The sequence below is a fragment of the Microtus pennsylvanicus genome, chromosome 8 (assembly GCF_037038515.1).
Source record: "Microtus pennsylvanicus isolate mMicPen1 chromosome 8, mMicPen1.hap1, whole genome shotgun sequence".
NCBI lineage: Eukaryota > Metazoa > Chordata > Mammalia > Rodentia > Cricetidae > Microtus > Microtus pennsylvanicus.
The window spans coordinates 67046852-67191030 of NC_134586.1; the positions used below are offsets into that span (position 1 = coordinate 67046852).

General features: G+C 37.3%; 1 pseudogene; it reads right to left on the reverse strand.

The window, feature by feature from the left end:
• Positions 1–7189: 7189 nt before the first annotated feature.
• Positions 7190–106871, reverse strand: LOC142855343 (elongin-B pseudogene; annotated as a pseudogene).
• Positions 106872–144179: the final 37308 nt, after the last annotated feature.

Here is a 144179-nt window from a genome sequence, read left to right on the forward strand (position 1 = left end):
ATGTCACTTGGGCTTTTACTGTTGCAGGATAATATCTCAGACAATCTCCTGCCTAGGCACTCTCCATCAAGTTAATTCAGAGCATAATGCTGGCTAGGTACTTGGTTCTAATTTCATTTTCTTTATCTGCAAATATCATTGCTTCAGGAAGTTCTTTCTTACCTATTAAGTGCTTCTCTGTCTCTTCTATTACCTTCTTTGTATCTTTTCTCAGCAGCATGCAAGCCTTCCTTCACTCACTCCTTATTCCTCTACAATTAAAAGAAAAACCCACATTTAGTGGTTTTCTTTTTTCTTTTCTTTTTTTTTTTTTTGGTTTTTCGAGACAGGGTTTCTCTGTGGTTTTGGAGCCTGTCCTGGAACTAGCTCTTGTAGACCAGGCTGGTCTCGAACTCACAGAGATCTGCCTGCCTCTGCCTCCCGAGTGCTGGGATTAAAGGCGTGCAGTGGTTTTCTAAAAATACATTGCATTCTATTTCCCAAGGTCAGAGGTACAAAACCAAGTTGTCTGGGTACACTCAGCATAATGGAAAACCCATTTTCCTGCTGCAGGATGCTGTGGAGACTGCATGTGTTTTTCCTACGACAACTTTCTCTGTCACCAAACCCAGCAGTATAACTTCTCTGATTCAGTTTGTTTCTGCTACAATACATCTACCTGGATTCCTCCCTAGAATAGGGAACTTGAGATTATATTGATCCTGCCATTGTGTTCCAGCATGATACCACAAAACTTTAATTGCAACTGAAAAATCTCCTTTACCATGCAAAGCAGCAGTCATGAGTTTCAGGGTTTAAATATTTTGAATTTTTGCCAATTTTTTCATGTGTATGTGTCTTAGCCTAATTGTCTCTATGTATATTATGAATATGTCTGGTGCCTGTAGAAACCAGAAGAAATTATGAGATCCCCTAAAACTAAGGCTACAGGCAGTTAAGAGCTTTTGTTATGAGGGTGGGAACTAAACCAAGTCCCCAGCAAGAATAGCAAGTGCTCTTAACCACTAAACAATCAATCCCTCCAGCACAGATATGGGGGAAGGCAATTATCAAGTCTAGAAAATTAATGTATCCTGGAATCTAACTCTTGATAGCAATAACCATGAAGCAAAATATCTAAACAAGAAAAGGGAAAAAAGTTCATTTTTTCTTTCTTTTAACAGGGTGTCTCATTTGTAGCTCAGATTGGAACTTACTATGTGGCGCTTGTTAACCTTGAACTCTTAGCAACCATCATTTCTGATTCTCCCCAATGATTAGATTGCAGGCACGATCCACTGAACTTGGCTGAGAAAACTGTATTCTACCAGAAAACTATTAATGATATCTAGTTACTTTTCTAAAGAGAACATGACAAAGGAGACACAATGAGAAACAGGCCAGAAGTTGGTATCAAACTGTGATGTTCTGATGTGGCTTACCTGGAATTCAGTGTGCCATTGTGTCTTGCTATTATGGTCACTGATACCATGTATTTTAGCAGAAAGATAAAACCAGATCCTCAGACTTGCCTCATGTTGAAGGTAATACAACCTCTCAAACTTCATTAGCAAATACAATTTAGAAACTTTAAAGACTACTTCTCAGGGTGCTGCAGAGATGGTTCAGTAGTTAAAAGCAAGTACAAATCTTGAGAGGACCTGAGTTCAATTCCTCACACCCATATTTGGTAACTCACAACTGCTTATAACTCAACTACAGTTTAATGCTCTCTTATGGACTCAGGAAAAAAAAAACCATTCACATGACTGTATCTGTACACGGGCACATACATTGCTGGAAACAAAATCAATAATGAAAAAAAGATCTATTGATTAGGTTTTTTTTTTAATATCCTTCATGTGGTATCAATTTGGAAAAAAGGACATTCTGTCTAATCTCTTATATGAGTTTCAATTATTTAGGTATTTAAGAATTCACCCCTAGTGCTTTCTTTTTATTTTTTTAATTTTTATAAGATTTATTAATTTATTATATGTACACTGGATCTCATGATAGATGCTTGTGAGCCACCATGTGGTTGCTAGGAATTAAACTCAGGAAGAGCAATCAGTGCTCTTAATCTCTGAGTCATCTCTCCAGTTCTCCTAATGCTTTCTTAAGTTTCAAATTATTTGAAATAGGACATTAAGCATAATATTAGGAATTAACCCACCCCTTAATCTGTGTTCCAAATTATCTCAATTTCATGTGAATAATAAGTTGAACAACACATAATTAATATAATTAGTTTCATCAAATTCTATTATACGAAAAGTAGTCAAAATTCACTAACAAGAAATTAGTTTGAGAATATTGCAAGTTGAAAATTGTTTTATTGCACTGTGTTTTACTCAGTAAAGCAATGCACACTTTTAAATGTCATCAGAAAAAATCTCTAATTGTTTTATTTATTTATTTTTCTTCTTTCATAGGCTATACTAAGAGCTAAACATTGAAAAAATGAGCTCTCTACAAGCCTGAAATCATCCAGTGATCTGTATATTTCTTGTTAGCATTGGGATGTCTTAGTAGCCTGACCCAAATGATGCAAAATTCTACTGGCACAATTTGCATTCTCTTCCATATCAAAGAGGCTTTACATGAACTGAGTCAAAGACTTGTTTACTGTTTCTTTAAGAAAAGGAGCAGTTGTAAGCAATAGTAGTGCTGATAGGGATGCCCTTTATAAAGAATCAAACAAAACAAACCCATGCACAAAAGATAAAAATGTCTTATTAAAAAACAGTAATATTCATATTCATTGCTTTTAGAACTGTAACAGATCTTTTCATTATTAATAATATTGTTTTTTTAAGATGTTTCCATTTTTAAAATTTTTATTTCAGTAGAATTTTGGGGAAGAATGAATGTCTGGTGCCAGTGTGCTAGTCTCCTTTGTCCTAACTAAATTAACACTTATTTTATCAACTAATATTGCCCCTATCACTAATTCAAATAGCTTTTAAGTTGGACTCTCAATGTGAATTGTCAATATGATGCTGATATCATTAACGAGGACACAATAAATACCACTCATTTGAGACATTTTCAGATGCCTGAGAACTTTTAATTTATGAAGCCTGGGAGGAATATCACTTGTCTCTAGAAGGTGGAGGACAGTCTGCTAAGAATTCCACAATCTAACAGGAAACTCCTTAAAGCAAACTATTATCCAGTCAATTCTACCAGTACTGCAAAACCTTCAATGCATCGCTTTAAAAGGAAACAAAGAACCTGTAAAATGGCTCAGCAGGAAAAGGCCTACCAAGCTTGATGAAACAAGTTGGATCCCTGAAACCTACATGGTAGAAGGAGGGAACCCACTCCCAGGTCATCCCTCACCTCCATATACCCATCACAGCAAATGCACACTAACAAACATACAAACATGATAAAAACTAAATAAATAGAATGAAAAAACTGAATGTATAATATACAGTGACGTATCACTTGTGTATTCTTTTTCTGACAAATATTGAGAAAAAAATGACATAGGTTATGAGCAAGGGATATTTTTGTTCTATTCAAATCCAAATAGCCAGTGTATGCTGTTTAAAATTCATATAAATACACATTAAGAATAACTTGCAAGTACAAATGAAATTGCTGACAGATAGAATTCAGTTTATGTGTTCAAGTTCATGTTTTCATTTATAAATTCTCCATAGATATTTAAAAAGGAATAAGGAGAAACCCCACTCAGTATAAGATCTATGGAAGATCTTCAATCACAAGACATTAACTCATCCAGGGCAGAATCAAAACAACAAATTCTCCTGTAAAATCTTACGTATCTCACAGCCACATATTAACTTCTAAAACATGGCAGCATTAAAAATAAAATTGCCCTTTAGCAGAAAATTCTATTTTCTTTTTCTTAGTTTTTATTTATTTCAATATGGTTTCTACAATGGGGTATGTTTTATCACTAACCCATCCTCTTTGGAACATGTTTCAAACAATATGCTCTCCAAATTCAAATATTTCATATCATATAATATTCATCTACTAGATAATTTTATAAAAAATAAATTATAACTGTTTTTGGACGATTTATTTCTTCATTTGCTTTTGCATTATTTTTGTGATTGATATATATATATATATATATATATATATATATATATATATATGTTCCCTGGTTTGTGGGTACACACATGTGTGTGCATGTGTGCACACGTGAGTGTGTGCATGTGTGCACACGTGAGTGTGTGCATATGAAGGGCAAACCCTAACTTCAGTTGTTCTTCATTAACTCAGTATGCAATATGTTGAAGCAGAGTCTCTTATGTGAAGCCAGAGTTAATGGATTTAGCAGTCTAGATAGCCTTGTGATCTGGACATTCCATGACTCCATATTCTCTATTCCTCTCTTACAGGGGGACAACAGGTTGGTTACTATGTCAACCCAGCATTTACATGAGCTCCGGGCTCCAAGTTTCAATATCCTGATCCCTGTACAGCAAAATGCTTCATCTTCTCTGATATAGAAATGATGGAAGTAAAGGATAGATTATAGTAACAACTTTTATTAAAAAAACTATTAATCTCTTCTCTAAATATTTTATAAATTAGATTAATAGATAGCCATAGATATAATGGGCCTACCAGCTAAATATGGATGCCCCAACATTAGAAAGGAACTTTGGGTGACTGTCTGGAAAGCAGGATGTCTCTGTCATTTCTAGAACTTTGGAAATTGCTTACAATGCATTTCCTGTTTACTTAGGCAATATTATATCCTTCTGGGATCTTTGATGGTGTTGAAGACAGATACTTATAGTTTTCCCTAGTTATGATAAAAGATAGATTAGATGTGAAACTTTAGACTCACAAAAACTGTAATTCTTGCTTGATACCTGCTTTATTATATGCAATTTTACATATAATAAAATGCTAAAGTTAAAACCTTCCTTTTTTATTTAGAAAAGGGGAGATGATGTGGGATTCCCCTCTGTATTCTGTGTATATGTTCTATTATCATTGGTTAAAAACAAGTTGCTTTGTCCTATGGTAGGACAGAATATAGCAAGGTGGGAAATCCAAGCAGAGATAGAGAAGGACAGAAGGTAGTGTCAGGCAGACATCATGTCACTGCCAAAGGAGAAATACACTAGAAGCTTGCCAGTAAGCCACAGCCTCATGGAGATACACAAATTAATAGAAATGTGTTAATTTAAGATGTAAGCGCTAACTAGAAAAACACCCAAGCCATTGGCCAAAGAGTTTTGTAATTATTACAGTTTCTATGTGATTATTTGAGTCTGGGTGGCTGGGAGAGGAAAGCACAGTCTCTGTTTCCACCTCTCAGCCTCCTCCCCAACTCTTGTTTCCATTTTCATGATGCTGCTATGTGGATTTAAACAAACAAAAATATTAACTCATTAAAAACTTAAAATTTCTTAACTCATTAAAATGATTATAATAATTTTTTTGATATGTCACCCTCTGCTTTCTCTAGCTGTGACTCAATGAAAACATCAATGAAATAATGATTGTGTCTCAAGTTTATAAGAAGCACATGCCCAGCCTGAACTTCATTAGAATTATATGGCTGAAAATTAACTAACATAGCAAATGCTAATGAGTACAGCATCAGTACATGATGCCTGATCCCTTCCTACCTACAGGAAACTTTTGCAATGTGTCACTTCAACAAAGTGTATCTATGCACATTTGGAAAGTTGATGCCCATTTGAAATTTTTCACCTCTTTTCTTGACTTGGTCTCTTTCTTGTAGGACCACATGTGGGTTAAAAGAATGTGTTGGATTCGCTTTTCTCTTTCTCACCTAGAAACCTTGTCTTGGCAGAAGATCAAACTTTGTTTTAAAGTTGATCCTATATCTTCCCAAGTTTCTGATGTCTCTATTTCAAAGCTTGGGCTTCTCTTTTTGTTCCCACACTAAATTCTGGACACTCTTTTTTCCAACCTAACTAGAGTTTTCCTTTTGCCACAACCTGGAAGCATATATTTAGTTCTTTGAAATAAAGCATTTCAAGATCATGTCTTCAGCTTCCCTCCAGGATATCTTTGTCATTAATTAAAAAATAATAAATCTCAATATAAATTCAATATCCATTATTCATCATATTTTAGATTGTTTTATCTGTTCATTTACTAATTCCATTCCCTTCTCAAATTCCCTAACTTGTACTTATATCTTAGATTATAAATATAAATTACCCTATGGATTACTTAGTGTCTCTCTGTGCTAAAAGAATTGTCTCTATTTTGTGTGTATGAATGTTCTGCCTGCATGTATGTCTATGAACTGTGCATGTGCCATAGTTAAAACTTGAGTTACAGATAGTTTCAAGTCATGGTGTGGGTATCTTGAGTCCATCCCAGGCTCTCTGAGAAAGCAGAAAGCACTTTAAAGGATACCCATCTCTTAGTCTCAGAAACTGTCATCTTAAAAAAAAATCATCAAAAATAGTCTGTCTAATAATATGTATAATCTGTCTAATAATATGTATAATTAATCAATTCAACTCTGTGTCGTTCTACACCGTGCGTCTTCTAACTGGGTGTACCATGTTCTTTAGGACTATCCAGTTTCCCTTTTTAATGGCAAGACAATGCAGCAACCCTGCTGCTGAGTCACTTAAGAACTCAGTGTCCTTCCCACTGGCCACTCGTTCTCACCACATTGTCTCATCATCACTCTGAAGTTTTACTCTTCATGTGCGAACTTGCCGGAACTTCATACCTGTTGTTGTTGTCGCACAATAATAGCCATGTCTGTGTGTACTAAGCATAAATGTTGGAAAGCTAATTATGCAAAATCAAGCCATGGAAATGCTAGCTTCATTTCTGGAAAAGGAGATGGTAGGATTCTATTCAGCACTGGTAATTCTAGTACAGCTATATGCAACCACACAAGCCCTTAGCTGTTTCAATTTTTTTCGGGGTGGGGGTGGTGTCTACAGACTTTATTTCTGGCTAGATTTTTTTTTTCAAAGATTTGAATCCCTTGCTCAACAGCCTGGCCTGGGACTGGGTGTTCAGTCTTAGTGTTCTGTTTGGCCTGTGGGACCTGAGCCACAGAGACTACAAAACAGGATAGCCTTGTAAGCGTGTGTGAGCAAGTAGAACCTATAATGTAAGAAGAGGAAACGAAGTCAGCAGCCAGGTGGATTAGCCAAATCTTTATTGGGAGAATGGGTCTCTGTCGGGTGTGGGGGGGGGAGGGCGGCTGGGGCCCTCACTGGGCAGCTTGTTCATTGCCACTGCCTCCGGAATCCTGTGGCTTCATCACATCTGAATCTCTGGAGAGCTGGAGAACGGCTCAATGCACAGTGCTTCAAAGGCATCATCTACTCAAAAGGTCAGGCCCACTGTGGTTGGGGCCTGTGGCCGTGCTCTCTGGCTAGTGAAGCCACACTCGCCCAGAGTTTTTCCGTCATCAAGGAGCTGGTCATCCTTGTACAGCCCCTGTTCAACCGACGGCTGCTTGAGGATGCCCTCAACGATGCACTTCAGTTCGAAAGCGGTACTCGACTCCTTGACATCCACGAAGATGATGGTCTTGTGGCACCAGATCATGAGAAACACTTCCTGAGGATGGCGGGCCTGCGTCAAAGCAGTCCTGCTGCCCCTGGCCTGACCCCTGCGCCCCTGAGGCCCCCAGCTCCGTGCCCTCCCCCCGCCAGATATTTTAATGTTTAATGCTGTTGATACTAAATAATGCAGCTATTTTTCCTTAAATCCCAAAAAGCCTTTTTTTAAAAAAATTCAAATGTACATAATTTACAAGTAATACAACACAGAACATGACTCTTTTATCCCAACTAGAACCCAACATTGGTGTCACAAAATCTAATCTAAGAGAATGGGCTAATGTTTTGTAATTATTAAGATTCTATGACAGTTGAGCTTCAAGACATGGAAGACACTCTAAAAAATTCAAATAAATCATCAGGTAAGGACACTTGCAATCAACAAGTTGTAACAATGAGACCAACATAATAGAATGACAGAGCCAATTCCCATGAGTATTCCTTTAATTTCCACATTAGAGCGCACACACTAAATAAATGAATAAAGCATTAAAAGAAAAAAGGCTGTTTTCTGTGTATATAAATATTTAGCCTTCACATCTATTCAGGTATCACTCACTTAAACCATTAAACTCACTACTAAATTTTCTACAGTTCCCTTTTTAATGCATGGATATGTGTGAGAGTATGTTTGTGTGTGTATATTTTTATGTGAATTTGTATATTTGAATACATATACATGTAGATATGAGAAAAAGAGCGAGGAAATGTCTGTGTGAGGGAGAAAGATACTGTTTGACTTCTTCCAGTGTGGTCAGTATATACAATGGTATTTAAGAACTTTTTCTGATTAGTTTACATTGTTAATTATGGAAATATAAATATCTTCTAATGAAACCTGTCTCAAATAATATGGTATTAGAAAACAATAATAGGAAAATAAGTTTAAGATGTTTATTTTCATATAATATGTTTGATTGAGACATATTCTGAAAATATATATGCCAGACACTGCTTTAACACTTATGTTCCACATATGAATATTTTGTAATATTTTATGTTATTTGTGTATGTCCCTTTAGGATTAATTAGACTACCAAAACAAAAGCCAGTGAGTCCCCATGATCTCTTGATGGGCTTATTCTTTTATTTTTACTTTTTAATAAATCAGTCACAAACCTCAGAAAATGGTTGAGATTTAGTGTTATGGAATATGTGTGCAGGAAACCTAAGATATGTCACATGACAAAACAAATCTGTGTAGAAGGTTCATGAGTTTTATCCATGTGTATAAACAGCTAAGACTGCCAACAATCTGTAGGCCACAAAGGAGAAGAGACACCACATTCACTGTGTGGGGTATTTGCCTTGTGTAAAACAAGCACCATGTGGCCACTGTAACCAAATCTGGGAAATTGGAATACAGGAAGGCCGCGCCATGGTGAGGGAAGATAATTCCTTCAAAAAATCAAAAATAAAGATGTGGGGTAATTCATGAACCAGTTAAACTTTTGCATTTAAAAAGTCCTAAGCTAAGAACCCAGTATGTTTGGAATGCACAAATGATTTTTTAAAAAATATTTAAAAACTGATGTGCTGTTTGATCCCAACATAAAGAAACAACATTTTCTGTAAGATATTTTTGTAAAGTGAGCATTTTCTGTGCTTCTGACTATAGATACAAAAGCAAAATAGGAACTTATTTTCTTTTTTAGTATACACAATTAATTATTTTTCTTTTACTTATCCTCATGAAGTCTTAAAATTAGAATTCCTATATATGAAATCATAAAATATTATACAACTTTCCAAGGTACATGTATTGTAACACATATATTTATTGTGTAACATTTAAATCATGCTATCTATAAAACATATCACTTACATGAGGTATAAATATTTAAAATGTTTTCTTCTGCCTTGTAGAAATACTGTATGCTTGCCATCAAGCTTCAAATTTGAAAGCATTTACTACGGTTATATTTTGACATACAAATTCTGATACAAAAATAAAATGAATGAGCACATACCTATCCATTGCTTTTTTTCTTGATAATGAATACCTAGCAAATATGTGATACAATCACATAGAAATGTTACTCATTTGAGGATCATGTATAAAGCTTTTCCATGCTGCATAGCAAAATAGACATTTCTAATAACAATGTATAAGTTTAACTTTCTCTCCTATTTTTGCTAGCATTTGCTACATTCTTACTATTTTTTTGTAATAACTGTTCTTACTGGAGTGTGATCTCTTGTGACCAGGATTTTGGTTAGAGTGCTCTGTGTGATAGCTGTAATTGTCAACCTAGATGTACCTGGTTAAAGAGTCTTAGTGGATTTTTTCTATGTTGGGCTGGCCTGGGATATGTCTGAGGAAATTCTCTTAGTGAAGTTAATTGATATGAGAAGAATAAGTCCACTATGGATAGCATTCTTCACTTGGCTGTGGATTCAAGCAAAAGAAAATAGGCAGGTAATCAACTTTGTATTCTGCTCTTGATGGTGTATATGATGTGAATATGTCTGAGTTCTTGTTTTGCGCTTCCTGATATGGAATTTTTATCTGAACAACACTCCTCTCCCCCTTATGTGCTGCTATTTGCCAGCATTACGTTATCATGTCAAGAGATAAAGAAGTAAAACACTTGGTAATTAGTTTGACATTTGTAAGTACATATGCTGCATGTTTTCCCTATAGCAATGTCTGTAATTGTAATGCTCATGGTCTTATTGGTATTTGTCTCTTATATTTTGCTAATGCTAAGCCCATATCAGGTGTGTGATCTGCAAAATTTTTCTCCTCTTTTCTATTGTCTCTTCATTGCCGTTGTTCTTATTTCTGAACTTTTCAGATGGATATAGCACTATTTTTTTCTTCTATTTTCTCAGCCTTGGGGGTCATGTTCAAAAGCATCCTTGGCAATGCCAATAGCCTTTACATTTTCCTGTGTTGACTTTTTATAATAACTTCATATTTTCCAGTCTTATTAGTAATTCCCTAGTATACTTTCTATTTCTTTGACTGAGAAAATGGTCCCATTTCATTCTCCTGTCTGTGAATATCCAATTTTCACAGCACACTTGCTGAAAAGACTTTACTTTCTCTGGCATGCATTTTACCACCTGTATCATTAAGCAGGCTGAGTTTAATGCTCCAATTATATTCATGGCCATATGAAATGTTGTCTATACTAGGGTTTTTTAATAATAAAATCTTTACTTGACAGTGTTCACTTTGCAAATAAAAAGAGTAAATGATGCAGTAACACTAGAATGTGCAATCTAGGAGGAAAAGTAATATCATAGATACATATTACTATCTATAACTTATCTTTCATGCTTTCAGCCCTAAGGAAAAGGAATCAAATATGCATAAACACCAGTAGCTTTTAAGAATACAGAATATGTGATTCTATGCTAATATTTTTGAAGAAATGAATATGATAACTCACAAAATCAATGTCCCTACAAGTGCAATTAATTTTCTTCTTAATCCAACTTTAGACTCAGATCATTTTGATTCTGAATCTGCAACACAAGTTTATTATAAGAGGTAGAACAATTCAAAAATATCAGATAAATTCCTGTCATAGTTCAAAATCTTCATATATAAGACAGTCAGTTTTTAGCATATAAGCTTACATGTATTCAAATGTGATAGGAAAAATTAATAAATATACAAATAGAAAGACAGTTAGCTGACATAATTGAAGTGGGACTCGTACAGGGTGTTTGGAGGCAAGAGTGCCCAGCAAATAAAAAACTATGAGCACTTTATCAAATCTGACATAGGGACTGGAACTTGTTAATGAATTATTTGAGCCACACAATTCTTAAATCCACAATGCTATTTGAGCAGAAAAGAAACGAAACACTCAAAGGGATGTTGTAAATTAAATAGACCAAGTCAAGTATCATGAAAACAGTTCCACCTATGAGAAGTTTGCTAACAAGTCTTCATTACATCACTTATAATTTATAGTTACTTGAGAATTTTCTTTTAATTAATTTCATTAAACATTCTTCAGAATAAAATACTGTTGGGAAGATATCGGCACTCCTAGAATCTTCTTTCATTGTTGTTTGAGGGAACATGACATTAATTTCAGTCATCTGGGTTAAATAAAACAGACATGAAATGTGACTTTTATAAACTTCCATTAAATATTTTAGCACAGCAGAAAAATGAGAAAAGCAATCTTCACACATGCAGTAGAATATTTCATGTCATTTGATAAATAATGATTTTATTGCATAACAAATATAAATATAAAATCATCATGTACGGAAACCATGTATCAATAAAGTTAAGTAAAAAAATGGTAGAAATTATGTTTTTAATTTGTTAGATTTTTAAAAAATGCCAATACAAGTTCTCACTCTTTCACCTTTTCCCATTTCCTCCATACACCCTCCCACCATACCCTTCTCCAATCCTCAGAGAAGTTAAGACATATTGCCTTGTGGAAGGTTTGAGGCCCTCCGCACTGTATCTAGGCTAAGTAAGGTATACATCCAAAAAGAATAGATTCCCCCAAATGCCAGTACATGCAGTAGAGATAAATCCTGGTGCCACTGCCAGTGGTTCCTCAGTCTGCCCCAGGCATGCAACTTTTAACCACATTCAGAGGGACTAGTTTGGTTCTATCCTTGTTCCTTCCCAGTTCAGCTGGAGTTGGTGAGCTCCTATTAGCTCAGGTAGATGGTTTTAGTGGGTGAACCCATCATGGTCTTGACCTCTTTGCTCATATTCTCATTCCTCCAGAAGCAACCATTAAAATGTCCCTACCAATAAAGCACAAGGCCAGACAGTTTTATCACAAAACCCTACCAGACTGTCTAGGAAGAACTAAAGCTAATACTTCTCAAATTATTCCAAAAACTAGAAACAGAAGTAACATTGCTCAGTTCATTTCATGATTGCCCTAATAACTAAGCCACATAAAGATCTTATTAAGAGAGCTATGGAAATTTGTATTATGAACTCTTTCCATACCTGTTCAATATATTACTTGAATTCTTACTAGAGCAATAAGACTACTGAAGGAGAACAAGTTCATACAGTTACGAAGGCAAGAAGTGCATGTGTCTCTTTTTTGCAAATGATATGATAATATACAAAATGACCCTAAAAATTCCACCAGGAAATTCCTACACTTGATAAACACTCCAATCAAAGTATTAGAATACAACATTAAATCACAAAATCCATATCTTTCCTACATATAAATTACTAATAGACTCAAATAGGAATCAGGAAAATAATATCCATCACAATATCCTCAAGAATTATAAAGAATATTGGTATATTGGGTTAACAATAACTTTAGAGAAGTAAAAATCTTGAATGATAAATGTTTAAGATACTGAAATAATTGAAAAAGACATTTGAAGATAGAAATATCTCCTATGGTAATAGATGATTAGAATTTATATATTGAAAATTTATATATTGAAAATGGCCATTCTTAAAAAAAAGCATTCTGCAGAATTATTTCAATCTCCAACAAAAATTCTCATAGATATTGAAAAAAAAACATTTTTAAGCTTGTATGAAAAAACAAAACACCAAGGATAGATAGAACAATCTTAAATAATAAAAGAACAGTTCATTATTCCCTACTACAAATTGTACTACAGAGTTTTAATTCTAAATGTAGAATGATACTGATACAAAAGAAGACACATTGGTCAAAAGAATCTAATTGATTACCATCATATAAATAAACTACCTATGGTCACAATGCTTCTATATGAATCCGCAAAACAACACAGGTTGTTGCCAAAACTATAAATAGCTTTCTATCAAATAGCTTGAGGCTATATTGCTGAAAACAATACTTATATAACTCATTTAACATGGAAAAGATAAACTATTGCCTACCTGGAACCTTCTTGGTACTAGATATATTCTGCAGACTATGAAAGAAGAAATGTATACTGTAACCCAGCAATGCAGCTATAAATTATTTGATCTACATGATCTGCAACATGTACTGCCTCCAAGATATACTAGTACAATAATGGCTCAGAGATTGTGGGAATAACCTGCCAATATCTGATTTGATTTAAGGCCCACTCCATATATGGATTCCATATGCAACATTGCTTAGGTGATCAATAATCTGAGGCTAGATATCCCAGGGACTTATGGTAAAACCAAATGTTACTATTCTACTAAAGGAACATAGCAATAAAATGACACCTAGATACAATCTGCTGTATTCATAGATCAGTGCCTTGCTTAGCTATTATCAGAGATGCTTCCTTGTTCAGTAGATGGGAACAAATCCACAGGCACACAGCCAGTCAATATGCACAGAGTTAGAGAAAACACACAGTCCTAAACAGAATGTCTCCATCAAGTATCTCCCTTTAGGTCTCAGGGAGCCCTACAGAAGAGGAGGCAGAAGGAGTGTAAGAGCCAAATGGGATGGAGTACACCAAGATAATAAAGGCCTTGTAGATTCTTCAGAATCAAAGGATATATGGGCTTACAGAAATTGGAGCAGTGTGCATGGGTTCTGCACTGGTCTGCACCAGATGGGGTCATAGATTTGAAGGAAGTAGACACATGCCTCAATCCCTGACTAGAAGCTATCTATCTCCACTTGATAGCCACTTGCAAAATAAAGTCTATTTTTTTCAAGGAGGTCTCAATGGTAAAATAACCCACTCTGGAGTGTAGGCCTCAAGTCCAGTAGTAGACAACTGACAGAAAATGAACTCAGTGTCATCTTTGGAGGTTCTTTGTCTCATAATGTTATGTCAGAGTTTTTTCTCTGTCTATCTATCTATCTATCTATCTATCTATCTCTCTCTCTCTCTCTCTCTCTCTATCTATCTATCTATCTATCTATCTATCTATCTATCTATCATCTACCTATCTATCTATCATCTATCTATCTATCTATCATCTATCTATCTATCTATCTATCTATCTATCTATCTATCTATCATCTATCTATCTATCATCTATCTGTCTGTCTATCTATCTATCATCTATCATTTATTTGTTTGTACTAGAGATTGTTTGTGTATATTTATTATGGCTTCTGGTTTTCTGTTCTTATAAGATTCCATAGTGCAAACAAGTATCTCTCTGAATCTATATCTGATTCTTGTGTCTTCTCTTGAGCTCCTTTCCTTTTACTTGTTTGTTTTGTTCTACTCTGATTGTTTTTTTTTATTTTCACCTTTTTGTATTTTTGTAATATCCCTTTGATAAATGTTTCTGTTTTGTTTTTGTGTCTTTTTTTGTTGTTGTTGTTTCTTATTTTTAATGAAATACAGAAAGGGGTGGTTTCATACAGGAGTGGTTTGGGAAAAAGGGAAACCTTTATCAGAATACATCCTATGAAAAAAGACTTTGTTTTCAATAAAAGAAAGAAATCATAACAAATATATTAAAATGTTGTAAATTAGAAGCTCACTGTAGGAGTAAAAGAGGTTTAGGATACCAACAGAACATGGCCCAGATAATTAACTAAGCAGTACTCAGCAAAGACTGAAATGGCAATCACAGAGCCAGTCTGGGTCTGTACTAGGTCCTCTGGATGCTATAGCTGTATACATTTGTGTTCTGATGGATTCCTTACCATGAGAATGTGAATGGTTTTTGAATTTTTTCCCTGCTCTTGGTTGTCTTTTCCTTCTACTTGGCTGTCTTAGCCAGCCTTGATATGAGGGTTTGTGCCTAGGCTTATTATAACTTGTTAAGCCATATTTGGTGGATATCCCTGGGACACTGACCTGCTCTTTTCTGAAGAGAAACTGAGGAGGATTGACTCTGGGGGAGAGAGATACTAAAATAATCAGCCAACATAATTATTTAGAGTTATTTAGATGTTTTAAAAGAAATGCTTGTAACTAGTCTAAATAGTCATTAAACCCTTTGCCTCTCCCATGAGGTAAATTGTGAGTAACTAGTGCATTTATTTTGTGTATTTCTTTATATAGTTCACTGCATTGTCTACCAGTGCTCCCCAAACTATCAGGAGAGTGTTTAGCAGATGCAGGTGCCATTGAATTAGAGTTAAGCTCCAGAAGCCACCAAACTCATTAGAAAACATTCATGCTGAAAATTCTACTTCTCAAAAACAAACAAAATAATACTGCCTTGTGATCAGATTGCCCTTACATTACCCCTCCTTCAGTTAAAGCTAAATTTATTGCAAAACCAATGTGATCTCCATTTTGCACACAATCTAACTCTCTCTCTCTCTCTCTCTCTGCTTTCTTGATGATGCTCTGATCTGAATATTTAATGGTCACCATTCTTCTAACTTAACATATCCCAGCCTGTGTCTTACTTATTCTTTCAGCTCTTCAGCACTTCTTTAAAAGTTTGTTTTCTATGTCCCCCAAGGTCCCATATGGATTCCTCTCTTGAGCATGCTTTCCTTTCTCTTGTCTTCATTTGGCTTCCACACACTTCTGTGTCTAGGTATCTACAAAGGACAATGAGAGTAGAAATAGTTCACGTACCAGTTCAGAAAGTAGATTCAAAGACGAGTAGCTTCAAGCTGCTTTTCCCACTGACCTCTCTATATATGAACTATAGATGTGCGTTGCTGATGTTCCTTCAGTTAATATTTCCTAGATATGCCCAGAGGCGTGCTTTTTATGTGTGCCTCCTGGTAAATTTTACAGCCAGTAATATTGAAATTCAAGGGCACCATCAACTCAATCATGTTGGCAAAAAGTACACTGAGCAGAAAATTCAATCAAGGAAATAAAGAATAATGCTGGACTATTTGTCAAATAGAATTAACAAACACTTATAAAGTATTCTACAAAATACAACAGCTACAGAATAATACTCTTCACTGAAATTCACAGAAAATTATCTAAAAATGTGGCATTTTATACTAAAATGAAAGAATCAGCACAAAGTAATTAAAAAAATAAATTTCTACTATCAAATTATAGGGAGAAAACCTAGAATTTTTAGATTTCAAGCCATGCTTGTTTTCATTCCAAAGACAGAAATCAGTAAATATAATATACACATAAAAGAACATATAGACAAAAATCATAAAATCGTTTCAAAAACCATCAGAAATCGTCTCTGACAAAATTTGACTTCTTTCATAATAATAGTCCTGATGGATCCAGGAAGGAAAAGATTCTATCTTAGTTTAATTGAGACTATATATGGTAAATGATGTGTCATTCATATCATACAAAACTGAAAAGCACTCAAATTAGCATCCTAATATTAATAATACTAAAAGCATGTTCATTATCTCTACTTTTATTCAATACAATGTTTGAAGTCTTAACTAGAGCAATGAGGTAAAGGAAATAACCAGATGCAAAATCAGAATACAAAAATAATTAGTTTTTCAATACACCAGTAACCAGTTTACTGGCAAGTGAACCATGAAATAAACTGTATTAACAGTTTATTCAGAACAAAAGTACTCATTAATAAATTTAAGCAAATGGGTGAATAATAAAACATTGAAGAAAGAAATATCAGAAGGTAGAAAGATTCTCCATGCTCATGGTTTAGCAGAGCTAAATTCTGGGAATGACCATATTATTAAAATTTATCTATGCTGAATGAAATGCTAATTAAAATTCCAGGAAAACACTTTAAGGGGTTTCTTTTTTTTTTTTTTTTGGAGGTGTATGTAGGAAGGCCAGTAGCTGGAAGTCATCTGTTGCAGCACAGGGTCAGGGGCATCCTTGAAGATATGTGTTCCTGTTGCTAAAATGTCTTCTAAATTTATCATTGACAGGTTTTTATTTTTATCAGTATGGACTTAAGTAAATAAAATTATTTCAGAGGGATTTTGAAGTTGGAAATTTGGAAATCCAATCATCAAACTGTAAACAGTACAATTGTCTTAAACTTAGAAAAATCTATGTAAAAAATGTGAATGATAATAAATGATCTTAGTATATATATTTTATGTGTTACAATTTAGAGCATGTGTTGGAGAATTTCATAAATAATAAAAGCCCACTGATTTTTCTGGACACAAATAAGAATTCTAGTGCAAAAAAAAAACCAGTAAAAATACCAATAGTTTCCCAGGCAAGGAAGCGCTCATCCTCTTAATTCACAGATGTCTGGATCCCATGAGATTTCCTAAATGTGGAAAATGTAACCACAAAACTTGTACTCTGTTCACACTAAAAAAGTCAAAATAGAATCAAAACACAAACCATGAACTATCAACAGTAAATTGTTGAAAATAAAATATTGCATGCAAAAGAAATGACATAATAATTTCTTCAAAACTAGATAACTGATCATCTATTTTCCTGTCTTTCTGAAATTTAACAGGTAAACAGCTATTTGAAATTAATAATCTGCCTCTTCCATCTAGATATATGTAAATTTAATTACTCAGATGTCATACACATTGAGAATGGCACCAAAATTACATGACAATAATAGCACCAGATATTCCAGTGTTCTTACTTAGTTGAGGGTTGACTGATTTTACAAATAAAGCAATATACTGGTACTCAAATCTATCCTATTCAAAAATTCATATTAAAAGGAAGAGGGCGAACTGTTGCTCACGTACAAAGGCATTTTAGTAAATGCTTTCTAGAAATGGATTTTAATTTTGCAACATCTTATTCCATCTCTTTAAAACAGCTACCTTCTCAGATTTTGAGATAAAAAAGCAAAAATTCACATTATTTCTTCTGCAGTATTGTTTGATCTATATTTTTAATGTTTGTAATTTTGAAATACCTAATGGGGTTATGCGATATTTTAATTTTAAGGAAGAATGAATGTCACTTGCCTCATAATTAAAGACAACGATTCTCAAGGAGGCCTTTTGCACTTAGAGACTTATGCACACAATCAATATAGTAAAAAGGAAGCCTGCAGAATGAGAGAGAAAATGTGATTTATACATCTGGTAGAGGATTAATATATAGAATATATAAATAAATCAAAAACAAAGAATCAAAATCACAAGTAACTTATTCAAAATAACCATAATAAATGATCTTAGGATATGAATAAATAGTTTTCAAAAGAAAAAAAAACAGCTAGGGAATATTTCAAAAGATAACGTTCATCTTCACTTGGTACTTTGAGAATGAAAGTTATCTTATAGCTCTCATAGTTCTGTTACTTATAGCTAAATTATTTTCTGTCGGTATTCATATTTCAAGGGTATTACATTGTTTGTGTTACCTGTGTTAAGAAATTTTTCTTCCATCTTCAGGAGTGTAAACTGTGAAAAATGGGATGTTACACTATTAAATTATGTCTTCTGGACTTGACATGACAAGAAGTTTGGATAACTACACAAGATCAAGCCTCTCCTAAACCTGGAATAGGTATGCTCAATAATTTCCAGGACCCACTTCTTACTAAGAAGTTATTGATCATAGATAGGGAGACTCATTCTTTATTTGAAATGTGGCCACTGGTAAATGTTCCATGCTCATATGAGCAACACTAACTTGACTTAGTAGTCTACTTTTTAAAATATTATAAGGTTGGGGACAATTTGGTGTGCTAGCTAGTTTTGTATTAACCTGACACAAACTAAGAGAAATTTGTAAAAAGGAAACCTCAGTTAAGAAAATTCTTCCACCAGATTCATCTGTGAGCAAACTGATGTACATACTTTAAAATTAGTAATTGATGTGGAGAGCTCTTCCCACTGTGGGCATTGCCACCCCTGGGCAGCTAGTCCTGGAGGATATAAAAAAGCAGAATATGCAAACTATGGAGAAATAGCCAATGATCAGAATTCCTCCATAGCCTCTTTCAGTTCCTGCCTACAGCTTTCCTTAACTTGGATTAGTACCCTGACATCCATAATGATGGACTATGGACTATAAGCTGTAATCTTCAATAAACCTTTTCCTTCCCAAATTGCTTTTGCTCATGGTGTTTACCACAGGAGTAAAAAAAAAAAAATAAGACAGGTAAATTGGTTATGGAGGCCAGCTATGAGGGCAGTTGAAGGGTGAAACAGGGAGATGAAATCATCATATTCTATTTTAGATTAATGTATAAAATTCTCAAAGATAACTTTTAATAAATTTAACTGTTAATTTTCTAATTATATTCTTGTTCCACTTATATATACTTATAATATTATATAATTCTATATATAAATGTGATACAACATCGTAAGTTTCCCATTTTAGACTACATTTATTCTTAACCAAAAATAGCACCAGAGTTGATGCATAGAACCTCGTTCTTCTGCAATCTACTGGCTGATGCTTGTGCATAATTATTAACAGTGCTGTGATTGGTGATTTACTCCAGCTTTCAAATTCTAAAAGAAATATATAAAATCTTTATGGCAGAAGCAATTCATACCTCCGAAAATACTACTGAATATCTTCTATTTCAAGTATTAAATTGTAAGTTTAAAAAAAAAACAGGAAAGAGGAGGCTAAATCACCTGGTAATCATTTTCCCCTTTACCAGGAAGTAGGGCAGCAGTCAAACTGCTGTGTGGTGGAAGTGATCATGGGTGAATAATGGAAATCTATGGGACAAAGGGAACCCTGTAAAATTCAAACCACCGGGTCATTAGCACAGTCAGAGAAACAAGACTCCCTGCCAAATGTGATGTAGACCCTGGAGAGATGGACTCATCTCTGCAGATGGAAGTGGGGAAGTATCCCAGAACAATTCTGTGTAAATAGTGGCAAATTTAGTTTTTGTGTGGTTTTACAGTCCCTGCCAGTTTTTTGCTTCATTTGGTAGGTAACCCAAAATCAGAGCAGTATTCCCATTTTGGGTTATCATCTATCAGCAAAGCTCAGTATGATACAGTGAGGAGGTACCTTGAGAAATGCCCTCTTACTTGAATTCACACTGTTTATGGAATGGAAATTTCCCCTCTAGTACTGTCCCTTTGATTTCACAGACATTCTAGTTCACTGGCTCAGCAATCTTGCCTCAGTGCAGTTAATGTTCATTAGTATTACCCCAAAATTTTCATGATGACATTGTGTTTCAGACTACATTCATAGTCATAGTAATCCTGGAATATATGTGGTCCACAAGCCCCATCACTATATAGACTATAGAAGATTGGAAGGGAGAAAGATAATGTTAGAAATATTTTCTAATGTGACCTCTCTACTGAACCAAAATAATCTCAATCAACCTTCCTCAAGAATCAACCTTCCTCAAGACCATCTTTGGTCTAAAGAATGCTTAATCGTGCCACAAGGACATGTGCTCAACTATGTTCATAGCAGCGTTGTTTGTCAAATCCAGAACCTGGAAACAAATTAAATTCTCCTCGACCAAAGAATGATAAGGATATGTGGTACATTTACAAAATGGAGCACTACACAGCAGAAAAAAACAACAACATCTTGAATTTTGCAGGCAAATGGATGGAGCTAGAAAACATCATTTTGAGTGAAGTAACCCAGACCCAGAAACACGATTATCACATTTACTCACTCATAAGTTTTTTTTAAACATAAAGCAAAGAAAACCAGCCCACAAATCACAATCCCAGAGAGCCTAGACAACAATGAGTACCTTAAGAGAGACATACATAGATCTAATCTACATGGGTATTAGAAAAAGTCAAGATCGCCTTAGTAAATTGGGAGCATGGGGACCTTGTGAGAGGGTTGAAGGGGAGGGGAGAGGCAGGGAAAGGAACAGAAAAAAAATGTAGAACCCAATAAAAATCAATAAAAAATAAAATAAAATAATTCCAATTAAGCCAAATCAAGCCAGATTAAAAGAAATCCAGATTTAATTAGACACCTGTGCTCCTGGGTGGCCCCGAGGGTAAAGAAATTCTCAAAGCAACCACGGGTGAGGAAAAGGGGAAACTATGTGTTTCTTTTTTGGAGAGCAGTTTAAATAGTGTGTGGGAGTGGTCTTGACCTTTCCTAGGGAGGGTTTAAGGTTTGAGGGGCACAGGGTAGGGGCCTCCAAAAATGGAGGCCAGAGACTGGGATTCCAGACTGTTTGTATAAAGGATGACAGGAAGCTATGGTGATATTTATGACCAACATTTTAGGCTCTCTTTGGAGAAAGGGGCATGGACTCAAGTCTGGTTACTTCCTGTGGGCATGGGTGATGTGGGGGAGGGGCGAACTGGGTGTTGGTGAATTTATGCTCAGCAAGAGCTTTGGCTGAAAAGGCATCCTGTTCATTGTCATCCTGGAGATGCAAGGCATCTATTTCTTGAGGGAGGTAAAAAGACAGGTGTCTAGGAGAAAACATATTGTATTTACTCATCTTGTTTGTATCACCAGAGATGAGTGTGCCAGGCTGAGGAGCAGGTAGGCCCTTTATTGTGGCATCCTGGAAAACTGGAGGGTGGAAGGTCCTAACTGCTGGACAAACCAAGTGTCCTGAATAGGTAGGTGTCTGCTTGACCCTGGAAAGATGGTACTAGCATAGGTATTCCAGGAACTTCGTAGGTGAGGGGGTGGTGAGAATTACCCTGTGAGGTCCTGTTCATTGAGTTTCAAGAGACCTAGGAGTTAGCTGTTTGAGGAGTAATCTGTCCCCTGGAGAAAGCAGGGCAGGTTCAGGGGCATTAGGGTCCACTGGTGTGGGGGCAGGTAGACAACTGTCGGCATGTGAATGAAGAAGGGACCTCAGAAGTCAGAGATAGGGGAGATACCCTGCCAGTGAATGAGTTTGGACTGGGAGGTGATGGTTAAAGAGAAAGGGCCTGCCAGAAAGCAGCTGAAAAGGGCTCTGGCCCATATTGGAACATGGGTTGCCCTGAGGTGAATAAGGGCAATTGGGAGAAGGGAGGGCCAAGATAACCTGAGATCAATAAAGAACTTGGTTATCTGTTTTTTGATGAGTCAATTGGCCCTCTCAACCTTTCCTATGGATTGTGGATGGTAGGAGATGTGGAATTTCCAGGAGACATTGAGAGATTCTGATACAAACTCCATGACTCTGGAGGTGAAGGCTGGCCCATTGTCAGTCTGGATGGTCCGTGGGACACCAAACCAAGCAATGATGTGGTCCAAGAATACCTGGGCCACCACATCTGCAGTTTCCCTGGAGACAGAAAACGCTTCTATCCATCCTGTAAAAGTGTCCACAAGTGTTAAGAGATAATGGAGTATTTTATGAGTATGGTGAAATCAACCTGCCAGTCTTCTCCTGGTTGATGTCCATGAAACTGGTGTAGAGACTGACATATGTGGAGAGCCCCATGTGGGTTAGCCTGGGCACATGTCTGGCAGGAGGAGTGAACCTTTGAAATACAGTCTCGGAGATGGGTGGGGTCAAAGAAGGGCTCCAAGAAGCAGAACAAAGCTTTGGGGCCTATGTGTAAGGTCTGGTGGATGTCTGAAAGATTAAGAATGCTTGGGTCTTGAGGAAAGATGAGATTGTTATTTAAATAGAACCATTCATCTTTTGTTTTTGTGCCCCCTCCTTTTTATAAGCTCATCCCTCTCTTTTGTTTGGTAACAGGGCTGAGAGAAGGGAGTTAAGAACAAAATATGTTCTGTGGAATCCGAAGAGCTGGAGCCCAGGCCCTGGAACACTGAGTCAGCCTTGGAATTACCTAAATTATGAGGTGGAGGTTTTTAACCAAGTGGTAAGTGCCAGGGGGCTTATGGATGGGAAGAGTGGGAGCATTACAAGGGGAGTCAATAGGAATCAGAAGTCCTTGAGATAGGAGACAGGTGATAGTAGGCTTAGGGGCTTGGCGGTGGGTTTAAGAAATAGGAAACTGGGGCCTGGAAGGGAAGGAGGAAAGGTCTTTAAGGTAAACTAGGACTGGCTGGTGGTGAGTAACAATCACAGGAGTAGAAGTGTGCCGTACTTGGGGATCTACTGGATCAGGGAGAGTAAGGACAGTACAGTCTGGGGTAGGAACCTGTGAGGCAATTAAAGTGAGAAGAAAATGTGACTCAGTAGAGTGTGTGGGGGCCAAAGTGAGTCTGGCCCCGAAGTGGCAGAGAATATCTTGACCCAGTAGAGGTGCAGGGCAAGCAGGTATAACTAGGAAAGAATGAGAGAAAAATTGCCCGGCAAAGTTTTAAGTGGGAAAGAATGGGTCCTGTCTACCCCCATAACTGAAATTGGTGAGGGGAACATAAGGTCCAGGTGAGATGTTAAAGCAGAATAGGTAGCTCCCGCATCCAAAAGAAAAGTAATGGACTTACCTGGAGCATTACCCGAGGCTCGGATATGATTACCAGGATCACCAAGTCTGGGCTGTGTCCATCCTCTGCAAGGCTAGAAAGTTTGAAGGCTGGCACAGTCTCACTGGCTGATATTGGTGAGGCTGGACCTCCATGGCATGACACAGAGGATGAGCCCACACGGGGGCATTGTGATTTACAGTGTCCAGGTTGCTGGCAGATAGGCCATGGCCTCTTAGAAGACCCATGGCATTATCGTACCATATGGTCATTTAGACAATACTTAAAGCAGCCTGCCTGTGAGGTTGACTTAGGCTGTGCTCTGCCAGGATGGAGCCTTATGGTTGACTTCCCTTGTTCCCTTGTCCCTCTTCCAGTGGCCTTAAGACATCTGCTAAGGCTTGGACCACTTTGGCCACCTTGGTAGTCCCAGTGTGGTTCTCTGGTTGGCACATAGTGTCTACCAAATGAGTATGGTCTGCATTTTGTCTAGCTGCTGACTGACTCCTACTTTGCTTCTCAAGAGTGAGAGTAGATGCTTGGAGGACATAGTAGTTATGCCAGGCTAGATCAAAGGCCTGGGACAAATAATGAATTCTTTAATATAAGCAGAAGAATTAGCAGAAAAGGAACCTAGCCACTTTTCTGTCTGAGAGACATCTGGAAGAGAAAAGGGAATCTAGACTTTAATTACTCCATCAACTCCTGTCACTTCCCAGAGAGGGTAGAGAAGGGCGGAGTGATGGTGGAATCTTCTTTGAGAGGAGACAGGGGAAGACTGGGAGGGGCTAGTCCAGGGTGCATAGAGGGTCCAAGGGGAGGAAGATGGGTAGGAGGAGAGTGGGAGGAAGGTGGGTAAGGGGAAATTTGACCTTGAAGTTCTGATTTGGCTAGTGGGATGGCAGGTGAGGGTGGGTAAGGAGAGGAATGTGGAGTATGTCACTCCACAGGAGGGAGTTGGGTAGTAAGGGTTTGAGTGAGTCAGGAGGGGCCAGTGCCTCTGGCTGCATGGTCAAGACTAACTATCAAGAGCCCAACTTCCAGATGGCCTGGAATCTGGAGGTGCCATGATCCTAGCAATTAAGACCAATGCTGCAAGGCACTGGCTACTGAGGGAGGAACAAGAGCACAGAGCCCAGAAACCATGGACATTCATTTGTCCCCAGGGCAACAAAAATTTTCTAGGTCTCAGAGGGCAGTAAACTCAAGGTTTCCTTCTGTTGGCCATCACATCCCATTCTCAAGATTGTATTGATGCTAAATCTTAGTGCATTGAGAAATGAGCTGCTCGGAACAGATAATATCAGACAGTCCCAATTTATAAAGATTTTGTAAGAAGCATCCCAGGGGTGATAGTAGATCTGGCTTTGAATTGCAAATGCCCATTTTAAAAGTCTATGCCCAGTTGTGTGGCTAAAGTTTATTACAGTGCTTTCGCCAAAATAGTTCTAGCTCTTGGGCTATAACAGGGCTGTGGAAGTTGAATGTTAGGCATCCCCCCCCCCCGCCCCGCCGCAAAAAAAAAAAAAAAAAAAACAAAGTCCACCTCAGCGAAATCTCAGCTTTTTGCCCCTTGGATCAGGCTTTTGTTGCAGACCACTTATTTCACAAAAGGCTTATAATCGAAAAAATTAAACATGAAAAGGTACCTCAAAAATGTAGCGGCGTAAACGAATGCAGACAGCTTGTAAAAATATATATAGTTTTAATGTAGAAATAGACTTACAGAACCACCGTTCCCGAGGAGACCAGGAAAGCAGAAGAGAGAGCTAGGAGCACGCTCGCCAAATTTATAGGCAGACATTAGCCCGAGGCGAACACGCCCCCTAAGGGGCGGGACTTATCCCTACACAAACACCTAGTAGTATGACAAGAAAAAGGGACTCACCAAGACGCAGCCACTCTAGCCCGGGAGCCAGTTTTAGCCTGGCATGGAGAGCTCGGGGGATAAGGGTGCTTCCAAGTCATGGCAGTGGGCCTGCGGGAAAGCTCCCCCCTCTCTCATGGGACCTCCAATATGTTAGGAATATTTTCTAATGTGAGCTTTCTGCCAACACAAAATAGTCCCAATCAAGCCAAATCAAGCCAGATTAAAAGATATCCAGGTTTAATTAGATACTTGTACTCCCGTGTCTCCATGAAGGAATGGAAAGTCACCAAGGTGATCACTGGAGAGGAGAAGGGAAAACAGAGAGTTTATTTTCTGGAGAGCAGTTTAAATAGTGTGTGGGAGTGATCTTAATCTTTTCTGGGGGGGGGGGGGGTCAAGGTGTGAGGGGCATAGGGGAGAGGCCTCTAAAGATGGAGGCCAGAGGCTGGAATTTACAGATAGGATTGGTTGATAGGAAATGGTAAAAATACCGGTTGGCTGAAACATACAAAATAAAAATTAATTTATCCAGTAGTTAAGTAGTAAAACACTACAGTGAAAATTAAAAAGAGCAGTGTACATTTTTCAGGAGTAATTTGAGCCTTTTGGATAGATTTCATATCAACCTGTGGGATAGACAGAAAATCAGATTGTGAAAAATTTGAGTAATACAATTTATAAACACAACCCCTGCGTACTTGATAAGAGTAAGTATAATGGAAGTGCAGATTTGTGTTTGGGGGCCAAACAGAAGCCTCACCAAGTTTCTCATCAGCCAGGGCCTCTCATAGCTCACAGCAATACTCTACATCACACAAGAAGGAGGTGTGAGAAAACATGTAGTATCTTTTTTTTTTTTTTTTGATTTGTGAAAAACATGTCACTAGTAACCAAAAGCTTTACAAATTCACAATAAAAACTTGAAAATCTTTCTCTAAATAATCATAGGCATTTAATATCAGATGCTGTTATCTGCTGGCTTGCCCTGTCACCTGGGTACCTGGTCTCTTTAAGAGACAAACCCCACCCACTCCCAATCTCACCCTTTCTCCATGTCCTCTCCCTCCCTCCCTCTCTCTCTCTCTCTCTCTCTCTCTCTCTCTCTCTCTCTCTCTGTTTGCCGTTCCCCTGAGGAGGCAGTCTCTGTCTCTGTCTCTCTCTCTCTTTTTCTTCTTTTTTTCTGTTGTTCTCTTTCCTCCTTTCTCCCCTCCCATAAACTCTTACACTTAATTTCTCCAAATACCCACTAAATAAACTCTATACACAAGCTCTCTCTGAATGGCATGTCTGTCTGTCTCTCAGCAGCCAGGGTACGCATGGGGCCTCAGTTCACCCACCACCACCCTCATGAAACCGACCTTGGGTCACTTGTGTCATGAATGATAACATCAGATGCAACATATTTATAGGATAATAAATATTGAATTTATTTCTCTCAATTCCTAATTAGGAGAAAAAACTGATAAGTAAAGTGTTAAACACCCATTCACTGGTGCTGAGACCATGTTTGAAAAAGTTCAAAGACACGTCAAGTGCTCTTAAAATTGTTACCAGGCTTCAGAAACTAAGTTGAACACAGATGTTGATCTATAGTAATAACTATATATGATATATATGATATGATATGATATAGTATGATATAGTACAGTTTATATATGTGTTAAAAAGAGCAGTTAAAATGTCCAAAAGAGCCTCAGAGCTAAATATAGTGAAATGAGAGTAAGGCATATAAAGAAAGAGAGAAATCACAAAACATTTAAAAATAGTTTATATGCTCTATTTCTGATTCAAAAACTATATTATAACAAAATATTATCTATAAGTGGTTTATAAAAATGATCTGATGACAAACTCTCTGTTTCTCTCTGTCTTTGTCTTTCTCTCTATCTCTCTGTCTTCTTATATGTATGCAGGTGTGATGTGGGAGTGTCATATATCAATCTGTTGATTTCATTGGTTAAGTAATAAAGAAACTGCTTAGCCCTCATAGGTTAAAACATAGGTGGGTGGAGTAAACAGAACAGAATGCTGGGAGGAAGAGGAAGTGAGCCCAGACTCGACAGCTCTGCTCTCTGGAGCAGAGAGGCCATGCTCCCCTCTCCAGGGATAGCTCTGCTCTCTGAGGCACACGCAATGAAGCTCCGACCCAGGATGGACGTACGCTAGAATCTTCCTGGTAAGCGCACCTAGAGGTGCTATGAAGATGAATTAGAAATGGGCTAAATTAATATGTGAGAATTAGCCTAGAAGAGGCTAGATAGAAATGGGCCAAGCAGTGTTTAAATGAATACAATTTGTGTGTTGTTATTTCGGGGCATAAGCTAGCCAGGCGGCTAGGGTGCTGGGGACGCAGTCCCATCGCTCTTACTACAACACAGGTGTATATGTAATTAAAACATAAAAATCAAACTGAAGCCATTTATGGTATTTTAGAAATTCATTCATATGAATTATAGACTTATTGTTGAATGACAAAACTATAGTTATGTCTGACATAAAAGTTGATAAATTTGAAAACAGTAAAATGGAAAAATTATAGTTCCCATGCATTCTATCCACAGGGAGAATGGATGAGCCATGCACAGAGCATACATTTACCACACATGATGTTAATGATGAATGTTTTTGAAAGATGGCATTTTATAGTCAAATGTGTGCAATCTAGTAAAACAAAAATTCCAAGAATTTTATCAGTCTCTTCACAAACTGCATGAATAAAAATGAGCAGCAAAATGTTTAAAAATCTGTACAAATTCCTGGAAATCTTAACAGACTGAAATTTGTTACATGGCTCTCTCTCTAAGTGGATTTTGCACCTGTGATTGACACACTCAGAGACAAAAGATGTTTGGAGAAATTAATTGCACCTCTGAGAAAGAGATAAAGTTTTTTTTCTTATCATTATTTTCTACATATCATGAGACAGCTTTCTCTTTCACTTTACGTTTGGTATTGCCTGCGTTTTTTAAGATCTCTTAAAGATGTGTGAATTTTATATCTGAATACAATGTTATATTGTACAAGGGGCTTAAGCATCTACAGATTATTGGAGCCAAGCATCCTCAGGTACATGGAGAGATGACTGCACTAGATATCACACAATGACAGTTTCATGTGTTACGTGCCACACAGGATGCTGGTGCTTACAAAAAAGATATACATTATTATATTATTTAGAGTAGCCATAGATAAATTCAAAAGCCTTTGGAGAGATAAATGGGTTAGCTATGGAACTCTATAAAAACATACCATAAATCATTGTTCAAACAAAAAAAAAGATAAAGACGTCTCAGATATTAAATAATAGTTCCTTCTACTGCATTCATTTGAAGAGTAAATGTGGGTGGGGCAATTTTTAAATGCATATCTATGTTATAAACCTAGGCAATAAAACAGAAGGAAAATGAAAGAATGAATATGAAAATTATAACACTGTTGTTCTCCTGAAAAGGGAAATTTTTATTTACTTATTTATTTATTTATTTATTTATTTATTTATTTATTTATTTATTTAAGATTTCTGCCTCCTCCCCATCAACACCTCCCATTTCCCTCTCCCTCCACCAATCAAGTCCCCTTCCCTCGACAGCCCAAAGAGCAATGAGGGTTCCCTGGTCTGTGAGAAGTCCAAGGACCACTCACCTCCATCCAGGTCTAGTAAGGTGAGCATCCAAACTGCCTAGGCTCCCACAAAGAAAGTACTTGCAGTAGGATCAAAAACCCATTGCCATTGTTCGTGAGTTCTCAGTAGTCCTCATTGTCTGCTATGTTCAGCGAGTCCGGTTTTATCCCATGCTTTTTCAGACCTAGGCCAGCTGTCCTTGGTGAGTTCCCAATAGATCAGCCCCATTGTCTCAGTGTGTGGGTGCACCCCTCGCGGTCCTGAGTTCCTTGCTCATGCTCTCTCTCCTTCTGCTCCTGATTTGGACCTTGAGATTTCTGTCCAGTGCTCCAATGTGGGTCTCTGTCTCTGTCTACTTTCATTGCCTGATATGTTTTTCTTTGGGTTCACCTTCTTATTTAGCTTCTTTAGGATCACTAATTATAGGCTCAATGTCCTTTATTTATGGCTAGAAAAAAAAATATGAGTGAGTACATCCCATGTTTCTCTTTTTGGGTCTGGGTTACCTCACTCGGGATAGTGTTTTCTATTTCCATCCATTTGTATGCAAAATTCAAGAAGTCCTTGTTTTTTACTGCTGAGTAGTACTCTAATATGTACATATCCCATACTTTCTTCATCCATTCTTCCATTGAAGGGCATCTAGGTTGTTTCCAGGTTCTGGCTATTACAAACAATGCTGCTATGAATATCGTAGAGCATATACTTTTGTTGTATGATAGGGCCTCTCTTGGGTATATTCCCAAGAGTGGTATCGCTAGATCCAAGGGTAGGTTGATCCTGAATTTCCTGAGAAACTGCCACCCTGCTTTCCAAAGTGGTTGCACAAGTTTGCATTCCCACCAGCAATGGATGAGTGTACCCCTTTCTCCACAACCTCTCCAGCAAAGGCTATCATTGGTGTTTTTGATTTTAGCCATTCTGACAGGTGTAAGATGGTATCTTAAAGTTGTCTTGATTTGCATTTCCTTGTTGCTAAGGAAGTTGAGCATGACCTTAAGTGTCTTTTGGCCATTTGAAGTTCTTCTGTTGAGAATTCTCTGTTCAGCTCAGTGCCCCATTTTATGATTGGGTTGATTAGCCTTTTGCTGGCTAGTTTCTTGAGTTCTTTGTATATTTTGGAGATCAGACCTTTGTCAGTTGCGGGGTTGGTGAAGATCTTCTTCCAGTCAGTGGGTTGCCTTTTTGTCTTAGTGATAGTGTCCTTTACTTTACAGAAGCTTCTCAGTCTCAGGACATCCCATTTATTCAATAATGCCCTTAATGTCTGTGCTGCTGGGGTTATACGTAGGAAGTGCTCTCCTGTGCCCATGTGTTGTAGAGTACTTCCCACTTTCTCTTCTATCAGGTTCAGTGTGTTCAGACTGATATTGAGGTCTTTAATCCATTTGGACTTGAGTTATGTGCATGGTGATAGATATGGATCTATTTTCATTCTTCTACAGATTGACATCCAGTTTTGCCAGCACAATTTGTTGAATATGCTCTCTTTTTTCCATTGTATACTTTATCTCCTTTATCGAAAACGAGGTGTTCATAGGTTTGTGGCTTAAAGTCATGGTCTTCTATTCGATTCCATTGGTCGATTTCTCTGTTTTTATGCCAATACCAAGCTGTTTTCAATACTGTAGCTCTGTAATAGAGTTTGAAGTCAGGAATGGTAATGCCTCCAGACAATCCTTTATTGTATAAGATTGTTTTGGCTATCTTGGGTTTTTTGTTTTTCCATATAAAGTTGATTATTGTCTTCTCCAGATCTGTGAAGAATTTTGATGGGATATTTTTTTTTTTTTTTTTGTGGATTCAGTAGTGACAGTTTCCTTTATGCTCTTTAAGAAAGTCCTGACACTCCAGGCCTAATCCTTGACATAGAGAAGGCTGCAAATTCAGCCATTTGTTTGATGAGCATTCTTTTAAAGGTAGGAAAGAAGAGAAATGGCCTTTTGTGGAGTCTGGTTTCCCCCCAGTTAGCAATGGCACCTTTTAAAAGACTAATCTGATTACGATTTAAGAACAAGAAATACATTAAGCCATTTCCCTCCCCCCCTCCCACACATCGCCCCCTCTCCCACTTCCTTCCCCACTCCCCTCCCCTCCCCCTTCCCCCCACTCCATTCCCCCTCCCTCTTGAGAATGTAGAGCAGTCCAGACTCCATGCCCTGCGGGAAGTCCGAGGTCCTCCCACTTCTATCCAGGACCAGGAAGGTGGGCATACAAACAGGCTAGGCTCCCACAAAGCCAGTTCATGTATTAGGATCGAAACCTAGTGCCATTGTCCTTGGCTTCTCATCAGCCTTCATTGTCTGCCACGTTCAGAAAGTCCGGTTTCATCCCATGCTTATTCAGTCCCAGTCCCACTGGTCTTGGTGAGCTCCCAATAGATCAGCTCCACTGTCACAGTGGGTGGGTGCACCTCTCGTAGTCCTGACTTCCTTGCACATGTTCTCCCTCCTTCTGCTCCTCATTTGGATCTTTTTTTTTTTATAAATTCATTTATTTATTAAAGATTTCTGTCTCTTCCCCGCCACCGCCTCCCTTTTCCCTCCCCCTCCCCCAATTAAGTCCCCCCCCCCAGCCCGAAAAGCAATCAGGGTTCCCTGTCCTGTGGGAGGTCCAAGGAAGCCCCACCTCCATCCAGGTCTAGTAAGTTGAGCATCCAAACTGCCTAGGCTCCCACAAAGCCAGTGCATGCAGTAGGATCAGAAACCCATTGCCATTGTTCTTGAGTTCTCATTAGTCCTCATTGTCCGCTATGTTCAGAGAGTCCGGTTTTATCCCAGGCTTTTCCAGACCCAGGCCAGCTGGCCTTGGTGAGTTCCCAGTAGAACATCCCCATTGTCTCAGTGTGTGGGTTTACCCCTTGCGGTCCTGAGTTCCTTGCTCATGCTCTCTCTCCTTCTGCTCCTGATTTGGACCTTGAGAAATTGTGCTGGCAAAACTGGATGTCAACCTGTAGAAGAATGAAAATAGATCCATATCTATCACCATGCACAAAACTCAAGTCCAAATGGATTAAAGACCTCAATATCAGTCTGAACACACTGAACCTGATAGAAGAGAAAGTGGGAAGTACTCTACAACACATAGGCACAGGAGACCACTTCTTACGTATAACCCCAGCTGCACAGACATTAAGGACCTCATTGAATAAATGGGACCTCCTGAGACTGAGAAGCTTCTGTAAAGCAAAGGACACTGTCCCTAAGACACAAAGGCAACCCACTAACTGGGAGAAGATCTTCACCAACCCCGCAACTGACAAAGGTCTGATTTCCAAAATATATAAAGATCTCAGGAAACTAGACCGCAAAAGGCTACCCAACCCAATTATAAAATGGGGCTTTGAGCTGAACAGAGAATTCTCAACAGAAGAACTTCAAATGGCCAAAAGACACTTAAGGTCATGCTCAACTTCCTTAGCGATCAGGGAAATGCAAATCAAGACAACTTTAAGATACCATCTTACACCTGTCAGAATGGCTAAAATCAAAAACACCAATGATAGCCTTTGCTGGAGAGGTTGTGGAGAAAGGGGTACACTCATCCATTGCTGGTGGGAATGCAAACTTGTGCAACCACTTTGGAAAGCAGTGTTTCGGTTTCTCAGGAAATTCGGGATCAACCTACCCCTGGATCCAGCAATACCACTCTTGGGAATATACCCAAGAGAGGCCCTATCATACAACAAAAGTATATGCTCTACGATATTCATAGCAGCATTGTTTGTAATAGCCAGAACCTGGAAACAACCTAGATGCCCTTCAATGGAAGAATGGATGAAGAAAGTATGGAATATATACATATTAGAGTACTACTCAGCAATAAAAAACAAGGACTTCTTGAATTTTGCATACAAATGGATGGAAATAGAAAACACTATCCTGAGTGAGGTAAGCCAGACCCAAAAAGAGCAACATGGGATGTACTCACTCATATTTGGTTTCTAGTCATAAACCAAGGACATTGAGCCTATAATTAGTGATACTAGAGAAGCTAAATAAGGAGAACCCAAAGAAAAACATATAGGCATCCTCCTGAAAATTTTGATGGGATTTTGATAGGGATTGCATTGAATCTATAGATTGCTTTTGGTAGAATTGCCATTTTTACTATCCTCCCAATCAAAGAGCAAGGGAGATCCTTCCATTTTCTGGTGTCATCTTCAGTTTCTTTCTTCAAAGACTTAAAGTTCTTTTCAAATAGATCTTTCACTTCCTTGGTCAGAGTTACCCCAAGATATTTTATGCTATTTGTGGCTATCGTGAAACTGAAAAAGGAATATTGACTGCAATCAAGATGACTTCTGAGGTCCTAGGGAAGTTGTGCAGGTTTCAGTTCCTGTATGGGAGGAGAATATCAGATTGTTTAAGATGTATTGCTCGTGGCTATTTGACTACTTAACTGGGTGTGCCACGGATAAATACCATGCTTTAAAACTACTTTCACACAAATAGGCATATTTCCAAGCAGTGTTGGAGTTGAAAGCTTTCTTTTTGAATTTTTTTTGAATTTATTTATTTATTAAAGATTTCTCTCTCTTCCCCGCCACTGCCTCCCACTTCCCTCCCCCTCCCCCAATCAAGTCCCCCTCCCTGGTACTGGCTTTGCGGTAGCCTAGGCAGTTTGGATGCTCACCTTACTAGACCTGGATAAAAGTTGTCTTTTTATAACTATGTATACTGAAGCTTCAATGCCCTGTAACAACTCTGTAAAAGAGTTTGCCATCTATACCACTGAGGAATCAAGACAGTGGAATACTTAACTACTATTTAAAATTAATTTTCTTTTATTTTTTGAGATTGTACAACAATTAAATCATTTCCCCCTTCTCTTTCCTCCCTCCAAATGAACCTTGTTTGTTTTAAAATGTATGGCCTCTATTTCATTAATTGTTCATTAATGTAAACATTCATTAAGTCATTAGTTTTTGGGGCTGCCCACTTGGTATTGGAGAACCAATTGGTGTGCTCATCCCTGGGGAAATTATTACTCACATTCTGTTTTTCTTAGTTGACTGCATTTCTTTGTGTAGGTAGGGTTGAGGACTCACTCTGCTTCCTAAGTCCACATTAGCATGTCCACTGTTGTACTTGTTCAACTCGCTAGTTTAAATTCCTGAAAGCTTACCCTATTTATCTGCAGAAAGGTTAATTTTTATCAACTTGGTGTACTTATACAATATCATTTTCCATAAAATACCTAGGATTAAAAATTCTTTTTCTTTCCTCCTTTTTGAAGCCAGATTATTTTTTCTCTTATATTTTTGAGGTCTTCTTACTCATTTCATTCATTCTTTACTGATAGTTTTTTAAATTGTCCTTCTAAATGTTATCAGTTGTATTTATACTTTAATTCTATCTTATTGTAATTATAACTCAATTAAATATGTCTAGGCACAGAATGATTCTTGCTGTCTTTTTATTTTATTTAATTTTGGGTGTTAAAATAGACAATGTTCCAAGTTCTTTGAGTTTCCATAACTTCGGTTCTGGTGACCACTCTGCTGCAAGATTTACTTAAGTTGACATTGTGGTTGTTGCTAATGTTGGTTGTCCCTGAGCTAGACATGGTATCTTTTAAAAGATAAGTTTCTGGGTACACCAGTAAGGAGTTTCTTGATCAAATTATCTGAAGTGAGAAGACCAACCACAAATATGCTGGGAATGCAGATAAAAGGACATGGGAGCAAAAATTATGCTTATGTCATGTTTCCAGACTCATTATGTCACTTTTCACTGGAAAGGTTATTCAACTGTTGTTGCTTCTCCTGCTACATAACACATTCTCTCTGGCTTCTGATTCAGACTGAAGACAAGTGGCTTTCCAGGAATTCTCCATATTTTTAGTGCCAGGCTTAGACTGCTTAAAAAATCCAGCCTTGTGGATGGAACAATTACTGGTTTCTCATCCACCCCAAGGTAAGACAGATATTGTTTGACTTTCTGAACCAAATTACATAAAGCAATCTAATCCCCCTTCAATATGTATCTATTCTATCAATTCTGCTCCTCTAGGGAACCCACACTGATAAAGAATATGGTGTTCTTTGGTACTGGAAAGGAAAGCTAGGTACCCAAAGAACTTATCTTTTGATTTGTAGGAAGTATTATTCACTAAGCAGGTGATTTCCTTTACATTAATTCCTTATTTGATTTGTGTCTTTGGTATTTTCATTGCTTATTCTAAGAAACATGAGTATTTTTACCAACATTATTCAAAGATTTTGCATTAGATGAGAGGATGAGCTATTATATCTGCAGAATATTTTGGTAATTTTGGACTCTGCTGAGAATTGCTTTCACATTGTATGTGCATCTTCTGTGTGGGTGGGGAAAAGATCATATAGTCAAAAGTTATCAAACTTTAAAGGACTACTTGAAAGGTGCGGCTGATAACATATATCTGAAAGGCCAACTCTGTGTTTGAGAATGGGTCAAACTTACATGTCAAAACAAAGGAAGTTACAGTGTTTGTTCTTAAGAACAAAGGAGTTATGACATTGAAGTCTACAAAAGAACCATGAAATGTGTTCAAGAGAGTAAGACATCAAAAATACCTTGCTCATTTGATAATAACTTTAGTACAGTTGCTACGCTTCCCTATTGAGTTCTATTGGCCTTTCCATCCATGAAAATAATTAGAACAAATTCTAAAGAGGACATAGTTATCTTCTCATATATGAACTAAATCCTATTAATACGTATGATGAATTTAGAATTCTCATTTGACCATCATCATTTTCCTCATGCATTCTTCCCAACACACAATCATTTCATCCAGCAAGGTCTTGAGGTTTGTATTTTTTCTATATACAAATATCATTCAGTCATGCTGTGCATGCCCCAGTCTTCCCATTTGGATCATAAAAGCAGAGGGTCTCAAATCAATATCCCAGTTTCACAAAAGTGCAGCACCTTCCCATGTCATCTAATGCGAAGATCACCAACAGTGCTAACACCTGCTGTATAAACGCCTTGCAATTGAATGAAGCATCTCATTTCTGTACATAGAATTGGTTCATCAACCATCCAAGTCTACAGATTCTACTTTAAAAACATATTTAATTTTATAGTCTCTCTCTCTCTCTCTCTCTCTCTCTCTCTCTCTCTCTCTCTCTCTCTCTCTCTCTCTCTCTCTCTGTGTGTGTGTGTGTGTGTGTGCCTATATGAACACACATGTGTCATGTGCATACAGCTGCCCAAGGAAGCCAAAAGAGAGTTACAGGCAGAAGCCCCTTCAATTCCGCCTTTTTCTTTGAGACTTTGTAAGGAGCCTCATATATATGCAATCAAAATATACACAATCAAAACAGTCTGTCTTTTACAAACAGTAATTGTAAATCAGTTCTTGCTTTCCCACTGCACTTGAAATACATCACAAGAAGGACTGTTTAATATTTCTGTCTTCAGCCACTCAGGGCATTTTCATTTTTCCACCATATTCTCTGCAGAATTTATGGAGAATTTTGTTAAGAAAAATAAATTTAGCCTCCTGATTTTGAGGAATAATATATATGTGTGCATATGTGTTATTGTATTAACTAATTTTATACATGAAATCATAATTTTTGATGAAATAGCTTCAAATATATATGTGTGTGTGCTAAATATAGAAATGAATATTTCCAAATTTACAGAATTTTGATATTTTCCAAAAGTTCTCCAATTAATAAAGATTTTTTATTTCATATTTTTCTGAGAAAGTATAGTAATGCACATATAGATGTAACATTGAAATTAAAGAACTAAAGCCTGGGGATTCAGATAAGGGGTAAAGTACTTTCCTAACATCCTTAAGGCCCTGAATTCAATCACAAATGCAGAAAAGTGAAATAATTAAAGTCATGTTGTCTGCAATTGTTATCCGTTAGAACTTGATTATAACTTTCACAGAGTTGGGGCTGAATATACAGTATACACAGAAATCTTATTTGGAAAAAAAGGTGCGAGGAATGGATGGGATAGGATAACAGGTAGAGTAGTATATGTACTTATGATCTATTAGTTATAGACAATTTACATTGATATAGATTCTTGTATATTGATAATTATGTAAAATTATCTTTGGATTCCTAAGATAATTTGTATATTAATACAAATTAAAATTATATTTATTATATTGAGTAGACTTCTATTTCTGATTACAATATTTTTGCAATTTTCAGGGTAATTTTGTAATATTGTTTGCATGCCTATTTCTACCTCTGCTTAAGATATTTTGTATATTGATGCAATATTATGATATATTTATCATATTGTGTTGAAATAAGGAGCGGCGGGCTGCGTCCCCAGCACCCAGCCGCCCGCACAGCTAGCTTTACGTGAAATAATTACATGGAAACTGTATTCTTTTAAACACTGCCTGGCCCATTTCTATCTAGCCTCTTCTAGGCTAACTCTCGCACCTGGACTAGCCCATTTCTATTAATCTGCTGTAGCCCACGAGCTGGCTTACCAGGAATGATCTTAACCTGCGTCTGCCTGGAGTAGGAGAATCATGGCGACTCCTGACTCAGCTTCTTTCTCCCAGCCTTCCGTTCTGTTTACTCCACCCACCTAAGGGTGGGCCTATCAAATGGACCTAGCAGTTTCTTTATTGCTTAACCAATGAAATCAACAGATTGATATATGACACTCCCACATCAATATTGCATTATACATTTCTACCTCTGATCAACATACACACATGTATACACACATGCACACACACACACATTTCACATCTCAAGGTCTTAGTCCAAATTTGTTGCACATCTGTTTAAAGATGGTTTATTTTTATAACGTGAAGCCTTAATCTTTAAACTATATAGTTATTAAGAATTGCAGGTTAATAGTCACCCATGTTTGCTATATTTATAGTTAGGCTAGTCAGGTTCTCCAGATGCACAGGTATTGTACCCTTCACAGATAGAAAACCTTCATATACTTCAAGGAATGGTACAGCATTTAAGTAACTCAGGATTCTGTTGATGTGAGACATGATTGCTTATGACAGCACCAAACTATTCCTGGGCAAAGAATTGTCCTTGCCTCAACTATTGACAGTAGCCTCTGTCCAAACTGGACAAGCAGGATACAAGCAAAACTGACTACCAAAACATGCAAAAATAGGTTAAAAAAGTCTTTTGAAGTGGTCCCCTGTGGGCATGCATTGAAGACTACTTCCCATTTTCTCTTCTATCAGATTCAGTGTGGTCAGATTGATATTGAGGTCTTTAATCCATTTGGACTTGAGTTTTGTGCATGGTGACAGATATGGATCTATTTTCATTCTTCTACATGTTGACATCCAGTTCTGCTAGCACCATTTGTTGAAGATGCTTTCTTTTTTTTTCATGGTATAATTTTAGCTTCTTTGTAAAAAATCAGGTTTTCATAGGTATGTGGATTAATATCTGGGTCCTTGATTACATTCCATTCATCAACCTCTCTGTTTTTATGCCAATACCAAGTTGTTTTCATTACAGTAGCTCTGTAATAGAGCTTGATGTCAGGGATGGTGATGCCTCCAGAAGTTCCCTTATTGTTTGGCTTCCTAAATAAAGCCCCAGAATCACAGACACTGAGAGCAAAAATAAATAAATGGGACGTCCAAAACTGAGAAGCTTCAGTAAAGCAAGGGACATAGATAATAAGACAAAAAGGCAGTCTATTGAACGGTAAAAGATATTAACCAACACCAGATCAGACAATGGACTGATCTCACAAATATATAAAGAACAAAAATAATTAGACATTAAAATTCTAAATAATCCAATTCAAAAATGGCATACAGAAGTAAACAGAGAATTCTCAACAGAAGAATCTCAAATGGTCAAAAGATACTTAAGAAAATGTTCAACATCCTTAGCTATCAGGGAAATGCAAATCAAAATAACTCAGATACCATCCATCTCACACCTGTCAGAATGGCTAAGATGAAAAACACTAATGATAACTTATGCTGGAGAAGATGTAGAGTAAGGGGAACACTTATCTATTGCTGGTGGGAATGCAAATATGTACAACAACTTTGGAAATCAGTATGGCAGTTTCTCAAAAAAATGGGAATCAACCTACCTCAGGATCCAGAAATACCACTCTTGGGCATATACCCAAAAGATGCTCAATTATACTACAAAAGCATTTGTTCAACTATGTTTATAGCAGCATTATTCTTAATAGCCCAAACCTGAAAACAACCTAGATGCCCCTCAACCAAAGAATGGATAAAGAAAAAAGAAAATTTGGCACGTTTACACATTAGAGTACTACTCACCAGAAAAAAAAATAATGACATCTTGAATTTTGCATACAAATGGATGGAATTAGAAAACACTATCCTGAGTGAGGTAACCCAGATCCAAAAAATGAATATGGTATGTACTCACTCAAAAGTGGATACTAGTTATAAACAAAGAACATTGAGCCTATAGTTCATGATCCTAGAGAACCTAAGTAATAAGGTAAACCCAAAGGAAAACATATAGATCCACCTGGAAGTTGGAAACAGAAAAGATCACCTGACAAAATTGTGAGCAGGGGTGTGGAAGGTAGAAGGGAGGCTATCAAGGAAAGAGGGGGAGAGAAGGGTAGGGTTGAGGAGAACTTAAGGAAATGGGATATTCAAGATGTAGGAAGGACAGAGATGAGAGCAAGGAAAGAGATATTTTGATTGAGAGAGCCATTACAGGCTTAACCAAAACCAGGATCTAGAGGAATGCCCAAGAACCCACAAGGAGGACCCCGCCTAAGACCCTAAGCAATAGAGGAGAGAAGGCCCGATCTTGCCCTGTAATCAGACTGATGCTTATCTTAAATATTATCATAGAAACTTCATCCTGCAACTGATGGAAACAGAGGCAGAGACCCACATTGCAGCACTAAATTGAGCTCCCAAAGTCCAGTTGAAGAATGAAAGGAATGAGAATATGAGCAAAGAAGTCAAGATCATGATGGGTTCACCCACTGAAACAGTCTACCTGAGCTAATGGAATCTCACTAACCTCAGTCAGACTGTGAGCAACAAGCATAGGACCAAACTATTCCCTTTGAATGTGGTTGACAGATGCATGGCTGGGCCAAACTGAGGGGCCACTGGCGGTGGTACCAGGATTTATCCCTACTGCATTCACTGGCTTTTAGGGATCCTAATGTGTATGGATGTATACCTTGCTCAGCCTAGATATAGTAGGGAGGGCCTTGGACCTTCCACAAAGTAATGTGCCTTACCCTCACTAAGAATTAGATGGGGGTGGGGTGGGAGGGTATGTGGAGGGAATGGGAGAAGGGGAGAGAGTGGGAATTTGGATTTTTTTTAAATCTATTAAATTCTCCCCATCCTCCCCTTTCTCACTTTTCTCCCCATCTCCCCTTACTCCCACCCCACCCTCACCCCCGAGAACATGAGCAGGGAAGTCAGGACTACGAGGTGTGCGCCCACCCACTAAGACAGTGGGGCTGATTTACTGGGAGCTCACCCAGGCCAACTGCACTGGGACTGATGGAACATGTGATCAAACTGGACTCTCTGAACGTGGCTCTCAATGAGGGCTGACTGAGAAGCCAAGGACAATGGCACTGGGTTTTGATCCTACAGCATCTACTGGCTTTGTGGGAGCCTAGTCTTTTTGGATGCTCACCTTCCTAGACTTGGATGGAGGTGGGAGGACCATGGACTTCCCACAGGACAGGGAACACTGACTGCTCTTTGGAATGGAGGGGGGGGAGGGGGATGGAGGACTGGAGGGAAATGAGAGGAGGTGGAAATTTTTAACAATTTTTTTAATAAATAAATAAATAAAATATAATAAATTTTAAAAAAGAAAAAGGATTTTAGAATCTTATTAAAATATTTCTGTTGAGGGAAAGACATTCTAAATACCAAAATGTGCTATTTCTATTTTTATGTTTGAATGATACTTGTTTTCAGCTCACCTTGTCTTGATTGCTTAACTTAAATAACACTAAGCAAGAAGTGCCTTTGAAAAAAAAAATCTTTCAAAATTTTTCGCCTCAGAAAATGATTTTCACATAGTTTAGGTCTTAGCCAAAGTTATTTGCTCTAAAGTTGCAAATGGAACTTAGGGTGATTTCCCAGGTAGCCAACTATCTGTCATTTCTTGCACCTTTTTGAAGTTGTTACCTTATACTTCTTGCTTACTTGGGTAATAGTATTTCCTTTCTCAAATCTTTGATAGGGTTGAAAACTAGACAGTCATAGCTACTTTACTCTCATAACCTAGCCAAATACTTTTAGTTTAAGGCTTAGATTTATCAGGAAGTAACAACTATTGAAATAATCTCTGTTATTTGCTAATTACCTTGGACTGGACATTTACCATGTGTTTCTTGCTTGATTTTGTTCATGTTGGTTGTAGTTCTATTTTTGTGTCTGTTTCTGCGTTTTGTTTATCCTGGAAAATACTTGATATTTGTTCTTATTGTATATAGTTTTGTATTAGATTTAGAAGCCTCTTATTTAGAAAAAAAACAAGGAGGTGTTTTAGGAATTTATTTACCCAATAACTTTTTGGGTATCAACCTATTAAGGCGTGGTCTGAGGTAATATGTGTGGTCTGTTAAGCACAGACAAAAAGCATGATCTCTCTGTTGGGAGGTGGTTGGGATTCTGGTTGCAGCTTCCAGCATCCACAGAGGACAACAGGTCTCTATCGTGAGTTTTTCCCCAAATAAATACCTTTATTCTGGGCTTTCCTGACTCCTGTTAATTACAACTATAGAGTCACAAATGTAATCATCATAGCTTGTCAGGGACATTTTTGATATCCCTATCAGTTTTTAGCCTTGAATTCAGTGACAACATCAAAACACTGGAAAACTCTAGAAAATCTCTCTCCAACTAGAATGTTCTTTCCAACCTCAACACAGAGCAAGTTTTTCTGACTTTTACATAATTCTACCAAAAGTAATCCCAAATACCAAACTCTGCAGTGTGATTCCCTGGAGATATATGAGGCATTGACTCGGAGGGGACACCGCAACAGTTCTAAGAACAGTGGGGAAACCATGCTTGGTATTTTTTCTGTTTTGCATTTCAGTCAGATATGAAACTTTTCCAGACTCCTGTCTCCTGGGTAATGGGAGCACAGCACAGGCTTACATATTTTATTTGTTTTATGCCTCTCCCTCACTTTAAATTGTTTCTCCGGGGACCCAAATTTTTTAGACAGCTGTTGACTCAGCTAAATGTACTATAGTCAGAATTATTTTCTCAACCACTAGGCATTAACATGCCCTTGTACAATCACTGCATTGTCTAATAAGAACATAGACTTCAAATGCAAGTTAGTCTATAAGAAACCCTCTCTCTGATCCACCCAGGAAGAACCTGTACTTAAGAGCCCCTTCAGACAGTTCATTGATGAGATCACTTTTTAGGTGTATCTTTGTCTCTTAAAGTTCTATTATATTGTATCTGAGGCAAGGTCAGGGCATTGTCTTGTACAATACAGTAAAAATGATACCCTTTTACTGTCTGTTTATGGAGAACATCAAAGTGATATCTATGTTCCTTTGATGGAGACAGTTCTTATAGTCTAGTAAATTTTCTTGGTAATATCCAGTCATTTTATTGAACTGGAGTGTAACAGTGCAGAAGAGTGCATTAGTTGCAGCCATATTTAAGGAACAGTGCCTGAAGCAATGGCTCAATCATTAAGAGCAGTGGCTGCTTTTGTAGAGGACCCAGCTTCAGCTTCCGTATCATTTCACAGTTGTTTGTTCAAAACTCCAGTTTGAGAGGATATGGTGCCTCTTCTCATCTCTGTGGGCACTGCATGCATGAATGTTGTGTAAAGACATACATGAAGATAAACACATAGGAATTAAAAATTAACAGATTGTAAAACAGAAATTCATTACTGCTTGTGTTCCAGAGTTCTTGTTAGGTTGATTGGTAATGAGATGAGTATGAATTCTAAACCAACATTAAATATTGTTTACCTTTCCCATTAACTTAGTCAACTTTTGGATTTATATATTCTATCCATTTTGACATGTGTAGACATAAACTAGGCCATCCTCATTTAAAAGTCACCCCTTTCCCATATGTTCACAGTAAGATTAAATGTCCTATTGTGTGTGCTTATGCAGGTGGAACTCTTTAGGTACTGGAAAACAATGGAAAGAAGTAAAGGACCAAGAAAGAAGAAAACTTCCTAGCTATTCGGTTCCTTCAGAAAGCTGCTCTGCTGTCCTTTTTGGAGACTATAGAAGTCTGCAGAACACGCCACATATTCACACACCTATAATACAAACCTACACACATGAGTAAACACACACAAATGTACATATGCACACACACAAACACACATGCACTCACTTATACATGCATGCATGCACACACACACACACACACACACACACACACACACACACACACACCACGATTCTTCTATAACAGTGACACTGCTGAAAGGAGACATGTTAAATACAAACAACTGATGGAAGAAAATGCTCTGACCCACAATCAAGCACTGAACTGAGCTCCTGGAGTTCAGTTGAAGAGAGGGAGAAGGGACCTATGAACAAGGGGAGTCAAGAGCATGATGGGGAAACCACAAAGACAGCTGACCTGAGATAGTGTGAGCTCCTGGACTACGGACTGACAGTTGGGGAACCGGCATGGGATCTAACTAGACACTTTCAATGAGGGTGACAGTTACATGGCTTGATCTGTTTGTGAGGAAAGGGGTGGCTGTCAGTGGCACCAAGACCTATCCCAGGTGCAGGAACTGGAGTTTTGGGGCCCACTCCCTATGGTGGGATACCTTGCTCAGGTTTGATACAGGGCGGGAGTGAAGGGGGTGTTGGTCCTGTCTCAAGGTGGTATGCCAGACCTTGTTGACCCTTCAAGGAAGGCTTTACTCCTCTGAGGAGTGGATGAGGGAATGGGGAATGGGAGGAGGTTGGGGGGCAGGAGAAGGGGAGTGATGGGGAACTGGGGTTGTTATGTAAAATGAAAAGCATTTTTAATAGAAAAAAAATGAATAAAAAAATGCTTTGATTCTTTAACATTTGTTTTCATACAGTTAGTCCTCCTATCTTTACCAGGGAATTTTCTAAATCACATTTCTCTAGAAGTAACCAGCCCTGCCATTCTTGGTCCTCAATTTTTAGTCATCACATACACTTCCCATTGGAGTTGTGGTGGAGTGGCACACACGGACTGGGTGACCCTGTCTAGAATCAAAACATCTAGCTCCATGGCCAAACATGGTAACTACATGTGATTCCAAAGTATAAAGAAACTTTTTGGGCTCTCCTGTTTTGTTAAGATACAGAATATTTGAAATTATTTTTGTTAAAGTGAAATCTTGGAATGATAGGTGCTAATTTTATTGTCACTTCCATTTTACAAAAACCCTTTGAGTATGAGGACCAGTGATGACCCTTTTAAATTCATATATTGATGCAATAATTTCTTGGGTAATTGGATTATGTCTTCTAACTGCTGAATAAAGAAGACCTTCCTGAAAGCACTAGAAAAGAAGGGAACATGGTGACCAAGACGGAGAGCAGCATGTCTGAGAGTTTCTCAAAACTGGGGAATTTAGCCAGTGTTGTCGACTTTGGTTTTATTGTGACAGAATGCCTGACAGAAGCAAATTAAATGACTCTTTTCCTCCTCTTGGGCTGCCTTGTCCAGCATCAGGCTGAGGCCTTTTGCCATGTCTTACTCTATCTTTGTCCTGTTTGACTTTCATCTTTTGAAGACCTGCTCTTTGCTCAAGAGGAAATGGGGGAGAAGAGTGGACCTGGGTGACAAGGGAGGTAGGGAACTGTGATAAATGGAGAAAGGAGAACTGGTAGGGATATATTCTGTGAGAGAAGAAAATATTTTCAATTCTAAAAGGACAAGATGCAAATTTCAACTTTTACTCAAAGTTTAAGAGGGTTCATTTGGTCATGGTATGTGGGGATTGATGGAGGAGCAGAGGGTACATCACGGTCATGCAGAAAGCATGGGACAGTGCCTGCTCCAATAGTTCATGGCATGTGACCATTCACACTCAAGGTAATTCCTCCATTATTTGATAACCTTACCTAGAAAAGTATGCAACAATAAATTGTTAGATGTTTTATAATCAAATCCAGTTGACAATATTAATTCACTATGGTTATTAGCATTAAAACCGTCATAAGAAAGACATCTGGAAGATCAAATTCTAAGTTTCTACTTACATTCTAGGATTTTCTTGTATGTAACTGAGCAGTAAATAAGGACTAAAAACTTGACAAAGATTCCTTTAGCAATGTAATATTCTATTTTCTCTTTACAAACACAAGGAAAAGTGGCAAATAATTTAATACACAGCTGGATACAAATTCTTGTAAAGAGACCATAGGAAATGAATGTTAAGAGACATTTTTTCCCAAAATTAAATGAACAAATTTTAAGAAAGCTATGTATATTGAGGGTTTTTTTAGTATAGGATCATTTCTAATATAGCATCGAAGAATAATTTTTTTCGGTCAGAGTTACCTCCCCAAAAAATGTATTCTTCAATGCTCTATTAGAAATGATCCTATACTAAAAAAACCTCAATATACATACTTTCTTAAAATTTGTTCATTTAATTGCTCTTTGGGCTGAGGAGGGAGGGGACTTGATTGGGGGAGGGGGAGGGAAATGGGAGGCGGTGGCGGGGAAGAGACAGAAATCTTTAATAAATAAAAAAATAAATAAAACACATCAAAAAAAGAATAAATTTTTTCCTTATTGTAAATTACTTTTTAAGAGAGTTGTATTCTTAACAAATGCCAGGTTTATCCAAACTTAGCAAATGGTATATGGCTCACTCAGTAAAGTATTTGCCATGCAAGCATGAAGTCATTAGTCTGAATTCCTCCAAAACCCAGACAAAAAGCTAAAATTTGCCACATGCAACTCTCATCTGCTGACTGAACAGTAGAAAACAGAGTGCTGGGGCTCATTGTCCAAGCACTTTGACTTAATTCATGAGTTTCACCTTCATAAAGAGAAAGAGTTTATCTCAAAACCAAGATTGGGATCATTAGATGAAGAGAACTAATGTGAATGGCTGGGCCCAAAATACATATGGACACACACACACATGCAAAGTCACATCTATACATTCATGTTCCTATATGAACATATATACACACCTCCAAATACACGCCATGTGGAAACTGTAGATGATTCTACTTAGGTTCACATATGTCTAATAGAATTTCTTAGGTAATTTGATTCAGTCTTGAAATTGTTATCTTTACCCTGTTGAATAACCAGCAGCTTCCTGAAAATACTAGTGAAGACTGGGATAAGCTTTGGTATGTCGACAGCTAATGTGCTTAGCTTAAATAAGCCTGACCTATAACCACTGATTATAGCTCTGGTCCTGGGTTCCATATCCTGGCCTACTGATTTAGAAAATGTCTTCTGTTGTACCAGAGGCCAGGTAGGATCTAGTAAGCCCAGGTAAGACACCACCCACCTTCAGCTAACACTGCTTTAAACCTACCCAATAAAGCCAGACTGTGTAAATCACTTGGACTCTTTACTAAGACCCACAGCCCTAAAAACCTTACAGGAGATCAGGCTGGACCTAGAAACACCAGATAAAATACCTTCCACAACCCACAAAATCCCTATATACCTGCCCAACAACCCCAGACTGCACCCCACCCGCTCCACTAGGCAGCATATCCTGTTCTATAACTTTGAAAGAAGTGTTTTCCTTTACAGATCTAGGGATACGAGACCTACAACTTCTGAAGCAGACTTCAACTTTATTTACACAGCCTGGATCTAGGAACCCCAGCACAAGCTTCTGTACTAAAGGTCAGGGTGATCCTAGGGATCAAAGAGTCCAGACAAGATCTAGGTACACCAGATTGTACACCTTCCCCTGGGGTCAATATCCTGGTCTACAGCTCAAAAGAATATTTCAGCTTTACCAGAGACTTTGCCTGAACTAGGGATCCCCTAGCCCAAACTAACCCAGAGCATCCCCCAATAGGACCTGAAGACATGCTAGTCACTAGAACCTTTGGCCATGTAGGCCAGAAGACCAGCAAAGAACAAAACACCATCCTATGAAGACAAATTCAGGAATCAGCACCTAGACTTATAATCATCCCAAATCCAGATGACTAAACCCCAGTATAAGAACAAATTCAATAAAAGAATGGTAATATGGTAAGAGACCACAGATGCCAGTCCAGACTATTATATACAGCAAAACTGTCAATCATCATAGGTGGAGAAATCAAAATGTTTCATGACAAAGTCAAATTTAAACAATACAATATCCATGTTCATGTTCTCCCTCCTTCTGCTCTTCATATGGACCTTGGGAGCTCAGTCCAGTGCTCCAGTGTGGATCTCTGTCTCTATCTTCATCTATTGCCAGATGAAGGTTCTATGGTGATACGCAAGATATTCATCAGTGTGGCTATAGGAAAAGGCCAGTTCAGGCACCCTCTCTTCTGCTGCCCAAGCAAGAAAGTCAAAACCACGAGGGGTGCGTCCACCCACTGAGACGGTGGGACTGATCTAATGGAAGATCACCAAGGCCAGTTGGACTGGAACTGATGGAGCATGTGATCAAACCAGACTCTCTGAATGTGGCTGATGGTGGAGGCTGATGGAGAAACCTAGGACAATGGTGCTGGGTTTTGATTCTACTGCATGGACGGACTTTGTGGGAGCCGAGCCTAGTCTGTTTGGATGCTCACCTTCCTGGACCTGGGGGAAACAGGGAGGACCTTGAACTTCCTATAGGGTAGGGAACCCTGACTGCTCTTTGGACTGGAGAGGGAGTGGGAGGGGGAGGAGGGAGAGGGGAGGGAAGTGGGAGGAGGAAAGGAGGTGCAAATTTTCAATAAAAAATAAATTATTTAAAAAAAGTCCATCTTCAAATCCAGCCATAGATGGTAATAAAAAATATTCCAACCACAGAATGTTAATTACACCCACAAAAACAAAGGCAATAGATAATGTCACTCAAGGAGAAGTGAAATCCAAACAAACACAGACATACAGACACAGACACAGACACAGACACACACACACACACACACACACACACACACACACACATCCACCACCAACAACAAATGACAGAAATTAACAATCATTGGTCATTAATATCCCTCAACATCAATAGACCTAATTCGTCAATAAAAAGACACAGGCTAATGGAATGGGTATGAAACAGTATCCATCCTTCTGCTGCATACAAGAAACACTACTTAATATCAAAGATAAACATTACCTCAGTGTAAAGGCTTGGCAAAAGACTTTCCACTCAAATAGACAATAAGAAGCAAGGCAGTGTAGCTACCCTAATATTTATCAAAATAGACATCCAAGAAAAATTAACAAAAGAGATGGAAAAGGGCATTTCACAGTCATCAATGGAAAAAATCCACTGATATGATGTCTCCACAAATTGAGAGATGCGTAATCTTTTATTCTGCAAATTTATCCATGAGACAAATCATTCACAATCAATTTTAGGTATTACTAAGGAATTCACAATTATACCCAATTTTTCATTGCATTTAAGTAAAAATGATAGTGCAACCTTCAGTAGGGAAGTGGATGAATTTTAGGGAAGGTGTTCTTTATTTCAAATGTGGTTTTAACATAAAATTTTAATTGCTTTTATTTTTTATTTTTATTAGTTTGATCTATTTTCTTTTATTTTGTTTTTCTTCTTCTCTTGTACAATCCATTCTGATCACAGCTTCTTCTCTCTCCATTCCCTCCAGTTCCCTCCCTACCTCCTCTTGTCCCCTGATCCAGACCCTCATCTGTCCCTAAAAAAGAGCAGACTTCCCAGGGCCATCAACCAAACATGTCTTAACAAGAAATAAGCAGAACAAGAAAAATCCCTCACATCAAGGCTGGGTGAGGCAAACCCGTAGAAGGAAAAGGGTCCCAAAGACAGTCAAAGGAGTCAGAAACAGTCCCAGTTCCACTGTTAAACACCAAGTGAACAAACAAAACGCTTTATCTAGAACCTAGAGCAGACCCATGTAGGTTCTGTGATTGTCGTTTTCAATCCCTAGTGCTGCCTGCTTAGTTCATAACTTAAGCACGCTATCCTCGTGTCCTTGAGCTCTCTGACTCCCACTATTTCTTCTATCACTTTCCACTGAGTTTCCTGAGATCTGAGGGGAGGAAACAAATGGAGACATCCAACCTGTATTCTCTCACTGCCTAATTTTTGCCTGTGTATCTATGAATCTGCTCCCACCAGCTACTAGAGGCAGCCCTCTGTTGACAACTGAATGAGGCACTGATCTATATAGGAAGAGAAGAACATAATTATGAATCATGTTTCCAAATCCCTAAAATCCTCACTAGGATTATTTTCATAGGTTCCAGAAAAACTAAGTTTCCACATTGCCCCCGGAAACAGCCCCCAATACCAGTCATCTCTCCCAGTACTCTCGCCCTTTAGACCCCCTTGCATGATACCTCCTCTTCCTATCTCCATCTGCCTTCCATTGACCCACAAAATCTGTTTTATTTCCCCTTCCCAGAGAGACCCAAGTGTCCCTTCCTGGGCCCTTGAGGTCACTTGGCCTTTTTGGATCTGTGGATTTCAGCATGATTTTCTTTTATTTAACAGCTAATACCCACTGACAAGTGAGTACATACCATGTTTGATTTCTCTTTCTGGTTCTGGGTTACTATATTCAGGATGATTTTTTTTCTAGTTCAATTCATTTGCCTTCAAATTTCATGACGTGTGTGTGATTTAACAGCTGAGTAACAGTTCATTGTATAAATGTGCATTTTCTTAATTCATGCTTCAGTTGAGAAATATCTAGATTGTTTCAAGTTTCTGACTTGTAAGCTGATATGAACATGGCTAAGCAAATATCCTTGGGGCAGGAGGGATCCCAAGAGTGGTATAAATGGATCTTTGAGTATATTGATTTCCAACTTTCTGAGGAACCACCATATTGATTTCCATAATGGCTGTACAAGTTTGCACTCCTCCCAGCAGGAAGAAATGACCATTGGTAACCTTATTTTATTTTAAATTTATTTATTATGTATGCAACTTTCTGCCTCCACATGCCAGAGGAGGGCACCAGATCTCCTTACAGATGGTTTTTGGAGCCACCATGTGGTTGCTGGGAATTGAACTCAGGACCTCCGGAAGAGCAGACAGTGCTCTTAACCTCTGAGCCATCTCTCCAGCCCCGGCAACCTTATTTTTATTTCAAGAATCTTTCTGGGATAGATCTATTGGTATTTGAGAAAGACCATGAGACAGAGAAAAGACCTGTGTTCAGTGAGTCTGATGTCAAATCCAGATAGATTTTAAATTCTGATATGCTTTGCACCTAAAATGTTATCATTATGTAAATATTTTCAGGCCTGCTAACTAATTTGAAAACTGAAGAGAACTGGCAGCTTTAATCACTTGAAATCTGACATAACTATCTCCCACATATTAGCAAGCGTAAAACAATGCTCAAACCTCCACTGCAGTGCATCTTTTCTGTCTACCAGTACCATAATTTTTTCCAAATGAAAGGAAAATTAAATGTTAAAACTAATGACAACTTGGTGATCTTCAAAACTATTGAGGTCAAATTTGATTTCAATTGTGTCTTTAAATAGGAAATATTTAATAAATTAAATTGAGTCAATATCTGTTTACTAGTATTCCTATCTACTAAGATGACAGGAATTTTCCTAGTATCATTCCCAGACCATGAATTTCTCAAATCTATTAATATTTGTTGAAATACATTCAAAACTGTCCTATATCACATTTATAATAAATCTATTAGTGTGTTTTATAATACATTCAAGAGTATTGGTGACATTGACAGATTTTCTTATTTTAATGGGCATTTTTCTTCTTCTGGCAATTACTTTCCATAAAAATATTGTCAAGTCATTTTATTGCTGTCAGAACAATAAAGAAAGCAGAGGTCTCTATCATCAAACCATGCAATAAAATGGTAGCTTAATTACCTGACAGTTTGGGCTGATATTTGAAATGAATTTTTAATACCCACTGGGTACATTGATTTATATTTTGAATTATGATTTCAAATATTACCCAAGTGTGTGATGCTTTCAGCTCTCATATTCTTGACAGAACGTGGGAAGGGCCCTAATTATAAGATGCACCATACATGTTTGTGTGTGATGTGTTCCTGCCTGGGAGGAATTATGATTTAATTTGCTTTTAATGAGAAAAGTAATTTGAGAACAAAGCTTCATACAATGGGGAGAAATAGCAATAAAATGTCTTCAGCCTGCAGGATGCCACAAGGCAAAAATCAGACATAGTTTAGCTTTGTGTTTGTTTACAAACACAAACAGTTTTGTTCCACATGTCGCAATTTAGAACACAAAGCTATTGCTATAGTGTAAAATATTGATTTGGAGTATTTTTTCTCAGATATACACATATCAGATATGAGTGTTTATGTGGTATCTTTAATGCAGATTCATAAAAAATGTGTGTATATATGTATTTTGCTTATATAAGTTATGGATCATATTTCTTTTTAATTTTTATTAAATTTATTTATTTTATTTCAGTAGATTGAAGGAATCTAGGCTAATGTAATGAAAAAATATACTATTCTAGGATCTGGCAGTGGCCCTTTAATCTCAGCACTTGGGAGTCAGAAGTAAACAGATTTCTGTGCATTCAAGGCCTGCTTGGTCTACAAGAGCTAGTTCCAGAACTGCTAGGGCTGTTACATGGGAAAACTCTGTCTCAAAAAAAAAAAACAATGTAAATACATATTTATAGACACACACATATATATATATACACTATTCTAAATAGAAAAACAATACAATAGCTATCATCACCACCACCAACTAATAATCTTCACACAATTTTTTGTGCTGTAGGTTTGCTCTAGTTGTACAACTCAAATATGAAAGTCACATTGCACTATGATGAGAAAGTCATACTTTATTAAGCCCTAATTTCTAAACTTATGGTGTACGACCCCTCAGATGGAGTCATACAATGGCATATGGGGGTTGTGAGAGCATTTGGCAACTACACAGAAGTTTCCTTGACCCACGCATTAATATCAGAGTTAATTGTTGTTGGCCATGTCAGAGGAGCAGCAGGTGCCCATTGGAGTTCAGGATGTCAGCAACTCTCTGGTAGTTGAATCTTATTAGGCAAGGCCACAGGACTACAGACCCTGGAATGTCTTTTGTTTCTCTTGAGTCTTTACAATTTCTAGCTGCTTTGGGTGAAGAGGATTTCCACTGCCTGTATGTAATGTGTTTGTCTCATGGAAACATCCCATTCTATTGGGCATTTTTATGTGTGGATTGTCATAATTTCTTCCTAAGATGTACTGTCTCATTAATAATAAAAATAACAATTTTAGTTTATACATAGTTTTGATGAATAAAAGTAAATACAAGGAAGACTCTCACTCAGCTAGAGCACCTGAATTTCTCTTGAGGAGCAATATAGACTGTGTTTTAGGTCAATAATTAAGAAAAACAATTGAGTCCTAAGAGCCCAGCTAGTTTAAGTTATTTTAGCCTTAATATTAGGAGATGTGTTCACAGGTTTTAGAGTGCATCATGACTGAAACAAAGCTTTGAAAATAACAAAGTCAGACTAAGTTGTTTTTGGTAAATAATTTTGAGGTGAGAAAATCAAAGAGGACAATCCAAAGTTTTAGAAAGACACACAGTTAAATGTAGAACTCGTTAAGATAAGGAAACAAGAAAAGCAGCCTAATTATCATTGGCTGATCACATGTTATGACTAATTCCTTATACCCATTTCTGCCCTCTTGATATAAAATCAATTTGACTAGTAATTCAATAACCTGATAGTAAAAAAAAAACTATTAATGTGTGGGTAAAGACTTAAAGTAGAACTGACGTTTTCATATATAAAAGTTTAGGATAGTGATTCCTTTAAGATATCTTATGTAATTGCATTTCAAGATAAGTAATAATGCAATTGGCCCTGGTTTTGTAACTGTAAAATGCAGCCTGTTTGTTAATAAAAGACCTAACTGAGAAAAGTACCTTGATTGTCCACACAGTTAATCTATATCAAGTTGCTTGGATATGAATGCATGTGGGTTCTTGGGATAATTTGTTTTTCATATATAATATGTAAAATGTTTGATCATGTAAGGGATATGGAAAACACGCTGTTTTGTTACTGTATGTTTTGTACTCATTGTAATCATTCACTGGAATACAGAATGTAATGATATTATAATTCCTATATCACCTGAAAAACTTTGTTGGGGCATAAAAGTTGCAGTAAAAAGTGTACAAGAGAAAGACCACAGAAAGAACAGAGAGAAAACACAGACAAAAGTAGGAAGCCATCAAGAAAATGTGTGAATTTCTTTCTCCCTAAAGCCCCTAAGACAGAAGAGTTTTAGCTTACAATAAAGAATATATCTTCTTCTCAGCCCCTCATGGAACCTTCACAAAATTTGACCACATACAAGGTAACAAAGCACGCCTCAACAGATACAAAAAAATTCAAATAACCGCATGTATGTTATCAGTTTGCCATGCTTAAAATTAGAATTCAACAGCAACACTAATTTCAGAAAGCCAACAAACACATGAAAATTAAACAATGCTCACTTGGATCAACAATGGGTCAAGGAAGAAAAAAAAGAAAGAAATTAAAGGCTTCCTAAATATCAACAAAATGACCCCACAACATAGATAATTTTATGGGACACAAAGAAAGCAGTGTTAAGAAGAGAGTTCACTGAACTAAATGTCTACATAAAGAAGCTGGAAAAACACAACATTAGTGAGTTAACAGAACACCTGAAAATTCAGAACAAAAAGAAGCAAATTCATCCAAGAAAACTGGATGGCAGGAAATAATAAAATTGAGAGCTGAAATCAACAAAATATAAACAAAAAGCAATACAAATATAAAGAAAGAAAGCAATACAAAGAATCAATGAGACAAAGAGTTTGTTTTTCACAAAAAATCAACAAAATAGATAAATCTTTATCCAAACTAAAAAAAATGGCAGAGAAAAATATACAAATTAACAAAATTAGTAATAAAAATGGGGACATAACATCAGACATGGAGGAAATCCTCAGAATCTTCAGCTCATAGCTGAAAAACCTGTACGTCACAAAATTGGAAAACTTACAATTTTCTGGATAAATATCACTTACTAAAATTAAATCAAGACTGATAAGCAAATTAACTAGACTGATAACTGTTAAAGAAATTGAAGCAGTTATTAAAAGTCTCCCAACCATAAAAATCCAGGATCAGATGGTTTCAATGCAGAATTCTACAAGAATTTCAGAGAAGAACTAATACCAGTACTCCTAAAATTGTTCCACACAAGAGAAACAGAAGGAACAATGCCAAACTCTTTTTATGAGGCTACAATTTCCCTGACACATACCACATAAAGACATTACTAAGAAAGAGAAGTACAGACCAATCTCATTCATGAACATTGATTCAAAAATACTCAATAAAATACTGGCAAACCGAATCCAAGAACACATCAGAAAAATTATCCAGCATGACCAAGTAGGCTTCATCCCAGAGATGCAGGGATGGGTTCAACATATGAAAATCTGTCAATATAATCTACCATATAAACGAAATGAAACACACACACGCACACGATCATCTCATTAGATGCTGAAAAAACTTTGACAACCCTTCATGATGAAGGTCTTGGAGAAAACAGCAATACAAAGAATATATATATATATATATATATATATATATATATATATATATATATACAATAAAGGCAATAAGCCAAAGCCAACATCAAGCTAAATGGAGAGAAACTCAAAGTGATCCCATGGAAATGATAAAGAAGACAAGGTTATACACTCTCTCCATATCTATTCAATATAGTACTTGAGGTTTGAGCTGGAGCAATAAATCAACAAAAGGAGATTAAGGGAATACAAATCAGAAAATAAGTCAAACTCTCACCATTTGCTGATGATATGATAGTTTACATAAGTAACCCCAAAAATTCTACCAAGGAGCTCCTATAACTCATAAACATGTTCAGTAATGTAGCTGAATACAAAATTAACTCAAAAAATCAGTAGCCTTCCTTTATACAGATGATAAATGGACTGAGAAAGAATTCAGAGAAAAAATACCCTTCACAAAAGCCCCAAATAACATAAAATATCTTGGAGTGACTCTAACCAAACAAGTAAAAGACCTAAATGGCAAAAAATTTAAATATTTGAAGAAAAAAATGAAGATACCAGAAAATGGAAAGATTTCACATGCTCTTGGTAGGTAGTATTAGCATTGTAAAAATGGTGTTCTTACCAAAAGCAATCTACAGATTCAATGCAATACCCATAAAAACCTTAGCAAAATTTTTCATGAACTTCAAAAAACAATAATCAACTTCATATGAAAAAGCACAAAAATCTAGGATAGCCAAAACAATCCCGTACAAAAAAAATAAAGTTCGGAGGCATCATAATCCCTGACTTCAAATTCTGCTTTAGAGCTACACTACTGAAAGCATCCGGGTATTGGCATAAAAACAGATAGGAGGACCAATAGAGTTTAATCAAAGACTCAGTAAATGATCCACACACCTAAGAACACTTGATTTTTGACAAAGAAATCAAATGGGAAAAAATGTATTCAACAAATAGTACTTGCATAACTGGATATCAACATGTAGAAGAAAGCAAATAGATCCACATCCATTGCAGTGTGCAAAACTGAAGCCCAAATGTATCGAAGACATCAACATAACACTAACCACACTGAACCTCCTAGAGCAGAAAGTGGGATGTACACTTGAACGCATTGACAGAGGAGACCACTTCCAAAATAGAACCCGAGTTGCACAGACACTGAGAGCAACAATTAATAAAGGGGACCTCCTGAAACTGAGAAGCTTCTGTAAAGCAAAGGACATGGACAAAAAGACCGGACAGCAACCTACAGAAAGGGAAAAGATCTTCACCAACTTCATATCAGACAGAGGGCTGATCTCCAAACTATACAAAAAATTCAAGAAACTAGTCATCAAAAGAACAAATAATCCAATAAAAAATGGGGTACAGACCTAAACAGAGAACTCTTAACAGATTACTCTAAAATGGCTGAAAGACGCTTAAGAAAATGATCAAAATCCTTAGTCATCAGAGAAATGCAAATCAGAACAACTCTGACATTTCCTCTTACACCTGTCAGAATGGCCAAAACCCAAAACACCGATGTGAACTTATGTTGAAGAAGATATGTGGTAATGCATTGCTGGTGGGAGTGAAAGCTGGTACAACCCCTTTGAATGGCAGTGTGGTGATTTCTCAGAAAATTAAGAAATGACCTTCCTCAAGACCCAGCAATACCAGTTTTGGGTATATACCCAAAGTATGTTCAATCATACCACAAGGATATTTACTCATATGTACAGGGACATATTTTCATAGCAGCATCATTGTCATACCCCGAACTACCTTAATGCCCCTGAACTGAAGAACAGGTTATAAAAAGTGGTAAATTTACTCAATGGACTACTATACAGCAGAAAATAATGACATCTTGAAAATTTCAGGCAAGTGAATGGATCTAGAAAACATCATATTGACAGATATTATAAGTACTCACTCACAAGTGGTTTTTAGACATAAAACAAAGAAAATACAACCTACAATTCACAATATGAGAGAACCTAGACAAGAAAGAGGACCCTATGAAATACATAGATGGATGTAATCTACATGGGAAGTAGAAAAAGTCAAGTTCTCCTAAGTATATTGGGAGCATGGGAACCATTGGAAAGGGTAGAAGGGTAGGGGAATGGAGAAAAATGTATAGCTCATATATAGCCCAATAAAAACAAAGAAATTGTGTGAGCTAAAAAACAAACAAAACACAAACAAAAAGAGCATGTCTGTATTTGGAGACAAATTAAAGATGTCAGCTGTGGTGATATTTTGTTTGTGATCTCACAAAGGAAACTTGCCTGATGATCACAGTACAGATCTAGTCATTAGTTAGCCATAGAGATCAGGAGGTGGAGGCATACATCTTTAATTCCAGCACTTGGGATGCAGAGGCAGACAGATGTCTTTGAATTAAAGGCTATCCTAAGCCAAGTCACAAGCCTTTAATCCCAGCAATAGAAAGGTGAAGACAGGAAGGGTTATGGCTGGGTAGAGAGAGGAATATATGGCCAGAGGAGACAGGAGCTCATTGCATTTAAGACTAAGGATTCATAGGGACAGGATCTTGTCTCGTCAGTCTAAACATTTGGTGAGGTAAGAACTTTAGTGGTTGGCTGCACTGATTTTCTGATGTTTTAGTTTTTACTCCCAAATATCAGACTTTGGGTTTTTATTTATTAAGACCAATTAGAATTACGCTACATATGGAATTTCAATGTGTGGTAGAAATTTCCACATAAAGTCTACAAAGACTTTAGGAGGGATTCTAACCATGTAAGAATGAAGTCAAGAAAGGCTTCTTGATGGCTTCCTTTTCTCCATTTGGCTCAGTTTTCTGGAGGCAAGCAGATGCATAACTCCTTTAAGAGATGGTTTTCTTGCTCAGTGCTAGCAGCAAAAACGGGCAGCTTTTTTAAGAGGTTCTACTACCAAATCCTTAAATGGTATTTGTCAGCAGTTGGCAGCATGCTACTCAGTGACAGTGTGGACTTGGAAGTTTCCCAAAGTTGGGGAGGTAAACAGGGCAACAGGGTTTCTGCAGTCAGTATCTCTACTGCCAACAAGCTGGGCAGTTCTGAACAAAGGATTGGGGTGAAGCTGGCCGCCAAAGCCTCTGCTTAGCAGTTTAAAGATTCATGTGGTCTGCAAAAGATACAGATATGCTGTAAAGACAGATAGATGTAAAACAGTATATTTAACAATATATGTAGGCTTGGGAGAGAAAAAATGGGTAGAGAAAGTCCTTTAAAAAAGAGTAGCAAAAGGTAAGCCAAGTAAAGATGAAACATACACAGTGTCTTGATACTGTATTGAGTTCTTTGAATTACTTGCTGAAGAAGGAGCAACAGATGCTATGAGATATTTAATTATAAATGTTGCTGGATTAATCCAACCTATATATTTTAAAAATGTGTTGACTTCAGAATTTAAATCTATCAATATGTTATTTTGTGGGAGAGGTTTTGCTTATATTTTCACAGAAAATGAGAGGCTGTGGGTTCATTCATTAAGGAAAATTACAAGTGATCAAGAAAGACCCCTGAAAAACATTTCAATGGGAACAGATGGCCCAGATGGTCCAACGCTTTAGAGTGCTTCTGTTCCAGTTTCCTCTGAGTTTTACATCCAGAATGGCTTCAAGGCTACTGACTAAGATGGTCCAGCCTCACAGAATTCTCCAGTCAGGACTTGATTGTAATCCTGAATTTTCTCCGGGTCCTGCAAAGATTACGAGTGCCCCCCACCAAAAAAAAAAAAAAAACAGGAATTAGTGTAAAAAACAATGTACACATTACCCTCCCCAACTGAGTTCTGAATCCTTGTCATCATTTAGGGGGCTTTGTTACAAGCTGTTATTGGTGGTCAATGAAAGACCCCAGCTTAGCTGCTGTAATGCCATTTTGCAAGGCTTTCACACAAACAAGTATAGGTTCAAGGTAAAGTTGGTACTCCTAGGCTGCCAAAAAGGATATCTATGGTCAGACATCAGGCCTGGGAGGGGAACGAAAAGTTCTGGGAAAAACCACATGTACCCTAGATAGAGCCAAGTCAGCTATTGTCAGATCTTCATGTTCCAGTGGAGCTTGTCCCCAAGTGAACCCATTGCCTCATCTGAACTGACCAATGGAATCCCTGTAACCATGCATGCTTCTGCTGCCCGTTTCCATATAAAAGACCCCCTGCCCAGCCTGAGGGCGAGCAAGTCTTCCAAAGAGACTCTGACGCCTGCAGGAACCTGTGTACTCTCAATAAAAAACATCTTGCTGTTGCATCCAGTGGTCTCGGACTGTTCCTTGGGTTCAGGGGTCTCCTCCTGAGGGGAGGTCCTCTCTGAGGGTCTCTCAGTCAAGAGAAAGACTGAATAAAGGAAACTATACTCAGGGAAGTTTTGTAATAAGAAAAGAGGGGATATAGAAATGTGGTAATACAAGGTAAGGTAGAAAGCGGATTGGGTACAACACTTTGGATTCACCAAGATAGGATAAATAATGGAGCATTTTCTTTGAATTTGTCAAATAATAATGGTCTTGACATTGTTAATGTAATTACTGTCTATTTGTATATGATTATTGTACTTATTGTATATAGTTTTTCTTTTATTAGTTATAACCTTTCTTAATTATAGACAAAAAAGAGTAAATGTGATATTTTGTTAGTGATCTAACAAATATAGCTTGCCTGATGGTAGAGTGCAGAGCTAGCCACTAGTTAGTCATAGAGGTCAGGCAGTAGTGGCACACATCTTTAATCCTAGCACTCCACAGACAAAGGCAGACAGATCTTTGTGAGTTCAAGGCCACATTGAGCTACATAAAATTGTCCAGTATAAAAGAGAAACAGAGTCAGGCAGTGATGGCCCAAACATTTAATCCCAGTATTTGCAAGTCACAAGCCTTTCATTTTAGCACTGAGAAGGTAGAGATAGAGAGGGATATGGCTCACTGGAATATATCATTGGAAAAGACAGGCATTCAGTCTAAGGATTCATAGGGACAGGATCTTGCCTATTTAGTCTGAGTATTAGAAGAGGTAAGAACTCTAGAGTTTGGCTGTTCTGCTTCTCTGATCTTTCAGCTTTTACACCCTAATACCTGATTCTGTGTTTTATTTAATAAGACTAATTAGGATTGCATTATAGTCAGCAATATTGGAAAACCAGTTTAGTTTCTGGCAGCGACAATGGTGGCTCCCAACCTGGTATAATTCCAGATGTACATGATCCATTGCCCTTTGGCCTCTGTATAAACCAGTACTGACATGCATATACCCATATGGTAACATATAACTAAAAAATGTATAATAACATCCACATTATTAGTATGCACATTTATATTTAGTAAGTTAAAAATTTTATGTATTCTAAAGAATTGTTTGGAAGCTAATATTTTATCATTTTAATTAGAAAATGGTTCTGTATATGACTATTTTGTTGATGGTCATAACAGGATAATGTAATAATTACAGTATGAGTATGATCACAGGATCACAGAAGGGTACCTCTTTCTTTTTTTTCTGCTGTGTGCCTGATGCTTCCTGGTCAAAATGGCCAGGATCTTGAAACTCAGGAAAGTGGCATTTACCTTGACTGGTTGCCATTTAGGACAAAAAAAACAAAAAAACAAAAAACATTGGGGTAAACATGGGTGATGACACCTCAGATCGCCTCTACAGTCATGCTCTGACAGCTAGTGTAGACCTACACCAACTGCCATAACTAATTTGGGGGGAGGGGGCATCAAAAAGATAAAGATCCAACCTTTTCTAAACGTTATGATCACAATCAGTGTACTCACAAGGACCTGTGTGGAGAAATCTGCCTTCAGCATGGCATGGTGTCTTTAGCAATGCCATTCTGAATGTGGGGTAAAGCTCAAGGAGATACACATGATCCACAAGGACAAATGGTTCCTACAGAAGCTACTCTTCTAATCACTTTATTTTCATCATTGAAAACAAGAAAAACAAATTAACGAGCCAGCAGACAGAGAACAAGAAAGGAGGTCTCAAATGGAGAAATTTTAAGCAGACACGATAAATTTGTCAACCACATATTAATATTGAAGATTACAATTGTGCAAACAATATTCTTCATAGTTTCACAGCATGTAGCTACATATATCACTGAAAAATAAATGGAAAGAAGGAAAAATTATTGACTGGTTCATTCAGTGCAAATATGACCTTGATTTTACATTAATCTTTTAATTAACCTACCTTTCAAAATGCTAGATTTTTTTCTGGCTCCATTGGATTCTTTCTTAAAATATAACTTATTAAATGTTTTGAGATATGCTAAATATTTTTAATAATCTAGTTAAGTGTTTATTGAAAAATAAAAAGCTGTCAAGACTTGTCACCCTCTGTTTTTCTCTAGAAAACATTTCTCCCACATGCAGCTAAAAGTGGATGCTAATAAAGGTGTTGTGTGATCCTTGTGAAACATAAACATTGGTCCTTCAATTTGATATCGAGCATGGATGCAGCTCAAGGGCTGGTCCTCTAATGTGACCTAAGTAACTGGGACAATTACCAGCTTTTCTGGCTACTTTAAAACATGAGCCTGAAGATGTGATATGTATCTCTAAAAATCTATCATTTTAAGACAGGGTTTTAATATGGCTATCCTGGAACTCACTATGTAAAAGTGGTTGGCCTTGAACTCCCATAGACCTACCTGTCTCTCCCTCTTGAGTTCTGGAATAAAATTCTGTCTTCGTATTAATGCTAAAATGCAAATTTTCTGATACCTAAGGTTAGCTCTTCTGACACCATAAGATTCAGGACAATGATTCTTTGATTTTCATTTCTTCACCATCAAATTTTCTTGCTTTTCTAAACCATAGGATTTTTACTTAATTTTAGAATAGAAAATGTATATATATGGCCTGTTATAGAAAAGTCAAATTTTATCAAAACTGTTTATATGTCACATGAGGAGGTTGACTTCAATGTCTTCTTCTGTTACTTTTCACCTTATGTTTCCAAACAAGGTTTCTCACTGAGCCTGATGTTCAAGTTTGTGTTAGATTGGCCAGCTGTCCCCTAGGATACTCAGTTCTTCATATTCTCCCACCAGTACTGGGGTCACCATCTTGTACCATTTCATCTGGCTCTTCACATCAATGCTCGACGTTCAATCTCAGGGCCTAATGTTTGGGCAGCAAGCACTTTACCAAGACCTAGAAAAACTGCTTTGTCATTTCATTGTATTTTTAGTAATTGAAATCTATCTTTCAACTAGAAAATCAAATTTACCCTATCCACCTGTCCTCTAACCCTCCCTTATTCCTGCCCTAGTCAGAAAGAATCTGTCAAAACTCTGGAGAATGAGCTGGTGTAAATTAGCGAATAGCCTAAGAACTCAAGATTGGCTCATTCCTTAATATTATATCCAGGTATAGACCTCTCTATTATTTTATTGTTCTTGCATTCCTTGGATTTTTTAAATATAGTATCTTATTCTGAAGTCCTCTTTCTGTATAGATCAAGATATAAGAACTTTCTATATAGATCAAGATGAACTTCAATTCTCAAATAGAATTAGAGCTATATACTGCTACCTAAAGCAGCCCCACTACTTTAGATTCAGGACTAGCTAACTGAGCTTAGACTATGGATTGAATGAAGTTCAATGTTTAATAAAGTGGGGTTACTTAAACTGAAGGGCTTCTTCATTGAAGCACAGGCTAAGTTACCTGAACATGGAAAGATATTTTTGTCTTCTTTGTATTTGATTCCTGTGATGTGACTAATTATATATTCTCATGGATACCAGAGCCTTGTTTATCTTAATCATGTGTACAGTGACCAAGATAGTATATTGAATCTAGATGGCAGGACAGAGAAATAATAAAAGTCCTGCTGTGCCTTAATCATCCTAATTTAATAGTGTGAGTTAATTTTCAGGATAAACTAAGTTATTCATGTTTCAATATTGATGGGATTTGAGGCTACATTTAGTTAAAAAGTAAACTCAAGTTGCTTTATGAAAAGACAGAAAGAAGGATAAGCATTCAAATTTAGTGATCAAAAGCTTGGAATAAAGGGAAACTTTAATTTTTATACTTGTATTTCATGTATGTGTGTTTATTCACTCAGATGCAGCACACTGTGGAGGTCAGAGGACAAAGCTTGTAAGCAATTTTTTTTTCTTCCCCCTAGTGTGTTCTGGGGATTAAACTCAAATCTTAAATTTAATGGCAGGTATCTTTACCCCTTAAACTATTTTACTGACCCATAGCTTGTTTGTTATTATGGTAGTGTCAGACCATGTAAAATTCAGAATTAACATATATCTGTGATAAGTATTCACCGCTCATGAAACATTCATTGTTCTTGAATTTCTAAGTATACAGTTAATGTTTTACATAAATACATATCAAAGAGAGCATGTGGAAGTTTCTATATAACAAATATTCTGGTTTTACATATATATCATATCTATATCAGACTATGAAACTTCTTTTATGAAACAGTTCTGCCATATCCATGAATTTAAGAAATTAGCAATGTTGTTTCCCTAACAGCCATGTCATAAAGTCCAAAGAAAAATGAAATGGAAATGCATGTTTTTCACACATCCAGAAAATGAAGAGAATTCAACGTGTTAACTCAGCCCTATAAGTACAGAATTGCAACAAGCTGGAGACCAGCTGGCTTACTTAGTGAGTTCCAGGCGTCCAGGGAATCCATAATGCAATACTGTACTAGTAAACAAATCAACAGCAAGAATTGGAGCTATCACAGCTTCAGCTGACAACTTGGCATGAACCTAGACACACCTGGGAAGAAAGAATATCTACTGAAAAAATGGTTCCATCATATTTGCCTGTGGACATTTCTGTAGGACATTTTTATTTTTGGTGACTGGTGTAGAAGAGACTAAACTGCTGAGCATGTTGCCAACTCAGGGCAGATAGGCCTGGCTTGTCCAAGAAAGATAGCTTAGCAAGTTGGAGGGAGCAAAACTATAAAATTCCTTCATGGTCTCTGCTTCAGTTCCTGTCTCCAGGCACCTGCTTTGAGTTCCAGTCTTTGCTTCTCTCAGTAATGGACTGCAACCTGTAAGATGAAATAAACCCTCCCAGGAATCATGTTGTTTTTGACCAGTCTTTAATCACAGCAATAGGAAAGCAACCTAGCACAACAAATGAAAACAACTGCATAGAAGCAGAAAAGGAGCGCAAGAGCGCCATAGAAATGGCTGTTCTCACCCACACCCCCTCCAATGTGAATGGCTCTATTGTGCTGCCCATGTGAGGTACAGGGCCTGCTCTCCTGGGTGTTGCAACTGGTAGCCAGGGACAGCTCTCCCATCTGCCTCAGTTGCTGATGAGTGGGAGAGAGTGTTGGAATCTCTCTCTCACCCATGCTAGTAAATGAGAGGTGGATGATGAGGACAGCTCCCCCTTGCTTACAATAAAGGGGCTGGCTCACCCACACCTCTGCCTATTGAGTTTGTTGTGACCAAGGGAGATCTCTCCCCATTAGTCATCTGTCATATGGCAGCACTGGCAGGGAAGAACAGGCCCTGAGATCACATGGGTAAGAGAGTGGCCACTGTTCCCCTGTCTCCAACTGCAACACTTTGGAGAGAAGGCCTTGGACCTCACCTGGGCAGCAGAATAGAGCTGGTCCTGTTAGAGCTGTGTGATCCAGCCTCAAAGTTGTGAACATGGAAGAACTGCCACCATTACTCATCTATCATGTGGCCACGTGGAAGGCAGAGAGATGCTCACCTCCCACACCCTTCAATGACTGAAGCAGGTGGGAGAGCAGGTCCCATAAGATGATATGGGAGTCTTCTGTTTTGTGTTGATTTCATTGGTTAAATAAAGAAACTGCCTTGGCCCTTTAATAGGACAGAAAATTAGGTAGGCAGAGTAAACAGAACAGGATCCTGGGAAGAAGGCAGTGAGGTCAGTAGCCATAGCTCTCCTCTCTGAGATGGACGCAGGTTAGAATCTTTCCAGTAAGCTACCACCTCGTGGTGCTACACACATTAATAGAAATGGGTTAATCAAAATGTGAGAGTTAGCCAGTAAGAGGCTAGAGCTATTGGGTCAACCAGTGTTTAAAAGAATACAGTTTCTGTGTAATTATTCCGTGGTAAAGCTAGCCAGGTGGAGGGACGCAGCCCGCCACTCCTATTTCAACAATAAGAGCAGGTGAACTGGCCCTGTTTTTCATCTTCTGCAACATTGAGAGAGAAGCCACTATGCCAACCTGAGAAATACAGTAGAGCTGACTGTGAATGTGTAGATATGGGAGATCAGACCCTGGGGACATGAGAGCAGAACTGGTCCTGTCCTATGTTCATCACTGCAAGGACTAACCTCACCAGGACAGTTCAGGAGAGTTCACCCTGGTGGTGAAGACAAGGGAGACCTGGAAGGATGACCAACCCTGCAACTGCCCAGGCCCAGAACCAGGGTTATGGGTTAGCCCACCTCAATATCCAACCCATCTGTGATCTGTTGGAGCACATGAAGGACTGATATTCATGTGATCCAAAGCTAGAGAATTTCCACAACACAGGGCAACAGCAGGATAACCAAGAGAAGTTCCAATAAGGGATCAGCATTGATAGTGTATTGGAAATGAGAGGACTTGAAATAGACCAATGACTTCACATTGACTTCTATGTAAAGATACATGGACAAAGGGATTTGCTGCATGACACACTGTGTCACACCACACCTCCATGATGAGATTTCTTTCCTTTCATTCTTTTTTCTCTTAAATTTTATTGGAGTAGGGGGACTGCAGAGGCAGATGGCAGATATGAACGGATGTGGAATGAATAGAATCAAGATGCATGACATAAAAGACACAAATGATAAAACGTCCTCCAATTGCATCATGTAAATGTAAATGTCTTCTTTGTAATGACTGAATAATATATATTGTTGTTATTATCTAATATAAAACATATTCAGTATTTTCATTTTACTTTTTTAAAATATGTTAATTGTTCTTTATTTTTTAATTTTATTACTATTTTTTTATTGAAAAAAAATTTCTGCCTCATCCCAGCCTCCCATTTCCCTCCCCCTCCTCCCACCCCTCTCCCCCTTCCCCCACTCCTCTCCCCCTCCCTCTCCAATCCAAAGAGCAGTCAGGGTTCCCTGCCCTGTGGAAAGTCCAAGGTCCTTCCCCCTCCATCCAGGTCTAGGAAGGTGAACATCCAAACTGGCTAGGCTCCCACAAAGCCAGAACATGAAGTAGGATCAAGACCCACTGCCATTGTCCTTGGCTTCTCAGCAGCTCTCATTTTCCGCCATGTTCAGAGAGTCCGGTTCTATCCCATGCTTTTTCAGTCACAGTCCTGCTGGCCTTGGTGAGCTCCCAATAGATTAGCCCCACTGTCTCAGTGGGTGGGTGCACCTCTCGTGGTCCTGACTTCCATGCTCATGTTCTACCTTCTTCTGCTCCTCACTGGGATTTTGGGAGCTTAGTCTGTTGCTCCAGTATGGGTCTCTGTCTCTATCTCCATCCATCGCTAGATGAAGGTTCTATGGTGATATGCAAGATATTCATCAGTATAGCTATAGGATAGGGTCATTTCAGGTTCCCTATCCTCAGCTGCCCAAGGAACTAACTGAGGATATTGCCCTGGGCACCTGGGAGCCACTTTAGGTTCAAGTCTCTTACCAACCCTAAGGTGGTTCCCTTAATTAAGTTATGTGATTCCCTGCTCCTCTATCCAACCTTGTTTTATCCCCAATCATCCCGTTTCCCCAAGTTCCCCCCATCCTCCCCTTCTCACTTTTCTCTCCCCTCATGGAATGTACTCACTCATAATTGGTTTCTAGCCATAAATAAAGGTCACTGAGTCTATAATTTGTGACCCTAAAGAAGCTAAATAAGAAGGTGAACCCAAAGAAAAACATATAGTTATTATCCCTGCTATGGGAAATAGACAAGATTGTTGGGCAAAAAATTGGGATCTTGGGGGTGGGGTGGGATGGGGGTAAGGAGAGAAGGGGAGAGAAAAGTTTATTACTATTGTTTTTGGTTTAATTTTCCATTCAAAAATTTACACCTCCTCCCTTCCTCCCACCCCCCTCCTCCGACTCTCCAACTTATCCTCCCCTTGTCCCCTCCCTCCTTAAGAGAGGGCAGGAAATCCTGCCCTGTGGGAAATCCAAGGCCCTCCCACTTACATCCATGCCTAGGAAGCTTTGCATTCAAATAGATTAGGGTCCCAAAAAGCCAGTATATGTAGTAGAAACAAGTCCCAGTGCCTTTATCATTGGCTTCTCAGTCAGTCCCCATTGTCAGCCACATCGGAGTCTGAATTGATCACATGCTCATTCAGTTCTGGTCCAGCTGGATTTGGTGAGCTCCCATGAGAACAGGCACACTGTCTCAGTGGGTGGATGAACCCCTTGCGGTCCTGATTTCTTTGCTCATCTTCTCCCTCCTTCTGCTCTTCAACTAGACCTTGGGAGCTCAGTCCGTTGCTCTGATGAGGGTCTCTGTTTCTATCTCCATACGTCGCCGGACAAAGATTCTATGGTGATATTTGAAATAATCATCGGTGTGATAGTGGGGCAAGGCCAGTTCAGGCACCCTCTACTCTGCTGCCCAAGGACCTAGCTGGGGACATCCCCATGGACACCTGGGATCCCGTCTAGAGCCCAGTCTCTTGCCAATCTTAAGATGACATGATTAGTGTAGATATCTTCTTCCCAGCTCCTATGTCCACTCTTTCTCCATCTCCACCCTCCCACTTCCCCAAGCTCTCCCCTGTCTTTCCCTTCTCCCTTCTCTCTCCCCCTCTCCCCTTCCCCCAACCCCAGTCCCACCCCTATCCCCAGGCTCCCAACTTTTGCCCTGCGATCTTGTTTGCTTCAAATTTCCAGGACAACCTATATGTTTTTTTTGGGGGGGGGGGGGTTCACCTTGTTATTTGACTTCTCTAGGCTTGTGAACTATAGGCTTAATATCCTTTGTTTATGGCTAGAGCTCACTAATGAGTGAGTACATACCATATTCATCTTTTTGGGTCTGGGTTATCTCACTAAGGATAGTGTTTTCTATTTCCATTCATTTGCATGCAAAATTCAAGAAGTCATTTTTTACTACTGAGTAGTACTCTAATGTGTATATAATCCACACTTTCTTTATCCATTTTTCCATTGAGGGGCATCTAGGGTGTTTCCAGGTTCTGGCTAATACAAATAATGCTGCTATGAACATAGTTGAACAAATGCTTTTGTAGGATGTTTGGGCATCTCTTGGGTATATTCCAAAGAGTGGTATTGCTGGATCCTGAGGTAAGTCATGTAAACCAGATCCTAAGAGAAAACACTGCACATTCTGACCACTGTGTGGAAACTAGTAGAGCTGACTTCATAGAAGTAGAATGTAGAGCAATGGTAACTGGAGTCTGGGAAGTGAGGGAGGGAAAGGGGCTAGAGAGAGGTGAGCTAACAGATACATCCTACCACTGAATAGCATGTAGTGTACTCTAGCAGAGGCAGTGACTGTGAGCTACAATATACAAGTTTAATAAGAAGTGGAAGGGGAATATTGAACAAATGAGATACTAAAAGTTTAAGGAGATGGAAATGTGAGTATCCTCATTATGCTTTATACATTTTATGTATGTATGTATGTATGTATAATTAGCTACTCTCGAATAAATGTAGATTATTTAACAATAGGAGTTTTGGAAACTGTAGGCATTGATTTGATACATTTTCTATCTTTCAGATTCAGTATGCTGTTTGATGACTGATCACCTTTGAGGCATTTGTGTCTTTCATTGAGTAAGAGAAAAAGGTTCCCAGTGCTAAATTCTTGTAAACTAAGTTCTTGTACAGTAAGTCTATGGGGGTAGCTTGAGTCTTGGTTTACAATAAAAGCTCATTCAACAGTGAGTAAATAAATAAATGGAAACTTAAAAAAAAAGAAATGGAGATGTGTAAGACTGGACAAGCTCAGAGATGTACTTAATGAGGCAGAAAATTCTTTTTTGTTGTTGTTTTTTTGTTTTATTATTGTTTATTTATTTATTAAAGATTTCTGTCTCCTCCCCGCCACCGCCTCCCATTTCCCTTCTTCTCCCCCATCAGCCTGAAGAGCAGTCAGGGCTCCCTGCCCTGTGGGGAGTCCAAGGACTTCCCACCTCCTTCCAGGTCTAGTAAGGTGAGCATCCAAACAGCCTAGATTCCCACAAAGCCAGTACCTGCAGTAGAATCAAAATGCAGTGAGGCAGAGAATTCTTGACAAACTTAAGGGTGACTGATTCCTTGTTGTTGTTGTTGTTAATCAATAAATTACTAATCAATAAATTTTCCCAGGCTGATCATAGTTCCCCTCCTCTCCTCTCAAACCCTCCTCAATCTGCTTCTCCTCCTTTCTGTTCAGAAAATGGTAGGCCTCCCATCTATTTAAACCAGTCTTGGTATATGAATTTGCAGTAGATCTAGTTACTTCTTCTTCAATTAAGGCTGGAAAAGGCAACCCAGTATAAAGAAAAGAGTTTCAAATGCATCTAACAGAGTCAGAGACAGTGCCTGCTCACACTGTTAGGAGTCCTACAAGAAGACTAAGCTACACAAAGGTTACATATATACAAAGGGTCTAGGTCAGTCCTATGCAAGCTCCCTATTGGCAGTTTAGTTTCTGAGAGCCCCTATGACACCAGATTAGTTGATTCTGTTGGTTTTCTTTGGTGCCCTTGACCTCTCTGGCTTCCCCAATCCTTCTTCCCCTATTTCACAGGATTCCCTGAGGTCTTCCTAATGTTTGTCTGTAGGTCACTGCATCTGTTTCCATCAATTGCTGGGTAAAGCCTCTCTGATGACAACTGGGTTAGACATCAATCTATTAGTGTATGAGTTCCTTCTGTTTGTGTGTTGCTTTCATTGGTTAATGAATAAAGAAACTGCCTTGGCCTAGTTGATAGGGCATTAACTTAGGTAGGCAAAGAAAACAGAACTGAATACTGGGAGGAAAAGGGGCACAGTCAGAGAGAAGCCATAAATCCTCTGCGTGAGCTATCTCTGGTTAGAATCTCTGGTAAGCCACAATAACATGGTGGTACACAGATTAATGGAGATGGGTTAAACTAATATGTTAAGAGTTAGCCAATAAGAAACTAAAGCTAATGGGTCAAGCAATATTTTAATTAATACAATTTCTGTGTGGTTATTTTGGGTGTTAGCTAGCTGGGTGGCTGGGACAAACAACCAGCCTCTCCTTGCAACAATCTATGAATATTGCCTAATATCTTTAGGAATCATTTCATTGACCATTTTCCAGTCATGTTTATCCTACATCTCTGGGCTGTCCAGTCTCTGGATCCTTGCACACCACGCAGTGTCAGTGATTAGGCTCCAACTCATGGTATGGGTCTCAAGCTGGACAAGACATTGGCAAGCCATTCCCATAATTTCTGCCCCACTTTTACCCCAACATGTGTTGTAATCAGGGCAAATTGTAGATCAAAGATGATGTGGCTGTGTTTGGATCCCATCTACATCAGATGGTTCAGGTTCAACATCTCTTACTGCTAAGAGTCTTAGCTTGGGTCCTCCTCATAGATTCCTGAGAGTTGCTGTAGGTTACTAGGTTATTACAGAGATGCTGCTGATGTAAATTGTCTTTCCCAGTACTCTCTCCCTCCATCCTCCTCCAACCTGACCCTGCCTCTTCCCATACTCACTCCCTCATCCAAAACCCCCCTGTGCTCACCTGCTATACATATTCTATTTTTCCTTCACAGTGAGACTCATGTGTACCCCTTGATCCTTACCTTCCCTGTTACATAACTTCTTTGGGTATGTGGATTATAGCATGTTTCTTGTTAACTGTCCAGGTAACATCCATCTATAAGTGAGTACATACCTTATTTTGTCTTTCAGGGTCTAGGTTACATTACTCAGGATGATTTTTTTCTAGTTCCGTTCATTTGCTTAACATTCTCAAGATGCCATTTATTTATTAGCTGAGTAATAATTCATTGTGTAGTTGTACTACATTTTCCTTATCCATTCCTTGGTTGATGGACATCTAGATTTTCTCCAGTTTCTGGATATTATAGATAAAACTGCTATGAATGTAGTTGAATATGTTTTCTTATGGTATGTTAGAGGGTCTTTTGGGTATATGCCCAGGAGTGATATTGTTAATTCTTGAGGTAGGTCGATTCCTAATTTTCTGAGAAACTGAAGGGCAACCATTTTTATTGCTCAAATTCAAGTTACTTTCCCAGATGTATTTGCATTCTACTTTTCCAGAAATATCAATAGCTATACACTCTTTCCTACCTGTGTGCATTTATTTGCATTCTGTGTATAACTGGCAATGAGCAGACTCTGAAGTGGTGAGCAGAAGTAACACTCTGTGTCTGTGCCAAAAGCTTGCATTCAACCTAACCAGGAAAAGAAGAGCTCTCAATAATGCTGTGAAGCAGAGGATTCCTGTGCTCTGTGACTAAAACAAGCAGATATTAAGTGCAGAGGATATAAACAGAAAGAAAAGCTGCTTCCTAGCTAGGAATGCCATGGCATAGAGAAAGTACAACACCCAAAGCCATGTGATGGAGTGAAGTAAATGCTGTGGTCATGTCTCAGAAGTGGTCAGTGGCCAACGTCAGTAGAAAGTTAGTTCTAAGTGAGTTAAGGTCCATCCACTCTCTACCAGGAATGGGTACTGTCCTCAGCTCTGATTTGAGCTGCCACAGATCAGAAATGTTTACAGAACACTGGCAGAGGGTAAGATATTTACTATCTCCATAGACTTCCCTGCAGTGACCAAAGAATACAATGAGTTTAGTTCATTTTCCACAGATTTTTTTTTCTTGTAGAAAAGATTTCTTTAAATTTCACAGATGGTGGTAGTAGTGGGTTCTTTTTTAATTTCCAGTGGAGAATATATTTTTTAAATATCAATTGAGTTATTTCAGAGTGACGGTTAGATATCTAAAAGAGCTGTGCCTTGTCCCAGAGTACTACCTTCCTTTTGATTTCTTTTTTTTTTCAACACTGATTCACATTTTATTTTGTTGTACATTCTTGTAGAACCAGGTTCATTTTTCCAGTTTTGTAGAAAAATAGATGTTCCAGCCACCATTTACTTAACTGTCTAGTATTTAAGACCAATCAATACGTTCCCTGGAAAGATGAAAAAGTCTCATGACTAACTCGTCTTTTAAAAATTCTTTTTAAGACAAAAGTGTGTGTGTGTGTGTGTGTGTGTTAAAGATGTGTGTAGGGTGAGTATGTATGTGTGTGTTTATTCCCAAAAGCACTTAAAATGGAAATGTGTATAATGAATTCTTGAACCCGTGGGAATAGAAGCAATAATAAAGGCAAGGAATGGCAAAATGAATCAGTTGTGACAATCTCTTAGGATTTTAAAAAGATTGTCCTTTTAGTCATTGTGAGGACATAGAAAATGGGAAATTCAGATAGAGAGAAACAGAGAGAGAGAGAGAGAGAGAGAGAGAGAGAGAGAGAGAGAGAGTGAGAGAGAGAGAGATCTCCACAAATAATTGTTTGATCATTTCCCTGTCAGGGGGATAAAGTGTTATCCTCAAAGTGTCAGAAGCTATTAAAGTCTCATAAGTAGTTTGAAAAGAGAATGTAGTAACCTGTTACTGTCTCTGTTTTGTTAAAATTTTACAAAGATAAACTTGGTGTGTGGGTGCTTAATTGCCCCAATGGAATATTAAACTTCAATTACTAGTCACCCAACAAGAGGAAACATTCCCAAGGTATCACCAATAACCTGACGAAAGTGATTACTAGCACAGCCAGATATCACCCATTACAAACTGAACATGTCAGTTGGATATGTCAGGTTATAATTTCCTCAATTATAAATCCTCTGAAAGAGAGCTTATTTTTTCTGTGGGTAACATAAAATAGAAGTAGTATGTTTAGGCTGCTTTGAATTTAAAATCTCTCCCCCTTTATTTTTTGAGGTCCCCACACATGATGAACATAGTACTCTTCTAAAATATGCATGGGATTTTAATGCCGGAGAGGTAGCTTAGACATTAAAAATTCTTGAAGTTCTTCAGTTCCTACTTCCAGTTCCTGCTTCTCCCACATGTAACTCCAACTGTGGAGTTTCAGGTGCCTTCTACTGGCTGCTTTGAGCATCTGCATGCATATGTGTGCAAACATAATTCGCCTTAACATAAAGAAAAATGAAATAAATCCCTTGATATAAGGATTATTTTGTGTGAAAACTCACTTTAGATACAACCTCAGTGGAACTTTGAAACACAGCTTGCTCTAATATTGAGGGGACTTAAGAGGAAACAAGAGAGTGCAACAACAATGAGGGGATTAAGAGAGAGCACTAAGAGAGCAAACCAGGAGAGAATATCAAAGGGGCAGGCTTGCAGAGACCTCAGAGGCTTTCTGAGACAGACATTGACAGTACAGAACAGACCAAGAAAAACTCCCGAACACTCAGACAACCACAACAAGGATTGGATCAAGACATAAAGACACTGACAGCCTCATTTGAAGGAAGAGATGGGGAGGTGCCATTGCAAGAATTCCTCCAACATGCTAAAAAGCAACATGGTAACACCAGAAACCAGCAGTCACACAACAGAAAGACTTAATCATCTTAACCCAGAATAAATAGGAGAAAAAAACTTTAAACATAACTTCATGAAAATGATGGAGACCTTTAAAGAGGAAAGAAAAAGTCCCTTAAAAATGGAGAATAAGACAAACAAAAAAAATGGAAGAAGTTAATAAATTCCTCAAAGAAATACAAGAAAAAAAAACCAAACAGGTGAAGGAAACAGTTAAAGATGTAAAGACTGAAATATAGGTAATAAAGAAAACACAAACCAAGGGAATTCTGGATATGGAAAACCTAGGTAAACAAACAGGAACTACCGAGACAAATATAACCAACAGAATACAAGAGATAGAAGAAAGAATCTCAGGTGTTGAAGATAGTATAGAGAAAATAGACTCATTGGTCAAAGAAAACATTAAATCCAACAAATTCTTAACATAAAACATCCAGGAAATCTGGGATACCATGAAAAGATGAAACTTAAGAAAAATAGAAGTAGAAGAGGAAGAAGAACTCCAGCTCAAAAACACAGAAAATATATTTAACAAAATGATAGAATAAAACTTTTTCAGCCTAAAGAAGGATATCTCTATGAAGGTACAAGAAGCTTACAGAACACCAAATAGACTGGATCAAAAAAAAAATCCCTTCACCATAAAATAATCAAAACACAAAACATACAGAATAAAGAAAGAATATTAAGAGCTGCAAAAAAAAGGTCAAGTAACATATAACATATAACTTGTAAGAATTACACCCACCCTCTCAATAGAAACCATGAAAGCCAGAAGGTCCTGGATAGATGTGCTGCACACAATAAGAGACCACAGATGCAACCAAAGACTATTATACCCAGCAATGTTTTCATTCAATGGAGAAAACAAAATATTCCATGACAAAAACACATTTAAACAAACTTATTCACAAATCCAGCCTTACAGAAAGTACTAGAAGGAAAACCCCAACCCAGGGAAGCTAATTAAACCCATAAAAACACAGACCCTCCCCAGTATAACCAAAGAAAAAAAAGGAAACACACACTAATACTACTGAAAAATAACTGGAGTTAACAATCACTGGTCATTAATATTGCTTAATAACAGTGGACTCAATTCACCTATAAAAAGACACAGGCTAGGAGAATGGATATGAAAACAGGATCCAGGATCCAGCCTTCTGTTATGTACAAGAAACACACCTCAAAATCAAGGAGAGATACTACCTCAAAGTAAAGGGTTGGGAAAAGGTTTTCCAAATAAATAGACCTGAGAAACAAGCAGACATAACTATCCTAATATCTAACAAAATTGATTTCAAACTAAAATCCATCAGAAGAGATAGAGAAGGACACTTCATACTCATAACAGAAACAATTCATCAATATGAAATCTCAATCCTGAACATCTATGTTCCTAATTCAAGAGCACCCACATATGTAAAAGAAATATTACTAAAACTTAAATTGCATATTAAAACCCACACACTAATAGTAGGAGATCAACACTTCACTCTTGCCAATGAACAAATCAACCAGACAGAAACTTAACAGAGAAATAAGAGAACTAACAGATATCATGTATCAAATGAATTTAACAGATATCTATAGAACATTCCACCCAAACACAAAATAATATACCTTTTTTTCAGCACCTCATGGAACCTTCTCTAAAATTGATCATACTCAGATACAAAAAAAAAAAAGAGTAATCCTGTGTGCCTTATCAGATCACCAGGGATTTAATTTAGAATTTAACAACAACACTATTCTCAGAAAGCCTAGAAACACATAGAAATTGAACAGTGAGCTACTGAATCACTCCTGGGTCAAGGAAGAAAGAAAGAAATTAAAGACTTTCTTGAATTCAATGAAAATGAAGGCACAACATATACAGTGTGATAGGGTACCATGAAAGCAGTGCTAGTAGGAAAGTTCATAGCATTAAGGGCTCACATAAAGAAAATGGAGAAAGATAACGTTAGCTCTAGACCAAAAGAAAGCAGAATCACAAAGGAAAAGTAGAAGATAGGAAATAATCAAATTGAGGGCTAAAATCAACGAATAGAAACACAGAAAACAATACAAAGAATAATGAAACAAAGTTCTGGTTCTTTGGGAAAATAAACAAAATAGACAAACCTTTACCCAAAATAATCAAAAGGCAGACAAAGAACATTCAAAATAACAAAATCAGAAACAAAAATGGGAACATAATAACAAGCACTGTAGAAATTCAGAGAATCATTAGATCATACAGCAAAAACCTGTACTTCACAAAATTAGAAAATGTAAAACAATGGGCAATTTCTAGATAGATACCACATACCAAAATTAAATCAAGACCAAGTGAACAATATAAATAGACCCTGCAAGGAAACAGAAGCTGTTATCAAAAAACTCCAAACCAAAGAAAAGCCCAGAGCCAAATGGTTTTTGTGTAGAATTCTACCAGAACTTCCAAGAAGAGCTAATACCTATACTTCTCAAAGTGTTACACATAATAGAAACAGAAGGGACATTGCCAAGCTCATTTTATGAGACTAAAGTTACTCTGATACCAAAACCACACAAAGACTGAACCAAGAAAGATAATTACAGATCAATCTCATTCATGAACATGGATGTAAAAAATGCTCAATAAAATACTGGCAAGCTGAGTCCAAGAACACATAAAAAAATCATCCACCAGGATTAAGTCAGCTTCATCCCAGAGATGCAGGGCTGGTTCAACATATGAAAATCTATCAATGTAATTCATCATATAAATAAACTGAAAAAAAATCATATGATTACTTCATTAAATACTAAAAAAGCATTTGACAAAAAACAACACCCCTTTATAATAAAAGTCTTCAAGAGATCAGGGATACAAGGAACATATCTAAATATATACAAAGCAATATACAGCAAGCAAACAGCCTACCTCAAATTAAATAGGGGGAAACACAGCAATTCCACTAATATCAGCAACAAGACAAGGCTGTCCAGTCTCTACATATCTCTTCAACATAGGTCTTGAAATTTTAGCAATAGCAATAACACAACACCAAAAAATACCAAGGGGTTCAAATTGAAAAGGAAGAAGTCAAACTTTCATAATTTGTAGATTATATGATAGTGTATATAAGTGATCCCAAAACTCTCTACCAGAGAACTTCTACAGCTGATAAATACCTTCAGTGATGTGACAGGATATAATATCAACTCAAAAAAAATCAGTACCCCCCCAATACACAAATGATAAAGAAGCTAAGAGGGAAATCAGAGACACATCACATTTCACAATAGGCATAAATAACATAAAATATCTTGGGATAACACTAACCAAAAAAGTGAAAAACCTATTTGACAAGAACTTTAAGTCTTTGAAGAGAGAAATTGAAGAAGATACCAGAAAATGGAAAGATGCCTCATGCTCTTGAGTAGGTAGGATCAGCATAGTAAAAATGGCAATACACCCAAAAGCAATCTACTGATCCAGTGCAATCCCAGTCAAATCCCAACACAATTCTTCACAGACCTTGAAAGAACAATAATCAACTCCATATGGAAAAACACAAAAACCTTGGATAGCCAAAATTGTCCTGTACAATAAAGGAATTTATGGAGGCATCACCATCCCTGAAATCACGCTCTATTACAGAGCTACAGTAATGAACACAGCTTGGTATTGGCATAAAAACAGAAAGGTTTATCAATGAAATCTAATTGAAGATCCAGATATTAATCCATATACCTGTGTACATCTGATTTTTAACAAAATTATTTTAACTAAATTAAACTAAAATTTTAACTAAAATTATACAATGAAAAAAGAAAACTTCTTCAACAAGTAGTGCTGATATAACTAGATGTCAACTTATAGAAGAATGAAAATAGATCCATATCTGTCTCCATGCAGCAAACTCAAGTCCAAATGGATTGCAGACTTTAATATAAATCTGACGACAATGAACCTGATAGAAGAGAAAGTGGAAAGTAGTCTTTAATGTATGGGCAGAGGAGACCACTTCCTAAATATAACCCCAGTAGCACACTGAGAGCAACAATAAATAATTGGGACCTCCTGAAACTGAAATGCTTCTGCAAAGCAAAAGATACAATCAATAAGACAAAAAGCAGCTTACTGAATGGGAAAATATCTTCACCAACCCCACATCAGACAAAGGATTGATCTCCAAATTATATGAAGAACTCAAGAAATTAGGCATTAAAACTCTAAATAACCCAATTTAAAAAATGGAGTACTGGACTAAACAGAGAATTCTCAACAGAAGAACCTCAAATGGCCAAAAGATACTGAAGGAAATGTTCAACAACTTTAGCTATCAGGAAAATGCAAATCAAAACACCTCTGAGATACCATCTTACACCTGTCAGAATGACTAACATAAAAAACACTTATGATAGCTTATGCTGGAGAGGATTTGAAGCAAGGGGAACACTCATCCATTGCTGGTGGGCATGCAACTTTGTAGAACTACTTTGGAAATTTGTATGGTGGTTTCTCAGAAAACTGGGAATCAACTTACCTCTAGGAGGAGAGTCCAGTTGTTCATTCCAGCCTCCCAGCTAGCTTAGCCCCAAAATAACCAAACAGAAACTGTATTATTTAAAACACTGGTTGGCCCCTTAGCTCAAACTTTTATTTGCTAACTCTTACATCTCAATTTAACCCATTGCTAGTAATCTGTATATTACCATGAGGTCATGGCCTACCAGCAAAATTCTGGCATGTCTGACTCAGGCGGTGGCTCCATAAAGTCCCTCTGATTCTGACTTTCTTTGTCCTACCATTCAGTCCAGTCCTCCCTGCCTATCTAAGTGCTGCCCTATAAACAGGCCAAGACAGTTTCTTTATTCATTAACCAAGAAAAGCAACACAGAGACCTAAGGAGCTCCCACACCATTTCCCCTCTTCTGTTTAAACAAAAAGGAAGGCTTTAACTTAAACACAATAACATTATATATAAAAAACAATTATAAAGCAAGAATTACAGTTACAATATTTATGTCTACTTTATCCTTTCTCATAACTAAGGAAAAGTATAAAAATATCTATTCTTCAACTTCATCACTTACCTCAGGATCCAGCAATACAACTCTTGGGCATATACCCAAAAGATGCTCAATCACACCGCAAAACATTTATTCAACTATGTTTACAGCAGCATTGTTTATAATAGCCAGAACTTGGAAGTAACCAGATGCCCCTCAATGGAAACATGGATAAAGATAATGTGGCACATTTACACATTAGAATACTAATCAGCAGAAACAAACAAACAAACAATGAAATCTTGAATTTGCATGCAAATTGATGGAATTAGAAAACACTATCCTGAGTGAGGTAGCCCAGACCTAAAAAGATGAATCCACTCATAAGTGGAAACTAGCTATAATCAAAGGACATCGAGCCTATAATTCATGATCCTAGAGAAGCTAAGTAATAAGGTCAACCCAAAGAAAAACATATACAGACCCACCTAGAAATTGGAAATGGAAAGAATTGACTGACAGTGTTGGGAACATTGGGGTGGGGGGAGAGGGGAGGGTTGGAGAAGAAAATCAGAGGAGGAGGGAGGGTAGAGGAGAACTTGAGGGAATGAAATGGTTGAGATGGAGTGGTGTGGGACAATTTTTTCTTTCAATTATATTTTAAATAAATGCTGATTGGTCAGTAGCCAGGCAGGAAGTATAGGCAGGACATTCAGACAGGAAGTAGAGGCGGATCAATGAGAACAAGAGTATTCTGAGAAGAAAGAAGCTTTTCTAGAGTTGTGAGCCTGCCACAGAAGAAATGAGATGTGACTGCCCCAATGGAAAAAAAAAAGGTACCAAGCCTTGTGGCTATCATAGACAATAAAATGGGCTAATATAAGTTATAAGAATTAATAAGAAGCCTGAGCTAATGGGGCAATCAGTTTATAATCTAATGTAGACATCTGTGTGATTACTTTGGGACTTAATGACTACAGGAACTGGGCAGGATGTAACCCCGACAACAATGGAAGAAGAACCGAGATGAGAGCAAAAAGAGAGGTGTCATGATTAGAGGATTCATATTGGGTTATCAGAAGCCTGGCTCTAGAGAAATTCCAAGGAATCCAAAAGGATTATCCCACCTAGGACCCTGGGCAGTAGAGGAAAGGGGGCTTATTCTTAACTTGTCCTGTAGTCAGACTGATGATTATCTTAAATATCACCATAGTGACCCACATCGGAACACTGGAGGTGGGGTGGAAGAGTGTGTGGAGGGAATGAGAGGAGGGAAGGAAGTGGGAACTTGGATTGATATATTTTTTAAATCTAATAAATGTTTTAAAATTAGGAAATATACTTTAATTTAAAATAAACATGTATCAAAATCCCATATTATTATTGGATTCATTCTCACTCAGACCAGTTTGTGCCCTGTATTGTCCTATATGTCTCTTCCAAGCAGGCTTAAGGATAAAGGTCAAGTTGCTTTGTCCATTTCTCCACTTCTAAAATTATCATTAAAATTCCTTCACAATAATTATTTTTATTTATTCTCAAATGTAATATTTTAAGTCAGAAAATAAAAATTCAAATGTAGTTGTAATTTATTTATTTATCTTATTTATATTCTTTAAATATAATTTAGCATACTTAATTTTCCCTGTTATTTATCTGGATTTGAAAATTAAATAATCTGTAAAACTTCTTATAATTAAACATTAAGAACAAATTATTGGTGCTGAAGTGATGACTCAAAGGTTAGGAGCACTTACTCTTCTTGCAAAGGACATCAGGTTCAGTTCCCAGCATCCACATGGTGACTCCAAACCTTCTTTAACTGCATATTATTATACGTTCTTCCAGACACGACTTTAACTACACACATATGCATGCAGCAAACTCTCAAACACAGACAATAAAATATAAATCATTAATACACAATTATCACATTATAATGTCAGAAACATATTTTACTTTTTCTTATAAAAATTGAAATTATACCCTAAACAAGTTAGTAGATAATATGAGGTTACTTGGACAGAAAAAGTACTTAATTTTCAGTATGTATATAGAATTTAAATTCACACTCATTTTGTGTTTATATGTGTTTGTCATTATTTTTCTTGTCTTATGACATTTGCATTGTGAAATTAGCCATTTCTCTGCACCACCCCTATGAAAATGAGCAAATCATTAGAATTGTCTAAGAAGCTGCTTGTAAAATAAAAAAAAAACTCTCCAGTGAAACAATAGACACTAGGGTTGTATGTGAAGTTGATAAACATCAAGAGCTTTTAAAAATTGTGCATGCATGCCTTTTGTGTGCCTGCATATGTGTGTGTGTGTGCACGGTGCACATGGTTACTCATGCGTGCAAGGCTGTGGAGGTCACAGGACAGTTTTGTAGAGTTGATACTTCATCTTTATATGGATTCTGAAGACTGAATTCAAGTCTCTAGGTACAATCATCTTTACATTCTGAGGCATCTTGCCTGGCTGAGTATTAATTTAGTGCTAAAAGGAACAAAGATAAACAAAGAATAAGTAAGGGTCAAGGAATCCAGGGCAAATGAAACAGTAAACATTTGAGTGTATCCAGGATGTTGGCCACAGTCATCATCAATCTTCTGTTTTCTTCTCCTTGAGCATAGGTGAGTGCCAGAGAAAACAAATCTCAACACATCCTTTACTGTCTTAGAAGACCCATAAGAGGAACACACTTTATTCTTTTAACCAAATGCTCTTCTCAGCTACATTCCTAATGAGATAAATGGTGCTATTTTCACAAATGACTTGGAGTGGAAAAGTGACTTGGTAGATCAGGTTGTGAGCATAAAATCATTTTAGCAGTATTTTCAATTTACTTTACAACTTGGGTACAATAAAAGGGATGTGTAAATCAAGGTCCATCTAAAGACCTTTCATTAAATTTAAAACAAAACTCGCTGTGAAAATAATATATTCACTAAACATTTCATTAGCAGTAGCTTTTTGGAATTGCTAATTTATAAACAGTTCACCTCACAGTAAGTGATATTTTAGAGCTGATAAGATACAATGTCATACACTACTCAGAACTCTTTTTATCATAGAGATTCATAGTTTTTCCTGGCACCTTTTCTATTGCTGGTGGAGGATGTAGGCTATCCCCTCATCTCTACAGATGGAGCAAATTGGTTTAAGTTTTTCTAGCTTATGGTTGTTTCTGCTTACTCTGCTTGCAGAAGCCTATCTGAACTGATTGCATGAATGCTACTCTGATAATATTACATTCACCAGGATGTTATTATGCAATGCCCTACAGCCAATAAGCAGACTAATGTTTAGCACTTATCACTCTGTAATACCTGCTTCAGGTTAGTTGCCCATATGAATTCACAGGGATGGGGACAAGGTGAACAAGACTTATGTAGGCTCACACTGACAAAATCTTAACATTGGGAATGGTGCACAATAATCCCACCCTTAGTTGAGAAGCTGGTGACAACTGATAGCAGATGAGAGAGGACTCAGTTTCTTTAATGATCGCCAGTGCACCATACTCAAGGGCAGGCTCCACCCCCAAGATTAGTTTGGAAACAGAAATTAGATGGTCTGAGAAAAAAATAATAAAGGAGCAAATGTGAAATTTTATTGATAGGAAGGGAAATCGAGAAGCACAAATACAGGGAAGGTCTGGGGGTATTGTTATTGAAGTATAAAATTCTCAAATATTTGATAAAATATTCTAAGTATCTCCAGGATCAAGAATTTTGACGACTTTCCAGAGCACCTTGTGGAGGTCAGGCAGGATGTTCTATTCTCACCCCTTTGATCGTGGTTTGGCTTGTTTTTTTTTCTCAGTCCAGTCCTATGTATAGCTCTCTTCTAATGATTCGTGTGGTGGACTGGAGAGATGGTTCCACTGACAAGTAAGAAACTTGTCACCATCCTGACCACAGTACAGTTGGGGTAATCACAGGCTGGAAGGAGAGAACCAGTTCCTCAAACATGTTCCCTGACCACATGAATTCTATGACTTATTTGCCTGAGTGCTCAGGAACATGCCACACAGACAGACAAACAGACAGACAGACAGACACACATACAAACATGTGCACACATACATAAATAAAAAAATGAAGAAAAACTTTCTTCTGTCTGTTATGATTATAAACTTGTAGTGTGGATGTGTCTGTGTGTATTTAGTGTGTGTGTAAAATCCTTCTGAATTCATTAAGAAAGGTTTATTTTGAATGTGTTTGGATTTTATGAAAGAAACTCTCAGAATTATGGTTATGACCATTCTTATTTAAAGAGATGATATCGGCATATTAAATGCACACATGTAATATATTAGATCTATGTACTAAATTAACACCTACTCTTTATAAATGCTGTAGATAATCATTTTACATATTATTTTATAAATATTTTTATTGGTTGTTTAAGAAAATAATAGTTCAAAAATAGCAGCTTATTGTATTTAATTTTTTTCTGAATTGAACTATAGATTAAATAAAGTTTGCCTGGAGCCTGCATCTTATTGATATTTTAAAATGTCACTCAAAATTGGTAGAGGGGACATAAAATAGATAGAGTAGCAGAGATTTCATCTAGCAAAAAAGTTACTCAAAATGAAACTGTATAAAAAATAATTACACCTGGGGGCTGCAGAATTGGCTCAGTAGTTAAGAGCACTTGTTGCTCTTACAGAGAGGGGGTCAGTTCACAACTCTGTAACTCTAGTTCCGGAGAACTGGGAGTCCTACTGTGGCCCCCATGATATTTCAAGCAATGCTGCACAGACATACACTGAGTCAAAATACCCATAGACATGAAATAAAATTAAAATCTTTTGAAATAGTCACATTTTAATGTAAAGTGTACATACTTATAGTGTAGGCCCATTTTTTGTTTATTTTCTGACTTCAGAAGCAATGAGAGCTACCTCACATTCCTGCATACATACCTCCCTGCCAGGATGGGCTATGACACTTGAAACATAAAACTAAAATAAATGTTCCTTTCACGAAAGCCCCCAAATGTAGAGTTCATAGGGGTATTTGCAACATATAAGCCCTTTTTTTCTCAGAAACCTTTATTTTTATTGCTTTCCCCCAAATACATATTCAAAACAATTTGTTGGTTTTATTTAAAATAATTAATTTACTAATCATGTATATATGTCTATGCCTGTATATATGTTTTTACACTTGTATGCAGTGCTCATGGAGGTCAAAAGAGAGTGTTAGATCTCCTGGAGCTGAAGTTTTAGGTGACTGGAACCTCCCTGCATATGTGCTGAGCCCTGAACTTAGATCTTTTAAAAGAGCACCAAGTGTTTACCAAACCATACCTTCAGCCCCAATTTGCTGTTTTTGATTTAAACAGAACTTTAGCAGTTTGTTCCTTAATCCCAGAGTCATAAAACAAGTTTATTTTGCTAATATACTATGTATGCTATAAATCAGGTGGGGTGGTACTTTGGTGAACATGACTTGACTAATTATTTTAGAAGATATCAGATAAGGGAAGATATGTAGTAATGGTAATAGATAATCAAAATCAGAGAAACCAGATACCAATTAGGAAAATGACAAACAAAATTTACAACTGTTACATTAAATGCATGTTGCAAATGATTTTAAGTGATCTTTAAATATATTTTCTGACTTGAATCTGAAATAACTAAGAGCTGAATTCTCTATTTCTGCTAAAGTGAAGAGTGAAATGATCAAATTTGAGAAATCAAGGAACTTGGAGGCTTTCCTGTGGCCTGGCTCCAAGTTACAAGTGTGCAGACAGGAGTGCTGGTGACCTTTAATTGGTCTTAACCCGGTAGTCATTTCTCCCAGATTCATAGTGCATGAGCTTCCAAGCATGACCACTTGGAAAAAGATGCCAATCTCTCCACTGATGTTTTACATGTTCATCTGTGGAAACTTCTCCCTGCTATTTTGTATTCTCTTACTTCAATCTTTCCTTTATAGTGGTGGACACAAAATATTTGGGTGATGCATAATGATAATGATATATCAACTTCCATGATGACTTTTATGCTAGTTAAAGTGCCTGCCTAAGAAAAACCGTGGGGACACTCTCCCTGCGTTATCTATGAGAAGAGGCTTTGCCCTTGCAGTGACAGGATCATGCAGGAATTCCTGTGTCATTGGGATGTAGCCTGAAATCATATGTAACCCAGAAGACATTGTTACGAGGTTTGAGCAAGAACAATATGATCATTCTAATCAAGAACCCCAGAAAAGTCAAGATACATAAAAACTTTGGGCATGTTAGTTTGAGAAGATTCGTATTCGTAGCTGTATCTAAGAAGTATTATTCATTAGATTGTTAAATAAAAAACATACCAATGATTTTGTACAATGCATGTGGTTAGATACAAAGAAGAATTTGAAGAAAGTGCATGATGACCAACATCTCCACTTATTCTGCACTGTTCTATGTGCCTCACAGTGTATTTTTATAAATTATTATGCTTAATTAGTATGTGAGTAAATAAAACAATATTTGTGAGCTCATCAATATTAAATATTAAAAGTTGATCAACAAGAAAATGATTATTTTCTGTAATATACACACAGTCTTCCATCTAGGAAAACTCAAAATTTCCACTATGACCAGAAGAATCTTCAATTTGTTGATAAGAAGGTGTATTTGTATATACAGATGACACTTTGTTATCTGTTAAAAGTTCAGACAATGCATACACAAACACACCCACCTCTCAGCATTTTTTCAATGTACAAGTGCAGTAAAGGATAGAGGTTGTTATTGTGATGTGCTAACCTCCATGACAAATTATTTCATATACATGCTTTCCAATGTCTCTTAATTGATAAACTGTGGGCTCTGTGCCACAATATTTGAAAGTTCAAGGAATGTACATGACTCACCCAAAATGAATTTCTACCTAAGACATCATTTAAAGAACAATAAAAATGAATAAAATAAAGATTGAGAATATCAATATTTAAATTGGAAGTAAGGGAAATGCATGAACTTTGGAAAACAAAAGCTGCCAAATGGCTGGGATTGTTCATAATAACACCATTCACACAAAATGCACCAGACAGTTCAGTTGTACTGCTGTGTGCACAGCTAGAATGATCCCCAACAGGAAACAAGGTACTAATCACCAGATTCCATTTGGTTAAATGTTTTCTAGATGTTGTGGCAAAATCCATAATTCAAGTCCCAGACAGAGCCTCAGAATCCTTGAGTGGAAAAGCAAATGAACTTAGAATCCTGAGCAACAAAGCAAACTACAAGAGAATCTTCTACCTTTTCCACTAAGACATAAAATATCACATCACATATCAGCTACAGAAAAAATGTAACATTGGCACTGGCAGTGGATTATGAGCAGTTTGGAGTATGTAAAAGTAGTATGTTTAAGGAGGGTAAATAATTTTTCTCTATTTAAATTTTAGGTTAAAATATGGTATGCTTTATTATGCACCTGATTAAAAACACTTCTGCAGGGCTGAGGATGTGGCTTATTGGTAGCCAGCACTTACAAACCTGCACTTAATCCCTAAAATTTCAGAAAACACAAACATTATACAGTTTCTTCAACAGTTTTAAATTATTTTGTATTTGATGTTTCATATGAAAGAAACACCTGAATTATAAAAGATACCCAAATAAAGGCAATGTTTTTAAATACATTAAAAGGAATTGGACTGAAGCAACAGGCCCAAAGTTTATATGGGTCTATACCAGCTCTTCTGAGTATATATTATAGATTTCAATTTAGAATTTTCACAAGAATTGTGTGTGAATGAGTGCGTCTCTGATTCTTGTGCTTTTTTCTAGGGTTCTTTTCATTTTGTTGGATTGCCTTTTCTAACTTAGATGTGATAGTTTTTGCTACCTTATTATATTTTATTTTATTTTTTGTTGTTATGGCTTAAAAGCTCTGTTTTCTTATGGGAGAAAGAAAAGGGAGTGGTTCCAGACAGTGGGGGGTGGCGGTGGGTGGGAACTGAAAGAAGTCGGAGGGTACTGTAATTAGGATATATTATATGATAAAATAATTTATTTTCAGTATAACAGAAAAAATAAATTGGGGACATTTAATATATTCAAACAAAAATTAGTGCACTTGGTATAAATGTAATATTTTTACTTAATTCAAATAAAGTTTGCATAGGAAAATAATGATCAAAGGGGAACATTAGAAAAGTGGAAAATATGATAAATAAAATTAACTTTAAATATTTCTTCATTTGATTAAATAACTCACAAAATGATATATAAAATGCCAAACAACAAATAAAAATTAATTTAAAGGCAATCTTGTCTGTTCCCACTTTCCAGGTGGATTTATATATAATTTTCTTAGGGTTCACCTTATTACTTAGGTACTCTGGGATCGTGAACTATAGGCTCAATATCCTTTGTTTATGGCTAGTATTTACTTATGAGTGAGTACATGCCATATTCATCTTTTGAGTCTGGGTTACCTCACTCAGAATAGTGTTTTCCAATTCCATCCATTTGTATGTCAAACTCAAGATGTCTTTTTTTTTTTTCTGATGAATAGTACTCTAATGTGTGCATGTGCCACATTTTCTTTATCCATTCTTCAGATGAGGGGCATCTAGGTGGTTTCCAGGAATTACAAATCATGCTGCTATTAACATAGCTGAACAAATGCCTTTGTAGTATGATTGAGCCCAAGAATGGTGTTGCTGGATCCTGAGGTAACTTGATTCCCAATTTTCTGATAAACTGCCATACTGATTTCCAAAGTGGTTGTACAAGTTTGCATATCCACCAGCAATGGATGAGTATTTCCCTTATTCCACATCCTTTCCAGCATAAGCTATCATTGGTATTTTTGATTTTAGCAGTTCTGACAGGTGTAAGGTGGTATCTCAGAGTTAATTTGATTTGCATTTCCCTGATGACTAAGGATGTTGAACATTACATTAAGTATCTTGGTCATTTGATATTTTTCCATTGATAATTACCTGTTTAATTTTGTATCCCATTTTTAATTGGGTTATGTAGAATTTTAATGTCTAATTTCTTGAGTTCTTTATATATTTTGGAGATTAGTACTTTATCTGATGTAAGGTTGGTAAATATCCCTTCGCATTCAGTAGGTTGCCTTTTTGTCTTATTGACTGTGTCTTTGCTTAACAGAAGTGTCTCAGTTTCAGAAGGTACCATGTATTCATTGTTATTCTCAGTGTCTATGCTACTGGGGTTATACGTAGGAAGTGGTCACCTGTGCCCATGCATTGAAGACTAACTCCCAATTTCTTTTCTATCAGGTTCAGTGTAGATGGATTTATATTGAGTTCTTTAATCCATTTGGACTTGAGTCTGATTCATGGTGATAGATATGGACCTATTTTCATTCTTCTGCATGTGGACATCCTGTTATGCCAGCACCATTTGATGAAGATATTTTCTTTTTTTCTTTGTATAATTTTAGCTTCTTTGTCAAAAATCAGGTGTTCATAAGTATGTGGATTAATATCTGGGTCTTTGATTTGATTCCATTTGTCAACCTCTCTAAATTTATGCCAGCACCACGCTGTTTTCATTACTGTAGCTCTGTAATAGAGCTTGATGTCAGGGATAGTGATGCCCTAGGAAGTTTTTTTAATGTAAAGGATTGTGTTGGTTACCCTTGTTTTTTTTTCCATATTAAGTTAATTATTGTCCTTTCAAGATCTGTAAAGATTTTTTTTTTGGATTTTGATGGAGATTGCATTGAATCTATATTGCTTTTGATAGGATTGCCATTTTTACTGTGTTGAACCAATCTATCCAAGAGCATGGGAGATCGTTCCATTTTTTGGTATCTTCTTCAATTTCTTTCTTCAAAGACTTAAAGTTTTTGTAAAATAAGCCTTTCACTTCTTTGGTTAGTGTTACCCCAAGATATTTTATGTTATTTGTGGTTATTGTGAAAGGTGATATTTCTCCGATTTTCACCCAGCTTCTTTATCACTTGTATATAGAAGGGTACCGATTGTTTTGAATTTTTCTGGTAGTCTGCCACATCACTGAAGGTATTTATCAGCTGTAGTTCTCTGGTAGAGGTTTTGGTTTCATATATATATATATATATATATATATATATATATATATATATATGTATATGTGTGTATACATATATATATATTATCATATCATTTACAAATAATGAAAGTTTGACTTCTTCCTTTGCAATATGAATCCCCTTGATCTCTTTTTGTTCTTTTCTTGCTACAGCCAAAACTTCAAGAGCTGTATTGAAGAGATATGACAAGAATAGACAGCCTTGTCGTGTTCCTGATTTCAGTGGAATCACGTTGAGTTTTTCTCCATTTAATTTGATGTTGGCTTTCAGCTTGCTCTATATTGCTTTTATTATATTTAGGTATGTTCTTTGAATCTCTGATCTTTCCAAGACCTTTATCATGAAGGGGTATTGAATTATTTTGAATGCTTTTTAAGCATCTAGGGAGGGGTGAGGAGAACTTGAGGGAATGAGATAGTTGAGAAGGAGGAAGAACAGAGTTGAGAGCAAGGAAAGAGATATCTTGATTGAGGGAGCCATTAGGGTTAGCCATTAGGGTTAGCAAGAAATCTGGCTCTAGAGGTTTCAACGAGGATGACCCCACTTAAGACCCTAAGCAGTAAAGGAGAGGGTGCCTGATCTTGAATTGCCCTGTAGTCAGATTGATGAATATCTTAAACATTACCATAGAACCTTAACCCAGCAACTGAGGGAAACAGAAGCAGAGACCCACATCAGAACACTGGATTGAGCTCCCAAAGTCCAGTTGAAGAGGAGAAGGAATGAGAATATGCACAAAGAGGTCAAGATCATGATGGATACACCACTGAATCAGTCTACCTGAGTGAATTGGAACTCATCAACTCCAGCTGGACTGGGAAGGAACAAGCACAGGACCAAACTATTCCCCCTGAATGTGGTTGAAAGTTGCATTCCTGGGGCAGACTCAGGAGCCACTGGCAGTTGCACCTGGATTTATCCCTATTGCATGTACTGGCTTTGGGGAACCTATTCTCTTTGGATGATGCCTTGCTCAGCCTATATATATAGTAGGAAGGGCCTTGGACCTTACACAAAGCACTGTACCTTACCCTCTCTGAGGATTTGATGGGGGTGGAGTTGGAGGGTATGTGGAGAGAATGGGAGAAGGGAAGCAATGTGAATTTGGTTTGGTATGTATAATGACAAAATATAGGTTTTTTTTAAAAAAATAAAAATAATAATAAAAAGAAAAAGCCAAAATATTAGTTTAAAAATACTTATGCTAAAACCATTTAAAACATCTTAGAGTTTATGTTTTACTTGTCAAAGAAGAAAGATGTGTATTCTTTATTTTGTCAGATCCATTTGCTCAAACTGTATTTTAATATTTTCACAGAGTTGTATGAAAGGTAATATTCTAGGAAGAAAAGAAAAGATGGAATGTGCATTAGTCAGCAGTTCCATGTGCATCTCTCCCAAAGCTGCATGCTCTGTCGAAGAAAACAACCTTTCACAAATAGAGGAGGACCAGTTTTCAGGCAAAGGTAGCTGCACTCCCCTGCTAGACCCTCCAAACAAGCTCTCAAAGTCCATCATGAACAGCTGTGGGGACCCAGTGGGGCAGAGAAAAACATTCGGCTATACACATGTGTATGCATGTATCTATTAGCTAATTCTAGCTCTTATATTGGCCAAGGCTAGGCTTTTTAAAAAGTCTGTTTGAAAGATCCAACTCTAAGTGTTTTCAAATAATGCAAGACTCACTTTCATAATATTTAAGCAGAAAAGAGGAACAAGTGGGGGAAAAGAAGAGCAAAGAAGTAGAGGAAAGGAAGCAGTAAAAGAGAAAGTCATTGAGTAAAATGCCTCAAACTCCAATTAATTATCACAAATAATTTGGGAATGACAGGGAAGTCTAAACTTAAAGGACTTGTAGGAAAATCTGTCACAGATCTTTTATCTCTAGTTTCTGAACTTGATTCTAAAGTCTGGGAAATAAATCACTTTGAGTTTGATCATGTCTTCCTTTCTACGAATTAAAAGTCTTCATTTTCATCTGCATTAGTTTTCTCACAGATCATTAGTTTTCATATGAAGTGTTTACACTACCATCTTTCCCTAAATATCTTGTAACTGAAATTTAAAATTTATTTCCCTTTTTACTCAACAATGGTTTGAGGACACACACATTTCATTGCTCAGAGAAATGGTTCCTAGTACTTCTACTCCGTAGAAGTAAGATTCACTTTTTTAAAAAAATTGTTGACAAATTTATAGAGAGAATAATATGTAAATTATCCACATGTATGTCTTATATACATGTGAATACATATGGTGTATACATATATATAAGTGTGTTGATGTATATATATATATATATACATATATATATATATATATAGTTGTTATGGTAAGTGTGATGCATTGTACTAATACACCAGATTTGGATTCAGTGTTTTACAAACATCAATTGGAGATAAGAAATAATCAGGATCTCTGTAATAAGAAATCCTTTCTGTTGATAAAGTCAAAATTATAGACATCTTCTAATAAGGGGAGAACTGAATGCAAAGAACACAATTTTCTCCAATATATATAGAGAGGAGATGAAAAAACACATTGCAGATCCTGGATGTGGGTGTGGAGGAAGAAGGAGGAACAAAAGGTCATTTTCTTTACTTTTTCTTTTTGTAAATCTAAAAATATTTTAATATCGTATACTCTAATTATGGTTTCTCCTCCCATAATTCTCCCAGATCCACTCCACTACTCCACCCACCAAATTCTTTGTCTCTTATTAGAGTGCAAACACGGAACTAAAATATAATAAAATAACATAGGATACAATTAAAATAAACCAGATTAGAACAAAACAAGCAGAAAAAATATTTATAAAGAACCAGCCACCAGCTCAACTTCTCCATGTTCAATGAGTCATGTAGATGTTGTCTATAGCAAGAGGACTTTGTCATCAATTTGTAGAGAACAACCAACAGCCTTGGCAATAACCGAGGTTTTTTTGGAGGTCTCTATGGGTTCCCTTTGGCAAACATCTCAATTAGATATAATTCGGTTTATCTATCTGACACTGGATGTATCATTTTGGGAGAAAAGATGTCTAGTTGTGTCCTTGCCTCTCCTCTTACTTGGTGTCTCCTACTTAGATTTCTTTGATATATGTATACATATCAAAAGGTTTGCTGTATTAGGCTTCCATGTTATTCCTAAAATTCCCCTTATCTTTAGCTGTCTGTCCCATATTGTCTCCCTTACACTCTCTTTCACCCATTCCCAACTTGATCTTCCCATTCTAGTCTCCCCTCCCATCGATCTCAGGAGATACTTCCTTTTTCCATAGTCCCTGCTTCTATACCTAAACTATGTGATTAAAGAAAATGTAGTCTGTGTATTGAAGACTTAACAGCTACCATCAGTACATATATACCATACTTGTCTTTTTGGTTCTTGTTTAGGATAAGTTTTTTTCTAGTTTCATCCACCTACTTGTGAGTTTTACAATTTCATGTTTTTGAACAGATGAGCAATATTCCAATGTGAAAATTCACCACATTTTCCTTATTATGCATTAATGACCATCTAAGAAGGTTATTTTAATTAACTTCAGATCACTTTTTCCAAATAGTTGAATGAAAGGGGTACTCTTTACTAAGCTATAGAGTGCAAGAGGAAATTCATTGTTCAGCATAGCTGCAGAACTTAATTCATCTCACACAACTGAAAATTTAGAGAGTTAGACAAATTGCCTTCCTTACTCTCTTATGGCCCCATCATTCTACTCTCTTTCTGTGCCAGAGTTTATTTATTTCAGATGCTTCATGTCATTGATTTAGGGCCAAAGTGGATCTCAACTTTCCTAATGCTGAGACCTTAAGTACAGTTCTTTATGTGGTGGTGACACCCAACCATAAAATTATTTCTTTTCTACTTCATAACTGTAATTTTGCTTCTATGATAAATTGTAATGTAAGTATCTGAGTTTTCTGGTCATCTTAGACAACCACTGTGAGAAGGTTTTTTCACCCTCAGAAGAATTGCAACCACTGGTTGAGACAATGTTTGTTACAGAGACTCATTCATTCCTTTCAATACAAAGTCTTTCGTGTTCACATGTTATTGTACAGGTCAACTCAATGACATTTTTTTTCAAAGAAGTAGAATCAATTCTGAAATACAAATAGAACCATAAAATTTATAGAGAAAATAAAATGCAGACTTTTTTTTACAAGGAAGAATAAAATTAGTTGACGTCTTCACATTCCGAGATCAAAGTTAGACACAAAATTACCCTTACAAAATAAGCAAAGCAAACAGTGGACTTAAAAATGGACTCACACACAATGAAACAATAATTCTTTTCAGTAAATGATACTGGAAACCTAATACCTACAAACAAAATACTGAAATCAGATGTTTGCATTATACCATATTGAATGAGAAATTACAATTTATATCATTTAAATGTAAAACTTTGATGAGAAAAATAAGAGATTCATAACATGGATGAAAATAGTGATTTCTTAGATAAAATACTAAGAATGAGAAAAACAAAGATAAGAATATAGAACTAGAGAATGAAAAAAATATATTTAGCAAAAGAAACATCACTAAGAGTAAAATATGAATGGATAAAGAGAAAACATGTGTTTGAAGTTACAGGTGTATGAAGTGTTAATGTATGCAAAATATGTTATAAAACTCAGCTGTACTTACAGTAAAATAAATAACTGAATAGTAGCTGAAGTCCTTGACTGAGAATTCCTCTCAAAAAGCATAGAAATGTGATAGGCAAGGTAAAAGATGATTGATTCTATTCATCTGTAGGAAACTGTGATGTTACCTTTTACCTCTTAATTGTTTATTGTGGGAAGACAAAGGGGGCTAAAATAAATAAAAAGAGAGAAGGAGGGAGAAAAAGAGAGGAAATTAATGGTATAACTGTGGAAAAGTTAGAAATCATAAACTCTTGAGTATAATAAATACAGCAGTGTCTAAGGATAACCACTGTAGAGTTTGTTCACAATGAATTAAGCAACTCTCAGAGGATGCAGGAATTGAACATCTGGTCCTATATTCTCTGTAGCTAAAGCTATACTTGTACTTTAAGTTCAATATAGTCTTATATAAAACAGCTTAGAATAGTGTGATACACACATAAATTTCTTCTTAATTTGCACCAAGTGATGGAATTGTATTTTTTTTCCAGAAATAGTAATCATGGTTGCACGTGTGTTTGTGTGTGTTTCTCTGTTTGTGTATGAGAGAGAGAAAGAGAGAGAGAGAGAGAGAGAGAGAGAGAGAGAGAGAGAGAGAGAGAGAGAGAGAGAGGAGTCTGTTTTCTTTCAGTAATTTGTAAAGTTTTTGATAGCTTTAAATTATATGAGCAATTTTATATAAAAACTTTATAGTATCTTGACATTTTACTTTGACTTTAGAAACTTTACTATCTGTGACCTTTCTAGTCTAGTCACGTCTCATCCAAGTTATTACAGAAATATTTTCACGGGTCACCTCTGTTCACTGTGACTGTGCTTCTCTTCCCATTCTTGATAGAACAACCAATGAATTGCCATCCTGCTTTACGTCAATTAGCTGTGTCCTACTGTTGACAATGTAAGTCTTGATTAATTTCCAGGCTTTGCTTTTACCTAAAATGATCATCTTTGAACCCATCCCCACAGCAGAGTTGACCACAAAGTTCCCTGTTATCTGCAGTAAGAACTTGATCTGGCAGAGGACAAGACAGAAAAACACTTGGTTTGAGATCCTTAACGCTATCTACTCATCATTAAAAACAGTTATCAGAATGGTAAGATTACTTCCCTTATGTTCTGTTTTCACATCAAGGACTATAACGGTAGCTATAAATATTAAACATAGGCCTGAGGATAACCACACAGTTACTGTGTTCTTTTTGTTTGGCAGAAATAGCTCCTTGAATATTGGAAAATTCTAGCTCACAGATCTTACAAGAGATATGAAATTTAAGGTTATATTTTATTATGAAGGGTGATATCGTAGAGGATCAAAAATATAGAGCGTCTGAGCAATCTTCCTGTGGCAATGGAGATAACACACTCCCCAAGCACAAGCATTTACCAACAGGTCAGTGAGATCACCAACAGGCTGTACTGTAGAGAGTATATGCCACATTTTAATAGAGCTATGATGCCAACATAAGTTGAATTGTTGACCACACAATCAATTCAGCTTCCTTCCCTCTCTGTTCCCAATGTGTTTGGCACCTGAAAGGTATCAACCATTAAATCTCATGCTTAGGATGTCTAGTGACTGTTTCTACTCTATTCTGACATGATTATTGATACAGGTTCCCATGTTCACATTAGTATAACAGAGAAAATTTTGTCATTCAGTAACCCCAAAAGGACTGAAGCACTGTACCAGGATCCAATAGCAAAAACAAAACAAAAACCAGAACATACTACATACACCTTCTTACATTCACCCTCCATTCCTTACCTCTCTATGAAGATAGTCAATCACGTCATATTCTTATGCATAGCAAAGAAGGGCATTGAAAGAAAGTGCAATGGAAATCCACTGGCTTCCTCTGACTCCTTACTTCTTGAAAGTGGATACATTGATACTTACTGTCCTGGTTAGTTTTTTGTCAACATGACATGAGAGAGAGTTATCCCAGAGGATGAATCTCAATTGAGAAAATGTTTCCATCACATTAGCCTGTCAGTAAATCTGTAGGGGCATTTTCTTGATTAATAATTGCTATGAGAGGCCATACCCCACTGTGGTTGGTGCTGCCCCTGGGAAGGCAGTCCTGAGTTGTTGATAAAAGCAGGCTGAAAAAGTTTTTTTTTTCTTTTCTTTTTTTTTTATTGATAAAAGGAGAATAAAGAAAAGAAAGAAAAAAAAAAACAAATTTCCACCTCCTCCCAGCCTCCCATTTCCCCCCCCTCCTCCCATTCTTCTCCCCTTCCTCCCACCCCTCTCCCTTTCCCCCCACTTTTCTCCCCCTCCCTCTCCAGTCCAAAGAGCAGTCAGGGTTCCCTGCCCTGTGGTAAGTCCTAGGTCCTCCCCCCTCCGTCCATATCTAGGAAGGTGAACATCCAAACTGGCTAGGCTCCCACCAAGCCAGTACATTGCGTTGGATCAAAACCGCGTGCCATTGTCCTTGGCGTCTCATCAGCCCTCATTGTTCGTCATGTTCAGAGAGTCCAGTTTTATCCCATGCTTTTTTTGGTAACAGTCCAGCTGGCCTTGGTGAGCTCCCAGTAGATCAGCTCCACTGTCTCAGTGGGTGGGTGCACCCCTCGTGGTCCCGACTTCTTTGCTCATGTTCTCCCTCCTTCTGCTCCTCCTTGGGACCTTGGGAGCTCTATCCAGTGTTCCAGTGTGGGTCTCTGTCTCTATCTCCACCCATCGCCAGATGAAAGTTCTAGGATGATATATATGGAAAAACAAAAAACCCAGGATAGCCAAAACAATCCTATACAATAAAGGATTGTCTGGAGGCATTACCATCCCTGACTTCAAACTCTATTACAGAGCTACAGTAATGAAAACAGGGTGGTACTGGCATAAAAACAGAGAAGTCGACCAATGGAATCGTATAGAATACCCGGATTTAATCCCACAAACCTATGAACACCTCATTTTCGATAAAGGAGCTAAAAGTATACAATGGAAGAAAGAAAGCATCTTCAACAAATGGTGCTGGCACAACTGGATGTCAACCTGTAGAAGAATGAAAATAGACCCATATCTATCACCTTGCACAAAACTCAAGTCCAAATGGATTAAAGACCTCAATATCAGCCCGAAAACACTGAACCTGATAGAAGAGAAAGTGGGAAATACCCTACAACAGATGGGCACAGGTGAAAAAGTTTTGAGAAACAAACCAGTATATACCATTCCTCCATGGCCTCTGCTTCAGTTCCTGCCCTGAGTTTTTGCCCTGTCGTCTCTGGATAACATATTCCTTCCAACTTGCTTTTGGTCCTGTTGTCTATCACAGTAATAAAAACCATAAGTAATTTACTAGCTAATGTCATTTCCTTTATAATAAAAAGACTTTCAGATTGCCTACAATCTGACGTGACATGTATAATTTCAAGTCATAGAACCTCTAATGTCACAAGTATCGATGTTTATATTTTCCAGTCAAATGATTTTCTGATTTTGCCATATTGCAGAAAATTATAAACAGGAATTTGCTATAATTCTGATCTCCAACCCAAGCAGTCATTATGCTTAGGCTGATGAGTGACAGGGAAGAACAATGGGGATAACTGAGTCTCAATGGGGATAATCTGGTTTTCTGTAGAAAGAGTACATGGGAAATGTGCTCTGTTACTCACTGTTAGGAATGCTACTGCAAGTTTTCCACAGCAGTTCATCAAAAAAGGCAATAGAAATGGTCTTTGATGTTACCTTTCAACATAAGCCATGCATAAACTTAACAATATTATATTATTATTATATGAAATTATATGTATAGGTGTGGATTTGTGCAGAGGAATACAGTGACTATGGGGGTTCCAAGAAGGTCTTTGATTTCCTGGAGTTGGAGTTACAGAAAGTTAGATACCACACCACCTAGATGCTAGAAATTGAACTTAGGTTCCAGGAATGAAATTCTGGTTCTCTTTAAGGGCAATATAAGAACTTAAGCAGTAAGTCAAATATCTAGGCCCTGGAATGTAAGTTGTAATCCTGACCACCTGATAAGTACAGTTAAAAATGCACAATTCTCCCCAAATGGAAGTGTAATATACTCCAGTCAGTAGACAGGTTTGAAAATAATTCTATAAAATCTACAATGTGAATACATAAATACATACAGTCTTTGAAGAAATATGATATTTGAACTAATGTTAGGTGAGGACAAGAGACAAGCAGATAAGAACTTTTAATTTTTACTAACTAACAGCACAAACCCTAAAACTAGTGAATGTTCAGCCTTGTTTTTTAGTTAGTCATAGAAAAAAATCTACCATCACATTTTTAAATTCATATATTAACTAATTTCCTTAAATCCATTTATTCTCTACTAAGGACACTTAATTAAATTAATAGGGAAGACAGAGAATATAGCTCATTCACAGAAAGTGAAGGCCCAACACATTCAAAGGGAAAGAAAACAATGTGTGTGTATGTGTATTTATGCAGATATTGTGCATAAAACATAATTTAGTACTTTAAATTTTGCCATAAAATTATGAGGTCTGTTTTTGTTTAAATCAATAATATAGTTTGACTTCCTATGAATCTTGAGCAAAGAATTTTAGCTAATTTACAAATAATTTCCTGCTGCTCCAGGGCACTGTGTGGGCTTTTTTCTCCTCCTGTGTCTTCACACACCCTAGGTAAATACTGACAGAGACACTCAGGAGAATTGCTGCTTCTGTGTTAGAAGCAAATTAATGTCTGTGCTATCTAGTAAAACCATTCATCATGGCTAATGTTTACTTGTTGAATGAGGAAAAACTTCCTCTATAACAGGCCACTCTCTTGTGATGATAAGTGTGTAGTTGTAGACATACCAAAACAGTGGTGAGCAGACTAATTTGCTATGAATAATTCATTTGATTCGTCTAGATCTCTTTAGGAAATGATCACTGTTTTTAGCAAACATTAGATTTAAAAAAGAAGCAGACTGACATTGTCTGAAATGTAAAATATTTGGGGTAACCTGTGACAACAACCTAATAAAAATAAAACAACACAGATTTGCTTTCATTGAAAATTTCTAAACACAAGACAATATAATCATGTACCTTAATTATTAAATTATAACCCAACCACCAAATTTTATATACACAGCCTTTCAAGTTACTGTACTTCATCTCAGACAACATATTGAAGCATGGCAAATGTTTGGGACTTATAGCTGCTTCTTCATGTCAAATTAAAGTGTAAAAATGTAATGTAATCATTTATATACATTCAAGAGTCATATTTTTTTGTGTATTCCCAATGACAATACCATAGAATACCTAAATGTCTTTACCAAAATAAATTTCAAGAGGAAAATTACACCACAGAATTCATATCATTACTCACAGATTATTCATAATTATTGCTGAGCAATACAGCCTCCAAGAAGGGCTCCCCAACCTGCTGAAGCACAGTTCCAAATGGAAAGAACATAGTGAGATTTGGGTCTAAATTGACTTTGCCATAATCATTCCTTATTGTAGCATTCTCAGAAGGATCAATAGACACAAAAACTGTTCATGCATACCAAGGACATGATTCATGCTTCAATCCTTTCTCCCTTTAGACCAATAGCTTTAAGTTGGACATAGTTCTCTCTTCTGTTTTCTGTACACTAATAAAAATGGTAGGACCTCCTTGTGCTTGACAGGTAAACCATCTCTGATCTCCCTCAAGGTGCTTTGATTTGCTCCAAGCTCAAGGAAAACCTGGTAGATGGGAAGCAGTCTTGGTTTTGGCTGAGAGTCAAGTGGTGAAGTCCCTTTACTGATACTCCTAGCTGTGGACCTGATGACTGTTTTGGAAAAATACTCTTCATAGAACATGTGAATAAATTGGGACCATGGCCAACTTAAACATTTGTGATGACGCCTTTGACAATATGCTGCCAACTCAAAAAATAATTCCAAAGTAGACTGGTAAACACTGCCCATTAAAAGCAGACTGAACCTCCAAATTTCTCCATGCTATCCTCCTTTTTTGCCAGGCCAAAAAAAAATCTGAAATGCAGAAGTAATACAAACACACACGGGGAGAGAGAGAGAGAGAGAGAGAGAGAGAGAGAGAGAGAGAGAGAGAGAGAGAGAGAGAGATTCCACCATCCAGAATAGGTGGGATACAACAAATTGAAACAAAATATAAAGCAGTTTAAAAGGCTGCAAGCTATTTTATTGAAAACAAAAATCATTTGTGCTTAAGAGGTGACAAAACGTACGTCTACAAACACAATAGCACACCGAGAACAGAACTAGATGCTTTTACTAGGAGAACTATTATCTCTCATAAAGAACATAACAACCACTGTAAAGAAGACAGGGCTAATTAATTTATTAAATTGTTTACATTGGAAGGTTGATTGTAAGCAGAGAGGACATGGGGGTAGGAGAAATATTTCTCACAGCAGAAGAGGAGGATGCAAAGTTGTTACCATGAGAAGGTGTGAAGGTAGAAGAGGCAGAGGGCAAAGCAAGTGGATTCAATGGGACCCTGAGAGGATTAGGCAGAAGAGACAAAGAGGTGATTTGACAGGAAGATTGAAGCAGGCTTTTCCGAGGCAGCCTCTAGCCAGCCTAACACTCAAAAGCATTCTTTGCACAGAGAAATTGACTTTTAAGAAATGTGTGGTATCTCTCCCCTGATGATGGAGGAATTACCACAAGTATCATACAGCCCCACAAAGTGAATGATCGTCCTGCGGTGAGCACTGTGTGGAGGCCTTGGCTCACTTTATAACATTTAATCTTCTCAGAAAATCTATATATTCTGCAGTTCTCACAGATTTTCTACAAGCAAAGAGCCATTGATCAGTCCCGAGTCTTCAAGCTGACTTTCATGACCCCTTTAGTAAAAAGCAGTCCAGAGAAAAGGGACTTTTAGAAATCCATTATTCTGACCTTTATAATAAAAAGAGATAGCCATGGCTGACATGGATGGAGAATATTACTGGCAGGAGAGAGAAAAGGTCCTGATAGGATGCAAAGGGCATGGGGAATGTCACAGTATTTTTGTTCCGTGAACTGTGAGAGGAGACAGAGACTTTAGATTATGTGCAGGTGAGATGCAGCTGGAAATATCCTGGTCAGACACAACTGGGACTTGTGCACAGGGTCAGATACACTTGGCGATGCATGTTTTGGTGGTGGAGAAAAAATAGAAAGAACTTACTATTTGCAACTCTTGACAGGTATTGACTCATTTTCAGGCTTCACCAAAGCCTCAGAGACTGCCCTTTTCTCCAGGGTAGATAGTAGCAGGACAAGTGAGCCAGGAGCTTCTCTGTATCTGTGTTCTAACAGTTGTGAGATAGCCCTAAAGCAACCAAGTGATCCACAGTGGCGGCACCTATGCATTATGAAAGCCATTATTGAGATGTCGATTCAGTCAGTGCAGTGCCTTCTGTGCAAGTGACCTGAGTTCAAATTTTGAATACACCAGTTGCAAGAGATGGGCATGACTGCACACATGCTAAAGAACGGGAGAGGAGGTGGAGACAGACACAGATTCCAAAGCCCACTCGCCATCAGTATAGTTAATCATTCAGCTCTGGTTCAGTGAAAGATTCTATCTCAAAGTAAGACAAATATTCATAGTACACATTTGATGTTGATCTCTGGCCTTAACACACACACATATATGCATATATATGTAAATATGAACACAAAAGCAAACGTTCCCAGTGCACAAGTCCCAGTTGTATCTGACCCAGGATATTTCCAGCTGCATCGCACCCTGTACATAATCTAAAGTACACATATACTACACACATACCCAGAAAGGTGGGTGGGACTATGGATCAGCACATGGGATGGGGTTGAGGCTAGTTTACAGTTTCAGAGCTTTTGTCCTTTATCATCATGGCAGGACATAGTGCCATGCAGGCAGACAGTGCTGGAGAAGGAGCTGAAAGTTCTACATGTTGATACACAGGTAGTAAAAGGAGTCTGCATTCAACTGCTCAGACATGAGCATGTAAGACTTCAAAACCTGCCTCCACAGGGACTCACTTTCTTAAACAAGGCCACACCTATTCCACAAGGCCATACCTCATTAATAATGACACTCCCTGTGGGGATCATTTTCTGCTCCCTAGCCCCCATGAGCTTTTAATCATAACACAATACAAAAATACATTCAGTACAACTTTAAGTCTCCATGTTCTTTAACAGTCTCAGACTCATTTAAAAGTCTAAAGTTGAAAGTCTCTTCTGAGATTCAGGAAATCTCTTATTTGCAATCCCTTGTAAAAGCAAAAGCAAAAATCAGATCACATACTTCTAATATATAATGTCACAGGATATACATTACCATTCCAAAACTTAGGGAAGAGAGCATAGCAAGAAAATACTGGACCAAAGCAAGACTGAAAACCAGCTGAGCAAACTCCAAATTTTGCATCTCCATCTGTGACGTCAAAATGCTCTTCAGATTGTAATATATTTGACTCTCTTGGACTGGTTTCACTCCCTGTTCTCAAATCTCCTGTGCAGGTATCTTACTCACTGGTACTTCTGACATTTTGGGGTTTCCATGGCAATTCAGGCTTTACCTTCACAGCTTCATACAACGGATTCTCTAATCCTCCATATGGGGACACCCTGCTTAGCCTCAGCAGTTTTCCTTACTCACAGAGGAAGATTCCATAACCTTATTCTTAGATCTTTGACTCTAAAGTCAGACCACTTAGCCAAAGAAGCCAAGTTTTGCTAGGGCTGAAGCATGGCCTCCTATTTCAATTACATCTTCATTGTCTTCTGTTTTAAATAGTTTAATTCACTTCCTATGCTTGCTTGTCCTGAATCATAATCTGTAGACTAATCTGGCCCCAAACTATGAGATCTGCATGCCTATCACTCTGGAATGCTGGAACTAAAGCTGTGTACCACCACACTTGTACCTAAACTCTTCCTTTTTTCTTTTTCTCCTGTTGAAAAGACAGCTGGGTGGGGTCTTGCCCTGAGGTCTCCACTCCCTTTATTTCATTTCTTATTCTTTTTATCTTCTTGAATAGAAGACCTAGCTCCATTCCACTTCCTGGTGCCCCTTTCCTCCTCAAATTATACATTTCATATTTTTTCTTGCTCAGCTTGCTCCTTGTCATTATAGATATGCATAAGAGTGACCACTCACAACCATTAAACCAAGTCAAATACTTGGATGTTTTGGTATTTCATCTGCCAATGGAATTAATTCAAAACCCTACACTTTATTCTCAGGCAGACTTTTGGAACAGGGTAAAAAGTAGCCCCATTCCTTATCAAACTGTCACAAGAATTTACTCTGGCCACATATTGACATTCTTCTCTTCTGAATCCTCTTGATCTAGGCCCCTACAGTTTAAATCACCCTCCGTAGCACTATCTTCCATATTTCTAGTAGTATGGTTCATTAAGCCTACTTAAAGCATTCAAGTACATTTCTAATCTAAACTCTCTAAATTCATAGTTCTCCAAACAAAAGCACGGTGAGACCTATCATAGCAATACCCAAGTCCCTGGTACAAACTTAACTTGGTTTCTATTGCTGTGAAGAGGCACCATGACCATGGCAACTTTTATAACGAAAAACATCTAAACATCTAACTGGGGCTAGAATACAGTTTCAGAAGTTAAGTACATTACCATCATGGTAGGACATGGTGGCATGCAGGCACACATGGTGCTGAAGAAGGAGCTGCGAGTTCTAAATCTTGACTCACAGGCAGTAGAAGGAGTCTGTGTCCCACTGGCCAGACTTGAGCTTATAAGACCTAAAAGTTCACATCGACAGGACTCACTTTCTCCAACAAGGCCAAATCTAAACCATAAGACCACATCTCCAGATAACGCCAATCTTTATGGGGACATTTTCTTTCAATCCACTCCACAGATCAAGGGTTTATTGAGTTAAAAGTAGGCATACAGAATATCTACAAATACTTTTGTGTATTTTTAAATAATATAATTCACAGTATTGTGATTTATTCTAGCTTGACTGGCCCTAGAGACACCATCTCAACATACATTCTTGATTCTATAATCATAAGAATATTTCAGGAATCCTATTTGCATACACCTTCATAATATCTTTTTTTCAGTAAACAAGACTCAAGACTCAAATAAATGACACATTATTTGAATTATACCAATATAATTTTGTCTTATTCCTCCTCAAAAACCTCAAGTCATTTCTATAATCCCTTTGCACATTCTGTTATAACATGAAAATTATCTCTCCTATAGATCCTAGTTTTCACTGTTTTAGTAAATATATTTCAAAGTGTTTCTGAATGGTTTTTATTTCTTTGACATTTAAATAGAAAGATGACAAGAATAAGAAATTAAATACATTGGTGAAATCATAATGTTGATTGACTATTTAGTTTCATTTTCCCTCAAAGGAAAAGACTATTTAAATACAAGATAATTTAGTGCTGCTCTAGGATATTTTACATCCATACCTGTCTATACAATCTGAAAAGTAAAGCTTAGTTTGACATTATTCAGGCACAACTACCATCTTTTTTATTGCTCTTCAGTTTTCAGTAAAACTTTTAAGATTTAAATATAAGAATAGATATACCTAGAGTTCCCTCTTCCATATAAGATCAAAAACATAACCCAAATACTACTCTTACATCTGTTTTTCTTCTCAAAATTACACAAGCAACAAATCCATAACAAAATAGCATGTTTGTAAATGTCCTTTATAATAATTGCTAATCAGTTCTTGGAATATGTTTGGCACTTGCAAAGTACTAAGATCTCTCTAGCGTTTTTGGTTGTGTATAACGAAACAGTTTCCTTTTCTGAAACAATAACATAAGACTATCCATTTTGTTAACCATATTTTGATAATTGAATTAGGAAACAATTAAAATGGGCCCAGTATTGGGTGACATTTTTTATTTACTTCTTCAATTAAAATCAGTAAATTTGAATATTATTTATATCTCATTATAAATGCATATAATGCAAAATTCATGGTTATTCTCCATGTATTCTTTTTTTCTATGTTAAATAGAAAGTTGTTACAAACTAAGGTGAATGTAAGTATCATTCATTACATTTTTTGGACAGGGTCCTACCCACCAGGTAGAAATCTAGATGTACCTAAGACTTCCATTTCGTGTAAAATTTGCAGGTATATTATATATACAATTTTTTGGGAGCATTAAGTTTTGCTTATAGGTACATGTTTCTTCGACAGATCACTTGATATTGGAAAACACCTTAATTTTGCCTGGGAAAATGTCACAGGCTTCACATCAAAATGAAAAGTTACAAACAGCTAATGCTTTAGCGATTAATTCTTTCTTTATTGTATGTGCTCCAGTGAGATTTTATTTACAAGCTCACTTATATTTATTCATGCAAAGCCAGTTCTGAGCACATTTGACCTACACAATATAGTTTGCCAACTCTGCTCTGGATCGTAGTGTGCCTGATATTATACAATATCAAAGAAAAATATATAATTAGGCCACAAGCTTTTCATAGTGAAATCATCTAAAAAGATTTCAAAAACTAAAGGTAAATCCAATGGAAAGTGATTATTTTTTACTTTTGTGGAAATAAGACAACAAACTTTTGTAGAAGAGCCAGAAATTCTGACAAGAGTGAAGCTGGGATCCTAAATGTAACAAGATGTTTTCTAAGGTTTCCTCCTATGTGACCTTTCTTCGGGGCAGATTTTTGCGTGTATTTAGGTTTAATAATGTTTGATAACTTTTTTACACTTTTATTCATTATTTATGGATTTTACATAGTGAGTTCTAATCTCACTTATCTCCCTGTCCCTGGGAATCTGTCCTCTGCCCTTGCAATCTCCACTACAAAACAAAACCAATTTAAAAGAAAAACAAAAACAAACAAACAAAAAAAAAGAAACAGAAGAAAAATGAAAACAAAAAACAAGCAAAAGAATCTTGTCATAAGCCGGGAGGTGGTGGCGCATGCCTTTAATCCTAGCACTCGGGAGGCAGAGGCAGGCAGATCTCTGTTAGTTCGAGGCCAGCCTGGTCTACAAGAGCTGGTTCCAGGACAGGAACCAAAAAGCTACAGAGAAACCCTGTCTCTAAAATCACAAAAAAAAAAAGAATCTTGTCATAGAAACTGTGCTGTTGAGACATACAATTTACTCTTTAGTTTGTCCATCTTTACTTGCAAGAGTTCACTGAGTCATTGGTCTGGCTGGAGGCCTCTGATTTCTGCTATACCATGGATAATGGGCTCTCACCAAGGCTCCACTTGGATAGTCTGTTGTTGTCCTGTCATGGAGTTCCTGCTCTTTTGGATTTGTAGCTTTTTGCCCTTCTCATGCTCCAAAAGTTCATACTGGGATGGACCAACTTATAACCCTGATCCTGGGCCTGTATGGTACCTGGATTGGTCAGCTAGCTAGCTATCCTTCATCATCACTACCCTGTGAGCTCACCAATACTGCCTCTGCTAGCTCAATGGATGCAGCATGCAGCTCACCCAATGCAGCATGCAGCATGCAGCAAGGAGCTGGTTCAGTTCTCCTGTCGCCTTGGGCCCTCAGATCCCTGATCCCTCATTCCTATCATCAGGACCAGCTCTACTGTTTGCACAGGCAAAGTGCACTCTCCAGATTGCTGTAGGGGGCAGATGAGGAATGTGGGGGTGAATTCCCCTGCTCTCCCACCCACAGAACTCTGGCAACAGGCTCAGCTCTAGTATGCTGCCCAGGCAGGGAGCAGGGCCTACTCTCCTATGTGCTGTAGCTGTGGCATGGCAGGGCTAGGTCCTTTATTCTTGTAAACTCAGGGCCAGCTCTCTCACCTGCCCCCCGCGTGGTAGCAAGGGGCAGAAAGGAGAGGTCATCTTTCCCTCACCTATGCGAGCACATGGCAGACAAGTGGGGATTTGGTCAGAAGTTCTTTCCATGCCCTCAGGGTTGGCTCATGTTGTCCCCAACAACAGGGTCAGACCTAGTGTGCTTCTCAGGTGGGGTGTCCACCTATGGTGAGGCCTGGGACCATTTTTCCCAAGTGCTGGGGATAACTTTGCATTGAAGGGTGGGGCCATCTTACCTGCTGCAATACCCAGCAAGGGGCAAAATCATCCATCCCAGGGCCTGTGAAGGGCAGGGCTGACTCAGTCCAGCATTGTTACATTGATTCCCCATGCTAAAACCAGCCGTGGACATTACCACAGATTCCAGTTGCAGGAGGGCCACGGACCCAAACCTGGCCCTCTCAGATCAGTATGGTCTCAGCAGCAGCCTGGATCCCTGGGCATCAACAAGGTCACAGGTTGCAAGACCTCAGGCGTCTGCAGAACCCATGGTGGCATCTGGAGTCAAAAATATCACCCCAGACCCTGGCCTCCATAGGGCCACAGACTCAGACATGGCCCTAGGTAGTAGTAGCCTGTGACAAGATGTCTTCATGGCTCTAGGCAGCAGTATTGGCCACCCAGATCAGCATGGCCCTGGGCATAGCATGGTTGTTGGACACTGACATGGTCTAGACCCCCAAATCCCTCATTGCCCTTGGTGACAACAGGAGGCCTGGACATCACCTCAGACTCTGGCTACTGTAGGACCAAAGACCCAGTCTTGGACCTCTGAATCATCCCTGGCCTGGACTACATCATGGCCCAAGGTCAGATAAGAATGTTTGTGATGGAAGTATGGTACTTGTATGCCCTCGTGACTATTGATTGTGGACTAGACCCCAGGCATCTATGTAGCCTTTGGTGGCAACTGAGTCCCCAGATATCAATACGGCCACTGGCTATGGTAGGATCTCAAACCCAGTCATGGTCCTAGGCAACAGTCAGGGACCAAATTTCACCATAGTCCCAGGTGGCAATATAGATCTTCCTGTCCGGCAGGGCCTCCACAGCAGCATAGCCCTCAGATATCAGCATGGTCCCAAATAACATCCTAGAACCAGCATTGGCAAGGTCTTTGATGCTCTCACAGACATCAACAGATACTGAATGCAGCAGGGCCACAGACCCAGACATGGCTCTCAGCTACAGCCATGGTCCGGATGATACCATGACCCCAGATGACAGCACTGTGCATCCAAATCTCTCTGGCACTGGCAGTAATAACAGCCCTTGGACACCAATATGCTCATGCAGTATCACTCAGACTGTGGGCATCCACGTGGACCCTGGTAGCAACACGGGCCAGGAACTTCAACACAGATCCTGACTGCATCAGGCCCATGGCCCCAGTCATAGTTCTTAACAGCAACCCAGGCAAGGTTGTTACCATGGCCCTCTGGGGCCATTCACATTACCCAGTTTGGCATGCCTCCCCACAACATCTCGGTCCTCTGATACTAATGCATGGCCTCTACTGATGACATGAGTCACAGGTTTCAGTCAACTCAGGTACTTTTGGCTGCTCCTTAGATCAATACCTGGCTAATGGTCATAGCTTAGGCCCAGACATGGAAATTAATTCTCAAGGAATTATAAAAATTGAATGCATGTTTAGACTTTAATAGTTTCTATTAAAATCATCTCATAATCTCTATGAAGCATTAACTTCCAGTACCTAGTCTGACTATAATAAGGGCTACAAGTGTTTCATGAGGTGCACATTGTCTGAATTTCTCAATTTATTTCAAGCTTGCTCTAAGTCACACATACCTGTAAATCTCACAAATTCAGTTGCTGAAATTGCCCCCCCCTACCCCGAGAGAATATTGAGTTTACTGAGTTTTTTAACACTGGAACTAAAGTGCATTAAAAGTCTATTAAATTATACTAGAATGAAGATGTAGTTTTTAGTAGGCCTTATTTTTATTTTACTTGAAATGACATTTGAGGGGGTGTTATAGACTGGAGGCATTGGAACCTTGAAGCCATCCTACCTATCCTTCTCTAATGCATATATAGTTAGTATGAATAATGATGGGCATCATTGTTGCATTTGCATACCTATCATTTATTATCCTTTGCTGGCATTTATCAACTCTCACCCACGCTTGGCTCTTGTCTATCTAACTTAAGGAAGAAAAGTGTATTTTGGTTCACAATTCATGGGCTCAGCTCATCCTGGAAGTGAAGTCTCCATGGCACACACACAAATGCACACTCATGTACACAATTACACACACAGGCACACACATACACTAATACATGCATTCACACAATATGGACACATTCAATTACACATTTCCATACTTGAACATGCATGCGAACACATGCAATTAAACTAGAAATGTAGTCTTTAAACAATATCTTGGTGTAGGAGGTCCTTCTGTTTATATGTTGCTTTCATTGAATAAAGAAACTGTCTGGGCCTTTTGATAGAGCAGAACTTAGGTAGGTGGAGAAGACAGAACTGAATGCTGGGAAGAAGGGCAGAGTGGCAGACACCATGGTTCTCCTGCCTGAGACGTAGGCTGGCCAGTAAGCCACAGTCACGTGGCAATACATATTAATGGAGATGGGTTAAACTAATATGTAAGAGTTAGCCAATAAGAAGTTAGAGCTAATGGGCCAGGCAATGTTTAAATAAATGCAATTTCTGTGTGATTATTTTGGGTGTAAGCTAGCCGGGCAGCCGGGACAAAGGACCCCCTCCTCATACAACAATATCCCCTTTTTATTATCTGTTTGCTTCTCAGTTTGCCTTTCTATTTTAGAAAGGACATATCCTGCTAAGCTTTCTTTTAAAATAATAGTAGATACAATCAGATATATCCGACCCTCTGTTAAATCACTTCATAGTGGTGTTAGTTGTTTGCAATCATTGCTTTTAAACATTTTGGTGAATGTCCACTTGTGGTACTAACTTAACAGAATGTGCCCAGTCTAAACTGTAACAGCAAGGGCAGAAATCTAAATACTCCCTATTAATTCCTCTCTGTATATTATCAGCATGCATTTTGATGTTATGCATAAAAGTTAATACTTAAACGTGAAATTAGGTGTTAAAAATTTCATGTCTGATAAAAAAAATACCTGCAAAAAAGCTTGCTAAAAAACAAGTATCACTGAAATGTCCCAGATCAACTTTATTGTACTCTTGGTCCTTTCAACATTTAAATGTCTTTTGATTGACTGTCTCATATTTACCGAACATTTCAAATATTTATAATACCTTGTCATTCTATCTCTGACAGGTCCACTTAAGCTTTTTTCTCTTTATCCCCATTTGCTTTTATATGTTTTGTTTTCCTCTGTAAAGCTATTCAGTTGGCATGAGCCAGTAAAAATGTCAGAAAGTAGCAGAGATAAAAATTATAACCTTTTCTCTCTCCAAAGCAGCCTTCCTATTTTTATCACACACTTCAGTAGTTCAAGCCCTTTAATTCCCAGTTAAGTTGAATGCAGTAGTCATCAATATGTTTGTAAAACCATAATTTAAACCAAATTTAAACTAATCATTTATTTCTTTTTTCCATATGGTTCAAGTTTAAAATAGAAAAGACAAAGAAGGCACAAAGGGGAAATTGCATGCTGATGGGCAATGGGATGCTCTGAGCTCTTTTCCCCATCATTATAACGATCTGTTCTTGGTTTCCATTAATCAGTATTGTCAGCAGCATGCTGCGTATAGGGGAGGGGGGGCTAAGTTGTTCTTGTTTACCATGTGATTGTCAACAATTTGCAACATCCTAGAATTCACCTATCAAAAGAATAAGCTTCAATAATTACACCATTAGCTCACATCAGAAAAAGGAGCTCGATCAACTCAACAAACAGAGCCAAGCAACACAGATGCAAAGCTTCCATTTGTGAAAGGCTGTTCTCTCTCCTCATTGTAAATAGACATTGTAGAAATTATTGATCTAAGAGCTGATGTTCAGACGCAGGTTTGCAAATATTCTTAACAGAATGCTTAAGAATGATCTTCAGCCAACTGCCCATGACAAGTTCCCCAGAGATTGTCTCTTATGGGAGTGGAAGCCCACACCTGTATTTGCTTTCTCACTGAATGCTGGCCTCTTGAGAAACAGGCATGATCTTTTCCATGACTGCTTTCTTCAGTTCAGCTCCTGAGTCTTATAAATGCATATTCTGCATTGGAGATACTTTCCTGAGGTGGTAACCATGCTTGTCTTTACTGAAGTTAAGACCGAGTGGTGAATCTAGAGTGACTCAAAGATCAAGTTATTCACTTGTCAAATAAATCCAGTTACTTTTAGAATTTGGACATAGAAATGCACATATAGATGCCTTATAATGTATTTTCTGTTCAAAGATGCAGTGATTAGAAAATAAATTTTAACTCAAAAATATCAGTAGCCCTTCTGTACACAGATGATAAATGGGCTGAGAAGGAAATCAGAGAAACATCACCATTCACAATAGTCACAAATAGCATATAATACCTCAGAGTAACTCTAACCAAGCAAGTGGAAGACTCGTATGACAAGAACTTTAAATCTTTGAAGAAAGAAATTAAAGAAGACACCAGAAAATAGAAAGATCTCCCATGCTCATAGATAGATAAAATTAACATAGTAAACATGGCATTCTGACCAAAAGCATCCTACGGATTCAATGTAATGCCCAGAAAAATTCTTCACAGATCTCAAAAGAACAATACATATGAAAAGGCAAAACTCCCCAGGATAGCCAAAACAATAAAAGAATTTCTGGAGGCATCATATTCCCTGACTTCAAACTCTACTACAGAGCTACAGCACTGAAAACAGTCTGGTATTGTCATAAAACAGACAGGAGGACCAATGGAACTGAATGGAAGACCCAGATATTAATCCACACACTTTCAAACACCTGATTTTGACAAAGCAGCAAAAAATATCAAATGGAAAAAAGAAAGCATATTTAACAAAAGGTGCTGGCATAACTGGATATCAGCATGTAGAATAATGAAAATAGATCCATATCTATCACCATGCACAAAACTAAAGTCTAAATGGTCCAAAGACCTCAACATAAAGCCAGCCACACTTAACCTCATAGAAGAAAAAGTGTGAAGTACACTTGAATGCATTGTCACAGGAGAGTACTTCTTAAATATAACCCTAGTAGCACAGACACTGAGAGAAACACTTAATAAACGGGACCTCCTGAAACTGCAAAGCTTCTGTAAAACAAAGGACATGGTCAACAAGACAAAACAATAGCCTACAGAATGGGAAAAAATCTTCACCAACCACACATCAGACAGAGAATACAATAAAAAATGGAGTACAAACATAAACAGAGAACTCTCAAAAGAAGAATCTAAAATGGCTGAAAGACACTTAAGGAAATGCTCAACATCTTTAATCATCAGAGAAATGCAAATCAAAACAGTTCTGAGATTACAATTTACAACTGTAAGAATGGCCAAGATCAAAAACACTGATAATTACTTTTGCTGGAGAGGTTGTGAGATAAAAGGAACACTCCTGTGTTGCTGGTGAGAATGCGAACTAGTACAGCTCCTTTGGATATCAGTGTGGTGATTTCTCAGAAAATCAGAAAACAACCTTCCTGAAGACCCAACAATACCATTTTTGGGTATATATCCAAAGGATGTTCAACCTTGCTACAAGAACATATGCTCAACTATGTTTATAGCAGCATTGTGGGTCATAGCCAGAACCTGAAGACAACCTAAATGCCTCTCATCCAAAGAATAGATAAGGAAAATGTGGTACATTTATAAAATGGAATACTACACAGCAGAAAAAAAATGACATCTTGAATTTTGCAGGAAAATGGATGGAGCTAGAAAACATCATTTTGAGTGAGGTAACCCAGACCCAGGAAGACAATTATTATATGTACTCACTCATAAGCTGTTTTTAAACATAAAGCAAAGAAAACCAGCCTACAAATCATAATCCCAGAGAACCTATACAACAATGAAGACTCCAAGAAGAGATATATATATTGATAGAATCTACATGGTAAGTAGAAAAAGACAATATCTCCTGAGTAAATTGAGAGCATGGGGACCTTGGGAGAGGATTGAAGCTGAGGGGAGAGGCAGGGAGGGGAGCAGAGAAAAATGTAGAGCTCAATAAAAATCAATAATAAAAAAGAATGAGAGAATGAATTCACAATTAAGAAAAAGAAAATAAATCTTTATGAGTAATACTCATCTTAAAAAAATAAAACATAAGGCTAGGTGAAGGAGACTGGAGTGCCAAGGGATGTGGGGGCTTTGCCCAAACTCCCCAGTGCTGCATGTCAGCAGCGAACACAGCCTTATGTCATATGCAAATGAGTATGACTAAGTCCAATAAAACTTTATTTGCAGAAGTAACAGTTCAGTCACAGACTGTTTCATGACTATTGAACTAGTTCTTTAAACCATCCTTGCTATCAAAAAGTAGTATACTTTTTAAAAACATTTGTTTTGAGAACTGACACATGTTAGATACAACTATATATGTAAAATATTATACGTGCATTTTTATATTTAGCTAAGAAAAGAGTGGTGGAGAAAAATTGGTTAGTTTAGTATTTTCCTTCTTTGACTTAAAAACAAAAAAATATTTAACATTTGGTTTATTAATATATAGGTACATTTACACAATGGAATACTACACAGCAGAAAAAGATAACATCTTAAGTTTTGCAGGAAAATGGATGGAGCTAGAAAAAAAATCATTTTGAGTGTGGTAACCCAGATCCAGAAAGACAATTATGACATGTACTCACTCATAAGTGACTGCTCTTAGGACTGGAGAGGGAGAGAGAGTGGGGAGAGTGAGAGGGAAATGGGAGGAGGAGAAGAGGTGGAAATTTTTAATAAATAAAAAAGGTAGAAGCAGTAAAGAAAGCATCCAATATGATCACTTAATTAAAGGATTCTAAAAACTCAAAAAAAAAGACCTATTGCTACATAAATAACACAATGTATAAGCACAGATAACTGGTACATGAATGAGTAAAGTTGTACTTTTCAGATTTATCTTTGTAATTACATCTAGAATAGCCTGATGTGGGGTGTCCCTCAGTATGCTGTGAATATGTTTTATTACCATTGGTTAATAAAGAAGCTCATTTGGCCAGAACTCAAGCAAATTAGTGCCCAAGAAGAGAGATGCCAGCAGCAGCCTAAGGAGAATGATGTCAGAACAGAGTTAATGCTGTGGCCACGTAACAACATACTGATCAGTAGAAATTGGTTAATTTATAAGAGAGAGCTAGCCAGTAATAGTCTGAGCCGTCAGTCAAACAATTATGTTAATATTAGCCTCTGAGTGATTATTTCAAAAGCGACTTGAGGACCACTGGGAGGGAAAGAAACTGGTCCAGCAGACTGGAGAGAAGAAAAGATACTTCCAGCTACAACAACCCCTCCTCAAATTTATTTTAAAATGAAGTGTATTAGGCCAGGCGGTGGTGGTGCACGCCTTTAATACCAGCACTCGGGAGGCAGAGGCAGGTGGATCTCTGTGAGTTCGAGGCCAGCCTGGTCTACAAGAGCTAGTGCCAGGACAGGAACCAATGCTACAGAGAAACCCTGTCTCGTAAAAACTAAAAACAATAAAAAAAATAAAAATAAATAAATAAAATAAAATAAATAAATTAAATAAAATGAAGTGTATTGAACTATGTACGGTGGCATATTTCTTTAGTCTTATTATCTAAGGCTGGGGCCAAATGATCTTGAATTTGAGACTTTCGTCGGCACTTGATGAAAGTCTGTCTCATAAGAAAATATTGAGCAATTTTAAGGTATCAGACACTGTGTTGGGTGATTCAAATCAATAGTGTCTACAATAGGCAAAGGTTCACCTTCAGAGATCATTACTTCACAGGCTCCCAGAATAAGGGTAAAGTCTATTGTGAAGCATGGTATTGTGACAAAGAACCTCACCTGGGCATTACAGGAATGAGTACTAAAACAAGTCTGGCTGAGGAATGATAATGCTTGTCTGTCATCCCAGCTTTTGGGCATGTATGTGTCATCCGAGCAATGAGGAGATCAAGGATGAGAGATCATGATTCATGTCTAGCTTATGGAAAATAGGAATTACCAGGCTTGCCTACATTATATACTGAGCATCTGTCTGAAATAAAAACTATAAATCTGATATCAACAGTCTTATATAGAGAAAAAAGAGAGGTCCCAGTAATGAAGGGATAATAAAAATACTGTTTAAAAATCTAATATTTAGTTCATACTGGGAGAATGAGAATAGTAGGGCAAAGGAAGCTGGCAATAGAGAAGGAGATGACTGATGGAACTTTCTGCTTTCTTTTAAAATCTTTGTTCTTTTTACATACTAACCACAGCTTGCCCCCTCATCCTACTCCCTCAAATTTCCCCCAAAATCATTCCCCATCTACTCCTCAGAGAGCATAAGGCCTCCCATGGATCATCAACACATTAAGTTGAGGCAAGACCAAGACTCTCCTAGCTGAATCGAGGCTGAGCAAGGCCTCCCACCACAGGGAATGGGCTTCAAAAAGCCACCTCATTCACCGGGTATAGATTCTACAGGACCCCTTGTAGAGACCAGGATATCCAACTGTCCCCACATGCAGAGACCCTAGTTTGGTCCCGTGGAGGCTCCATTGAGCTTCCATGAACTCTAGTCAGCTGTTCTTGTGGATTTCCCCATAATGATCTTGACCTTACTAGCTCATAAAATCTCTGTTGTCTCTCTTTCACTGGACTCAACTGGCACTTGCCTGTGGATCTCCACATCAGCTTGTAGTGGTCTTTCATTTGTATTTTAATAAACAGGGTTTATCTGAAGATTAGATAAGTAAAACTGCCAAACTGGCCAGCCTTACAGATCAGGCAGCAATGACACACACCTTTAATCCCAGGAGCCACACTAGCTTGCCATAGAAACCAGGCAGTAGTGGTAGACTCCCTTAATTCCAGAACTAGAGAGGATTATAGAATGTAGGATACAGCTCTCATTCTGTCTCATTCAGTCTCATTCTGAGGTTTCCTGGAGGCAGGATCACAATTTCACTCTAAGTTTGCGGTAAGATCCAGTGACTGGCTTCTTTGCTTTTCTGACCTTCAGGTTGAACCCCAATTTCTGTCCCCGAATTTTTATTAATCATGTTTCAACCTAAATCAACCTGGTAGTTGCCTGTGGATCTCTACTTCTCCTTCCATCAGTTGCTGGATTAAAGGTTCTATGAAGTCAGAGTAGTCACTAATATGATTATAGGAGAAGGCCAGTTCTGGAACCCTCTCCATGACTGCTAAATGTATTAACTGGTGTCATACTTGTGGATTCCTGGGAATTTCCACATGAAGGTTTTCCCTAACTCCATCATAGTTCTCTCTGTCAAGATATCTCTTTTATTGTTCTTGAACTCTCTCCCTCCCCCAACTTGACCGTTAATGATATCATCCCCTATCTCTTTCTATCTACTGCTGCCCCCTATACCCAGTTTGTTCAGGAGATCTCATCTCTTTACCCTTCCCAGGGGCAATTTTTTTGTCCTTCTTAGGGTCCTCTTTGTTACCTAGCTTTTATGGAGCTGAGTATTATAGTCTGGTCATCCTTTGTTTTACATCTACTGTCTACTAATGAGTGAGTACATACCATGTTTGTTTTTCTGTGTCTGGGTTACCTCACTCAGGATGAAGTTTTCTAGATCCATGCAAATAGAACTTTCTAGAAATATAAATAAGTATAGATATTCATAGTGTAGAATTTGAATGAGAAATTGTAAGCAAAAAATGACTCTGGGGATTTTATCATAAGGCAGAATGACTTTGAAAACCAAGTAAAGAAGATGGGGCATGTCCTCAAAGTGACTGGCGATACATTTCAGAGTTGTTAAGCAAACCTGTATGATTTTAAAGATTTATTTTTAGTATTATTGATTTATAGGTGTGTTCATATTTGTGTTTATCACAAATGTATGCATGTGTATTGTGAATGTGTGAGTGTGTGTGTGTGTGTGTGTATGTGTGCTCACAGAGGACAGAGGAGGCCATCAGACCCCAGGATCTCCAATTAGAGTGACTGTGATCCCCTCAGTGTCAAAAATCAAAATTTATCTGTGGAAGAAAACTGCATACTCATAACCTCATAACCACTGAGACATATCTTTATTCTGATCATCAGAAAATCCTTTACAATCTTAATCTGAATTTAGGATTTGTAAGGGAAGTCTGGTGGATTGGTTGGATGCTTTTGTTAGAAGATGTATGTACTATACAATTGCCTGATCTTTCTTAATTTACACGTCTGTTTCCACACAGCATTTATAATGACCCACACATAGAGAACTTCAGTAATACCACAATGTGCAAGGATTCAGCAGATGAGAAAACAGAATATTATAATCCCACCTCATCTATAATATCCAAAGGCTTACACCAAAAACAAAATAGAGTAAGAAGGAAAAGTAACATCTATGTTAACTATTCTATGCTTTTCTCCTCAGCCCTTCATTAGTCATTAGGAAATCAAAGCTAGAGACTGTTGGTAAGTCTGTGTGTCAATAAATGGTATAAATATTTGTGAGCTAATTTGTGATGTATTTCTTCATTTCTGGTAAAAACAAAATACATATGCATGTGCCAACTGTAAATTGTTTATTGATGAGTCCATATGTGTATCAACTTTTCTTCTGTTTGCATTCATAACAGGCATTGCATAATGTAGAGAAAAAATGTTCCCTATTCTACAAGATTGCATAAGGATGAATATTCAATTTGGACAGAGGTGAAAAATGATTACATAGCCATAATATGATAAATATCATGAATATTATACTGAAAATGGATATATAAAATTCTGTGTGCAAGTTTACAATGACTTCTTAGGTATCATTATAAAGCTTGGAGACATATTTTTCCTTAAATTACTGACATTTAAAAGACACTAACTTTCTTCTCACCTGTATCTCTCATATTTCCTTCACAAGAAAGCAACAATAAGACAGCAAAATAAAAGTTTAAACTTTTTTGGTAATCTGCTGAAATTATTTTGAAGACATAAAAATGGTACACAAATCATTTTATTTTCTCTTAAATTTGTATATTTAGTAAAATATTCAAAGTGTTAAATTAAACTATATAAAAGCATCAATTAAATTGTATTTAAAATTTACTTTAATTGAATATAAACTCACTTCTCATGAATGACTAAATAATTAGTATTAATTTCTTCTACTTTTTAAAATAATATTCAGGTGAACAAAATAGATATCAGCCATAGAACCAGAAAGTAAAATATTAACTGGTATAAATTCATAAAGAAATAAAAATGTTTTTTCCTTATATGTGGAGGTTAGCATTTAATGTTTACATACATATACATATATAAACAAGTACACCTGTTGGTTAAGTCTATAAATCTATTAAAGAGACCAGTACAGGGTAATAATGGTGGCAGCACAAAAAAGAAAGAAAATGGACAAAATGAAATGAAAAAGGATAAGAGACATGGGACAGTCAACAAACGAGTAGCAGGTGGGTATGGGAAATAAGATAAAGAATACTGAAAACATACACTTTACTCCAATTTGTTTTATTGAAATAGAATAAATGATATGCTAGTTAAAAAAATTCAAAAATTTAATTAGGTATATACATGGAGGAATAGACCATGAAAGATTCATATTTCCCAAATTTCTTACTATGAATAAAAATTGGTTCTCATAAAAAGACAACCAGCTTTCACACTGACAACCACAAAAATCTTGAAATTTGAATGTCATTCCAACCCAATTAACTATTGCTATTGAAATCTAGATTTGCATGGTATTTAAAGCATTATCAAGAATAACTTGGGAAAGTAAAACATATTAGAAGGAAGTTGAGGATAACTGTCAGAATATTAAGAAAAGGTGAATAAATGGATTGTGCAATTCTTATATTAATTCTAGCAAACTCTGATAAGTATCAAACTACTGTTGATATAGCCTTGACAAAATTAAAGTGTTATTCTTCATTCCAAACTCCTAGGCTGATTCTATTCTCCTCATAGTAATGTCTGTTGTCATTCATCTATCTTACAATATCAGAGAGATACCTCTAAATATAACAGAAGAATAAAAGCACTAACTGTGATAGCTTAATCTTCATTTCCAACTAGACTGGACGTGGAATTCCCAGGGGGATATCCGTCTGGGCATGTCTCTGACTGTCTTTTCAGACAGGCTTAACAACTGATGTAGATGGCATCATGCCTGGGAAACCACACTGAGTAACAGGGGAAGGGTTACAGTGAGTTAGTCTCCAGCATTCACCGTTTCTTCTTCTCAGCTGAGGATGCCACATAACCACCTGATGTGGGAGTGATTTTTTTTTTAATCTGTTGTTTTCATTAGTTAACTAATAAAGAAACTGCTTGGCCCTCTGATAGGGTAGAATTTAGATAGGCAGAGTAAACAAAACAAAATGCTGGGAGAAAGAAGCTGAGTCAGTGAGTCACCATGGTTCTCCCACTCCAGACAGACGCAGGTTAAGATCTTCCCTGATAAGCCACCTCGTGGGCTACACAAAATATTAAAAATGGGTTAGATCAATATGTAAGAGCTAGCCAATAAGAGGCTAAAAGTAATGGGCCAGGCAATGTTTAAAAGAATACAGTTTCCATGTAATTATTTCGGGTAAAGCTAGCCGGGTGGCAGAAAGTGGCCCGCCGCCCTTATCTCAACAACCAGCCACCAGGGAGTCTCCTCCATAATGGTAAGAAAAAGCCAACTTTTTTTTCTTAAGTTGATTTTTATTAGATATTTTACCACAAGAAAGAGAAAATACACAGGGAAAATTATAAAAAGAAGTCTACTGATGACTGACTTCTCACAGTGGAGTTTATATCCCAATCAGCTTTGGACAGTGTGTTTGGAGGATGATTCTTTTACACTAACTAAATTCAATATTACATCTCTTAGAATCAGTGCCACATGATTCTATACATAGTATTTAGTGTATAATTCAAACAATTTTATTGACTGCATGATGGTTCTTTTGGTAAAGGCCCTTGCCTCCAAGACTGATGACCAGAGTGTCTTCCCCAGGTCTCATTGCCCTTACTTAAAAAGCTACACACATTTACTTCTGACATGTTCATGGCTTTATTGCCATATGGACTCAAGGTCAGTGCTGTTTTCAGATTTTAATGTCCAAATAATATTTTTCTCACTAGTTTTTTCAGTTCCTAATGACTTTCAGAACCATATCAGAAATTAACATGCTTTATTCATTCACAAAAGCAATTTATTCCTGTAACTGGTAGAAAAGTTTTTACAAGCTCTGTGTGAATTTCAAAGAATCAGGATTTTGTAAATCAGAAAAAAAAAACGTAAAGGTAAGTAAATATCCACCTTCATATACTTAGCAGTGCATTAAATTATTTTTGGATTCTATATTTCACCTCACTTTCAAAGTTTATATTACCTCTAAATCCCCAGTACAAACTGACTTTCCTGCCAGGAAATGCCATACAATATACATTACTTGAAAGCATCATTAGAGCAATGGCAGATGCATAATTTATTAATGAGTCAATTGTAGACTCCAATAATAGCACACAGTTGTATATAATATACTTGGCTGCTTCACAACAAAGGAGTTAATCTATCCAAGAGAACAGATGGAATAATTTCCCAGAGAACTAGAAATAATTTTTAATAAAATTATCTAAATTCTAGAAAAAGTTGGATAGCACTGATTTTAAAATTCGCTATGTCTTATCAGATGACTGAACCTAACTGGGTGAATGCTTTAGAAAGGTGAAAGGGAATAGCAGTAAGATGGTGCAGTGAACAAGAGCTTGTACTGCTCTTGCAGGTAAGATGACTTCAGTTCCCAGTACACAGGGTCAGAGTACATGAGAGCCTACAACTCCAGTTCTTGTGTGCTACTTAATGTTTCTGACCTTAGCAGGCACTCACATGCATAAACACACACAATGACACACACACAGTCCTAATTTAAACAGGGAAATAATGTCAGAACACAGTCAAAAGAATGACTCATGGTGAACAATGCCTTGGGGAACTGTGAGAGAGGTTTCAGGGAAGAAAAAAAGCAGAGGTCCTTTTGTTTTCAGTTTTTGTTTTTGTTCTGTTTTTTTTTTTATTTTCATATTCTTTCATATATTGCATGCTGATTCCTGATCTTTCCCCTTCTCATCCCAACATGTTATCCCCTTTCCCCCAGATCCACCCTTCCTCCATTTCCTATTAGAAAAAGGCAGGCTTCCTATTGATATCAATAAAACATAGCAGATAAAGTTACGATAAGACTAGACATCTCTCATAGTATTAAGACTGAGCTAGGCAACCTATCAGGAGGGAAAGCTCCTAAAAGCAGGCAAAAGAATCAGGGACAGTTCCTGTTTCCATTGTTCAGTGTCTCACAAGACAAGCTACTCAACCGTATGAATGTGCAGAGGGCCTCGGTCAGACCTGTGCAGAGTCCTTGCTTATCAGTTCAGTCTCTGTGAGTAACTATAAGCCCAGGTAGGTTGATTATGTGTGCTTATAGGTTTTCTTGTAGTGTCTTTGACCCCTGTGGTTTCTACAATTTTTTCCTCTCCTCTTCCCCAGGATTACCTGAGCTCAACCTAAAGATTGGCTGTAGGTCTGGCACAGGCCTTTTATCTCAAATGCATTTTCTTCCCTATACTGTTGTTATTAAACATGATTTTCTGCATCCTCTATTTCAATATTTGTGATGAAGGTGTAAATCACAAACAATCCCATACTAGTTTGGAATTAGCTGGGCAATCACCTAGCTAAGTCAGTAGAGCATGAGACTCTTAATCTCAGGGTCGTGGGTTTGAGCCCCACGTTGGGGGCCAGATGATGAAGGCATAAATCACAAACAATCCCACACCAGTTTGGAATTATGATTAATAGGATGGTATTTATTTAAAGGGGAAAAATCTACAGATCACCGTACCAGACAACAGCCCTTTGTGCAATCAGGAAGGAGTCTAGTCACCGGAAATGGAGCTGAAAGCAAAAGAGAGCAAGGAGGGAAGTGGCCACTTTTTTAAAGAGAGAGACCATGCCCCACTGGGGTGGTATCTTAGCGGCTATTGGCTGGAGGAGCGGAAGGACCTCCTGCAACATATTTGTATTCAATTTATAAGACATGTATATTTTTACTGGATGTTGAAATATAGACTCAAATATGGTGAAAGGATATATTGAATGCTGTCTCCAGTGTACCCTGAATCTGGATATGGCCTTCTGCCTTTCTTTAGTGCTTTCCTAAATGTAATCTATAGTATCATCTAGACAATTGTATTTAAATTGTTCTGTTCTAAGAAAGTTCTTGAAAAGGGTTTCCCTGTTAATTATTGTTAGGTGCTTACTGATTTTCATTTACATATATTTCTGTTGATCATGTTGATTTTGACTCAAACAATCTTCCTTGGATTATTGTTTTCTTTGTTACATTTGGGTATAAAAGTACATTGAAACTAAAACAAAGTTGTCTCAAGCATTAGTCTGTAGTCTGTACCATTCTTTAAGGACCTCATTCTCAGGTCTCTCAGATAGATCTGCATAAATTGAAAAAAGTCAATAAAATAAGTCAGTTGTAAGTTCACTTAAAAAGAGATAACAAAGGTGGCACTGAGGTGTAGTAAGTGATATAAAAATGTGTCTTGTAAGTGGTGTTATGTCAATGGCATTTCTGTATGGAAAAATGGCTATATCACAGACAATAGCAATTATACAGTTGTACGATAGGTGTAAACATAGGAAAACAAGCTATCATGCTATTGCAGATAAGTTTGAAGGGAGGAAATGAATACTTAAATACTGTGATGTTAAGCCATATACATGGAAGGGCAATAAAGATAGTTAAAGAGGCACAAAATGTTACAACCCATGATAATATGGCTATGTACTTGCAACATTCATTTGACACATTTTTAACACCATAATAAACTAATCTGACTTGCAAAAAGCTCCATATAAAGTGTAACTCTTTTTATGAAATTTCACTCATGTCCCTAACAAAGGAGTCAGGGGCTCTTTATAGTCATTTATCAATCGGTCCAAAAAGAATATAGCAAGACAATCCAATGAAAGACTATGCTAAAGGTTAGAAAGGTCATTTCACACAGGAAAACTGACAGATGACCAACAAACATGGTATAAATATTACCCCATGTCCAAGACAATTAACACATATTAAAGCTGCCATTCTATGGCACTGGATATCCAACAGAGATATCTCAATAAAGGAATCATGAATGGTTGTGGATGACATTCACAACAAATGATAACCAGGAAGGTAATAATCAAAATACGCATTGTTGGTGACAATGAAAAATATGGTCCCAACATAAATTCAAACAATTCCCCCTCTAAGCAATCCAAATGTTCACTAATGATATCATAGAAAATAGAGGATTTGGAGAAGAGGCTTATCAATTAAGAGCATTTGCCGTTCTTCCAGAGAAACTGAATTTGGTTCCCAGAACTCAAGTAGATCATTCACAACTGATTTGGGATTCCCCTCTGTATACTGTGAATACCATTGTTTAATGAAAGTTTAATAAAACAAGCACTGTCTTAAGCCTGTTTTAGGGTAGAGTAGAGCTAGTTGGGAAAGACTAAACTTAATATTGGGAGAACGGAGGCAGAGTCAGAGAGAAGCCATGTAGCCTGACTGGAGACAGATGCTGGAGCTTTACCCGGTAAGCCACAGCCTTGTGGTGATACACAGATTAATAGAGATGGGTTAACTTAAGATATATTAGCCAGAAATATGGTTAAGCTATTGGCCAAACACTATTGCAAATAATATGGTTTCTGAGTGATTATCTTGGGGCTGAGTAGCCAGGAACTAACTAGCGACCCTCTTACACCACACAACCACCTGTAACTCCAGCTACAGAGAAGTTGATCTGGATTTGCAACCCCAGACCAACTTCTGGCCTTCACATGTACACACAAAAACTGCATCAAAAGACACACATAAACTTAAAATAATAAAATTTAATAAAGACAAAAGCACATTTATATACATATGATATATACATAAGACTATAAAACATGGGAAAGAATAATACCTCAACAGGAAACAAGAATCAGGAAAGTCTCAGAAACATTAGAAATTAATTTCATTTGATAAAACAGAAAAATGAAAAGTATTATTTAGCAGCAAAATTCTGAGTGGTAATCTTGGAAGAAGGTTGTTGTCATGTTCAGGGAAGGGTCACTTGGTTTAGCACTATTTCCAGTTGTTCATCGGTGAGAGGTCTGTGAATGCTTTATGAAATTTGGAAATACTCCTGGGATAAAATTAGTAGAAATATTATTAACTTGTTAAAAGATTTTAATCTCATAAGTAACTAGCAGAGTAATCTGTATTTTTAAAATTCTTGGATTTTTTGTTAAAAAGTAATACAAACATATCACAATTAAAATAAAACACAAAATTTTAGAAAAGCATCATAATAAATATTACATAATTCTACTCTGTATTTCAGGTGGGAATAAACTACCTGAGAAAACAAGCTGCAAGCTCAGATATATTCATTATAATTGATATGTACTTCTTCAAAATTAGTAAATTTTTAAACCAGTTATGGGTATGTACAATCATCATTTGAGCAACCTAATTGAATAAGATGTCACTTTAAGTGAAAGATGAGAGTTTTTCTTTATGGCCTGTATTTAACTGGGCTCTTGTAATAGCTTCTTTGATTTGGGCCTGGTTTTGGTCATTTTCAGTAAGAAGTAAATGCATTCTTTTTCTTTTAATGACCTTCATTTTGAAAGAAAAGCAATAAAAACAGCAAGTATACAGGCTTTGCCATTTGAGGATTTCAGTACATTGAAGTCTTTTTAGTAATTTTGGGGATATTTTGAATTAGCCATTTCTGTCCTTTTATTAAGGACTGAATAGGAAAGTTCTCTATAATTGTGTAATATAATGTACAGAGAATTCTGTTTTGCAAAAGTCAATCAGACAGCTGGTGTCTGGTAAGTGGCATCACTGTCTGACTTTACACCTCTCAAATTAAGCCAAATTTAAGGCTTGTTTGGGCATGCCACCAAAGATGTAATTACAGCCACACAATTTTTGTCATGAATCAATCCATTGTCTGATTTATTAACACAACTCTGTAGTAGGAGCTGCGGGCCATTTCCCACTGCCCAGCTCCTACATGGATAGCTTCACCCAAAATAATTACATGGAAACTGTATTCTTTTAAACACTGCTTGGCCCATTATAACTAGCCTCTTCTTGGATAATTCTCACATCTTGATTAACCCATATTTAGTAATCTGTGTAGTACCATGAGATGGTGTCTTACTGGAAAAGATTCAGCATGTCTGACCTGCATCCATCTTAGGCCGGAGATTCATTGCATCTGACCCAGAGAGGAGAAGCATGGCGATTGCCTCTTCCCTTCTTCCCATCATTCTATTCTGTCTACTCCACCTACCTAATTTTCTGACCTATCAGACCAAGCAGTTTTCTTTATTGGTTAACCAATGAAACAACAGATTGACAAATGTCCTTTCCACATCACAACTCCTACAATCACATATTTTCTTATCTAATTCTTAATCCAATCCAATCAATTTTCTGTCTTAAGGCTTTGAACTTGGGTTCTTTTATCTGTAGGTGATATTAGATTGAATTTTCCATAGATAGCTCTGTTTTATTATTGGTCAGTACTGCCATTGGGACATTTTAATTTCAACACAAAATTTTCAAGTAACATAATCTGTTGTATATCAAGGTATCACTCTCTGATTTACCAATATGTCCTCCAAAATTGTTTTAATAAGAAAAGCCAGATGTACTCACCTAACAAGAGCCTCAGTTCCCTCATGAAAGAACATGGACCGTATTGTATTTACCAGTATTTCTTGTTTCAGAAAAGTAAACATCTACAAACCAAACCCTTTAGGACAAATGTCAGTTTTTAAGAGACCAGCTCCAATGAAGATATCACTTACTAGTGAAAGGGCATGAGGATGAGGAAAGTTATCAAAGAGTATGAAGACACAAGTGAAAATAATAGAACAGAAACTTAGAATGGTACCTGGAGGGAGTTCTTGTGAATGCCGAAATTGCCAGCATATAATTTCCATTTGCTTAAAATACCCCTGACCCCAAAAAGTAGGAGTAAGATTTTTAAAAAGATTGCATTAATGTGATACAATAAAATGAACATATCAATTGGAATCTGAAGACAACATTCTTAGTTAAACATTCTGTTGCTAGAACAAGACAAGTTCATACACTAGACCAAAACATTCTATAGGCAAGCCACCCCCCTGAGTGGTATCTATAGTTATCTCCCTAAGGGAGTAGAAACTTAGTTGGATTATTGACTTTTGTTTGTGGTAGAAACAGATCTACTTCTCCATACCCGAAATACAAGGTACCTGTTGAAAATAACCTTGAAAGAACAGTACTCTATGACCTAATTCTAGGTGGGACCTCTGTTTGAGATAGATACAGACAATACCCTTGAAGGAACAGAAATAAGTACCACCTCTCTGACCTGGAGAAAAGGTGGAAATAGACTCACATTTTGGGGGCCTCCATATCAGTGCATATTAATACTTATTCATTTTATTTTATGCATGAAGGTATATGTGTAATGATCTGTCCTGTCCCTTTAAGAGATAAGTCATACCCACTCCCTCCCCCATCTGCAGAGACAAGCTGATCTTCAGCTTCCAGACTGAGTTCATTTTTCTGTCTCTCTCTCGAAAAAGCAGCTTCTGTCTCTCCCAAATTCTCCTCCCCCACTCTCCCTCTCTCTGTTTGTCTCTCTACTCTGCTCTTCTCCCTTCTCCCATTCTCTTCCATAACCCATTAAATAAATATCCAACCTCACTCTACATGGTGTGTCTATCCATCTGTCACTTGTCTGTTGTGTGGCTCCCTGTCTGGGACTAGCCACCTTCAGAGATCTGCGACATGGTCTTGTGGCATGCCTATATGTCTGTCTCTGCTTGTGGCTTGCTGCAGCCACTCAGGGAACTACACCATTCCTGTGTGAGACTAGCTGCTCTTGTGACCCACTGTTTGCTACAAATTTCTGAAGGCGGCTGGTCCTGGACAGGGAGCCAAGTGGTGGGTAAGAGACAGATGAATAGGCAAGCCCTGAAGAGTGAGGTTGGATGTTTACTTAGTGGGTTATGGAAGGGAAGCAGAAAGGGGAAAAGAGAAGAGAGGCAGAGAGAGAGAAAGAGAGGGAGAGAGAGAGAGAGAGAGAGAGAGAGAGAGAGAGAGGACACAGAAGGGGAAGGGGAGAAGTAGGGAAAGAATGGAGCAAAGCAGAAGCTGCCTATTGGGGTGTAAAAGGGAGGGAATGGGCATGGCTTGTCTCTTAAAGGGACAGGACAGATAATTACAATATGCACAATGTGTATGAAGTGCCCATGTAAGTCAGATGCCTGAGAACTGGGGGAACAGAAGGTTATGAGCAGCATTCATATTCTGACTACCAAATTAAGATCATTTGCAAGAGCAGCCTATATTCTTTACTACTGAGCCAACTTTCTAGACCCTGGTGCATATTATTAAGCCACATATATTTTTCTGTTTTTGAAAAAGTAGTGAATACACAGTTTTCAGTTAAGCCTTTGAAATAACTGTTTTCAATTAATTTCACAGGAATTGGATTTAATCCATTGTATGATTTCAAATAAAAAAAGACAGTTTAATTCTTGAGGGATTTTAATTTAAGGATTGAAATCATTAAAATGAACCCCTTTTCCTAATAGTAAAATTATTTATTATTACACTCCATAGGAGACTTAGAATTGAATCAATCTAGAAGGGAAAGAAAGTGAGTCAGATATATCTTGAAGGACACAGGTGTTTTTTAATTATTTTGTTTTCAAATCTCTGACTATCAGAGTCATCAGATGGTAACAGAAGATTCAGATCAACAATGTAAATGGGCTTATTTTTAAACCTTAGCAGAATGCTTAATTTCTTAGAATTCTAAATCAACCATTACAAAAGTCTACATTTACATTCCTGAATAAAAAGCAAAAAGATTAAGTGGGGGGGGGGGATTGAGTAGCAATCACGTTGATGGTAGTTTTATAGAAGAGCTGCAAAAATCATCAAGTTCAGAGGCACTACAGATACAGCTCAGTGGGTTCTATCCCCAGTATTGCATAAATGAATGAATGAATGAATTTAAACAAGTAAATAAATATATTTTAGGGCCAATAAATAACCTTTGGGACATGTTGGCAAATATGAAGTTTTTCTTAGTTAGGGTTTCTATTGCTGTGATAAAACAATATGACAAAAAGTCACTTGGGGAAGAAAGAGTTTATTTCAGTTGACAGTTGTAGTCCATCACTAAGGATGATGGTCAGGGCAGGAATTCAAGAACCTGAAGGCAAGAACTAAAGCATAGGCAATGGAGAAGTGCTACTTGCTAGATTCTACTTCAGGGTTTAGTCAGTCTGCTATTCATACTTCTGGAGATGATATGTCTGGGGTGGAACTGTCCTATCATAGTGAGGCCCTCTTACATCAACTATTAATCAAGGACATGCCCTAAAGTCTTGTGTAAGTCTCTCTAATTACAAGCATTTTCTTAATTTTAAGATTTTTTTCAGATACATTTATGTTAGTATCAAGGTAAAAAAAGAACAGCACAAAGTTAAAGAAACTTTGAATGCAAAGGGAATGTCTACAGAAAACAATGACAAATTAATGAATTTTAAGACCCAACATATTATACTATTGACCACTTAAGGTGGAATTTTCATCACCCACGGGACATTTAGATTCTTTTTCATACCATCCCTAAAAATTACCTCTGTCCACAGAGAAATTGAATAAGGTATTTTGTTTGTTTTTTGTGTTTTTTTATTGTTGTTGTTTTGTTTTTGTTTCCCAAGACAGGGTTTATCTGTAGCTTTGGAGCCTGTCCTGGAATTTGCTCTGTAGACCAGACTGGCCTTGAGCTCTCAGAGATCCACCTGTCTTTCTCTCCCCGAGTGCTAGAATTAAAGGTGTATGCCACAACTTCACAGCTGAATCAAGTATTTTTTATTATTGTTGTAGTTTGAATGTGAAATGGCCTCAATAGGCTCAAGTTTGAATTTTTTTTCCCCAACTGGTGATGCCATTTGGGACAAATGTACCTTTAAGACCTAGAGGATGAAAGGCTTTGGGGTTATAATATGCTACTTCCATTTCCCTTCAATATTCTGCTTCCAGTTTTTGGATACAATATGACAAGCCAGATTCCTGTTTTTCCCCCGGTCCCTTCCTTGCCTATAGCCTTGTCTATCTCATTATGATGGACTGTATCTTTCTGGAACTGTAAATCAAAGTAAACCCTTCTACCTAAGTTACTTTTTTTCAGGGTATGTTATCATAAAACAGGAAGTAACTGTGACTGTTATTGTTCTTAACACCAGTAATTATTTGAAAACTGAAAAGGTAAAGTGTGTATTATGCCTATCTATTGCTCCTGACTCAGTCCTCGTCATCTGGCTTTATTCACTCATCACCTTCTTCATATCTTAGGAATTTCACTCAGTTTTCTGAAGACATTTTGCTGGTGAAGAATTCTTTTGTTTTTCTGTATATGAGCAGGACTTTATTTCACCTTGGCTTCTGCAGAACATTTGCTGAAAGGATATGCTGTGTTGACAATTCTTTTCTTTTAGCAGTTGACAAATGGTATGTCACCTCTGTCTGGACCACATAGTGCCTAATGAGAAGGCAGCTGTCACTTGAGTTGTTCAAATGTAGAGATAGGTATGGAATCATGTCTTGCTGACTGCTTTTAGGGTATTTTTTCATCCTTTTTAGCAGTTGTCTCTGGGTAGGAATTTGTCTCAGTACATCTGTTTGGATTAAATCTGTATGTTTATAATTTTTTGGTCACATTTGGAAGTTTGATTCATTTCTTTAGAAGTATTTTTAGCCTTTCTTTGTTTTAAAACGATCCTTCTAAAATACCTTTTTAAAGATTTTTTTCTTAATTTGTGTGTGTGTGTGTGTGTGTGTGTGTGTGTGTGTGTGTGTTACTTGAATGCAGTAGTTCTGGAAGCCAGAAGGGAGTGTACAATACTCTGGAGCTAGAGGTATAGGTAGTTGTGAGCCATCTAATATAGGAGCTGTAAAGTAAACTCAGGTATATTAAAGAGCAGAAAGTACTCTTAACTTCTGAGCCATCTCTCTAGACCATTTTCTAAAATTCTGGTTAATTGGCATTATTTACTCTGTTATGTCTCTATAGATCTTCAAGATCCATTCACTTTTCCAAGCAAAATTCTTTCTATTGTTCAAATGAGGCAATGGATATTAGGCAAATCCTTTCTTGTAGAAGGAGCTGCAGGCTGTGTTCCTGCCACCCAGCTCCCAGCTGCCTGGCTAGCTTATGCCCCAAAATAATGACACACAAACTGTATTCATTTAAACACTGCTTGGCCCATTTCTATTCATGTGTGTAGCACCACGAGGTACGCTTACCAGGAAGATTCTAGCCTACGTCCATCCTGGGTTGGAGCTTCACCACATCTGCCGCAGAGAAGAGAGGAAATGGCGTCTGTCTGAGGCATCTTACCTCACTTTCTTTTCCTCCTAGCATTCTGTTCTATGTACTCTGCCTACCTAATTTTCTGTCCTATCAAGGGCCAAGGCAGTTTCTTTATTGGCGAATGAAACAACAGATAGAGACCCACCTACATCACTTTCTCATCTATATTTTTTGAGCCTAAGTCTATGAGATATTTAAATATTTATTTTTTATTTTTTTGTGTGAGTTCACATATTCATTTGTGTGCTGTACAAAAGTGAATATACACATGTGAGTGCTTGCCTATAGAGGCTAAAGTTGAACAATGATTAACATTTTCAACTACTTCTTACATTATTTTTTGAGATAACGTCTCTCACTAAACTTGGAACTCATTAATTCAGTTAGATTAGAAGTTAGCAAGCCACACCTGTAACTACCTTCTTAGTACTGGAAATACAAGTGCACAACTTCATGCATAGATTTTCTTGGGTAGTCTAGGGATTCAAGGTTAAGGCTTCATACTTGCTTGACATGTACTTTATCAATGGAATTACGTCTACAGGACTTGAGATTTTCATTTTGTTTACTATATTATTGTAATTCTAAAATTACTATTTACACTATATCAAGTGTATTAAGGTTCTCTAGAGGAACAGAACTGACAGAATGTACTTTATCAATGGAATTATGTCTACAGGACTTGAGATTTTGATTGTGATTACTATATTATTGTAATTCTAAAATTACTATTTACTCTATATCAAGTGTATTAAGGTTCTCTAGAGGAACAGAACTGACAGAATGAATGTATATAAAGGAGATGTGTTAGAGTGATCTACAGGCTGTGGTTCAGCTAGTTCAATAATGACTATCATCTGATGGAGAGGTCAGGACTCTGATAGTTGTTTAGTCCATAAGGTTATGTGGTTTAGTTAATCTTCAGCCTACCTTGGAATCAAATAAGTGTTAATGTCAATGAAGTAATATCTCAGTAGCAGAATCAGTAAATTTATTAGCAAACATGAGAATAAGTTAAGGAAAAACAAATTGTTCTTTCTTCGTTGACTTTTATGAAAGCTGCTACGAGAAGGTATGGCCCAGACTTGTTCTGACCTCAAGTGATTTAAAAATTTAAATATGAGTAAAAATAATGTATTTTATCATATTTATATTAAATCATAGAAACACAATATCCATGAAGATCTATGGACTAAAAATTACCTATGTATTTTAGAACATGTTTAGGATATTTGAAAATACTGAAGGAAAAAGTAAGATTTTCTACTTTTTAAGACTGACTACCTATATGGTATTACAAATAACTCCTGGCATGTATGAAATATTAAAAAAAGAATTGAATCTCCCATACTACTTGCTTTTTCTTCATGTTGTTTTTATTTGAAATATATTGTCTTCATATTATATAAAGAAACAAAATTTACTATAATGTGAATACATCTTTCTTTAGAAGGAATATTTTTAATTTTCTCTACCAAGACCAAGGAAAAGAAAAATCATTTTTTAATTAGTGTATTAACAACACAAAAAAGAAATTCTTACACTCCCTGCTGGTAACAAATTGTTTTAAATAATCTTGGCTCACGTTGAATATTTTAATCCAAAATTTCAGACAACTTCTTTAAATTACAGCTCTCAAGAGGGAAAACCGATTTCTTAGTATTATACAATAGCTTTATAAATCTAAATGACATTGAAAATGCCCAGGAATAGCAAATTTGAGCATATATTTCACATGTAGAAATATTAAAACAAAGAATCTATAAATCTCCAGCTTTTAAAAATTACTACTAGCAAATTTCAATAATTTTATAGGAAATTGAATAAGTAGCATATATGACTCACTAATAATTTCAAAGCATGATATAATAATGTATGGTGCTATCCTGTCTCAACCAATGATAACAGTCCTACTAACTCTGTAATAAATGCTGCTGTCTTATATACTTACTTCCTGGAGGATAGCATAACGATAAAGACATTCAGGGAAAGTCATAGGAAGATTCTAATAACAGGAGTGTTACTAGAATAGGAGTGGCTACTAAAAAGCACATATAAATGAAGGTTTTAAATAGCAACAATATTCAGAAGTCTGTCTATTATTAATAGACTTCTGATCACTTTGAGACAATTGCCGTGGGAGTTAGTGTTTGTTTTCCTGGAATGACATCAGACACAACAAGTTTACTTTTTGGGCTGACTTATAGTATTTATACACAATTTGGTCATTCATCATTTGCATGTGAATTATTTACTTAGGCAGATTCAAAACAAAGCAAACAAATGTGTCTTCAGGACACAGCACTCAGCTGTTAAAGTGAAATGAAGAATGAAGTGAAAGTGCAAAGTACCCACAGGGAAGATGGAGAAGAATGCAGTTGTAGGTGAACAACTGCAGCAAAGGTTTCTACCCTCAATCAATTTAAAAATAAGTTAGTCAATATCCCAGGTGTGGAAAATATCTAATAGTCACAGAGATCACAGACTTAGAAAAGCATTTATCCATGAGGATGGTAAGTTCAAAGGTCTTTCAGCAAAAACAAGAACCAAGCTCACTGATGAACATACTGGACTTTGGGGTTCTAGATATGAAAAATACGTAATCTTAAACAGTAGGGTTAGAAATACAAAAATGTTCTATAATAGAGGCCACATGTGAAACCAAAATGAGGTTATTCTGAGGCAGTTTGGGAATTAATCGGTAATCTAGTTTGATCTCTGTTGCTGTGATAAATATCCTAACAACAGGCAATAATTCTGAGTAACAGTTTATCACAGCAGGCAATTCAAAAGGCAAGAACTTCAATTAACTACTGCACTGCATCCATGGTGAAGAACACAGAAAAAATGAATGTATTTATTCTTCCTACTTGCTTGATTATGATTAACTCTATTTCCCCATTTTTACATTACAATGAGCCTAAGGATTGCTACTGCCCATAGTGTGAAGGGTCTTCCTACATTAATTAAATTAAGAGAGTTACCAAAGCATGCCAATAGAAGACAATTTCTCATTAAGACTCTCTCCCCAAGTGAACATAGTATTTCTCAATTAAAGCTAATCATTATAATGGGTTAAGATGAGAGGCAGCTATGCAGAAAGTTTTTGAAGTGAATGGCACAGACACACCTGTTCTTTCTGTGACTGAGAAAGGTGGTATAGATCAAATCCCAGCAGGGAAAATAACAGATGCTACTGAAACACTTACCATGGGAAATTCAGAGTCCATCTATTAGTAGGAAATTAATATAACCCAGAAATAAATGGCTGAAAAGATAAGGGGACCAACATAAATGTGGTTGAAAATAAAAATTAAATATGATTAGCAGTAACAGACCCTGGGAATTATGATTCCTCCACTGAGAGAATGAATAACCCTATTTTTGATGCATTAAAATGTTGACAATATTTCCACTGAGAAAATAGTGCCTCTGCCTTGATTAGCAGTTTGGCCATTTGACTGGTAGTGTTGTTGAATGTTTTCTTCCAGTAAGTAGAATAAAATCTAGAGTACCCACATGGCTTTAACTTTTTGGCACAACAAGACAGCCACAGCCAGTCCTATCTATTATGTATAGACTTGATGGCTGTAAGAATTGCTCTAAGAAAGAAATGGGAATTCATCCCAGACATCTTCGAAAAAATAGTAAATCAAGAAAATGTGTCATCTCTCTATGACTATATTCATCCAAACAACTTATAATTGTGAGAAAAATTTTACACAAGATGGAACCCCAAATTAAAGTGATAGGGAAGAAAGCTTGCTTCACTTAGTTTCTATTCTCTCTTATTCTATTGGAAACCAATCATTTTATAGCCATGGTGACTATCAACACTGACTATCTGTGAGATGATTATGTGAAGCATTGGGAAAGGGGCACAAAAAATTCTCTCATATAGTCTTATCACAAATTCTAAACTTTTGTGTGTGTGTGTGTTTTGTGCATGATATGGAATTCAAAGAAAAGCATGTTTACTTAAGTGTAGACTAGATAGTGTATATTAATGTTTATTTTCCAAAGGGATTATTTAAATGAGAATCATTCTCTTTATAATTGCTTCTTTTTTTTATGAAACCACACAGAAACACAGATCAGTCAAATTAAGAAGAGTAAATTATGTTTACACATGTATATTTTCTCCAAACTTAACATATAGAGTGTGAGAAATTGCCCTATGATCAACATATAATAACTGGCTATTAAAATTTTATAACTCTTTCAGGAAATGATAAACTATTATTTCTTAATGAGTCAATTTATTAAAAATCTTGAGACAGATGGTTAACTCATTGTTAATAGCTGATCATCAGTGAAGCTGTTGCAGGGTGCAGCATTGAAATACAAATAGTTTGGTCCAAAAACTCAACAAATGAGGAATGGAATCTTATATTTGTTATTTTTTATTTGGATGCAATTCATAAATTAGCTAATGTCTAACATAACAGAAGTTAAATTTGTATATAAACAGGTAAATAAATATCATAAGAATCCATATTAAATATACTTGCATTCTAACATATATCTTTAAGTACAGTAACAATAATAAATATTTTTAAAGAGTTATCTTATCTAAACAAAAATTAAGCCACTACATATTTTTTCTTATTTTTTAAATGTAATTTCAACAAAATATGTCCCAAAGTATATATAATAGTGTGTTACATATTTGCATGTTAAGATATAAAAGTTAAGATATAAAATATTTTAAATATTTTAGTATGATTAAAAGAAATTATAATTGTGAAACTAATATCAAAGAGAAGGGGCAGGGGCCCTACATTTGTGCCTCTGGAAGCATCTGATGAACACTCTGAGTGATATCTGAATCCCAGAGCCTTGTCTCATGCGGAGTTACCATGTCTGGGAGTTAACAGATGAAGACCAGATATTTCTCTCAATGGGGAGATAAACTCCTGTTAGACAAATGTATATGCTCTATGGTTCTGAGATTACCCAGAGCATGTAGAATACAGAACCATACCCAGATTGTCTGCTAGTCTTGGACTACATGAGTATGGAAAGAATTTTATTGATGTAAACAATTCAAGATTTGACTCAGGAACCAAATTGTTGTAAGGAATTTTATGGGTGTTGCACAAGGAAATGCAATATCCATGCAATGAATTTCTTTATAGTTTAAGAAAATCTATATTTTTTATATGAGATGGTATCCTAGGCCATATCTGAAATCCTCATATAATCTCAATTATAAGAGTTGAGTCTATTTTACCTGTTTTTATATAGTGTTCTTGTCATCTATTACTGCATAGCAAAGTGCTCCCAAATAATTATCTTATAAAACAGTAGTCAGTCAGGTATGGTGAATCATGTCTTGATGCCAGCTCTCAGAAATTTTTGAAAATATACACAAGACCTGGGATACAGCTCAGTGGTTGAGTGCTTTCATAGCAATACAAGGCCTTAGAGTCAACCATATATGATAAAAATAAAATGTTACTTTATTGATTTTACTCATTTTTAAATTAAAATATAATTAAAACATTTCCATTCCTCTCCATTATCTGTCATCCCTGCCACACTTTCCATGCTCCACCCCACTTCAACTTTCTATGTCTTAAATTCTGGACCTCCTCTTCCTTAACAGTAACACACACACAGGTACGCATAACACACTAATATAGAAATATAACCTGATGAATCCATTAACTGTGGGCTTACTCCTCTGTCTATATGGTATTGTATAACCAATTACAAGGCTCCTTAACAGGGTCCCAAGAGTCGAGCTCTTAAGAAATCCCCGTCAGAGTTCAACGAAAGACATTACAATAAGTGAATGGGACTAAAGTCTGGGAGTTAAGAAATTACTCACAACAGGTTCTGTCTATCTGTGTCTCTTTATTCTTCTCTCCTTATTTATTATTCCCTGTCATTCTCCTTGTTCTCCCCTGTTCTACCCAATACAAATATCCCCAGTCATATATACCCTTAAAACCAACAACTCCCCAACCCTAACAAAGCCTTGCCTTTTGGTTGAACCTTTACTAGTGCCCCTGGCTGTAAGTCACTCATAAAAAGATGGCTGAGCATTTACTTGTATAATATTTTGGCTTGTTGCAGCACCTTCCTTGGAAGGTCAAGACAAAAGTTTAGAAGGAGGAGTGCATGAGATCTCTGACAAATGAGTGTATATTTTTAAGGATTTGAACCTCTGAATATCTCCCCAGTCTCCCATTTTATTTTCTATATTGATTTTATGTGGGAATCAAAGGATAGGTTTGGCAGTGAACACATTTAATCCAAGAGAGTCTGAGGCAGAAACATCTCTGTGAGGTTAAGGGCTAGCCTGATGTACATAGCACATTCCAAGTCAGCCAAGGCCATATAGTAAAACCCCATCTTAGAAAATTAAAATAAATTAAAATATTTTAAAATCTCAGTTAGACAGTTATATTGTCCTGGTTTCACCCAGTTACAGCAAAGTGGTTGGAATACAAAAGAGCTATTGATGCTGTAGCAAATCTATACTCATGGAATCTTAGCCAGGACATATGTCCTTCTAATGTATACACTGATAATGGCAGGATAAACTTCCTCTCAGAGTATCAATACAACAGGGCAGTCAAAGCTTTACCTGACTGCTGATGCTTTCATGAATGATTTTTTAAGGAGGAACCACATGTGATACCTTTATGTCATCTCTACCTAGAAGATTAATGAGAATGTGTCATTTATTGTCAATCAAAACAACCACATAATCTTGAGCAGTGTCAAGTCAGCGATGATATAGATAACTGCCTTTGAGAGAAAAATGTCAAGGAATTCATGGATGTATGGATCATATTCTGTGCGTTCTGAGTATGGAACACGTACATAGTTTTGTAGATTTTTTGGGGTGTGTGTGTTTGTATAGAGGTCCAAAGCTAATGGTTTTTTTTTTTTTTTTTTTACTTTTGTCCATCACTATCCATTTTATTTTCTAAGTCAGGGTCTCTCATAGAATATATAGACAGGCAAATGAGTTTCACAAATGTCTATTTTATCCCTCTAAACCAGTACTAGAACATCATGATTCATGCCCAATTTCTTGTATATGCCTTAAAACCCATACATAGGTCAACATGCTTGCATGGCAAGTATTTTGCCTGCCAAGCCATCTGCACACTCCAGGGCAAACATGCTCTAAAAGCACCACAGTGAGTGTGCATAACAGAGAGCAACTGCTGAACACTGGGTCTATAAGAACTGAGCACTCTTCCTTGCCATTATATCTCATCAAGGAAAAATAAGATATCAACAAGTTAACTAAAAAAATAAATATAAAGATCACATTTTTGGCATATTAAGCTCTCCTGGGGCATTTTCCATGATTTAGTATAATTGTTATTCTTTTTTAATTTGTCAACACTAGTGCCAGTGATAGAGATATACAGGATCTTATTGTCAGATTTCAGCTTTATTCTTTTACAATAATAAATTACAAATTAATGACATATGTTATGAGTTACAGAGTAAATTTTTATAATATTTAAGACCAAAGGTTTCAAGCCACATGGTGCCTGTTGTATTTCCCCTGTGTTGTTCTTTCCAATGTACCTTCTATGTCTTTCTTCTTTATAATTAGAGAAAATACAGAGTCTTGAAGTTGCTCTTTTGTGTTGTGAAATTAATGGGAGTTGAAGACAGCAAACATACTTTAAGTAGTAAAAATTAATTTTATTATTATTGCTTAAATCACAAAGGTAAGACAACAGAAGTTCTACTACACCCCTGAGGGGATGTAATGTCAAATCAATCGATGTTCAAATTAATTAGAGAAATGGTTTTATTCCCCTTAAACTCTAACTGAGTAGTATATATTGGTCATGTCATATGCCTTCAGTTTACAAACCCACTGGTTGCTACCTATGTTTATGTGGACTCTTGTAGAAGGAGCAGTGGACTGCATTCCTGGCACCCAGCTCCCAGCTGCCTGGCTAGCTTATTCCCCAAAATAACAACACACAAACTGTATTCGTATAAACACTGCCTGGCCCATTATATCTAGCCTCTTCTGGATAACTCTAACATCTTGACTAACCCATTTCTAATAATCTGTGGTATCTTACCGGGTAAGATTCAGCATGTCTGACCTGCGTCCATCTTGGGCCTCAGCTTCATCGCATCTAGCTCAGAGAGGAGAGGCATAGCGATTGCCTCACTTCCTCCCAGCATTCTGTTCTGTTTACTCTGCCTACTAATTTTCTGTCCTATCAAGGGCCAAGGCAGTTTCTTTATTAACCAATGAATTCAACTCATAACCGAAGACCCCCTCACATCATTTCCCCCTTTTCTGGTTAAACAAAAAAGAAAGGCTTTAACTTTAACATAGCAAAATTACATATAACAAAACAGTTATCAAGCAAGAATTACAGTTAGAATAATTATATCTACTTTATCTTTTATCATAACAATGGAAAACTTAACTATCTATCTATTCTTCAACTCCATCAAAGACTCCAGAAGGATACAATGTTACCTAAGCAAACAAGAAATAAGCAACTTCCCAACTCCAGTAATGACAGAAACATCTTTCTGTCTGGACACTCACCCAAAGTTCCTCTGTACAGTTGGGGCATCCATCTTCAACCTACAGGCCCATAGTATCCAGCAGACTTTTTTCATGAAGCAGGAAATTTCAAAGAAAGTTCAGTCACTATCTGCTGTTTCCTGCAGAATGTTTCACAGACTCGTTCATGAATCAGGAACCCCAGATAATCATCTCACCTTTAGAGAAGTTCAGTAGTCCTCTTTCTGTAGGTTCTTTGTGCCCAGTTTATGCAATAGTCCAGGCAAGAGCAGTTTCTTGCCCAAATGGCTATCAAACTCCATAAGGAGCCTCTTCGATGCCCATCATCCTCTTGAAGTAGCTGGTGCTGCCAGGAGCAGACGTGTCTCATTGTCATGAAAAGCCCTAAGTTATTAAAACATTAAATGCCATATTCTGCAGTCTTTAAAAGATATGAGGAATGCCTATCTAAAATATATCTATGCACATCTACAGAATCTAACTAACAGGACTACAAGCTTGATTATTATCAATGATTATCCATTAACAATCTACATACATTACATTTTTACATGAACTACACAATCACAATACCTTAGCCAGGGTCAGAAATACATATACATAAAACAAAAATGACCTTAAAATCCATACCAATGCAAATTATTCATATCTACATCATATCCCCCTTTAAATGTAAAAGAACATTTATAAACAATATTTGGGAACATGGGCGCAGATTTTTGTCTCCAAACTGCTTCCTGCTGTATGGGGGTGCTGTTAATCAGGTCTTTTATGGTGTAACTTGTGTGCCAGGTTCATCTCAGTTGGCAACTGAGTGAAGTAATTTTTTGAGGGTGTTCACAACAACCTTTCAGGAGGGCATGGTCTATCATACCATATTGGGATGGAAGCAATCCACAGGGTCTCATCCTCTCTGAAAACAAAAGAAGAATCTCTTTTCCAAAGTATCATATCCTTAGATCCAAATTCTGAAGTCAAGGTATTTTCAAAATATCTATCTTGGATTAGTTCAGCATCATTTATAAAAAAATATCTTTTAGCAGCTGTTGCTCCTTTCTCAACATTAAAACAATTCAAAGAGAGCATAATAGCATACAGTATCAAAATTCCCTGTGTATTTTCCATCTTTGTGCAGCTTTATTTTAACCTCTATTTTATTTATTTTTACTTTTACTTCTTTGAAACAGGTTCTCTGTATATCTTTGTCCTGGAATAACTTAGTAGACCAGGCTGTCCTTGAACTCACAGAGATGCACTTGCCTCTGCTTCCCAAGTGCTGGGATTAAAGGTGTGTGCTATCACACCTTGAACTCACAGAGATCTGTCTGTCTCTGCCTCCCAGGCATTGGGATTAAACGCGTGTGCTACCACACCTTTAAGTCACAGAGGTCAATATACCTCTACCCCTTGAAGTCACAGAGGTAAATTTATCTCTGCCTGCCAAGTGTTGAGATGAAAGGTGTATACCACCACACCCAACTACTCTCTTTCTTTACTTTAAGAACTTTAAATTTTTGCCTGCATATATTTTAACACACTGTAAATTATTTAAAGGTTTCCTTTGTTTTTGAATCTCTCTTTACTGTATCTCTCTCTTTCTGACCACATGAGCCTTTAAATTATTGAGAAATATGGATAGGATTAAAGCTGTGGCTTTGCTGGCTAGATCCAGCCCATTCCTTAGCTTTTCAGCCTCATGGCAGAGGTACCGGCTGTAGCCATTTTTATTGCCACAATTCTATGGAGTTTCAGGGTCCCTGCCAGCAAGCAAGCTGCAGCATTCTGCTCATAGACCACACTCAGTTGGACAGGACAATCTGCCTGAAAGAGTCAGAGTTTGCCCTAGCAGGATGGCCCAGAAAGCCAGTATTTTAAAACAGCACAACTTTTTTTCCTGCTATGGCTGAAAACTGAAAAGCATGCACTCAGCTTTTCATCAACACTGTTTAAGTGTTTAGTGGCAGGACCTCCTAAGAGAGCTTCATGGTTTTGTAGCTAAAGATGAGTCAGGAAGCCTTTCTTAGATGACAGTGCTTGCTTGCCTCTAGCAAGCAGAGCAGACCCGAGAAATTGCTGCCCCATGTTGGACGCCATTCTGTTGTAGGAGCTGTAGGCTGCATTCCTGCCACCCGGCTCCCAGCCACCAGCTAGCTTTAGCCGAAATAACAACACACAAACTGTATTCATATAAATACTGCTTGGCCCATTTCTATTAATGTGTAGTAGTAAGAGCAGCGGGGCTGTGTCCCCAGCACCCCAGCCACCTACATGGCTAGCTTATGCCCCGAAATAACAACACACAAACTGTATTCTTTTAAACACTGCTTGGCCCTTTAGCTCTAGCCCTTACTGGCTAATTCTGAAATCCCAATCAACCCATCTCTAATAATCTGTGAGCACCGGTCTTACTGGGAAAGATTCAGCATGTCTGACCTGGCGGCTTGCTTCATTGCGTGTGTATGCCTGGGAGAGCGGAGCATGGCCTCTCTCTGAGGCGTCTGCCCCCGAGAGGAGAGCTGTCGAGTCTGAGCTCACTTCCTCTTCCTCCCAGCATTCTGTTCTGTTTACTCCTCCCACCTATGTTTTAACCTATGAGGCCAAGCAGTTTCTTTATTACTTAACCAATGACCTTCCTCCATCATTAATGTGAGTAGCACAACGAGGTGGTGACTTACGAGGGAGATTCTAGCCTACATCTATCTTGGGCCGGAGCTTCATCGCATCTGCCTTAGAGAGCAGAGCTATGACATTTGAGCTCACTTTCTCTTCCTCCCGACATTCTGTTCTGTTTACTCTGCCTACCTAATTTTCTGTCCTATCAGGGCCAAGGCAGTTTTTTTTTTTATTTAACCCATTACCTTACTCCATCATAATTAGGTTCTTTAGATAATAGATATTGTATTCTGCATAGATAGGTAATCTTCAACAGCTTCAAGACCTGTAGAATATGACATTTAAATAATTTAGGGTTCTATTGATGTGAGACACAACTGCTCCTGGCAGCACTGATCTATTTCTGAGAGAATGTTGAGCACCAAAGACACTCCACTTGGAGCATGTGTTCTTCTTCACAAAACTAGACTTTGGGCAAAGAAGTGCCCATCCTTAACCACTGACAAAATGCAAGATGTCTGGATGGGACAAGCAGGATACAAGAAAAAAGACTGTCAGTTCTTGCCAAGACAGGGTTATACAGCTTTGAAATATTTTCTGCATCTGAATATGGTCTATCAGTTACTTTAGGCCTTAACCAAAGTTGGTTTCTACAACATTTAAAATGAAACTTTGGGTCATTGCCCAGATAGCTAGTAGTCTCTGTCATTTGTTTCACATTTTGGAAGTTACTTCATTGCTCTTCCTGCTTACTCAAGTAATACTATTTCCTTTTAGGGTCTTCAATAGGGTTGAAGACTAGATAGTTGTAGTTACTTTTCTCTCATGACTTGGCCAAGTAATTTTACTACAAGACTTAAAATCTTTAGTATAGGATAATTACTGAAGCATTTATCACATGTTTCTTGATTGACATTGTTTGTGCTGGTTTTAATCCTAATTTTTATACCTGGTATTAACTCTTATTTTATATAATATTGTGTTAGCCTTAGAATTTTTTTATTTAAGCAAAATGGTGAAGTGCTATAAGAATTCCCGCCAGTAACCTTTAAGTTACCCACCCACTTGGGCATGGCCTCTTATACTATAAATGCCAATGTAAAACATGCATATGACCTCTCCTCCAGCTGTAGGATTTGGTTGCTGTTTCCTCATTCAGGCAGAGGACTGTTATCTGTGAGTCTCCCCCTAAATAAATAACCCTCTATTGTACTCAATTCTGAACTAGTGTGTGATTTCTTTTAAGTGTCTGCTGTGTGTGTGTATATTTACATCTACATGCACATATCTATTTACATTTACACACACTCATATATACATATATATATATATATATATATATATATATATATAATGATTTTCTGCAATAGCAAACTAAGTACAAGGCTACAAACACACGATCTACGGTAAATATTTGAATTTTGTATATATTGATAGACTAATAAGGACACACCCCTATTTTAGAGACAGAAAACTAAAGATGAGAAATCCAATTTGTGGTTAATATCAATATCTTTTTGTGGTATTAGATGAGGTCATTAAAAAGTGCTTATCTGCCTGCACAAAGAGTTAGCTATTCTGTCTCATGTGATTTTTTCTAGGACTGGAGAAAAAGGACAAAGGGAGGAGTTAAGTACTAGGTAGTAAAAATAAAAAGACAGGAACTAGAGAGATAGCACTGTGATTAAATCAAAATGACTCTGTGATACCATCTTATACCAGTCACAATGGCTAAGATCTAAAACACCAATGATAGCTCATGTTGGAGAGGATGTGGAGTAGGGAACATTCCTCCATTCCTGGGGTGTGAAACTTGTACAGCCACTTTGGAAATCAGTATGGCAGTTTCTCAGAAAGTTTGGAATCAATCTACCTCAAGACCCAGCAATACCACCCTTAGACATATACTCAAACGAAACAAACTCATACCACAAGGACTTTTGCTCAACTGTGCTCATAGCAGCATTATTGTAATAAGCAGAACCTGAATAGTTTGCATTTTTGAAAGAAGTAGCAGGAAGTCTTAGTGTAGCTAATATGATGTGTTTTACATCAGATACTCTAATAATTTAAAATATAAACATTGTGAAGGAAAAGGTAGACCATGAAGACTGGTATTGAAGGACTTTATATTATTGAGAATATAAACACATTTGTATTCAATTTCATACATCTCATGTCTACCTATCCCCATGTCCTTGAAACTAGATCATGAAGATGTTAATAGCCACTGTGTATGCATGATATCTTTCTAATTTCTCCCTCATGCGAGAAGAAAGTAGGAAGAAGCTTGTTTTGAAATTTTTCACTAACAGCTTTGCTTCTGAATGTGTTCTCACCTCAGACCAATGTTTCATAGAACAACAGTCCAGGTGTCCCTGGTCTGGCTCCTGGCACTTATATGTTTATCAGCTGAAAGCCTGGCAACAGACACTATGAAAACCTATACAGCATAAAATGTAAATGCTTGGCTGACTGGAACCTTAACTTTGAATTTTCAATGTCCTACAGAAACACGAAAGTCATTTAGAATTACCTGAACACATTGCTGCTTTGAAAGAAATTGTTTTCACGAAATATTGCCAGGATACTGAACAGTATTACCAAGTTACACACTTCTGTGATTCAGGCAATCTGTGATAGGGCAATCAGTTTGTTATCCACAGAGGCAAATTTGCAAGTCTGTCAGTGGTGAGTACTTCCTCCATGTTTTCCCCAGCAGAGTTGGGAGCATAAATATCCTCAATATGCTAATTTCATAACAAGATTTTTGTTGTTGACAATAGGAGTCCAGTCAGCTGCAGTGTTTCTGTCCCTAATTAGAAGTCAATAAAGAAAATAAAGTCTTATTCATAATGTATTGACTATTTCCCCTGATGAGTGGCTCACCGAATTAAGAGTGACACCCTACTTCAGCAAATGAAAGGAGGAAAGGAAGCCAGTACAATTTCGAGGAAGAATTAGGACACATGTTGAGAAGTGAAGACTAACCCTCATATATTGTATACCCCCATCTGTGACCTCAAGGGGAAGTCTAAGGCAGACTATCTTATTAAATACTGTTATCTTTTTTATGATTGTCTGTGACTGAGTGAGGAGTTCTTGTGCTTCAGAGTATACTGCCATATATATATATACTGGTCTGTGAGGTGAATTACTTCCCTCATTCCAGTAGCTAGAAAGTCACAAAGTTATAAACTGGAGTCTATATACTTCAGTACCAGAAACCTAGGTGTTTACATGTAATACTTAAGCTCAAAGCTGGAGAAAAAAAAGTATATAGCCTAATTAGTTTTTATTTTATTCTGTTCATTGTGTCAGAGGAGGTGTGTTGGTCACTGACTCTGAAAACATAATTAATTCCTTGGCACCTCAGGTTCTTATATGTAAAATGATTTATGTCATAAGGTCAATATGAGAATTAAAGATAATAATGTCATTGAATCACTTACCTTTATCTCTGATATATAGTAAGCACTCAGCCAATAAAGTGGGATGTAATAATAATTCACATTATTTCAGGTACATGTTTTAAGTATTGTGTTTCCTTGAATAAAATGGCTGATAGAAAAAGAGAGAGAAAGAGAGAGGGAGGGAGAGAGAGAGAGAGAGAGAGAGAGAGAGAGAGAGAGAGAGAGAGAGAGAGAGAGAATCTCTATA